The sequence below is a fragment of the Notechis scutatus genome, chromosome 2, assembly GCF_049901735.1.
Source record: "Notechis scutatus isolate UNSWTSFEM ecotype Mainland chromosome 2, rNotScu1.2, whole genome shotgun sequence".
Taxonomy (NCBI): domain Eukaryota; kingdom Metazoa; phylum Chordata; class Lepidosauria; order Squamata; family Elapidae; genus Notechis; species Notechis scutatus.
Genome location: NC_142010.1, coordinates 52,819,815 through 52,949,332, shown reverse-complemented (window position 1 = coordinate 52,949,332; position 129,518 = coordinate 52,819,815). Strand labels below are relative to the sequence as shown.

Below are 129,518 nucleotides of genomic sequence, written 5' to 3'. Positions count from 1 at the left end.
GCAAAAGGTGTGTGTGTATATTTGTCTGACCAGGATTGTTTTAAAATGCAGTGGATTGATACTAAGTCTCCTAAAGATTTGCAGCTGTAATGTTAGCATTTAATAGTAATCTTGATTCCTTTGTCTCCATAGATTGTGGGAAAGTTATAGAATGTAAGACTGAAAGAATTGAAAAGATTGAAAGCATGCCTCAAATCAAGTCTTCTGCAGTATTGACACAGAGACACTGTCAGAATTGTATAATCACATAACCGTTACAATAAAAATAGTTACTATGGAGCAACCCCATGACTAAGACAGCCTGTCATATGCTTTTTCTTCGCTAGTATCAGTGAATGCCAGCAATACTTCTCTCTCCCACACCCTTCTTCCGTTGGAAGCAAAGCTGAAAAGCCACTCCTTAATGAAATAATGAGAACAAAATTGCCTGATCCTCTCTTTTACTGAGGGGGAAAAAACCATTGCTGAAATCCTCCTGTAGCATTTTGAATCTGAGAACAGCTATTGTGAATTCTGGAGACAATATTGGGATTTGTTTTGGGGTGTTTTGTTTTTTTTTGCTTGGAAAAAAAAACTCTCCAAAAAAAGAGTTTTGCAAAAACTTCTTCCTCCTGTTTGAACCTCAGAAATGTCTAAAAGATGCTTGCTTGCTTGCTTGCATTCTTTATTCTATACTCTCTATAATTCCAGCTCTATGAGGAGCTGAAGCTCAAGCTTGCAGGAATTGTGCTGTTGGAGGCGGTTAAAGCAAATGAAAGTACTACTGTACATATAGAAATGTGATTTGTCTCTCTCCATTTCAGGGATCTGTAATTGCCATCTCTGGAAAGCTGGCTATTTCTGAACATTTAGTGTTACCCTACATGTAGGAAGGATGAATTTGAACAATTGGTACATGAAATTGTAACAGTGGAGAGAACAACCTCCTGCCTGGTTGTGCATTAAATCTGTTCAGCACTTCCACAGTTTAACACAGCTCTTATCTGGCTAGAGATCATTCTGTTGTTCGTTCTAGCATTATGGGCATCAAAATTGGTTGCTTTAATTTTACTTAAGGAAAATCTTAACGTAAAGAGCAATTGCCCCTTTCCCAAAATTTATTTCCCCCCCTAATATATAGTTTTTTAGAGAAATGTTCAAAATCTCTACTACTGGTATGGTTTAAGCTTTGTGAATCTTATGTCAGTATAATGAATACAACCTGACATCATGGGAGGTCTCCTTCAGACTTAAGGTTTTATAAATAAATGCCAACAAATCAGCAAAATGTCTACTTGCCAATAATTGTTCTTAACAGCTACTTTGACAGTCAATAGCACTCTATATTTTCATGAAGAAATATCATTGTTATCAGATTGTGGGTGGGATGTATTCAGTAATTTAATAAAACCTATTAATTCAAGGAAGAAATTTAAAAACCATAGTGGAAGGAAAATGCCCTCTAGACAGACATCTAGTTGTGCAACGTGCAAAGGCTGAGTAAAAACTATCTTACTCAGTATTTGCTATAAAAGTCAAAAAAGGAACAGGATATGATATATTGCTGAAATACACATGCATGTAATCTACACACATGCACAAACATTTGCTTTTACAATATACAGCCAAGGTCTTTCTCTGAGGGCTAACTCTTTTTTTAATAATACAGCCCTTTAAAAATTTGCCAGCAAATCTGGGCATGTTTCCAACGCATGTTTTGTTTGAGTATGTGTTCACTGTCAATAAGCTTTCATATATTGTGGTTATGAGCACATATGAAAGGTGTTTCAAGTTTGGGGATCAAATCCTGCCCACCATTATGTCTTATGGCTGAGAATTCCTACCTCACCCCCTTACACACACACACACCCAAGATTGGCCAGTCTGAAAGCAATTGTAAATTGTTTCATGGCTGCATTGTGTGTATGTATTCATGGGAGGTCCAAGACATTTTCCTAAAGCAAAGGGGTGAATGAGTTGCCACCTACATAGCTGTAAGTCTCACTTTGATCTGCAATGATACATCCAGTGGGGAAATGACCCTTGATTGACTTAAATACATACCTACCCTGAAATTGGTTGTATACAATGCACACTCACTAGCCATGGCAAAAACATGAGCTTGTTTGGAAGACTGTGATATAAATATATCTGAAACAGAAGGGTACAAACCAGACATTTGGAGTGTCTGCCTGCAACTTGGTTATTATTTTGAAGCAATTTTCTAAGGAACTTTGTATAACTTCATTTCATAAGCACCAGACTAGAAATTTCAAAACTGTGAGGTCTAGTCCTGCCTTAGCTGAGTGACCTTGGGCCAGTCACTTCTTTTGGCCCTAGCAAATAGGCAATGGCGGACCACTTCTGGAAAAAATGACAAAATAATTCATCATTCCATGTCACAAAAGATTTTTCAGACTAATGGTTAACCATTTATATTGAAACCAAGGCTGATTTTAGATCCTCATTTGTTTTCCATTCCATAAGCTATGTGCGATACATCCAGTGGGGAAAGCTAATATTCAAATATTTGTTTCTTAATTTGAGGGGAAACTATATGGAATATCTTAATGGATACATCTGATAATGCACATTCTTCTGACTTCCACAAGGATCCGTGTTCTTTTGGGACTTCATGACATCTTTCATCATGGAGAGAGATCTCTCTCTTTCTCTGGCAATTCCGTTTTTCTACATACACTGGAAAAAATACACTTTGACTATAAAATAGTTCATTAATCTTCATTTTTGAATAAGAAACGGATTCTGAAATGTAGTAAATTTGTTTGGTGTTTCCCAATAAGACTATGACTGAGGATCAATTAAGGCATACCAGAGCCATCACAGTAACATGACTTCCACAGAGATTTTGGCCAAGTAAGCTAATGTACCTCTTCCTATTTATTTGCTTATTTAAAAAAAACCTTAAGCTAGAAGTGAAGGACCACTCTGGCTAATAATAAGCTCAGTAGAGGAAAGGAGGAGTTTTTTGGTCAGGCAGTGACAGCAAGGGTTGGGAAACTGCAATGAGCAAACGTTCCAGAACGCTGAAATTCCATGCAAAAGTTGGAGGCCCAGTGATGAATTTTTCAGCTTGGTTTAACTTAACAAGCCACATCATCATAATTAACTGATTTTTCTCCACAAACCCTATTCAAGGGAAACACACACACACACACACACACACACATATATGCATAATGTAAAAAATATGAAATATTAAAAAAATGATACAAAGCAGCTATAAATCCAAATTGATTTTGGATTTAATGATAGCGTTTACAGATCGCACAAAGGCAAATATAATTTGTTTGCTTTTAATTAAACATCTCATGGTGTGACTTTAGTCATTATAGTTCATAAACCATGTTGTTTATAGGCTAGTACCTAACCATTTTGGATTTTTTTTTTTGCCTCCCAGTCGTAGTTGATTCCTGGCAATTGCCTGGACTAGTCCCTGCAGGTGTTTTGGCTAAATTTTCAGAAGTGGTTTGCCCTTGCCTCCTTCTTAGGGCTGAGAGAGAGGGACTGGCAATGACATACAGCTGGCTTTATGCCAAGGTAGGACTAGGACTCAGGGTCTCTAACTGGGTGCCTTAATCATGGTTGCCTACACCAACTGGTTCTCCCATTATGGATGACTTAGTAAGTAATGGATAAAACCAAAAATAGTTGCCATGACTTACCGATTTCAGCTATTCCAGAACTGAGACACATTTCCTTTAAGATATTTTAGACCTCACTAAACATATTATTAAACTAATATATTTGCACTTGTTTTCTAGTTTCATTTCTTGTATCAAACATTCTGTATTATTAATATTTCATAATGTCCATAATTAACAGCAAGTATTCTCCTTGGCATCAATGTTTTTTTTCCATAAGAAGAACAACTGGAAAGGAAGTATGGAAGGGATGCTAATAACCATAAGCTTCAGCTGGCAACTAGCTATCTAGATATTTTTCAGATGTCCCACTTATCCAACAAATAAGCTAGCATTCTAATAAACTTCTTATATTTAAAAATACTATTTTGTTCACAAAACCTGAACAAGACAACAGCAGAAATAATTGTTTAAATACAGTCAGTGACAAAGAGAGGGCCCCCAGTTTTGGGATGCAAAAATCTGGATAAATACTACAAGACAGGAAAGAATTTGTTCTGTCTTTTCCTTGTCATATATCTACAGCCAGATCTTTACAGCTCAGGTCTGCTAACTCTCACTGTATCTAATAAGGTGTTCATTCTGGGCATAGTAACATCAAGATTCAGAAAACAAATGTTTTGAAAGGTATTATGAAATACAGTGGACACCGACACCACTTCCAACTAATCTTATTGAAGTACTGTATAAATAACTTAGGAAAGACTGTCCATGACCTACTGTAAATCTATTCCTTCTTTCCCAATAATAGTTTCTGTTGACTTTATGAGTACTCATATGAAAGTCTGGCTTACCACTGAATGGATAAGCATAATTCTAGAAGGCCTCTTTTGCAAACCTACTGCTTTCTCTGTTTCATTTCTTTCCTTTTTAAAATCAGATTTTGCTATTTTGATGCTATGTCCCAGGATGCTTGTAGATGTTTATTTGGAATAACACAGAAGCACAGAAACCCAAAGCCATACTAGCAATAGCCAATCCTCATTTCTTTAGCTACAAAGATGCCTTTTGAAAATAATACCCCTGACTCCAAATCCAATCTTTAAAAGAAGGTGGTTCTCCCTGCAACCTGAAACACAGTGTAGCTCCTGTTGCTTAACCCCACAACTCTTCATTTCCAAAACATCTTGGCATCAACTCAAAGGGCACCTCACAGACTTTGCTCTTTCCGCATTTTAGGGATTGGCTAGGAAATGCAATATCCTTTTCTAACCACCCTGTTGACAGGAAAAGGAATAATCCAAGTATGACATAGTCCTTTAAATCTCAAGGACAGGCTTCCAGGATCATACCAGAAAAACACCTCAGACAGAGACTGCTGGAATCCCTTGCCTCATTTTAATACAAGGGATTCAACATTACATTGCAGTGGAAAGAGAGTAGTCTGTCGGTTGCATAGGCCATTTGATCACACAATCTGTTGTGTACATCTGGCTTGGGCAAAGGCCAGCTACACTGCAGACATTTCTTAGGGAAACTGCCTTGGGAAAAATAGAGCAAGGGACTAACTCAGCATCATAAAGGAAACTCGGAAAGAATGAGAATTTGAGTGCAAGATTCAGCAGACTCTAGTAGTCGTTCTCATCAGTAGACTCAAATAGAAAGCAATCTTGCTCAAAAACAAGTCTAAGAAGTAGAATCAAGTAGCTGAACAGGCCCGAATGTCTTACTAGCCAATTCAGCAGAAAAAGTATCTACCTATTTAACACAAATAAATGGACTGTGCCATGGAAAATTAAATTTAAGAGGAACCAATTTGTCTACCAATTTGGGGCTGTCCCACGGATGATTATTAGGCTCACTCTAAAAACAGGTAGGATTCATGAATATACAGGTCCCATTAAGAAAAAAAATCAGTTTAGCATCATTTACATCGACTTCTACATTGGTCAGAGTGACTATAGCAGTGTTGGCGAACCTTTATGGCACCAAGTGCCTAAACAGGAAAGTGCGCGGATGGGGGAGCACCAGAAATCAGAAGAGCATCTCTCTAGCATGCATGTTCGTGCCAGGAAGCTGAGATTCCAGTTTCTGGTGCGTGTATGCATGCTGGTCACCTGGTCTTTTAGTTTCTGGTGCGCATGCACAAAGACCAGCTGGCCGGCACGCATGCGCACACCAGGGAGCTGCTCTTCTGGTTTCCAGCGCTCCGCACGCGTGAAGTCCAGCTGACCAGTGCGCACATGCCGGAACCTGGAAGAGCAATGGGAGACAGCTGGCATGCCTGGAGAGATGGCTTTGCATGCCACTTCCAGCACGTGTGCCATAGGTTCGCCACCATGGGACTTTGGTAATCACTAAAATAAAGACTAGATAATCATCATTCAAAACAAATTATGTAATAAAAGGAACTACAGTAGGTACAATATACGAGTTCAGAAAAGTATTTTCCCAGAAGACACTTCAGCTTTGGAAAAACTTCCAGACAGAAGTATGCCCAACATCAAAACAGCGAGTATTTTCTTTTTGATGATTAAAACATTTTCAACTGTTCAGTAATTTAATCTTTCATATTTTCAGCAAGATTATTAGTTTTTGCTCTATATTTTCTTTCACCAATAAATAGGTTGTGTTAACCCAATGGTTTTGCTTTTTAAAAGCAGGAAAAGCAGTGTAAAATAGCATAAAATATATGCTATTATCATTGTGATAACTTTTAAGAATGGAAAAAATGTTTATTTATTCCTCATATGCCTGTCTTGTTGTCTAGTATACTATGTATTTCCAAAATCTAGAAGACGATCGATCTGCTGAAAATATGGCATGTCTTCCTTGTGTTATGCTGGTCTTGTACTGGGAATTTTGTCCATCTACATTTTGACCTGCCATGTGAATATTTTTGATCATCCTGTGAATTTTCTCACCAGCATTACAAAAAGCAAAGAATATATACTGGTCATAGGGGGAAAAGTCCATATCAGGATAATATTTTTTTTTAGAAAGGTAAATCAAATAGCAAGCTTTTGAGAACCCAGCTCTTCTTACAAGGTAAGATTGTATTAGGTAAATGTGTTTTTTTCTCATGAAGAGACTCATGTTGAAAGCTTGCAGATTTGTGTCAGCTCTGAGTTAGAATATCATTTCTATAGCAGAACTGAACAGGCTTTATGCTTGAGTGATCTACTTTGCTTTTTATTATAAAGAAAAGCACCATCCAGCAGAATCTGGCATGCAACTACTGTAATTTAATTCTGTTGTTGTTTAGCTTGGAAAAACAATAGAAAAAGAAAACTTCAAGCTCCAAATCAGAAGCAGCATTTCTGGCCTGCAGATTTAATAACTGGTACAGGACGGGAGATCTCAGCAATTGACACTCCCCCCTCTCCCATTACTCCTATAATAAACTGCCTCTGCTAAAAGCTGCTTTTATTCTGAGAGCTTGCTACCTTTTTTGACACACAAACCAATACACTTTTATGACAAAAGATATTTCATGAAATAAAGATATGTAACCACTAGTCACAGATCCCACAATTCCTCCAGGTAATACATACCTGGGCTGTTTCTCCAAGCTAAACCACCAGATGTTCGTTAAGAACATTCTGTATTTCTTTGGAGTCTAACAGCTGTAGGGGGTTTCGGCTCCCAAATATGGGAGCTCTATAGGAGTTTATACAGGCCACCCACCCGTTCACCAATAATTGGGTTGCGGAGGATTATAAATATAAATGTCTTTCTTTGTATTTAATCTCCCCAAAGGCGAAGAGTGGTATTTCCTGCAGGACTACAACTCCCATTAATCCTAACCTTTGACCATGCTGGCTTGGCTAAATTGCAGTCCCACAGCCGGAGGGGGGGGTGGAAATAGGCGGTCACAAAAAAATTGTTTGCCCCTCTAGTAAACAAGGCAGGCACTCCAACGCGTTGCCCCACGCCTAGCGCGGCGGCGCCTCTGAAGTGGGTGGAGGGCAATAAGCTTTTCTTCGACCTCCCCTCCCGCCGCGATTGTCCTCTTCGCAGGCTCCGCCCCTTCCTTGGCCGGGATCCAATCCGTTTAATCGGAGAGGGGTATTTAAGGTCTCGCCCAAAAAGACGCCCTCGCTACTCCTTTTCGTAAGGTCGGCACGTGGGTTTGGTGCGCGCTCGCGAGCGGCTTCTCGAGCTTCGGCTGGCTTTGCTAAGGTGACGGCGGGGTCCTCTCGCCCTGCAGCTTCACCGCCTGCGCTTGGCAAGGGAAGGGAGGGAAGGAGGGAGCGAGCCAGAGACGCCGGCCTGGACTGGCGGGGTTAGTTGGTTGGTTGGTTGGTCGGTCTGCCCGCTCGTTACAGCCCAGACAAGAGAAGGCGGGGCGGCCGCAGCATGAGCACGCAGGCGCGGGGCCAGGCGGCTCGCAGTGACTGCAGCAGCAGCAGCGGCGGAGGTGGGAGCGGTAGCGGCGAGCACAGTCAGGGCTCGCACCCCCGGTGGCAGGAGCACCCGTATCCTAAGGGCCGTAGCGACCTCGAGGCGGACTCCGCGGCCATGCCCGTGACGGAGAAGGACTTGGCGGACGACGCGCCCTGGAAGCGGATTCAGCAAAACACCTTCACCCGTTGGTGCAACGAGCACCTCCGCTGCGTGAACAAGCGCATCGGCAACCTGCAGTTCGACCTGAGTGATGGGCTGCGCCTCATCGCCCTGCTGGAGGTGCTGAGCCAGAAGCGCATGTACCGCAAGTACCACCAGAGACCCACTTTCCGACAGATGCAGCTGGAAAACGTCTCGGTGGCCCTCGAGTTCCTGGAGAAGGAGAATATCAAGCTCGTCTCCATCGGTGAGCTTGGCGCGCTCGCCGCGCTCTTCAGGGCTGGGCAAAGAGAGCTGGAGCCGGGACGGGACTGTGTGTGTGTGTGTGTGTGTGAAGCCTTGCCTCCCAGGCGTGTGTGGCACTTGGCCTGAGGAAGGCAAGCGGCTTCCTTCCCTGCTTTAAGGTGTTTTACATCCCGAGCGTCCCGGCAAACCTGCCACAAACCCTAATTTCCCGCTGACTAGCTTGGCGTTGGCCGCCCGAGACGCCTCTCCCCTCCCGCCCCCAGTCCTAATACTTGCAGCCGCGCTAAGAGAGGCGGCTGGGTCGGATTCGCATGAAAGCCGGGAAGACCCTCTGGGACCCTTTCAAAGCTTGAAGGGTTGGTGGGGGGGACGAGGTGGTGCGGGTTGACTTTTGTCCCGCTGGCTGCCAAGCCTCTTCCTGGAGGTGTCGGAGCGCCTGCGGGAAGCCAGGAGGAACTAGGTGGGGCTGTAGGTTTGGGAAACCAAACCCGCCACTCGCGGGAGGATATACCTGCCGGGTGCTTGTTCTACCCGCCAGCCTGGCTTTGAAGCAGCTCAGTAAGGCGCCGCTGTGGGCGATAAAATATCCAGGATACCGGTTTCTTTTTGAACAGTAACAAACACGCTCGAGTAGGAGTTTCTAGTCGAGAAGGAAAGACGCTTAAAGTTTGGGATATCAACTTCTCTCTCTCTCTCTCTCTCTCTCTCGTCTCCCTCCCCACCTTTCCCAAATCCGGCTTTTTTCATTGCACAGACTATTTCTGGCTAGCTAGCTCTAAGAGGGGTCAGAGCAAATCCTGAGGAAGGGCAGACGTGGCTGTAGCTTGGCAGACAGGATTTCCTGAGGTGCCTCCCTCCCAGCAGGTAGAGCCCTTTCCTTTGGGCTGCAGGATTTGGGGCTTCTGGGTTGAAAATGTGAGGGGAGTTTTTACACTGAAAAGTCCAGCCTCTCAAAACTTCAGGGAGAAAGAAGCATGCCTCAAATCCTCTTTGTATCAGTTCAAAAACAAAACAAAAAGAAGTGTTGTAATGGCGATCTATTTATGATGTTTGCATTTCTCTGAAACATATTAGATGAATACACATGGTTTTTCCTGTCAATAGCACCCTGTTGAGATAGCTTGGTTAAGAAGAGGGAGTTGTCCAAAATCACAAGTAGATTCTACAATTGAACAGGGATGTATATGGATGTAATGGGTCAAAACACCCCAAAATGCTTATATTTTTACCCTGAAAAATATACTTTAAAATCATACTGTACTACACTTTCTATTTGCAATATGGTGCAATGTTATTTTTAGCAAGGGTTCTAAAGCGACTGTAATTCTTTTAACTGAAAGCAAATAGATCAGGGGTGGTATTTACCTATTTGGACCAGTTCGGTAGAACCTGTTATTACGATTTTGCGCAGTTTGGAGAACTGGCAAATCATGCCCCTGGCTGGCCCCTCCCTTTGTCCTCCCCTCCCTGCCCAGTCAGTCCTTATTACGCATGTGTGACATCATGTGCATGTGCAACATCGCTGACTGCATTCTCGCCACTGCTCTGCCCCCCCAGTCACTCCTTACAGTATTTTTTTTCCCCTCCTAGCAACCAGTTCTGACGATCAGCTGTGCCGGGATCCCCCTCGCTGTCTTACTGCTTGACAAAAGCAGGAGGCTTCCCTGAGGCCCAGGAGGCAAAAAGGGGGGTGCGGGGTGGTGGTGCTACGTGCCCCTCCCCGCACTCCCATTTTTTTGCCTCCTGGGCCTCAGGGAAGCCTGGGAGGCCTCCCAGGAGGCTCCCCTGAGGCCCAGGAGGAAAAAAAAAAAAAGAACGTGGGGGGAGGGGGGGTGCTGCAAAAAAGCCATGCCCACCCAGTCACATGACCATGCCTACCTAGCCACACCCACAGAGCCGGTAGTAAAAAATATTTGCATCCCACCCCTGAAATAGATCCTGCGTTATGCCAAACCCAAAAGTGGCTTGATTGGTTTTGGTTGTGTGTGATGTGAAGAGTTAGCCATTGGTATTGATAAACTAAGAATAAGGGCTTAGTGTCTGGATAACAAGACATGCCTTGTTTAAGAAAGAGTGGTTAAATCAAGACTGTGTATGTGACTCCAGTTTTAATGTTAACTTCCTAAATAAATAGAGCAGAAACCATTTATTTTGGTATTTTTGAGTCAGTTTTGAGTTCCTGGCAACTGTCTGAACAAGTGCAGGCAGATTTCTTGGCAAGAGTTTTGGAAGTGGTTTGCCATTGTTGCCTTCCTAGGGTTAAGATAAAATGGCTGGCCCAACATTACTCAACATGTTTTGTGCCTAAGGTGGAATTCATGATCTCCAGGTGTTTAGCTTCAAACCTTTAAACACTACACCAATTAATGCTCTTTAACATTAATTAAAATTATCCTGTGGGTTACCAAGATCTTCTGGTAGTTTAGAATAAGATCTATTTTTTGATTTTCAATTTCAAAATATGCTATTATCTATTTAGGTATCTATTTAACTTTGTCCCATTATATCAGAGAGCCCGGCAGTTAATTCAATATGAAACTTCAGATATTAGGCCAAAGGTGAACAGACTTCAAGCTTATGGGACTGATTTAGTTTATTTTCTAAATCTCTAAACTCCTCCAATTGGAGCCAAGTGGAAAATAAAGGTGCAGGGAGACACATGTAAAGAATTAAGAAACAAGGTGCCTCTGAGCAGATGTTTATCTCAGGAATTTATGATGAGTACTGATCTAAAGGGAATATGAAGTCTTTAAACATATCTGTTGGACAACTGGAAACTGGTCTGTTCCAGTTCACTGAGAACGAGTAGGAAATCTGTGAGCCTACAGATACTGGAGTCCCACTGAGGATATTGACCATGGTAGCAAAGGCTGTGTTGTAATCAAGCAATGTTTGGAGGATAGATGTACTCCATTCCTTGCTTTAAAATGTACCACCAGTTCATGATTGTCATTTTTGTTCTCCCCTGGCACTATGAGGAATTGCTTAGTATAAGCATGTGGCTCCTAGATCTGTATAAGGAATTACTAGTCTTACAGTAACCCTGAATTTCAAGGTTAGAAGAATTAGACTGCAGGCTAATAATTCGTACGACATAAATGAAGACATGTATTTGGATTTCCTGTTCATCATAGCTATGTCTTTAATGATCTGGGCTTGGCCTAAAGCAAAAGTAAAATAATTCCAGACCCAACAAATCTATAGCCTGGTATCTTTTCCACATGGCAACGCTAAAGTGCTGTTATCCTATGCAGGAATTGGCAGAAAACTCTTGTAGGTTTATAAAAACAAAACAAAAAACTAAGAGCCCTGGCAACCTCTACTCTGCCTTGACAATGAAGCTGAGTAGGGTTTCTGCCAGCGCCAGAAGCAGAGGGAGGAGCAAGACAGGGCAGGAGGAATGTCTCCTTTGGTGCCAGTAGCTGGTAGCAGAACATCTAAATATTCTGTTCTCTGTTCTGATTCCAGGGACAGCTCATTCTTTTAAAAAGAAAAATAATAGCAAAGAACCGTTCTTTCCTACTTCTGTCTCCTTTCCCTGCTATTCATGGGTTCTTGACAAACCAGAGGGAGAGTAAAAGGGGAACAGGGTTTTGTTTTTTTTAGTCTTTGGGGGATATTTTATATATAAGCCTAGGTGTGCTACATTAGACACATGTCATGAATGCCCCCTGAAGCTTTGACACCACTGCACCCAAAGGAGCCCTGGCAGCTATACCAAGAAGGCACACCTGAGGTACAGCCGTCCACTTACTTGCAGCTTAGGTGCTGCACAGCTGCAGCCGTTGGGAGGCATCCTTGATATACGTGCAGTGATCTTCTGGAAGGCTGCCAGACAACTTTTGGACATTCTTCCTGCAATTGCAGTGCTTAAGGTGTGCAGATGTGGGTGCCTGAATTGTATGAGTCTGCTGCTGGTATACCTGTGGTAAAGCTACCATGGGGTTACTGTGTGGGTACATGCTGACTGATACCCAAAAAGCCCATCTCCTCTTCTCTCCCTGTTTTTGGCCCCCCACATGTTGGATAGAAGAGTGGCTTTTTGACAAAGTGGCAGAGACCTAACTCTGCTGCTGCTATCAAAAAGCTGAGTAGTAGCATAGAAGGGATGAGTTTACAAGGAAAATAGGACTGGCGAGCTCAGACATACCTCTTTAACAATTGTTACCCTGTTTGATGAATTGAAGTTCTGTCTGAATTCCAGCTAAGGATGTTAGTTGGTTCTCTTTTCAGTTGTGTCTCCAGGGTATAAAACTATGTTGTTTTGAGCAAAACGTGACCTTGAATTAGAGACCTGAAGCAGAACTTTAGAGACGTTGTTTCTATATAAATAGACTCTAGGCTTCAAGGAGAAGTATAGAAGAAGGAATGCTGGCTCTCTATATGTAACCCATATGTTTTGAAGCAGGGGAACTGTGCTGAGCTCAGATGGAGTCTCCTCGTAGAAACATATCTCTGACAGCTGCTATAAACTTGCTTTTCCAGAAATTACTTCACTCTCCTTTTTCAGTTTAAATATTAACAGTAGAATAACTTGTTACCTCAGTTGGCACTTTGCACAATAGGAGTCATGTGTACTCTTGCGCTATTTATGCTGCTACAACTAGCAGAAACTTGACACAACTATTAAGGCAGAGGAGTGTCTTTCACTAAGTATTCAGCATCTTCTACGTTATACTGGGAGTGGCTGCTTAAGCCCTCATTAAAATTGGGATTATGATTACTGTAAAACTCAGTATATGTGCATATATACATCATATCTTGGATAATTAGAACTGAAGCTATAGATTACCAATGTATTGGATTTTAAAACCTGTGAAAACTATTATTAGGTGATCCTCGACTTATGACCACAATTGAGCCCAAAGTTTCTGTTGCTAAGCGAGACTGTTAAGTGAATTTTGTTCCATTTTACAGCCTTTATTTTGCCATGGTTGTTAAGTGAATCACTGCAATTGTTAAGTTAGTAACATGGTTCTTAAGTGAATCTGGCTTCCCCATTGACTTTGCTTGTCAGAAGGTTGCAAAAGGTGATCACATAGCCCAAAGACACTGCAGCTGTCATAAATATGAACCAATTGTCAAGCATCTGAATTTTGTTCACATGAGCATGAGGATGCTACATTGATCGTAAGTGTGAAAAATGGCCATGAATCACTTATTTCAGTGCTGGTGTAACTTCAAACAGTCACTAAATGAACTGTTGTAATTTGAGGAGTTACCTGTATTGTGAAATTTTAAAGCAACTTTTCTTAGGCTGTAAAATTAAAAAAAAATTCTTTCATTGCCATTTACTGGTGACTTGTAGCATGAGGTTAAAGGTTAGGAAATGATATCAGGGTAGTTCCTTATCCACTTTATTACAATCTCAGGTCTCAGGTGGGGAAATGATCATTTGAAGATTTCTTTAAAAAAAATCTGATGGCACTAGTTGTACAGTCCTTATAGTTTGTCTCTTGGGAGGTAGCCTTGAATGTTTTCTCTGTTCAATAATTGACTGTGTGGGAGAACAAGGAGAAATTAGATCCAGACGAGAGAGAGAGAGAGCCTGTTGATCAATAAGGAACCAAATTAGGGGACTGGATGGAAGTATACTAACCTTGAAAAAGCAAGTTCCTGAATTCTCAACTGTCAGTAGGTTCACACATAGCCGCTGTGGCTAGGAGTGCATTTGCACAGTTAACATCTAGTGAGTCAATTGTAGCCATTTCCAAACTGATCAGACTTGGCAACTTGTCCATGCCTTGGTTATATCCTGTTGACTGTTGCAACTTGCCACATTTAGGAAAAGTCCTTAAGTTGCAATCAGTATGAAATGCATAATGTAACTGATGCAAAGTATAAGGAACATATGCAAACATATGGATTCATGACAAGTTACAGTGTCATCAAAATGATGTTTGTGCAGTGAGGTCATCATACAAATGCTACAATTACATGCTTATGTCACAATGTTTGACTCGAATGTGTAGGTTGTGGAAAGTATGTGATGATGCCACACAGGTCTCACAATTTTCTCCCTGCAGATGCTCATATCTCTGAGGTGCCTGATCTTTCTTGGTACAATATAAGATGTTAATGTTATTCTTCAAAGCCCTAAAGTGGCTTGGATCTTGGCTATTTCAGTTGCATCACTTCCGTTAGCTTTTAATGTCAATTACTAGCTTTAGTTTGTACTTAAATTTAAAATAACTGTTTTATTAGCTTCCTTTCATATGTGCAAAGTAAAAAGTGGGTACAGAAGTCACACAAATGCTTCCCTTTCCTTCATGGAACTATCCTGGGATGGAACTTTCCTTCATGACTATCTCTTCTTTCTCAAGTTTTAGTTCCTTTTTTCCTGGGACAAAAGTAAGGTATGATCTTGAGAACATGATATAGCTTGAGCAATCATGTCTATATAGAGTTAAAGCACACTAAATTCAATGAAGCTGATAAGTGTCTGTAGATTTACAGCCTAGGCCAAAGAGAAAAACTTAAAACTATAAGTGCTGTAATAAGTAATGCAGCTTTACCTCCATTAGATTATTTTACTAGTTTGCCATTGGACCATGTTCAAAACCATGTTTTGGCCCTAGTGTTACCAGAATTCCTGAAGTGTATGCAAAAAATAAAATGCCTTATGTGTTATTGTCAGGTGAGATATTTGTCTAGAATTTGGCATTCCCTCCCTCCCTCCCTTCACCCCCCTCTCTCTCTCACACACAGAGATATACATTGATTGCTCACTTATGTTGAAGTACATTTTAGGCAATAAATTATATTAGTATTGCCCTTGTGTAGGACTAATCATCTAAAATGCAATAGCTGCCTTCAAATTGAAAGTTGCATCACACAACATAAGAGGCTATTAAATTGTTTTTTTTTGTTGAAAAGTAAATAAAGTAATAATTAAGCACCTGTGTGTTTTGGCACTGGAAATATAGTTAATGACTAGCTATCAAATTTAATAACTGATATTACACTGAACTCATTTTTATTCACTTGCATGAAGCAAACAATTTTTTGACATATCTTTTTCCTCATGCTCACAACTGGATCAGAAATATAAGCTTAATGGATGGATGTTATAGAAATGGTAATGCCTCTAAATGTAACACAGAATGAAGTACAATTGGGAGTCCCACTTTTAATGTTCAAACTGTACATTGCCAAATTTATATATGGAAACGTTTCCTGCTGTGAACATGGCACGGCTTTTTTTGTGACCAATAAAATGATAGTTGTTAGATCAGTGATGGACTAAAATTTTGAAGTATCACTCATACAAGAAAGATGAATGTCTCCAATGAGTGAACAAGTTCCAGTAAAATGGAATAAAGCATCCTTCTGTTATTCCTTTCTTAATGTATAATCTTAAAGTGGCCTGTAACACTCTATATGAGGTGCTAATTGTAGAAGTTACAAGTAGTCCCCAACTTATATTAATTTAATGACTATTTGAAGTTTAAAGGTGTGGGGAAAAAGTGATTTATGACCCTTGCAGTATCCCTGCAGTCATGTGATCATAATTTGGGTGCTTGGCAACCAGCATGTATTTACAGCATCCTGAGAGCATGAGATTGCCATGTGCAAGCTCCCCAGGGGGCTTCCAACACAGCTGGATTAACTTAACAATCATGACAGAAAAGGTCATAAAATTGGACACAACTCATTTAATGGCTGCATTGTTTCACAACAGAAATGCTGATCCCAATTATGGTCATAAGTCAAGGACTACCTGTACGTATTCCTGAGAGTGACATATGTTTAGCTACCGTCTTGGTGACCAGTCTTTCCCTATGCTGTCATGCGTGGCAAAAGAAGAATTTTTTTGTCAAAGAATACTATAACTTTTCACAAAAGAGAAATGCATTATTATATCATGCAACATACTGGCTAGTCACTCTACCAGGATTATTGATAAGCATTGTTGATATGATTTTGTTACAGGGAGATGTGCTAAATTCACTCCATGGTAGTACTTTAGTAGTCCATTCATGCAGCACTTGTACTTTTATCAGTGGCTCAGCAGGGTGTGTGCTAAGGTGTGTTAATTACCTTGCAATTTATTATTCAAGCAATTTCCAGTCTTCATTTTGGTTTGAAGAATCAACCTGTATTTTAACTGGAGTTGGAGTTGGGTGGAGTTGTTTAATTGAAATATTTGATTTATGGGTTTCTTTATATGCAGTTTCCTTAGTAAGTAAAACTGGTATAGATTAAATCAAGAAGGTAGTTTTATTACTGGCAGCTAGTGTTCACACCCTATATTTATTTATACATACTGAAATACCTAGGTAACTGTTGAGTTAGTTATTACAGTGTAGAATGATATCAGATATACAGTTTAGGGAAGGGAGGAAGGATAGAAATTGCCATGTTTGGAATTTGATATGTGTGCTTTGAGTCAACTTATATGGAAGGGAGGAGAATGAATCCCCACAGTGTGTGTAGGTGTGTATATTTGTGTGTGAGAGATCATGAGTGCTGTCTCATCCCAGTGCTGAATTTTGATTGTGTGAATTTTCAAAATTGGTAGCATTTCCCAACTTGGGGGCGGGGGGGGGGGGACACATTCAGGAAAACTGGAATGTTAAGAATTAAGGCTTAACACATACACCTGGGAAATCTTGATTTTACTTGCTTTTGCATCTCACTCACTACAGCTACCAGTCCCCCAGACTCATTAGGTTAAAGGTGATTCACCTATTATGTCATAGGCCTATTTATCACCCATCTGGGACAGTCTCTGAGTAACTGCTAAGAAAGTCAGGAGAAGATGTTAAGAAAGAAATGCATGGTCTCTTTATGTCAACACGCGAAAAGTGGTAGAAAACTCTTAATCATAGGATCATAGAGTTGAAAGAGACAATTTAGGCCATTGATCCCAATGGAGGAAGCTCTGCTCTGGGCAAAGAAATATTGATAATGAAGTCAATGTTTAGTAGAAATTCTTTGGTTGGTGTAAAAGCTCTGTGGCTCAGAGAAAAAAGGACCTTTTCTGTTCATAGAACATTGTTTTTTACTTTATATCAGACTTATTCAGGCTCCAGTGTGTAGGGGTATAAAGGAATGCTGTGAAAATAATGTTGGTGTATAGCTAATAGGGAGAATAAATTTCATAAGATTTCAAAACTTGTTAATAAATTGAATTTGTTTGATAGCATAGGAAGCACTGTTTAAATTGCAACCAATAAACTAAAAAGTTATTACTAATAATTTGTTTGGATTAGAGAACAAACAAAAGTATACAGCAGTCAAATGGGATTTCTTCGAGGGCCAGATCAGCATTGTAGTTCTCTGCGAGCCAGCCAGGGGGAGGGTGAGATGGGGTGGGCAACTCCTGCAGCACCCTGCTGGCTAAAATGGGGTGCAGGGGGCCCGCATGAGGGGCTTCATGCCCCATTTTCAGTCTGAACGGCCTCCTACAGCATCCTGCTGGCTAAAACGGGGCACGAGGGGTGCTCACATGGCCCCTCCGTGCCCCATTTTGGCTGCCAGAGGCACCATGGGCCAGTATTTTGCTATTTCCATGGGCCATATTCAAGCACCCTGGAGACTGGATTCAACCCATGGGCCTTGAGCTTGACATCCCTGGTATATGAAATCATCAAGAGAGTAAAAGAATGGAAATGGAAATGGACTGTTCACATAGCAAGAAGAAGTGATGGCAAATGGGCCAAGGCAGTCAAAGAATGGATCCCATTTGATAAAAAGTGTCCATGAAAGAAACCTAGGAAAAGATGGATTGATGACATCAGCAAGTATGGCGGGCCCTACTGGCAACAGAAAGCTCAGGACTGTATTGATTGGAAACATGCAGAAGAGGCCTTCATCCTGCAATGGGTAGACTGTGGCTAAAATGATGATGTTGATGAAGCTAAAAATAGAAACACTACATAAACAAGCCAGAATATTATAGCTGTAATAGCTCAGAATTTAGCATGAAAATGGCTTTGCTGATTCTACTTCAGAAAGCAAATTACATAGAGTAAGTTCTGTTTTCCTTTGGCCTGTTTGACCAAAACATATGCTACATCTTAAGATTCTGTGTTGAAAGGAATGTTAGCAGATTTGTCTCCTGTCTGTTTCCTGTAAAGGCTTTTTTACGAGGGGAACTTTTGCATAGGGATTATCACTATAAAGGACAACTCAACGCTTTTGATACTAAAACAAAGATTTAAAATACAGTAAACTTCCTGTGGAAGGGACAAGGTTCAGTGGTTGATATCAGCTCAGTGACTAAATCCTTAATCATGCTGAGTTAAAGCTCAGACTTATGCCTCTCAGAAAATATTTCCCCATCAGATTTGACCTTACATAATTTCTTAATGGCATTCCTTTTTATTTATTTATTGAGGCTTTTATGTTGCTTAAATTTATAGATTCTTTCATATAGATTAAAATAGGATTCTAATGACATGCTCAATTTTCATAAAGACTGATGCTAAATTTAGTAATAGCTATCCAGTGTCCTCTTATTTGAGACTGAAAAAGTCTAAATGTATAAATGAACTGTGTTCAAATATAAAACATTTCATGTACAATTCGTATTGCATCAATCACTGTAATATTGGTCTACGCAGTATTTGTTTGGACTGCTGTAGGGAATGACTATGTACATGGGCTGGTTTCCATGTAACTTGCTTACTACACTTTGCATGTTGAATTATACATTGGCACAAAGTACCTGAATGCCATGGTGGCATAGTGGTTAGAATGCAGTATTGCAGGCTAATTCTGCTGACTGCCAGGAGTTTGATCCTCACCGGCTCAAGGCTGACTCAGCCTTCTATCCTTCCGAGGTCAGTAAAATGAGGACCCAGATGATTGGGGGCAATGTGCTGACTCTGTAAAACTGCTTAAAGAGAAGAGGTGGGCCCATGTCTTGTTTTTTTGTTGTTGACAACTGTGTTGAGGTTTAATATAGACAAAATTTGATTGATTGGTTTATAAGGAGAATTTCTTTCAAAAAAAACATGGACTTCTGCAAAGATAGAGACCACCCAGAAAGAAAGAGAATATGTCTATGTATGTTTCAGGCTCACTTTATACTGAGCTTTGGGAATACTTCAAAGGAATGAGCAAACATTCGTGATCACATCCGTGATCAAGCAAGTTAACTGGGCCTCATGCCAACATTCTTATCTGCTCGAAACTAGCGGTGTAAGCCTGGCCATCCCAGGTATTCTACTGAATAATCTCATATATATATCAGTGTGAGAAAACTTAAAAACTGTTTTTCTTGTTTTTAAGACTGCTAGAGTTCCATCCAAAAAGGCTAGACATATTGCTTTGAGCTCCTGAAGGAAAAGCAGGATTTATATCTAAGAAATAGATTGCCATCTTCTGTACTGTAGCTCCCTTTATTGCTTCTTCATTGCTTCTGAAGAGACTATTTTGACATAATTCAAAATAGTCTTGGAGTGTTAATGTAGATCCAAGACTTGGAATCCTCCTGTAGCTTATTAGTCAGATGAAGTAGTATGACATACATGGGAAAGAGGGATTCAAAATTCACTGTTATTTTAAATCTAAAGAGATGTCCATCTGAATCCATTTAATTCTGATACTGTATCTTCAGGTTTTAGATGGTTACACTATCCTTCAAAGACAGCCAGTGACTGCTAAGAAATAGTTTAATTACCACAAACAAAATTTACTTGGCGGAATATTGGCTTATGTGAATTATGCTTTAGAAATTCATTTTTATACTACTAAATATAAAAAGTAGACAAATAACCCTTGTGCTTCAGTTATGTGTCAAGGCTACCAGCTGTTAAGGGAAACATCTGGATTTCCTCTAGTACTAGGTGATAAGGCAGCTGAAAAACAGGATGGTTGCATGTGTCATTACATGCAAAATATCAAGGCCTGTATCGTTGTATTGGTGATGAGGTTGGAGAAATACTATAATTAAATCTGCTGCTGCTTTTGCCTTAGTATTTTTGGTAATCTAATCTTTTTTGAATGAGGCATCAAGATTCATTTTTTCTTTACCCCATGACTTATGTGTGGTAAAATATGAGTAATATTTAAAATTATTTTGGGGAGTTGACTTGTTCCAGGTTTGTAGCATAACCATGAATAAGATGGTTTAAAATAACTTGAAGTATCTCATGGCACCAATTTTAAAAGGTGTAACAGACTATATAAATTGTAAAATGTTTTCCATGAATTTAGGACATTCAGGGTTATTTTTTCAAAATGTTTTTCTTTGGCTGTGATAAAATCTGGCTGAACTGTTCATTCTTACATGAATGGGATTTCCTTTTGCCAGTTTTGTTCATGTTGTGACTGTAGATGGTTTCAGATGGAAAAAGTGAATCAAAAGTATACATTGCAGTCAAGGATTTCCCCAAACAGTAATCAGTTTTGATTACTTCCAAAGTGTTGGTTTTGGCTTTGAAACCTATCCACTCTACTTCAATGCTTGGCGTGTGCTGCAGAGAAGATACTTGACTAAACTATATCTGAATAGCTTTACTTATCTGTAACAGGCTTCTGTTGGTGGCAACTGCCTAGATGAATTTTGATCTTCTTAGAACTGTTTATTAACATATGATTCCTAGGTCTGGGCAAACCAAGATCGGTTATTGTAAATGAGTATCTGTAGAGTTTTGAACTAGCAGTAGGCAGAATATCTTAATGGGGGCTAATTAAAATAAAAAACACTGTATTTTTGAATCAGAGGGAGGATGTATAGCATAGAGCCACTAAGGAAGGTGGAGTATGGGAAGAACAACCATTTTTATATCCATTTCAACATAGTCAGGATAAGTTTCTTTGGAAACATCCAGGAATAGCTTAAGGCATTTTACTTCCTCAGCTACTGGTGCTCCTCTTAATCATACAATCTTCAGATAATAAGGTTGGAAGAGATCTTAGAAGTCATTTACTCCAATCTTTTGCTCAATAGCCGAATTCACTGAATCATTTCTGACAGTTGCTTATCCACCCTTGCTTAAAGAAGTGTAGTAAAGGAGAATTCACAGGTCATGTGGTAGGTAGTCTGTGCAATTGGCTAAGAGCTTGTGAGATTAGAAATCTCTTCCTCCTTTTTTTAGCCTGTTGGTTCTGATCTTGCCCTGCGGGTCATTAGGGAATATATTCCCTGTTCTATAGCAAAAACTCTTCAGGAATTTGAGGTCTGTTATCACATCACCCTATCGCTATCACATTAATTGTCTTTTTTAAAAATATGCCTACATCCTCAAAGTGTTCTTCTTTGGGCTTGGTTTCCAAACCGAACCCTCTTCTGAATTTCTGTACAGTGTTTCTTTCCATTTCTGGCAACAGTGTTTTAAACAATGTTTTGTCTTGCAGTGGCTGCTGCATAGACTCTTCCTTTTCCCTTGGAATCAGTTGTTCTGATGTTAAGTGATAATCTGCTGTGCTACAGTGGTGGGACTGGAATTAAATCTAGCTTAGAAGGGGCTGGTCTCTGAAGATTCTTTATGAGCATTATTCAACTGCCTCTTTGTATAATATCAGCTCTCTGGTTTGTTTTTAAGCAGACTGTCACTTGAAATTTGAATCATCATGTTCTGGCAAGGGCTTAAAAGTGACCTTCCTACATTTTAATAAAAAATAACAGGGACTAATGTGCTCTTGCATTGAACTCTAAAAAATTCACTTAAATAGCCATTGAAGAAAGGGGATGGAATTTAAACATTACATTGTGCCTGAATCAAGCAAGTTGTAATGAGTTCCAGTTCAGGAAATGCCAAATAGGCATTTCCTATTTTTCCTCTTTGAATGAAGGCTGGGAGAAATATCAGTTGAACATTCGCTACACAGACACAAAAGATAATGCACCCAACCAGTTTAACTAGAAAAATGTTTTTGCTGGGTCTTCATTTTCTGGCATAAAGTTATGATTTCTGCATATAAGCTACACATAGCAATAGGTATCTGTCCAAACCATATATTTTGACATAAGAAGAATGAGAAAGCATTTTTTTGGGAGGAAATGAGAAGGCAGCAGCTGGTTTTAAGCCGATTTTGGTGCTTTAGCATTGTCCATTGATTCTGAGCCAAACATCTTTTAAAGATAACTCTGGGCTGCAGTCAAGGTCTGTTGTTGCAAATGGATGAAATTGAGCATATGATACCGGAGGTGCTCCTTCCAGTTTTGCTTTGAAGCAGCATTGTTCTTGTCCTGTTGGAAAGTCTATACTCATACTAAAACATTTACTTGCAATAGATGGATAGGCATAGAATTATAGTTGATGTCATTGCAATGAATGTAGGCTGCAAAACACAGATCCAGCATTCTCTGCTTAGCTTGCCTTGTTCTGCTATTTCTTCTGAAATATCAGACTGAAAGACTGTCTGCTTTCTTTAGAAGACAGTATATGGCTAGTAAGAACAGTTTAGTGGAAACAAACAAAAGCTTAAACTTAAGGAAGGGTTTTATTTTTTCTGTCATTTTCCTATGGCAAGTTTATGATTGGATAGACCTTCAGAGGGACAATTGAATATGAACAGAGGGACAATTAGGAAGCCCCCCCAAGAGGTTTTACCTATGGGCAATAAAATCAGGAGGGGAAAAACTATTCTACAGTCTATATACAGTACTTAATTACATTCTACTTACGGAACACTAAAAAGTAGTTTCATGATATCCTGGATTCTCTTTCTTGAATTAATAAATGTTTTCCAGTTGAAGCCTAGGGCAGGCTGATGATGTGCTTCATTTTTTTAAAATAATTTATTTAAATTTAGAGGCTGCCTGACTCAAAATGACCCTAACTTGCAATTAAAAAAAGAAAAGAACCATGTACGAGTGCAAGAACAGAGATTGACAGCCATGGTAGCCACAGGCCTGGTAGAACAGCCAGGTCCTCAGGAACTTTTGGAATGTCATCAGGGTGGGAGCTTTCCGGATCTCCGGTGGGATGGTGTTCCAGAGGGTGGTAGGTGCCGTGACATGGAGGAGAAAGCATCTTGGTGTGCTTCAAAATCTTGGATTTAAATTTGGAGTTAATTGCGCAAATCACGAGAATCAGTGGAGTTTTGGGGGTTGGACTTGGTTGAATACAAGTTCAGAATCCTAAAGCACCTTTTTAATTTTTATAGTCACTCATCTTTGTTTTCCCAGTTCCCTGAGTTAAACATTTTGAGTGAACAGATGGATGCAGAAATCTTTTTAAAAGGTGGTGGCTTGGGTACTGAATGCCTGTGGCATCTTGTCCAAAGTCCCCTCAAATCTGGTGAGAATTAAAGATCCCTAAGCACTTAAGATGGCCTGATTTGAAATGAATAGCAATTTTGAGCATTTGCATGTATAGGCAAGAATAGTTGCCAAGAAAATCTGGAACACTTGCATCAATTTTCAGATGCTTCTGAAGACATCATTTCAGTCAAGGCTGAAATAAAGCAAACTGATCTCATCTCCAGCTTCTGAGTTTTTTTCTCTCTCCCCAAATACATGAGGAAGAAGAGATGACCTCACTTATAAGCAATGTGCTTTGTGAAGTATAAGAGAGGGCCTCCACTCCTGGGACTTAATTGTCAGTATAACAATTTTGTCAGTTATGTCATTTATCTAAAAACGTGTTGAAGCAAACTTTAAAGATGCAGAAAGGGCTTGGAAAGCTAATATTGGTGTATTAGTAATGCATTAAAGCAAAAATTCTGTAGGATGACTATAGCAAAATTTTATTAGGAAAAAAAACAAAACATTTTCAGCTGCTGACTTTTGTTAGATGACTACTCCCAGATCTAAATAACCTTGCTAAGTAATCTGCCTAAGTCAGTTGGTGCAACTATGCAGCCCTGTCTTTGCCAGTGATGGCATCAGTTCTATTGCTCCTGCTGAGGTCTACCTCAAGATCTTTATGGATCTTGTGGCACAAGTTGGCAGCCTCTCTAACAGAAAGGTGAGTTTGGGCAAAATAATTTATGGCCCCCAGCCTATCAATTAAGACTCTGTGCCAAATGTAGATTCCCAGATCAAGTTCTGGAAATTAGAAGCTCCCAGTACAGTAAAACTTCAATTTAGTGGACCTCTGGAGGATAAAACAGATACTTTAATTCAGTTTTCTTTCCCAAGTACTGGACAAAGTCCATTGTTTCTGAAAGAGTTTGGACAAATATAGTTAAACAAATGACATGGATTGACACAAATGACATATTTCACTTCACTTGTGTAAGCTCGAATTTAACAGACATTTGACTTTAACAAACACCACTTCTTTCCAAACACTTTGTTAAATTCAGGATTTTCTGTTACTATTTGTTTTGATTGTTCAGTTACTAAGTTATTATTCTGAGTCAGCAGATAGGCTGGTTTTGGGTAAAATTCTCAAATACTAGAATTTGTCATCCAATGCTTTATATAAACAAACTCTTTATCATTAAGGCTCCAGCATGTTTTCACATCAAAGACAAAGTGCTTCCATGGTTAATACATCTTAAAATAAGTTATAAGAATTATCAGAATATAAACAGCTGATTTCTGTTAATTCTAGAATTACACTTTTTCCAAAAGCTAGAATAGTAATAAAATGATGTAGTTTAAGGACACAATATTATTCCTTTTAGAAATTAAAGAGTGGGCTTTATCTATAAATTTACAAATAACCCTGATAATTATAAACTCTTGTCAGTTTGAACTTCTGCTGTGTATTTGAGCAGCCAAATGTTCTCCATTTTGAAAAATAGCTGTAAATATACTGCACCCATGATGAGGCAACTGACATGTCTCCTTGCATTACTTGACCACAATATCTATCTCCAACTGCTTCTTAAAAGATAAATTTCAACATGCAGAGCCATGCATCTGCTGGCTTGATAACTTGAGAGTCTAATTTATTACAACCTTAGATTTTATAAAGCTGACTTTGGTCCAGATTTCTGCACCTTTTCCTATGTTCAGAATTAGTTTACGATTTCAGTTTTTAAGTGCAGGTGGGCTATCAGAAAGTTGCTCCACCCTGTTATAAGGTACCTTTAGATTTCTGGCTGAAAGATTAACTGAATCTTTCCAGCAGGTTCAGTACATCGGTAGTTTTTCTTGGCTGTAGAATTTTGTTTATTCTGGTTTTAGTTAACGTATACATGCAGTCCTCAAAATAATCACAATTGAGCCAAATTTTTATGTTGCTAAGCAAGACAGTTAAGTGAGCTTTGCCTCATTTTATGACCTTTCTTGCTGTTGTTAACTGAACCATTGCAGTTGTTAAGTTAATAACACCGTTGTTAAATGAATCTGGCTTCCCCGTTGACTTTGCTTGTCAGAAGGTCACAAAAGGTGATCACATGACTCCATGACACTACACCCATCATAAATACATGCCAGTTGCCAAGCATCTGAATTTTGGTCATACGACCATGAGAAAATGCTACAATGGTTGTTAGCGTGAAAAATGGGCATAAATCACTTTTTTCAGTGCTGTTGTAATTTCAAACAGTCACTAAACTAATAGTTGTAAATCAAGGAGTACCTGTATAGAATAATTTGGAGAGTTCCCTCCAATTGTTACACATGGACACAAGGGTTGCTATTTTTAAACACTTATGAGTCCTGGAATGTCATAGTAAAGTTTTGAGTTATGGTGCTCATTCCTCTTCTGTTGTTATGTCATAGCCATGAAGGGTTTGGATGCTTCCATTTTGTTCTTAATTAATTGCATTAATTAATGGTTCGTTTGAATTGAGTCCATTTCAAGCATAACTGATGAAGCTGAATTAGTGTTTGTCAGGGTTAGTCAAAGTGATTGAAAAACAAAAACAGATGCTTCCTTTTTATTCCATCTTGTACAAGCTAAATATATGCATAATGGTTCATTTTTGTAATGTTATACCGTGGCTTGAAATGACATCACATAAGGTGGTTCCAGAGTCATTCATCTTTGTAGATAATAGAATAGATCATTTTCACTGGAAGTACTCCTTTTATTTTACAGAATACTTCTGATTGCAAGGTTATCCTTTGGTCCTCCCTATTGTAAGGTGACTTATAGGAAGCAACAAAACAGATAGCTTATTGCTTGTTAGACATGAGAATGGAAATTAGCAGGAGATTCTAGACCAGGCCTGCACAGCTTTTAGAGGAGAATTAAATTAAAAATCATAGGTGACCAAGGAATACCTGGCACCCAGAACAGCTGTTTGGCTTTTTGTGCAGACCTGCTCTAGGTCTTTTTTTGCCACAGTTACATGAATCATACAGTTGTTAAGCAATCCCATTTTACTCAATGGGCATTTTTTGCCAGAAATCAGGGAAAAATGCTGATAATTGTGGTTGTGTGACTTAAACATTACAAATGACCATATATGCAAGCATCTGATAAGCTCCCCAAATACGATCATATGACCGGGGATGACATGGCCATCAGAACTCAGGATCTCGGGTGGTAAGTACCTCTGGGAAGGTGCAGCATAACTTTGAATAGATGCTAAACTACGAGTTATGATTACTGTACCTATTTTTGGAATATGATCATTTTTTACTTGATGTTTATGAATGGTCTTGATTGATGTTTTCTTCAATTCCATTCTTCAACTTTTTTCATAAGAAACACAGCACTCCAGCTTCACATCGATTTCATGATTTATTTTCCCCTATGGAAGATAATGGTTTTAACAGAGTATTTTTTTTTTTGTGGAAGTGAATATACACTGTGCTTAGTAACAAAACCTTCTCTGTCCCTTGAAACATACAGTAATTTCTACTCAGTTTCTGAAATGATTGCTAACCTTGAAAAAGCAACAGGGAAAAGCATTCCCTAACCTTGATAATTTCAAGGATGAAGCATGTGATCCACAACCACAGATACCATAATTAGCAGCTGTAAGGGGAGAAGGCAACACTTCAAACCTGAAGAATGTCAGTGATGAAGGACGAGAGGGTTGTACTCCCGAGTTTGGTTTTGTCTAGCTCTCTTGCATTTGCTTCTTGGCAAAACCAGCAGCATCCTTCATTGAGGATTTTACAAGTACTTTTGAATGAAGTACTGTAGTAATATACAGTTTATAGCACCCCAGTCTCCTCTCTCTGTCCCACAAACTAAAACTACTAGATAATACACACAGCCCCACGTCTTATATAGGATTCCCTTGTGGTTACAGGAAAATACTGTGCTAATTTAGCTTGAAGAAGGTAACAAGTTGGGAGGGGCACTCTGTTTCCTGAACCCTTGAAATATCTCAGAAGAGATTATTCAGAAAGGAAGCCTGTTTAATCCCTGAGCAAATCCAGCACATGTTGCAACATTGGCAAATGATTAAAAGTTTGAAAGCTGTGTTTGTAGGGTAGAAGAGTCTATGCATTCCCAGGTGCTGCTGACCTACAACGTCCATTGGCTTTATGAACTTTTCCAGACAATTACCAAGAATCAAGACTGAGTCAAAGGCAGAAAAACAAACTAATAATGACACTTAACCTGTTTTTTTAGGACTGGCAGGTCTGCTTGCTTTGGCCTTCCCTTGGTGATGCTCTAGCCCTTGCTTGCTCATGTCAGTAAAAAACACAGCCCTTTTCTGTGTTGTAGTTGCTAAGGGAACTGACTATGGCAGTTTATCATATTTCCGCTGATTGTCTGCAAATTCCTTGTATTGTAGCAGAACAAAGTTTTTAAAAAGCATCAAGAATATTTGTTCATTGTTAAGAGTCAATTGGTCTCAATTCACAGTACTGTGACTAAGCAGGGACATGAGCTTTATCTCCAGTGGTGTAACAATTAGAATGTGAGCTTATACATTTGAGGGAATTTTGAAAGCAGATTGCATTCTGGTACAATAAAGATTCTCTCTCTCTCTCTTCCCTCCCCCTCTTTTTTTCCCTCCTCCCTCCCTCCTTTCCTCCCTTTCTCTTCCTCTTCCTCTCTCTCACACCCACCCACACCATCTTTAAAAGAGTTATTTGAATTGCAGCCTGAATAATCTTTCTGCAAGGGACTTTTCCCTTAGTAAATATTTAACATTGGTTTTTAGGATGCAACTAATGTTCAAAGGCATAAGCAGGGGTGGGATTCTACCAGTTCGCCCCTATTCACTAGAACTGGATGTTAACATTCTAAGCAGTTCGGAGAACCGGTTTTTAGAAGAAATTACTGGCCTAATCCTGTAAGGAAGGCAGGAAGAAAATATTTTGGTGTTGCTTACAGAAACTGCCTTTCCGTTAACCCTTATTACATTCTAGCAGGACTAGACTTCCTGTCTCAGGAACTTCTCTGGCGTTTTTTCTCTCTCCTTTGCTGGTACTTTGCTTGTGTGGAGTGACCATTCAAAGTTACAATGGCACTGAAAAAAGTGACTTATGACCATTTTTCACACTTATGACTGTTGCAGCATCCCCACAGTCATGAGAGGCCAAGTGAGGAGATGCGTGCCTTGATGTGAGTGATATTGAGTTGGCCACCCCCATCCAATAACATGACCACCAAGCCATGTCCACCCAGTCACATGACCACCAAGCCACGCCCACCAACTTAGCCATGCCCACAGAACCGGTTGTTAAAAAATTTGAATCCCACCCCTGGGCATAAGTATCTACTATACATTTGCTGAGTTTCAATTCATCAATTGGAGCTCATAACGCTCTGCAATTCATGGTTGTAAAGACTACACAACTCATGGTTGTATCATAGTTGAGAGTACAACTCAGATAACAACTCAAGGTTAGGAGTTGGACAACATATTGTTACCATCAAAAGTGTCAAGTTTTCCAAAGCTTGGATAATATCCAAAGTTATCTTGGAGCAAATATCTGTACGCCCTAATTCCACACTTTTTTTTAGAACTGGAATTTGAAGGAAGCAAAGAGTTTATTATATTTGAAGTAATTCACTAATTGTAGTAACAAGGAACAATAGTGCACCAGACAGAACAGTCTCCTAGCTAACCCGCCCACATTTCTACTCCTATAGCACCCTGCCCCTCATAATATTGAGTCCCACATTGGATTTGTCATTTATTGTGTTTTATGCTAAAATGAAGATCCTTGTCATCAGTGATTCCTGATGTTTCAGCTTCAGATTTATCTAATAGTTCTGAATTTAGTTTTTTTTATAATTGCTGTTTTATTTAAATGTTATTCTCAATTGCTTAACGAGTGGAAACGAATATCTTATAAAGGTAGCCTTGACTTATGACCACAATTGAGCCCAAAGTTTCTATTGCTAAGCATGGCAGTTGTTAAGTGAGATTTGCCCCTTTTTATGGCCTTTCTTGTCAAGCAAATCACTGCAGTTGTTAAGTGAAGCATGTGGTTGTTAAGTGAATCTGGCTTCCCCCATTGATTTTGCATGTCAGAAGCTGGCTGGGAAGGTTACAAATGTGACCGCATGACCCTGGGACGGCACAATTGTCATAAATACATGCAGCTTCTCTGCCCGGTTGCTGAGTGGGCTTGGCCATGGTGGGTGTGGCCTAGTCAGCCTCCTGCATCATGGCGGGAGGGTGTTTGCCCTCCCTGGGCTCTGGAGGCTTTCCTCGAGCTACCGCAAGGGCAAAACGGCCTCCCTGGGCTCCGAGGCTCTCTAGAATCTGAAAACAGGCCTATTTCCAACCTTCCTGAACTTCCGGAAGGCCGATTTTTTGCCCTCCCTGAGCCTCCATGCATGCCCTGCACGTATCTACATCCAAAACAGGCTGCGTGGGGACTCAGGGGAGGGGAGGGGTGGGTGGGGCCAGCCGGGAGTGGAATTTGGAGGTTCTCCGAACTGCACAGAATCTTAGCTAGGGGCTCTCCCAAACCCCTGCGAACCCCCAGCAGCCCGCCACTGAATATATGTCAGTTGCCAAGTGTCTGAATTTTGATCACGTGACCATGGGGATGCTGCAGTGGTCATAAGTGTGAAAAACGGTCATAGGTCACTTTTTTTCAGTCCCGTTGTAACTTCAGTTACTCAATGAATGGTGGTAAGTTGAGGGGTATCTGCAAATGGTCCAAATAAATTAGTAATTCCCAACCTTTAGGAGCTGATTGGCACTTTTAAAATATTGCAAACTATGTTATGAATAGCCTTTCAAAAAATGCTGCTGGGGAGAGGCTGGGCTATTTATAGAATTGCTGCCATTTAAAGCTTACCTTGGTAAATTGCTGCTTTTTAACTGCCTGGTACAGTATTTGCTACTCCCTCTAGTCCGTTTCTGCACAATATTCCCTGCTATCCATTCTTATTATCTTTGGCCTCCTCCTGTAATGTGCCCATTGGTAAACAAACACTGGGCTACAACTCCCCTCCCCCCCCCATCATTTTCTGCTTTGTAAGAAAGCTTGGAAATAAAATGTAAGTTTTAGGCTGGTGCTTTGCAGTATGTACAATTTATGTTTAAAAAGTAAACAGAAGGGCAGAGAAGTGGGTGGGGTTGAAGTTCAGTGGGCACATGAGTGCTGTGTTTAGAATCCTGAAATTAAATCGTTCTACCTCAGCCTCTTCTCTTACACAGCATTGCTGACTCCTGATGACCGCCGAGAGAAGTTTGTACAGTTTTCTTGGCAAGCTTTTCGGAAGTAGTTTGCTAGTGTCTTCTTGGGCTAAGAGTCCCAAGCCAGCCAGCTGGCTTTTGTGCCTGAAGCAGACTACAATTCGTGGTCTCCCAGATTCTAATCCAGCACTTCAACCAGTAGATCAGATCTGCACATGTAGTGGAGAAAGGGACACGGTGATAAATTCAAAACCATTGCAGGGTGGTGCACCATCAGGTATTTGATGGCTAGCGAAGCAGCAGGATTGAAGGCACACAACAGCATATATTTTGTGGGGCAGTGGCTGTTCCTTCCTGAGGGTGGTGAATTTGTTTTTGAAAAGTAGCAGGTTACACAAGGCTGCTTGGTGGGTTGCATGTAGCTAACAGGTGATATGGTGTGGAGGCCTGTGCAAGCCCACTCATTTTAGCTTATTTTGCTTACCAAGTTAGATCACCGTCCATAGATCATGCCTCTAAACAGGGCATAGTCCATACTTGTAGCACCAGGACCTCCCTTCCCCTATTCCCCACCCTATTGTTGATTTTTCATAACTAAAGTATTCACTTAAAAATAAAAGCCCCAGAACGAATGGATTAAAACTAGCCCAACCCCATGAATAGGGTGGTGATGAATGGGTCCAATCCCATCAGTATCAAAGGGTGCGTCCTATAACCTTTGTTGTAACACTTGGGGTTATGAAGGGGAAAATGTGTCTCTTGATTCCGGAAAGTTTTCCTGCCTCTGCTTTGACCAAAGAATATTATAAGGTTTATGAATATTTGAATGTAATTTTTACAATTCTTGCACAACTGTAAGACTATAATTTTTCCTGTAAAATTTCATGCAATCTGCTATGATACTCTGTAATTTAAAAACAAGTAAGGAGGTGAAAATAGATCACTTACTGCCTAGTATTTTATTGGTTTCTGTAAAAAATAATAATACTTCCATTGTTTAAGAGAATCTTCGGGAGGTCTGAATAAATCATACACTGGGCTTCTCACAAATTGAAGCATCCGTAAATAGTTTGTCACAGCATTTCTTCTTCTTGGCTATTTTTCATAATGTGATATAAATTCTTATGCTTTGTAACAGCTCAATAAATTATAGTGTTCTAGCAGAGTCACAGCATTGTGCAAGTTCAGTTTGTGGGTGGAAATTGTCACAGTCCTTAAACTTAAAAAGTATCTTTTGGCTGTTGAGCAATTTCTGTTGTAATCAGGCATCTTTAAGGCTTTGCAATATTGCATTAGAGTCCAAGATGCATCCACAAAGGGAATTTCATCTCCTAGAGATAAATGTCTGCCCCGTAAGCATACTTTTCCATCCACTATTAAATATTACAATATAATTAAACATTGTTCCTCAAGCAAGTTATTAGGTCTTAATAACTTGAGACTGATAGTTCAGCTGCCTAAGTAATTTAAGATTGCAATCAACAATGATAGTGTCTGGGTGCAAATTACACTCTTAATTGATTAGGCAAAAGATCAAAGCCATTAACATTAAAATTATTGCCTGCAATGGAAGGAGTTATATTATTGAACACTTAGCTGCAGTTTGCCTGCTTTGTAAAGTTTCGCTCTTAACCTTACCTGGAAAATAAAACCTATAGGTGGCAGCATCTCTAGATCACTTCACCTGGACAAGTGAAGGCTTATTAGGTCAGATTTACTAAGATTGTGCAGCGTATTTGATTTGAAATGAAAAAATGGCTTTAATCTGTGCATGGACACACACCTGGTGGCAGCTTTTTAAACCAAACATATCTTGCGCCTCAAATTAAGGCAAAGAAACTATGTTGTATGATGTTGCATGAATCCCGGAAAAGAACTTGTTTGCATAACCTAATATCTGTGGACATTTTTCCTGTAATTTCTACACAGTGCTTGTTCATTGCAAGTTGCTTCATGAGATATTTAATTATTAGAGCTGTGGAATGTTTTGGATTTAATTTAGAAGTGTTTCAGATAGCATTGGAGTTCAAATGCAGCTCCAGTTTATGACTCATTAAAGCAGTTGTGTCTTTTCTGGGATTATGCAAAAGTTGCAGCTGCACAGTTCTGGAAACATACGTTACGTAGTTGTCTTAGTGAAACAAAGTCAGATGATGCATTTGTACCCCTGTGCATTCTGACGTATTTCTTCCGAATCACATCTGAAGCATTGCTCAAATCTTACTAACTGTAGTAGCCAGATTTGAGTTTTACATTCATTTCTTAGTTTCTCATTACAGCACTTTAAGAGTAATTTACTATCTAACAACAATAATTGGGTCATACACACAAGATTATGGGTTTCCAAATCCAACTGGCCACCAAAATATCATTTAAGAACACAATATTTTATTTATTTTGATTTGTCAATCACTTACAAGATAATAGGTATCAGTATATACATAGTTATGAATACATGAAATGGGTATATATAAGAAAAATAAAAGAAACAATAGGACAGTAGGCATGTTGGTGCGCTTATGCACACCCTCTACAGACCTCTTAGGAAAGGGGTGAGGTCAATAGTAGACAGTCTAAGGTTAAAGTTTTTGGGGTTTGGGGAAGAAACCACAGAGTCAGGTAGAGCAGTGGCCCCCAACCTTTTTTGTGCCACGGCCCGGTACCGGCATCACAAAATGATCCGCGGCCCGGTACCGGCATCAGCACGCATGACAAGGCATTTACTCTCCCCCCACCTCCCCTCCAGGTCTTCCCCAGTGACCCCTCCCTGCATGGAAGCCTCAGCTGGTGCTTTCGGGCTCTTCCTCGCCTTCCCCTGCATGATATCCTCCGAGCTGCGGGCTAAAGGTGGCAGGGCTCCTCCGGGCTGATCGCGCAGGCACCTGACAGCTGGGGGGGGAGGGGGGACAAGAGACCCGGGGCGTGACGTGGGTCCACTTTCCTCCCCACGGAGAACTTTTTTGCGTCCAGCATGGGTAGTTCGGTGAGAGGCGGCGGCTCTATAACCCCAAAGGCAGCTCTCGCCCGGCATCAGCACACGTGCACGCCCACACACAGAACACCCACTCAAACACCCACTCACTATCCCCACAGCGTGAGAATAACAGGAATAATAGTCTTCTTTCCCCCCCCCCCACTCCTCTCGCCACTAGCCTTGCGGTTGTGACTTGTGTCCCTGCTCCTTGGCTCGGTTTTTCCTGCAACTGACTCCCGCCTCACACTTTTGAAAGAGCGAGAGCAGCCTGAGGAGTTGTTGAAGCCCGCCCCGTTGGGGGGGTGGGGGGAGAGAGAAAGGCGTATTATTACATGAGCCTTTTAAACTCGTGAGAATGGCCTTCCCGGGCAAAAACCGTTTATTTACATCTGGGCGGCCAGGAATCGTTTGCAAAACCGCTTCGCCTTCGCCAGTCCTCTTTGCAAAGCGCCACCGCGGCTCTTTTTGCCTTTCCCTTCCCGAGGCAACGCGGGACTGGAGCCGTGTGGAGCCACGCCGGGAAGTAGGAACTCCTGACTCAGGGGGCCTCCGAGGGGAGGGGAAGGAGGAGAAGAAAGGGGGTGGAAAGGGTGGGGCAGGGCTGATTCCCCCCAAAAATCAGAATTCCAAAGAATATCATGTCTGTCGAAACAAGATGGCGGCGCCCAGCAAACCGGCGGCCCATTAGAAAATGATCCACGGACCGGTACCGGTCCGGGGCCCGGTGGTTGGGGACCCCTGAGGTAGAGTATTCCAGACATTGACCACTCTGTTGCTGAAGTCGTATTTCCTGCAATCAAACATATCTGTACTTGCTTTCTATTTCACTACACTGAAGCAACCTATAGAGATGTGGTAATGGGCATTGGAGAGGCATTTTGATATAGTGGTTAAGGCATCAGGCTAGAAACCAGGAGACCAGGAGTGCTAGACATAAAGCCATATGTGATCTTGGGCCAGTCAAGTTCTCTCAGCCCTAAGAAGAAGGCAATGGCAAACTATTTCTGAAAAACTTTGACAAGAAAACTATAGGGATTTGTATAGGCAGTCTTCAAAAATCATACTAGACCAGTCAGAATTGTCAAGTCAGCAGCCTTGAAATTTAAACTATTAATAATAATCACTTATTCTAGATTTTTCCTACTCCCACATATCTGTTACTTAGAACAGAAGAACAATAGATAGCATCAAACATATGCTTAGCATTTGAAAGATCCCAGGCTCAAATCTTGCATTTCCAGGCCTAGAAATGATTTTTTTTCAGAGCTAGTGGCAGTTAATATAGATAAATATTAACTATCTAATCTAAATAGTATACGTCTTCTCACAGTGCATAATTAACCTCAGGAATTCATTTGCACAAAGCATGGTGATAGCTGCTACTTTGGATGTCTATAAAGGGGAGTTGTATAATTAATGAGGGAGAGAGGTTTTATCAAAGGTTTTGAACAATCAGTTACCTCTGGCCTGAAGTTGGCCTACTTCCAGTAGTCTCTACAAGGACCCACAATGACTACAAACATCCCAGAGACAATTACTTGGACACAGCAAGAAACCAAATGTGAGATGGCCTTGGGTCTTGGCTTAGAATTTTATTTAGGTATGATATCACTGTCTCTGTTCTTAAACAATTAGTTAAAAAAAGTTTTGCTGACAGTTTTAAGCAAGTAGAATTCTGTTGCTCAAACTTTAGGCATTGTGCCATTTAAAGCATTTATTCCATAACAACATTTCGTACAAACTTTTTTTCACTGAAATCTGTAATTAAATTTCAAAACCTTGGGTTAAAATTCAAATGATAACTGCTTTGGCATGAGCTGAAAAACCATCGGTTCAGACCTTTGTGTGATTGTGTTTAATCCTTAGATGTAGTGATTCGTAATCTTCATTGTTCTCATGCAGGACAAGACTCATTCTTGTAAGCCAAGGTCCAGTATTTAAATCAAAACAGAATTGTAATCTGATAGAAGAGCAATTGCCTGGAATTATTAGCTAGTTAGACAATCTTCTTGAAATCTGTATTCCATCTCTTCATTCTCTTCTCTTGGGCTTGCAATCTGCTTCCTGCTCAGTTAAATATTAAGCCAGAGCCTCTAGGAAGATAGGTGAAACATTAAGCCTCAGGAACAATTCATTGTTCGGGAAGAATGATAGTAAATATTTGCTTTCTTTATTTTTATCTATCAAAAATATAGGCTTATCTTCCTGCCCACTGTCACTACCGTGACGGTCCCATGAAGCTATACAAACATTATTTTCTTTCTGAGAAAAGGTATTATGCTAAAGATGATATATTTAGTGCTGTTTGAATTGTAAATAGAGTTCAGACTGGGTAGGCTTTACATTAATAAGAGAATCTACTTTGTGTTTCACTGTAATCCTGATATCAGTTAAATGGGATCAGGCTGCAGATTTTGCAGATCGCTTAGAAATTGTCAGTAGGTCTTCAATATACTATCTGCTGAAATGATACAGTAATATGCTTAAACTTTGTACCTTCATTGCCTGCCTGAGCTAAATTGAATCAAAATTAGGAATTCAAAACCGTTTTTGGTTAGTGGGCCCATATAGGTTATTGATATATCGCAGGGGATGCGATAGTGGGCATGGCCATTCATAAAATATCTCCCCACTGAAGTTGTTCTTCATCCCCTTCTCTTTCTTCATAATGCTTTCTATTAACTTAGCTTAAGTCTGTCTTTTGTTTTGGCAGGCAGCCAAAAAAAGCATTGGGCTGAAAACTCTATACTTTTTATTTTCTATGAAAGCCTCCATGTGATATTTATTTCTGGAAATAAAGGTTATGGTTGAGACTGGTGTTTGGCTTTGCAGTGTGCTCGCTTTCCTTATAATTTTAGTTAAATAATCAGAAATATGGGTATGGAGATTTGACAGATGCCAAGAAAGGAGTCTGTGGTCAGGTTGATGTCCACATGTGCGCAATGGGAATCCAAGCTCCTGACCGTGATTCATTATAGCAGACTAAATACCTTCTTTCACATACAGAAAAGATCCCTGGGCTAAGAACGTCTCACTTAAAAGACAACCCCTAGATACAAACGGGCTACCTATTACTAAAAATGGTGGATGGCATTTTCCTTCCCTGAGCTGACAAACCACTGAAGCTGTGTGTTTTTAATATGTAGCCTGTTTTCAGAAGTTCCTGAAAGCATGGTGCAGCTTTGGCGGACCATCAGCTTGAGGAAAGACAGTGCTGTCTGCCATTTTTAATAATAAGAGCTTCTTTGTAAGTACGAGTTCTGACTTACTTACAGATTCAAGTTAAATACAGAATTAGGAATTCAACTTGTTCTTAACCTGAGGACTGCCTGTATATACGCGACACTTAATGGAATGGCAATTCTCTTTTTCTCTTTTCAGATAGTAAAGCCATTGTTGATGGAAATTTGAAGCTAATCCTAGGCTTAGTATGGACCCTTATCCTCCATTATTCAATTTCTATGCCCGTGTGGGAAGATGAAGGAGACGATGATGCCAAGAAACAAACACCTAAACAGAGACTGTTGGGATGGATTCAAAACAAAATCCCATATCTCCCGATAACAAACTTCAACCAAAATTGGCAAGATGGAAAAGCACTAGGAGCCTTGGTTGATAGTTGTGCTCCAGGTAAGCATCCTGTGGTTTTTCTTTGTACATCACATCTAACAATAATTGAGAGCTTGGACATAAATAACTTTTCTGTAACCTGCATTTTGTGGACTGCGAGCTGTGGGAGAGATTGCATGTAAACAGAACTGTTTTGTACAGTGTTGGTGTTTAATGTCACAAATTTTTTTAAAAAAAAGGCGGCTTTAGGATATACACTACTGTTTTGGGTTTTTTTCTGTTCCAAAATAATGGGGAACCATGCTGTTAATGTTTGACAGCTGGGTTCTTTGGAGACTACCCCCCCCCCCCAAAGCAAAAAGTTTGAGAGTTGTGTATTTTATTTATTTATCTGTATCCCTTTTTTATTATTTTTACAAATAATTCAAGGTGGCAAACATATTCAACATACCTTCCTCCTCCTATTTTCCCCACAAAAACAACCCTATGAAGTGGGTTGGGCTGAGAGTGACTGTTCCAAAGTCACCTAGCTGACTTTCGTGGCTAAGGCTACAATGGAATGAGTTTTCAGAGCTTGTTTTTCAACCATGATGAAAATTGTATTCTTTACTAAGAAAACCTTTGTGCCTGATAAAGATTCATAGAAATTAGTGGTTGTACTGGTTGCCATCGACATCAGAGTTTCTTGAAAAACGGCCAGCTTTGGAATCTTTAGACTTGTTATATTGTAAAAGCAATTTCTCCCTCTTGGGTGGGTTTTGCGCTTCGCTCAGCACTGAAAGCTTTGGCTGGCAATCTCTACTTTCTAATTTAGGATATAGTTGGTGCCATTCAAGTATGGAGTGAGGGGCAGAAACTAAGTGCAATGCTTCTTTAATGACAAAGAATTAACTTTTCCTTAATTCCCATCTTCAGGTCTCTGCCCAGATTGGGAAAATTGGGATCCTAAGAAGCCTGTAAACAACGCTCGTGAAGCTATGCAGCAAGCAGATGATTGGTTAGGTGTCCCTCAGGTATGGAAAAGGGAGAGGCTTCAGTATATCTAAGGAGTAGCCTATAAACTAAATAGCCACATTTGATTAATGCTTAAGAACAACATTATTCACTTGTCAGAATATGGAGTGTGACTAACCCAATAATGTGTTTATGCAAGTAATGTACTTATTGCATGAAATAGAAGTGGCTACTTTGTGAAAGCTTCTTTAGAATATATTTGAATTTGAAGGCTTCATTTTTCAATAATAATACTAATAATAATAACAATAACTAACAATAATAACAACCATTATTATTATTATTTTTACAAATAGTACTAATTCCATTTTTAACTGAAAATTCATTTTGGCTCTGTCAAAATTTCAGATTGATTCTGTTCACAAAAGGATTCAGTTACATCATAGCTTATCAGTGTATAATAATCAATCAGAATGCCTACAGAGCTGCCCAGTTCTCTTTCTATTGTAAAAATAGAAAAAAATATGAGAAAAATATTTCTCATCTGGAAATGTTTGCACTGTAATCCAACCTATCTAAATAGCACCTGAATGAGATGTTGTTAAAGTAGATTAAAGACACTGCATGTGTTTAGGTACATTTCAGATCATGCCATTTATAGTTGCTTTCTTCTGGGAGTGATTAGATATCTAAACATGTTAGACTTAATATAGACTTAACATTTATAGGAACCAGCAGAACATTACACTGAACTTCATCTAACAATGGATTATTAAAAATGTATGGTAAAACTGGTAACACTTCTTCAATTTTGAATGACAGTAATAGTATCATTTTATAGGTAGATTAGACCCTTATGTACAATTTTGAAAAGGCTATTTGCCCTTATTAATGCATTTTGTTAACCATAGTTCCAAAGCTAAGCAAATAGTTAAGGAGCAGGAATGTTGGCAAGGAAGAGGAAGGCCCACTTAACACTGTCCTTTAATGGTTTTTTTAGGTCATCGCTCCTGAAGAAATCATACATCCTGATGTGGACGAACACTCTGTAATGACTTATTTGTCACAGTTCCCCAAAGCAAAGCTGAAACCAGGTGCTCCTTTGAAACCTAAGCTTAATCCAAAGAAGGCAAGAGCATATGGCAGAGGTAAGATACTACGAAATCTGGCTTTTGTCCGTGGACTGGTGTTAAGGTATTATGAGTTTTTTTTGGAGCCCTGTTTTGTTTTGTTTGAATTTGTCTGTGTGGTTTTAGGTTTCATATGTTTTTATAGATTTTTTGTTTGTTTGTTACAGTGTGCAGACTCTATTGGAATTGGGCAGCTGTAAAAATTTTAAATAATAAATAGGCAACACTTGGTATATTTATAACTCTGATGGAAGAGCTAGTTGATTCTTACTATATAGCCAAACATCTATATTTCATTGTGTTCGTTTGGTGCACTGCTAACATTCAGAAATGTGGAATTTGTCCAAAAGGCACTCCTACTTTCATATGAATTCCCCAATCCTGTGAGAACCAGTTCAGCAAGGCTATTATTTTTGTATCTATAATGTTGACACCACATTCTTGAGCAGATTATTGTCTGTGTCCCTAGACTTAAGCCTTTATATTCTATCACTGACAGGTGGATGTAACTAGCTTGAAAAAGTAGATGAAAACATAGAGACAGTTAAGTCATTAGTATTATTTGAAGCAAGATCACATCACCCAAGGAAAGATTTTTTTAAAAAAAGATACACACATACACAGTTCTGAGAAAATGTATAAGTTGGTTTATTGTATATTATAAGCTGTTTTTATTATAAGTAAGCTTGCAGGACTTTTTCAAATGTAGGAGAACTACATTTAGCTTTTCATGAACTCATATTTTGGTAGTTTGTTTGGAGGAACATTTGAACTCTCTAAACAATGAAAAGAATAGTGGACAAAGGTCTCCCTGGAAAAAAAACAAGATTTCTTGAGGATAGAATAATCCAAGACAATGGAAACATGCCTTTGTTTTAAGGAACAAAGCTATCACAATCTGCAGGGATTACGACCATGCCTACTGCAAATTATATGTAGGCAGTTTTCAGCAGTTATTCTTGTGCTAGTTATGTTCTAATTTGTGTATTTTATGGACACTAAAGGGTATGTAGAGGCCTGTATAAATACTTGTTTTAGAAATCTCATAGATATGTGAGGGAGAAGAAAACATTAAAAGAATGGGAATTATTGGTTCAGGAGTATTGGAGCATTGCAAAGCTAAGATTTGCTGGCCACTATTTTGGATGACTTAAGCAAACTTAAATGACATCCATAAAGTTGTCTGCCAGTGGTGATTAGTCATGATAATTTAATTCAGTATTAATTCTGAGAGTGTATCAAGATTCAGTAAATTATATCTTTACACATAAGCATGGTTTTTTAATGTGTTTACAGGAATTGAACCTCATGGAAATATGGTCAGACAACCTGCCAACTTCACTGTTGATACTATCAGTGCTGGTCAAGGTGAAGTAATGGTTTTCATAGAAGATCCAGAAGGAAACAGAGAAGAGGTATGCTTATTGTGGGATCTTGGGTAGAATAAACAATTGCTTCAGATTTTTTCTTGTAATTGGAAAATGGTGATCTTGCACAAGTGTATTTATTTAGAATGAGTTTCATGGGATCATAGTTTGAATAATAGAGTGCATGCATAAGAACTGGGATTCACTCCTTGGTATCTGCAGTTCAGGTATTAAGCTATTTATTTATTCAGTTTTTATGTCTTGTCTGAATTCTTAAAACAGCTGCACAGTTAGAATACAGTATATCAAAAATAGAGGAAGATGCAAAAATGAATGTGAAAATTAACAATTAAAATAATGGAAAAAGAGATGTGTTTGGCAGTTCTAAAGGCAGAGAAACTGGAGGCCAAATAGATCACCCAAAGATTGTTCCTTACATTCTGTGAAGGACGCAGGAAAAGTTGATTGAGCACAGCCTCTTTTGTGTATATCAACAAACTCTAGGAACATCTTCAGCTGTTGATTTTAATATTTAGACCATGTTCATAATGGAAAAAAAAAATTCAGACAGGTCCTAAGCCATTTAGCAATTATAATGGGAGAGCGTACACACTTTGTTATCCTGTTGGTAGGCAAAATCATATCTATTTCAATACACTTTTGACGTATAGATTGGCCTGATTGCTAAGGTGAATTTGTACTGGATTTAGAATTGATATAGGTTTGATTTGCATATTATCATTCTGTTACTCTGATTAGCATCTCTGAGTGACATTTTCGATGGAAATTTAGACTAGAGTAATAATCCAGTAAATAAGTTTTGCAGTGGCTGTTGCATTATAAAATGATATTAGACACTTCCCTAACTAGAAAATTAAGAGTGGCTCTTTCATATAATCTTCCATAACGATGCTGTAATGGAGGGCTCTGTTTCAATGGGAGAATTTCTGCTAGTTGTTTGCGATGAAAGAGATACAGTGTGGTGGAGCATTTTTTCTGAAGGTGCTATTTTAAGCTTAGATACCAATTCTTAGTGAAAATATTGAGCTAATGTTCCTTTTTAGGCCGAAGTGACACCTGATAATGACAAGAACAAGACATTTGCTGTTCAGTACTTGCCAAAAGTTACAGGTCTCCACAAGGTAAGGCAGTTTGAAGACTTTGTACGGAGGGAGGAAAACTAGAACTGGACTGAGAAATGTTTTTGTAAATGTATGGTGGTTGCAGCAATAGTTATGCTTCACAACAACAACTCCTCCTGGAATATACATTTGCCACCCCAGCATCTTGATAGTTTGATCTACCAATTATGAAGCATCTCATCGAAGCAAAACCAAGAAAATTATCTTGTATTTCTGTGGCTTCGTAAAATTTGGCCCAAATAAATTATGAAAGGTTTTGATTTGTTTAGATTCACCTCATCCACTATTATTTAAACTATTAAATGTCTTTTCAGCCATGTCTCTAGGTAGTCCATAACTTACAATTGTAATTGAATCTAGAATTACGGTTGAAAGTCATGTGGCTTTTTAAGTGGGTCACCAGGTGACCATGACTGATTTTATGCCTTTTTTGAAGCAGTCATTAAGTGAATTATCACAATAGTTAATAGCAAATCCAGTGTCCACAGTGGGCATTTTTTTATGTAAACTGGAAAGAAATGCCTGTTTCTAGCAAAAATGTGATACCTTACAGTCATGTAACCATATCAGTTTTAATATAGGTTTTACTCAGGGATTTCAGTGCTTCAGATCCATACCCAAAAAATTGCTTTGGAGGTGGCATGGGTGCAAACTGCATCTCTTAATTCATCTTGGAAGAAGTGTCCCAAAAAAATACACATTTGAGGTATTTTAAGGAGACTCTAGCATAGGGGTTGTTAAACTCAATTTCATTGAGGGTCACTTCAGGGTTGTGTTTGACCTTGGGGGGCTGGGATCGGTGTGGCCAGAGTTGGCATGGCCTGCTCGATGTCACTCATGTTGGGGGTGCCTGTGGCAACTTGCGTGTGGCCCTCCTGAGCTCCATTTTCTCTGGCAGAGAGTTGCAGGAGGCTGTTACAGCCAGAAACCAAGTTCGGGAGCCCATTTTCACTGGCAGAGGCACCGTGGGCTGGTCCCTCACTGTTTCCAGGGTGGCCCCATGGGCCAGATCTAAGCACCATGTGGGCTGGATTGGGTTTGACACCCCTGTTCTAGCAGCATCCCTGTGCTCATTTCAAAGCACCATGTTGATGCTTCCTTAACTCTATTTTCTTCTCAGTGGTGACATTTCTACTGACAATAATTACACTCCAGAGGCATCATTTTCATTACCTTTCTAAAATACGGGAGAATGGGCACCAGCCAAACCTTGGGGATAGGATTGGAGTCTTTTCTAAGAAAAGTGTCCTCAACACAGAAACACTGTCTACACTGCCTCTTGAATGGCAGGGACTCTAAACATGTCTTTTTAAGATGAGCAATTTGGATGAGCTGGTTATGGAAAGAGATGGCTTTGGAGATACTTCAATGCTGTGTGACCACAGCAAATTTTATTGGCCAGGAGATGGTCTGTCACATTTTGCTCAGTTATCAAATGCATTGCAGTAGTCTGTTATATCTAATATGAACATTCTTATTTTTTTTTTAGGTTACAGTTCTGTTTGCTGGCCAGCATATTTCAAAGAGTCCATTTGAAGTAGATGTTGATAAAGCCCAGGGAGATGCCAGTAAAGTAACAGCCAAAGGTCCAGGCTTGGAAACAACAGGAAATATAGCTAATAAGCCTACTTACTTTGACATTTACACAGCAGGTAAGATGGACTAAACAGATTTGTAGGAATATTTTAAAATTGTCTATAATGCCACATTGTAATGAGCTGTAGCAAACTGAAATTGCTTGATATCTGAACCCTTCATTTGCACATTTGAAGATGAAGCAACTAAGATTTTTTGTAGAAATTAAAATTTTATTTAACAATTAAATAAAGTTAATAAGACTATTCATTATTTAATTGATATAGTGACTTTGAAAACTATAGTTTGCAGAATATTTGAACAGCCTTTAGATGTCATAGATTCTGCAGTCTACTTTAGATTAAACCTTTGTGTTCAGAAATCTTTCCTCAGAAAATCACAGATGAAAAATGGCAAATACTTTTTCCAATTTCAGCAAAAAAAAGCCCACAAAAGTTTCCCAGTCTTTTATTAATTTTTTTATTGTTTTATCCTTGACTGGCCAGGTCAATATGACCATTTCTACTAATTCTGCCATATTTACAATTTATTTCTCCATCGTGGGTAGGCCTTTTGAATTGGTGCTCTTTTTGAATTGCATCAGTCATCGTTAACTTGGCTAATGTTTCTCCACAGTCTGCTAGATGATGAAGTAACTAGGTGTGGCATTTTGTTGCTGATGAACTTTGCACGGAAACTTAATTCGTAGTTATCTTTACTTTGCTAAAGATACCAAAGATTTCCCAATCACGATGCACGTCTTAGGCTGTGTTGCAGAAGAAACAGTTGCTTCTTTTGACCTAAATGATTTTATAAATACCTAGTTGGAAAAAAAAAAACTAGTGTTTTTTTTATCCTAGCTTTATTTTGTCTCAGATATTAGGATTGTAGAAAGCTTCTTTCAACTCTGCCAATTTGATTTTTATTTTCAAATTTTATGGCTTCAAACAAATACATTGTGTTGCATATTTGCAATAAATCAGATGCCCTTGAAGGCAAAATTGCATCATATTAAAATCCTATTAATCCTGTATAACTTTCATCCTTCTTACTAATCGATTTTTTAATATTTTGCATTTTTCTTGTCTTCCCTACATAGTGGCCTCTAGCTATATGGTTAATTATGGAAGCTACATTTTGAGCTTATCTTTTCTGTCTTCTAGGTGCTGGTGTTGGTGATATTGGCGTAGAAGTTGAAGATCCTCAAGGAACAAACATTGCTGAGGTTATGGTAGAAGACAAAGGAAATCAGGTTCACCGCTGTGTTTATAAGCCTCTTCAAGCTGGTCCTCACACTGTAAAAGTTGTATTTGCTGGAGAGCATGTTCCAAAGAGTCCTTGGGGTATTCTTGTTGGTGAAGGTATGTTTTAGAGATGGATGAAATATTATATGCATATTCATATTAGCATTTATATGAGTACATATTTTTTTAAAAAAATTACAAATGCAAGCTAATTTTTAAAAAATTATCAACATTCTGGCTTGGTGAAGAGTGATTAAATTATTCCTTGAAAACTCTTTATTAACTAAATGTAATTGATCTGCTATTCTAAATGATCCTATTTTTCTTTTTGGCACTTCTGCAGTAGAGTACCTTCTTGCTATATTTCTTAAACCCACTATATTTTCTTTATTTTTATATCATAGCTCTTTTTTACCCCTTCTGAAATGATACTGGCTTTCTATTCTATCCTTGCCTACTCCTGTGCTTTCAGACCTCTGCTTACTTCTCCTGAGCCACTCTCAATTTGTGGGAAGTTGGACTTCACTGCTATTGACTTCCTAGTTGAGCAAGCTCCGTCGGTAAGATGTGTTCAGGGTGACCATGTATGTGTTGCCTTTTTTATCCCTGGAAATCTATTCTGTAACTTTGCAATTTAAAGAATGCTTCAGAATGTTGCAAGCAATTTCTCAGATTAGGGAGATTCTTGTAAGCAGTCTTCAAGAAGTTGGACTGCCTTACCACAAATAGCCAACTTGGTTGTAGGAGAGTTGAAAGTAGAAAATTATCAATTGGACTTAAACTTTAGCTTGCTGTTCATATCTTCATTCTGCTAAAATGAGCAAACAGACAAACAACAGCTAATGCATAAAGAAAAAATGTTTAGGAAAAGTGAGATGCTATACATGCATGGTCAGAGTAGTTGCTGTGGAGTGTATGCTAATACCTTCAAAGAAAAAGAGGCTGATTGCAAAAAGATATGTACTAGATTGGGCTATTCAAGATGCCTGGGGCATATTCAGAAAAGCTGCAATATCATGATTAGACAAATGCTGATAAGTAGGTTCTTAACTTAAGACAGGGAGAAGCAATATAGTGTCTGCCAAATATTTTGTTTTTGAATTTTTAAACATTGTTTAAAACAAAATAATAATAAGAAATAAGTAGAAAATTAGTATTAGTATTAGCAGCAAGTCAGCTTATAGCTGTGACTTTTTAAGACATTCTTGCAAGAAATAAAAACAGTTGATAGCTGCAGCAAAGTTCTATGTTTAGAACTGTGCACAATTACTTAGGTAAAACTAATTTGGAGTATCAGAGGATATCTTGATATGATTAACTATGCACCCATCATAACAATTTACCAGACAGGCCTTCCCCATGGAACCGCTTTCTTAGAACTTCCCTCATATGTCCTCAGCATTTTAAATGTTCCCTCTGTTGCAAAATGCCCCTGGCTTGATCTTTTCTAAGCTGCCTTCTATCCCCCCTAAAATTTGTGTCTATTAATTGTTCCAATATACTGTATCTAGTAATATTTGAAGACCATTCGCATGTTTCTTTCCTGCTCTATTAGAATTTCCTGTTCCAAGCACATCTCTATGGTGGGCTTGCCCGGATTATTTGGTTAATTTCTATGGATGGTTAATTTCTCTTTTCCTATATTGTGCTTACTTTCTCCTCTTCTTCCTTTCCTTTTCCAAAACACTTGAAACTGATTCTGAAAATTTGTTCAAGCTAGAAAGCTTCATGCTTCTAAAATTGGAGCTTTAGAAATGGGAGTATTTGGTTGCCTTTTACTGTTGTCAGATACATAGCTGTTCTATTGCAACCATTGACAAAAGGCATATTAATATTCAGTATATTTGTATGTGTACAAAGTAAAGACTTTAACCAAGAACAGGCTTCTTAAAACTACAAAATGGTATTCAGGTTTTGCATTTCATGTAATGTCTTATCCATCTTAAAGGAAGCCAAGAGAAGCTGTTCCAGCCTGGCTTGGTTAAATTAAATATCTTTAGGAATCAAAGACTGCATTCATGTCTGTCTGCAATTTGCTTGTAGCCTGCAATCCAAATGCCTGCCGTGCCAGTGGTAGGGGCCTCCAACCCAAAGGAGTTAGGATCAGAGAAACTGCAGACTTCAAGGTTGATACTAAAGCCGCAGGGAGTGGAGATATCCATGTGGCAATAAAAGGACCAAGTAAGTGTTGAACTTTTTTGTTTTTGCATTGCTTTGCACCGTGATATGAGTCTTTTGCAAACAACTCCAATCAGGCACTGATTCTGCTATCTGCATGTTGACTTTGCTTCTCAGGAGAACTCTAGAAGTGAAATAAAGCCCCACTTTTCACTGGGATATTTATTTAATATATGCATAGAAGCAGGAAAACACCAATTTCACTTAAAATAACATATTATTTACATGTTCATGTAGAATTAACTTGAACTGCATAACCCCCTGTGTAATCTTTGATATGGAGTTTTATTTGATGAGGGTCTTGGCCAAAATGTCTATGCAGGAAAATCCTTATTCGATGACAAGACTAAACTTTTAGGAAAACATAACTTTTAAAAAACCAAAACCCTAGTACCCTGATACGCAAAATGGACAGAATAGACTTTTAGCCAAAGTTCAATTCCCCAACTAAAGGAGAGAAGCTACTTTCTATCTCCAACTTGAGATTCCCCCTGTGTGTGTGTGTGTGTGTGTGTGTGTGTGTAGACCAAATTACACAAATCACAATGCATGAATCAACTTTTGGTGGAGTTACTCAACCTTTTTGAAAGAGATATCTTATGGAAAAGTTGATAACCTGCAAGATTAATTTCAGATACAAACATTGACAAAATAGATTTTCATAACAAGCCTGACTTGCTATATTTGGCCAACCTTTTTAACTAGTCTTGAAATAGTTTACATATGTTGAATGCAACTGGTGTGATCATATCAGGTTTTCAGAGCAGTCATTTTTTTCCTTGTCTATAGACTGATAACAAAAATAACTTAGAACATTACGCTTTACATAGGTCCCGGGAGTGGAAAACCATAAACAAACTAGGGTCTTTAAATTGAGACATCATTATTTTTTTTATTCTTCAGCTTAACAAAACTACATCAGTGTGGAAATTTCAGTGAACTGAAAGTTCATCCATGTGGCAGTCTGCTCTTCAATTTGGGGAACATAACCTGATTTGAAAGGGATTTCTGGCCTCTAAATTAAACAAATGGATGTCCATCTCACTTTCATACAAATCAGTATGGATTTTGAGGAGTCTTTGATAAAATGAGTTGTAATTTTTACACAATGCTGCTTGAGCATTGGCTAGAAAATGTTGCCAACTGTGCAATGGTGAAGACAATAGGCTTGTATCAACAAACTTTAGAATATTTAGGCTCTCAAGAAAACTAAATCAAGTAGGCATTCCCCAAATATTTGTGGTCATGAGGTCTGACAAAGCTTAAGCTTTCCTTGTTTTCACATATGACATGCATAATGTTGCAGACTAAGGAATAACATAGGGAAATGAATTAAGCACGGTAACATAACACTTTTACTCATCACATTCTTCTGGAAATGTTTATGCTGTCTTTATTACATGACTAGGGGTAGTTTCTCCCCTTTGCAACAATTTTTGGATGAGAAGAAAAAATGACTTCATTCTTGGCAATTGATCTTGAAACATACAATTACCTATATCTAGAGAATGTAGGCTGGAGTTATTAAAGGCTAATGCTAAATTAATGATATTTTTCAGAAGGCTTGGAAGAGCTTGTAAAACAAAAGGAATTCATGGATGGAATATATGCATTTGAATACTACCCAGTAAACCCAGGGAAATACATTGTCACAATTTCTTGGGGAGGTCACAACATCCCCAAAAGGTGGGTTGAAACAATTCATATGTTGTAATTGAAAGTGATTCCATAGTAAATTATTTTGAAACGATGTGAGTTGGAAGTACATTGCATTGGTGACAGTTTCAGTTTTAGTTCTAAGCTTTACTGTGCGACAAAGGGATATCCCGTCTTTCCAGTGTAACCTAAATTTAGTAATAGGTACTAAGAAACAAGTAAAAAAAAAGACAAGTCTTTGGAGCAGAAAGACATTTAGGACATCAAATTCCCAATTTAAATTTTGTGTTCTCCTCTTTCTTGAAAATACTAATGGATGTCTACATGATGTTTCATCTTAACTGCCCTGTGAGATGACTTAGGTATGGAATTAGATATTAGCTTTAAATTGTTTAGTAAACTTTTTGGTAGCCCTTTGGTTCTGACTGTTCTCTCTCGATAAGCAGACGTGGATTAAATATATGTGTGCCCATGATTGTTGCCTCTTCATTTTTCCTAATTTGACTTTCTTATCCTAGCCCATTTGAAGTGCAAGTCGGTCCTGAAGCTGGACCTCAGAAAGTAAGAGCTTGGGGGCCAGGCCTTCATGAAGGAGTTGTTGGTAAATCAGCAGACTTTATTGTAGAATCCATTGGTCCGGAAGTTGGATCCCTAGGTAATAACCTGGCTCATTACACTGCTTCCTTCCAAAACAGGTGTTACATGATAGATGGTGTCTAATTATTTCAATAGTAAGAATTTCCTGTTGTTGAAGTAATGGGTTGAATTAAATCTTATCTTCTAACTATATTTAAAGGGAATTGGCTTTGCACAGTACTTTTGATGTCAATTATAAGTCTATATTCTATTCTCATCTGAAAGAGATTAGCAGTAAATAATGACCAATAATTTTTTTCTTCAAGGTTATCAAGCTAATAGCATGATTAGCCTTGCCTTGAAACAGAATCTGGTATTATAAAAGTAGGAAACATCCTAACAAAAATCATAGGACATGTTAATGCTTAGTGCTGTGGATTATAGGTATGGAACTACAGTGCAGTGCATGGATTAAATGAATTCACATATCACATTAAACTATGGCTTGCTGACTCATCCAAAGCGTCTGGGATCCCACAAAATGCAAAGCCATAAATGATGGCTTATAACTACAATGTTCTGTTGAGACGTCACATAAAACCTAAGCTAAGCAAACTGTTATCACTAGGTACAATCTGTTATCCCTGCTATTGAGGTATTGTAGACATTGGCTGAAACAAAAACTTTGAGATTGGAAAATAGCTTTGGAACAGATATAATCAAGCTCACATGTTTGGTTAGACTGGGTTTATTTCTAATTCTAAAATACAGCATTTTCTTGTCTATGATTAATGAATTGTATGAGCCTAATCAACTATTGCTTATTCAGCAGTCTCTTGTTAATGACATTGCAGCTTAATATACAGCCTTAAAAATCCTAAATTTGAGTGCCTCTAAAATCTTTTTTTCAGGCTTTGCTATTGAAGGCCCATCACAAGCAAAAATTGAATGTGATGATCAGAATGATGGCTCATGTGACGTGAAATATTGGCCTAAAGAGGCTGGTGAATATGCTGTTCACATTATGTGTGATGATGAAGACATCAAAGATAGTCCTTACATGGCTTACATCCAGCCAGCATCTTTAGATTTCAACCCTGACAAGGCAAGGATACAAAGAGATGATGATTCTGCCCTTTTTATATATCATTCAAGGCAGCAAATATTATTTATCTAATAAACCTGCCTCCTATGAGGTGGGTTGGGCTGAGAGGGAGTCACTGGTCCAAAGTCACAGAGCCATAACTCACCGTTTTTTTTTTTTGAAAAAGTTTAGAAATTGTAAGAATTTGGTAGTTTTGGGGATTGGAGGTATTCCAACAGATTAGGCCTGAGGCCTGAGTAGTACTAATCACTGTATTATTAAATTCAGGATTGGGTCTTTTAAATAAGGACAATCTATGTACATGCTAGATGAAGAATCATCTCATAATATTTGCTTCATTTGAATTGTAAGATGCTCCCTTGAGCATTCAATAAAAACATGTTTATTTTTAATATTTAAGCAGACAAACTATTAGACTGGATGTGAAGAGCAAACTTGGGACAATTCAGTGTTAGTAGTATAAGGGACTATAAAAGCATCTTGGCCTATTCTCTCACCTTATATCTTGCTCATCTTTTTCTAGGTAAAAGCTTATGGCCCAGGGCTTGAAAAAACTGGCTGCATTATGAACAATCCTGCAGATTTTGTAGTTGATACAAAGGAAGCTGGGAATGCTCCACTGAAGATATATGCACAAGTAAGGCCAAAGATCCAAGCAGCATTCGCTCCTAATCCATGTAATGGATCCATCTAAGGATCTTGAATTATGAACACAAATTCTTGGCAATATTCATAAGTTTCTTCTTAAATGTAGTGGGGCTGTAACATTTAAATAAGACATTATAAGGGCCTACCCCATCTCTATATTTGAAAAGGTTTGATTTGGCACACACCTTTATTACAATGATGTGAGTTTTCTGTCACCTCACTGAGAACCAATTTGCACCTAAAATCAAGGTAATATAAGTCACTTGCTAAATAACTAGAATTCATTGATTAAAAGTAGGGTGATTGATAATTCTTATTTGATGGTCTAATGAAGAGGAAACATGAAAAACTTGCTATATTGAGGATAGATTGAGTTACACCAATTCTTCATGATTTTGCTTCATTATTGAAGGTGAGGGAGATAAATGAACTCTTCTACCATCTGCTTTTTCAGTACATAAGTGGCAGTGTGTGTGTGAGATGACCCAGGGCGTGGCACAAAGGCAACACAGTCACATAAATAAGAAGAGACCAACTTTGCCCCCAATGTCCACGTTACCTTCAGATGGAGAAAAAACTCCCAAGAACAGTCTTTAAATGGAGGAAATTCAGTCTGAAAACAAAGTACATACAAACTGTAAATAAAAATCCACACAAACCACGCTGCAGTTTTTAACTTTACAGGGCAGGATAAGGAATTGCAGACTTGAAAGGCCAGCAAAACACACACAGTTGGGAAGATGCCAGGACCCTAGATAAGCCTCCACAATACCAGATAACTCACGATTTGCTCTCAACAATTTGCTGTGCACAACCCCCCCTTTTAAACACTGTGTTCCCAGCTGCAGCTAATGAAGGAAATCAGGGCCCTTTCCTCCCCCGTAAGCCACACAACTCACATTCCTCCCTGCGTGCCCTAGGATGAAGGGGAGTGAGCCTGGATCTTCCTCAGAATTTCCTCTGCCTTGCTCTACCTCTCCCCTGCTCTGCCCAGTCGGACTTTGCCCTTCCCCAGTTTCTTCCACAGCCAATGGAGCCACACTCCCACTCCCTGTCAGCTGCTCTGCGTCCCCCTCAGAATCAGATTCTGACAGGGGCATGACACTGTGTTTGGCATGCAATCTACATCTTATTTCTAAATGGAAAGAAAATAATAGGCTGGAAATAAAGTTTGATATGCTACCTCCTTCTGTCTTTCAATTTAGAAATACTTTCAGGATAGGTAATAACAATTGAATGTGAAGTAGTGAGCATAATGAAAATAGAAGTCATCAAGATCCTTTCCATAAGCTCTTGAGAACTGATCCCAGTGCTTCACTCTCCTGGAGTTATTTCCACAGGGTAGTTGGTAGTATTTGATCATGGGGAAGAGATAATCCAGCTGCAGCAGAATGAGCACAAATGTATGGAGAACAGAAGTTCCATAAAAAGGCCTAAGTTTACTGGTTAAGTTAAACTATATATCTGCCACCCTTTCCATGACTGTATATGCGCAACTAATGTTAAACCTGAGTTCATGTTTAGCAGCTTTAATGGAAAGCAAGCTGGCTTTTCTCTTTTTTAGGATGCTGATGGAAATCCTATTGATATTCAAACGAGGAGCAAGCCTGATGGCATCTATGCTTGCTCTTACATTCCAACCAAACCTATCAAGCATACCATTGCTGTTACTTGGGGAGGAGCAAATATCCCTAACAGTCCTTGCAGAGTAAGTAGCAAAGTGCTTGAATATCTCTAGCTGCTTGTTTTCCGATTGCAATTTGTTTCCTGACACCTTTGTACAAGTACAACAGTTTCATTGTACTTGTACAATGACAATAAAGTTCTTCTAATTCTAATTCTTTTGCAAGATTAGATTAACTGATACTTACTTGAAAGCAAAAGCTGAATCCTGTTCTTTTAAAGTCATTTTTATTAATCACATTTTTTTTAAAAGGAAGAAGTGAAAAAAAAATGGATGCAAAGATAGTAAGAGGACAAAGTAGCTACAGTTGTACAGTTAGTTCCCAGTATATCTTTAATGAATAATTTAACCATACATTATTTTTAACAATAAAGAAAACAATTTTAGATATCCTTTTGAATTTCTGAACTGAGTGTCAAGGTCCACTATTTTGTCATTTAAAAACATCATCTAAAAAGTACTAAAATATAAATATTCGCTTTCTAATTTTTCCTTTGTTGTTCTCTGATAGACAATATTTATAAATAATTAGCATTTTTATGTATTTCTGAATAAATCTTACTCTTATTCTAAAATGAGATTAGGAATACCTAGGTTAGGAGTGAGAACATTGAATTAAGATGAAGGAATTGTTTTTGGATCAGTGTTCTTTTAATTTCTCTTTGGGCTCACATGGGCTCCTCAGAGGTTTCCAGTTGGCCACTACGAAAACTAAATAATAACTAACTGGGCCCTAGTCTTTCTTCTATGACTGAGGTGTTGGATTGAGGCCAGAAAGACCTAGGGTCACCCGCATTTCATTCCCAGAGGAATCTTGGAAAAAAAGATGCATGCCCCCTTGAGGTCTTAGAGAACAGATTCAACAAATACATAAAACTACATATTGAATGTCAGTAGAAGAAACTTAAAAGTATTGTCTGACTAATGCTGAATATTCTAAAGTGCTTAATTCATATTTATTAAGTTCACATTTTGAAAATGTATGCCATGTAGGTCCAGATTGGACAAGGCAGTCATCCTCAGAAGGTGAAAGTTACTGGACCAGGGGTGGCAAGGAATGGTCTGAAAGCTAACGAACCTACTCATTTCACTGTGGACTGTACAGAAGCAGGCGAAGGTAAAAACAGATTGGTATACCAAATTGCTGAGTAGTGACACCCCACCCTTCTCAGTACTCTTGTTAGAAAATTAAGCTGAAAAGCTGTTAAAAGAATGCTTGATTCCCATAATGTTGCTTTTAGGTGGATGTCCTTTCTCATTCTAGTAGCTGATAGAAACTGTATTTTAAGGAAGAAATATTTAAGCAGCAAAGGGTGCTATAGGGTGAAAATTATCAATACAATTTCTAGTGAATTGTTTCTTACCAGGTGATGTGAGTGTGGGTATCAAGTGTGATGCTCATGTAATAAGTGAAGAAGAGCAAGACATAGATTTTGGCATCATTCACAATGCTAATGATACATTTACGGTGAAATACAACCCACCTGCAGCTGGACGCTATACTGTTAAAGTGCTGTTTGCTGGAGAGGTACGTCATTATCTGATAAGGCTTTTGATACCAACCCTTGTTTCTAATCCCTAAAATATCTGAGATGTATGGTTTCTAATATTGGGTATAAGACTAAAACCATCTGGATAGAGAAAGTTGGCTGAGTGGTTGTATTATAATCATATCTATATATAATCATATCCTGAGGGCAAATACTGTATATACATGTCCAAGGATAATGAAACTATACACAAATATGTCATGTCTTAATAAAACATGTACTTTGGGCAGATTGATAGAAGCAATGTGATAAAAATTGGCCTTAGTTCTAATATATACAACTACAATGACTTTTATTTAATTTGAATGATATAATAAACTTGGATGGCCTTAAGATTAAATAGGACAAAGACTGCTGCCTAAGGCTCTAGAAAAAATGCTGTAGTAGTAGATTAGTTTATTTTGACCTCCTGGATATTCAGAAGTTGCTACAAATATTTTCATTTTTTATTTGTTTACAGGGAAAACAATAATTTGGAAATAATTTAAAGAGCAGTTATATGCAAGGGACAGTACATGCAAGGATTTTTTTTTTTTTTACTATGCAAGCCTCAGGATTTTTCTTCTTTATGGAAATTTTATTGAAAAATTTAGTTTACTTTATTGTCATTGCACCTCATACAACAAAATTAAATGCCATCTTCAGTGTAGACTATAACTATAAAAATAAAACACAAACACATATCCTTCGCATTCTATAGAATTGAATTAAAAAATTCCTGATATTGCATTAATATTGCACTGTACAGTAGAATTCAATATAGTTACTGCTCTGGGATAGAAGTTTTTTCACCTATTTGTCCTTGTTTTTGTTATCCTGTACCATCTGCCAGATGGTAATAGTTCAAAAAAGGGTGCCCAGGATGAGATGGATCTTTAACAATGTTTTTAACTTTCTTAAGGTAGCGGGAGCTATAAAGCTCTTCCAAAGAGGGGAGAGGGTAACCAATAATCCTCTGGGCAATGATGTTAACTCTTTGGAGCGCTTTCCTATCTTCCATTACATGTAATGTCAAATTTTTGTTTCTTTGTTTGTCTTAAGGAAATTCCTACAAGTCCCTTCAGAGTGAAAGTGGAACCATCACACGATGCAAGCAAGGTGAAAACTGAAGGGCCTGGACTAGGTAAAACAGGTAAGATTTCTGCTTGATTATTAGGCAACTATTTAATTGGCTCTTTGTTGGTTGCAGTCATAATAAAAAACAAGCGTATTCCTTGTCAAGGCCCGTAAATGGATGCTAAATAAGTAAATCTGGAGTATGAAAAAATAAATTTGTAATATTCTGTTCATAAAGGGTTTGCACTTGTTTTTCCAGAACATGTCTAGACATGATGATAATGAATTTCATTCCTTTATCTATCCAGGTGTGGAAAATGGGAAGCCCACACACTTCACTGTGTTCACAAAAGGTGCTGGGAAAGCCCCTCTGGATGTCCATTTCAGTGGACCAATGGAAGGAGATGCTATCAAAGATTTGGACTTCATTGACAACTATGATTATTCCCACACTGTAAAATACACTCCTGTACAGCAGGTAAATTCTCCTACGAAAGGATAGAAATGTGATGCACATTTCTTTAAGTCTATAAATTGGAGGCAGTTTGCAACATTTCCAGATCTTGTTTTGTTCACAACAAGTTTCTAATACACATGTATTTTTATTTATTTATTTTCTGAAATTATTTCTATTTCTAATATAACAATACTATCTTATGTACCTTTGCAGAATCCCTTTTTCAATTAAATTTTCACCCATTATCTCTAAATAACCCCTGTTTCTCTATATCTTGTTTCTGTCCTTTATAATTTCTTTTCCTTTCCTTCTTCCCTCTCTTCTTCTCCCTCTCCTTTTTACCCCCTTGTCTCTCTACTTCTAATTCTCTCTTCTGTATTCCCCTCTTCTGTTGCTTTCTAATATTATACTTATTTTTCAAACCATTCTTCTTTTTTTTGGTTGTTTTTTCAAATCTCAAACTTTTCATTCTCTTTTGCCCACATAAAATTACTTGTTCATTAAAGATGGCTTATTCTTTGTCCCAATCTTCTTGTTCTGCAGGTGTTTCTTGTTTCTCATAGTTCCAAATCTCCATTTCTAAGAATTGCAATACGAAGCCAAAAGAACCTCTCCCTTCTTTTGCATCTTCTTTGTACTTTTTAAGTTCCATTTTCAGTTTTTCTAAGAGTGGTGCTATTTTAAACACTTTTAAACAACTACCTGATTGATTTTAGTCATTCAAATGCAAGAACCAAAAATCCAGAGATCACGAAGTAATCCAAATACTCCCAAGCTGTTTCTTCTTGCTTCTTTTTTCCACTTTCTCTTCCTGGGGTTCTACTATTTTGTTGCCAAGTTTCAGTTAAAATGTATCTTTTAGAAGTCTTATTGAAGTTTTACTGTAAATTCCTTTTCATTCCAGGCAGTCTCCTCCCTTTTTTCCAGATCCTGCCCTTTTATTCTTTTTCTCTCCTTTCCTGCTTTCAAAAGCTTTTGAGTATCCAGAAATCTTTATTATCCCTTTGACATTTTATTTTCAGCTTAAATGCCTATTGATGTCAAAGTGGATTTTTTTTTTCAATTTCTTGCTTAAGTCTCTTAGCTGTCAGTATAGGGAAAGGAAAAGAAGAAAAAAAAACCCAAATCTTTTCCCTTTTCTCTCTCCTTCGCTGCTTCAAAGTCTTCTTTGGGAACAATGTTATTTTTTTATAGTTTAAATTCCAGGGTACCTTAATTGTTGCTTTTGCAGTTTAACCTGGTCAACCAAAACTTTCTCTTCTTATCTTCCTCCTGCACATTCTTTTCTGGTCGAGTTCTTCTTTGTGGTGGCCATTTCTGACCACCGCTGCACCCGCCTTTGGGAAAGGGAGTAATGGCCAGCTGAAGAGGAGAGATAAGGCTCTCCTTAACCCTGCTGGCAGTCTCCCCCCTCTTCACCACCTCTACGGGGTGGCTTAGCCCCAAAACCAGCCGGCTTGGGGCACTCCAGCGGCGAGCACGGATTGATACCACGCACGATTGCGGTTTTGGTCTGGCCGCAAAGAGGCTCAAACTGGAACTCCCATACATATGTATTTTTATTAAACAATGCTCTGAAAGCTGTTTAATCCATTTTAAACTCTGATTCCAGCTAAATTTTGTTTATAGGAATTTAAGTCATAGTTTCCAATTAGCATGTGTTTCTAACAGTGTGCAATGTTACTGTTGGCTCTGGGACATCATCAGGCAAGCAGCAAAGCAAAACTGAAGATTACTGTTCACCCTGAACTGGAATCCACACATTGGTGTAATTCTTCTGCTTGTTACATGGGCTGTCATTTAGTTCTGTGCTGAGAGACAGTAAGGGTGATTATTGGCAGAGACAATTTTCAAAATAAACTTGTTTTTCATATTGTTATGATATCTAGGCTATCTTGCTGACCCCAACAACTTTTAGGTGCCTCTTCTTTGGAGTAACTAAATTCAGTGATGTCTTTTGTTTTGGTTGGATCTTGCTAGCATCACTGATGCCAACTTTATCTTAGGTGTGCTGGTGTTGTAAGTGGAAATGGATTTTAACTTCTGAACAGTGTTTCTTTGTATAAATTCTGACAACTGTCTGCAAGTGTAGCTTATATTTGAAGAACTGTCTTCAAAATATGGTTGACTCTTGTCAAATATTTATCATTTCTTGATTTAGTTCAGAAAGTCAAGCCTTTTTCGAAGCCAGGTAATCCATGATACACGTCAATAGACTTATGATGATATTTTTCAGATAACAGATAATCAGAGTTGGAAGGGACCTTGTAGTCATCTAGTCCAACCCCCTGCCCAAGCGGGAGACCCTACATCATTTCTGACAAATGGCAGTCCAATCTCTTCTTGAAAGTCTCAAGTGATGGCGCTCCCACAACTTCCAAGGGCAAGCTGTTCCATTGGTTGATTGTTCTCACTGTCAGAAAATGATATCTAATAATATAAAAGATTAAATGAGATTTAATAATGGAATCCTATCATAATTCTGTTATGAATTGAAAACTAAACAGTAGCTAGTGACAGTTTTGAATAATGCTGCCTTATTTAAATGGTGCACGATATACATTTCTGTATTTCTGGCAAGCACTCTGAATGGAAATAGGGAAGAAACAGGTTTAAAGGGTGAGATTGGAAAGCAAAATAGTCCTTACACTGTCAGATTTGTAAATATTGCAATGAGAAATACCACTTATTAAATATTAAGCTATGTCTAACCCTATGAAAATATAATTTCAATTCCCAAGGAATTAATTACCAAAACTGTCTTATGATATACAACTTGGTTACAAGGATTTCTCTTATTATGCTATTCTGGCCCTTGCCCAAGTCACTTCATTGAAAAAAATGTCAACATATCTATTCTATACCAGCTTCTACTAATTTAGTGGCATATTAATGAATATATTAATATTCCACAAAATAGAGAAAAGGGTATATTAATCTTGCTCATTTTAAGCTGCTAAATGGCAGTTTCTAGGCAGTCAGCACTTCTTCCTTCTAAGCACTTAATTGATTTGCTAAACAGGAACAACAGTGCAATTGTCCTCCTGTTTTTGAGGGTAGTTATAGATGCTGTTGAAATTTCAGAACAGTACATAAAGTGACAGTGGGGGTGAATGTGAACCAAAAAAGTAGATGGTAACCAAACTATATGCAGAAGAGAAAGAACAAACCTGGCCTATTCCAATGTGCAGATATAATAACATATCTTAAATAGATAGTATCCCTGAAGATTACCTAGTTTTGTAATGAAACGTCTACAAGCAAACAACCAAGCTCAAAGAACACCAAGGACTCCAGATTATAGTCTGTCAGGTCTCAAAAATTTGAGTCCTACACAAATATCTGAATGTAAAATTGGTATTATATACAAATGATAAAAATTTCAACATCTTTTATATTTTTAAAATTTTTAATATCATTGTATTTCTCAGTATTTCTGATTTGTTATTCTTAAAGATGTGTTTGTATATACTATGAAAGATTCTTCTCTAGAAATCTGGAAGTGAGCATCTACCTGCATGATTTCTGGAAAAGTTTATCCTGAAATGTTAATTTATTACAGCGGTTTAGTATGAAATGACTTTAAAAATATATCTGAACTCTCCAGGGTAACATGGAAATTCAAGTGAATTATGGCGGTGATGCTATTCCTGGAAGTCCTTTCACTGTAGATGTTGCTGCGCCACTTGACTTGAGCAAAGTTAAAATCAGTGGCTTAGAAAACAGTAAGTAACTCATCTAGTGTATACTTTGTACTAGAATACAAATGAAAAACTTAACTGCAGAATACACCATTCTAAAATGAAGGATGAGATGCGGTAGAGCCTTGTGAGTGTGAATTGAGCAGCCATATAAACTTGTTAAAAAATAAAAATGCTTTGATGTAGCATTACTTCCTTTGTGCATATATGTCTATTCCTCAAACTATTAATGGATTTTCCATGCATCTGGTGGAAAGAGGCCCATTTTCAATCTTCTTTTTTTTTTAATTTTCTAAGGAGTTGAAATAGGGAAAGACCAAGAATTTATCATTGACACGAAAGGAGCTGGTGGACAAGGTAAACTTGATGTGGCCATAATTGCCCCAACTCAGAAAAGTTTACCATGCTCAGTAGAACCTGTCACTGGAAAACAGTGTTTCAGGGTAAAGTATATTCCAAAAGAAGAAGGATTTCATGCCATTGATGTCAATTATGATGGGAATCCGGTTCTGGGAAGCCCTTTTACTATAGAAGCCACCTTACCACCAGATCCTTCTAAGGTAAGAATCCTTTTTATGGGTGGGCAATTCATTGATACCATTTTCAAGTGTGCCCTTTGCTATGATGTTCAGCAATGATCTAATTTCTGCTGAACAACTTATATTTTGTTACTAATGAGGTTGTGTGTGCAAAGCACAAACTTGGTTATGTTTACATAGCTGATGAATTTCCTGCCAACACCATCCCAGTTGGTCAAAATTAACCTGAAGGTTCTTTAGAAAGTTTTCTAGCATTGCTGTAATAACTTAGAAACTGGTATAACAGTTGGATCTGCTATGATTGCATATTTATCTCATCTGGGCATATGTTGTTATGATCTAAGCATTCAAACCGTATCACTTTCTTGATCTGAAAGCCTGCTAAATAAATGAGAAGATTAAAACGTATCTATGTATATGTATGGATTGGTTTGAAAATTAATTGTAAGACTATCAGAATGATAACGAATAGCAGTATTCTGATTAGATAGTATGGAAAAGTGTCACTGTCTTTTAAAAATAAAACTGGCATTTGAGCTTGGTATTGCAGTGTGCTTCTAAACAATAATAGAGATCTACCTAATCTCCAGAACTAGATTTAAAATTCTAGAAATGATAAATGATTTATTAGGTACTATATTCAGCACCTCTTGCTATTATTTCTAGGTGAGAGCTTATGGGCCAGGCCTCCAGGAAGGACTTGTTGGAAAACCTGCAGAATTCACAATAGACACTAAAGGAGCTGGAACTGGTGGTCTAGGCTTGACAGTTGAAGGACCATGTGAAGCCAAAATAGAGTGCTCAGATAATGGAGATGGAACATGTTCAGTCTCCTACTTACCAACAAAACCGGGTGAATACCTGGTGAACATTCTTTTTGAGGAAGTCCATATTCCTGGCTCTCCTTTCAAAGCTGACATTGAAATGCCATTTGACATTTCAAAAGTAATTGCCACGGGCCCTGGACTTCAACATGGCAAAGTGGGTGAAGCTGGATTGCTTAATGTGGATTGTTCAAATGCTGGACCTGGAAAGCTGGACCTGGAAGTTGTATCCGATTCTGGTTCTAAAGCTGATGTTGGGGTTAAAGATAATAAAGATGGAACTTATACCGTTACATATGTACCCTTTAATGCTGGTATGCACACACTCAAGTTGAAATATGGTGGAGAATTACTGCCAAATTTTCCTGCATGTGTCAAAGTTGATCCTGCCATAGACACAAGCAAAGTTCAGGTGTTTGGACCAGGAATTGAAGGGAAAGGTTTGTATATATATTTTTTAGATTAATAGGAATGTTACAAATAAATCATAACTACTTTAGATGTGCCTCTCACAGAACATAATCTTTGGATTTTTCACAATAGAAAATTAATTTCCTCATTTTTATAATGAAACTACTACTGATAGTAAATCATAGAGTTAGGAAAATAAGATGAAAGTGATTAGTAGAGTGGTTCTAACTTAAATTGCTATATAATGCTGGACAGATTATGGTTGCTTTATACAGTTTGGCACTCTTCAGTATTCTTTCTGTGCTTGAGCACTTGAACTAATGTCTGTACAATAACATGTGAGCCTATAGCATGATTTCATTCAAATGACACAATAATTGCTTTTCAGATGTTTTCCGTGAGGCAACAACAGATTTTACTGTTGATGCTAGCTCCTTGTCCAAAACTGGTGGAGACCACATCAAAGCCCAAATTGCAAATCCCTCTGGGGCTTCCACAGATTGTCTTATCAAAGACAATGCTGATGGCACATATGCAGTAGAGTTTACTCCATTTGAAAGAGGTGAGTACTACATGTCATTATTCTGGAAGAAAGCAGTGGGAAAAAGATTGTGAGGCCATCTGAATACCTTTGAAATTTTAAATTAACTGCAGTGAAAGAAGAAAGTATACTTTCTTCTATTCCTCCATTGCACACATACTAGTGGGTCTTTTCCATCAGGAGAATGCTATTGCATCATTTTGTGTGATCGGATCTGTTTTAAATTGATCTCTAGCATTGAAGCAGGTCATAGAGATGCAATCTCAGCAACTTCTGGTCCCATGTTTTTGGATTCTTTTTGGCTTGCGTGTCTTGATGTGGATAGGATGTGTAGAGATAAACAGACTGTAGCTTGTTTATTTGATCCTTTCCCACACTGTCTGATTAAATTGGCCAGGATTGGCTTGGCTTTATAGTTAAGAAAGATGAGCAATGTCTTGTTGATGTATTGCCTTATTGCTTAAAGACTGCAGTAATAAGATGTTGATTGAGAAAAGTCAGGGAGACATGTACAATTCTTAGACAAGTTAATGATATTAATGTAATGTTGAATTATATACTAGAGCTTTGAAATTTGATTGTTTATCTGATACTTTTGTTTGGGAATGGTTGTAAAAAGAATTATATTGGGGCATTAGAAAAGTTATTTTCAATATGTCAAGCAATGGCTGTTGAAAATGTGTGATCTATCTGATTTGGAAAAAGCAATATTTTCTATCAATCAAAAAGAGAGCAGCAATGTGTCTTGTGACAGAAATTCTTACGGTAACATCTTGTACTGTTCATATTAAAGTTAATCATTGGTAGTTAAAGTTAATCATTAGTTAATCATTGGTAAATTAATGACTTGATAAATATAAAATAGAAGATAGATTTTTCTTCTCTTTGTTAGTTTTTTACTTTTTATATTTTTAAAGTTGTCTTTTTAACATTAAAGATAGTTACAAAAATTAAGATATTAAATAACAAAGAGTAGAAATGTGGATATGAATCAAGTACATATTTGGTTAATAAATATGAGAGATTGCTACATTAATCTTCTCAGAGCATGTTCATAAAGATATACCTTCTACTTCCAGGTCCTCATGCAGTTGAAGTAACTTATGATGATGTTCCTGTTCCAAACAGTCCATTCAAAGTGGATGTCACAGAAGGATGTCATCCTTCACGTGTTGTGGCCCAAGGAACTGGGTTACAAGAAGCCTTTACAAATAAACCAAACCCATTTACTGTTGTCACTCGGTAAGTTTTATAAAAATTTAAGATTTTAAAATATCAATAGCCTTGCTGTCTAGAACCGATGGAAACTGAAGAGTGACAGGTTGAAAAGGGTGTAGTATATTCTAAATTAATCATGCATAATAAAGCCAAGCTGGCTGATCTATCTCTGTGCAAACTTTCACATAACCATCTAAAAGTACTTTAGGAAACAGAGGCATGAAATAACATTGTGAACACTTGCCAGTTTCTTCTTGGTATTAGCTGCTTAGTAGGGACATGCCCTGGACTGTATACAAAGACAGTTCAGAGCTCTTTGGAGCATTACTGAAAGTCGAATGATGGATAATGAAAGATGCAATATAGTTCTTAAGAACTTCCAGCCCCACCTCTTGAAATCATTATCTGATGTATACCTGCCAACTTATGTCATTACCTAAGACTTCAACATTCTCCAACCTTAATCAGAGTCTTGAGTATGGGCGAAAAGCATTAGTCAACTGAGATCTCTCTGTTCTACAAGTCTTTATTATCCTCCCTAAGCAACAGTTTTCTGTGTGAGAAAGTGTAGTAGCATGGCATAACTGATAGCAAAAATCCAATACACAAGGAACATAACAAAGTAGTCCTTAAAATAAAGTGATAATAGTTAAGCATACTAACTTTCCTTTATTTTTGCAGAGGAGCTGGAATTGGTGGCCTTGGAATAACTGTTGAAGGGCCTTCAGAATCCAAAATTAGCTGCAAAGATAACAAGGATGGCAGCTGTAGTGCAGAATATGTCCCATATGTACCAGGAGATTATGATGTCAACATAACTTATGGGGGTGAACATGTTCCTGGTAAGACTATTCCCATATTGTAAGAATGAAAAATGAAAAGACTTATCAATTGTTCTTCTTATCAAAGGGCATTTAAAACACTGATAATGAAACTTGGGAAAATGTTGAACATACTGACATTTTAATAAACAGGCAGCAAATACTATTTAATAAACAAGCAGAAAATACTGATCTTCCAGAATTCTAGGCAAATGACTAAATCACCATTAGAGTAATGGAGAATAAATTTTAATTTGATTTTGGTCAGCTAGTGATTCTGTCAGGGAATATAATACTTCCCCATATTTTACCAACCGCCAATTTTATAATATCTTCAAATGACCTTGCAACCAGTGGTGGTATGCTACCAGTTTGGCCCAGTTCTGCCAAGCCGGTAGCGGCAATGAGCAGTGGAGAGCAAATCGGTTCTCTCCGCCGCTCTGCCCGGGCTCCCATACTTACTTTTATCTTCTGTTTGTGAAGCGCAACTGCTTTGCATGGCACAGAAGAGTGCTGTGCAGCAGCTGCTGAAGCGACCGGGAGAGTGCAGGCTTGAAGGAGGTGAGTCAAAATGCTTCTGCACCTGCGCAAAATGCATGTTTGGCACGCGCATGCAAGCAAAGTGTGTGCTGGTGTGCAAAGCGCACCCACTAAGCCATGCCCACCAAACCAGTAGTAAAAGTTTTTGAATCCTATCACTGCTTGCAACTTAACGGTATAATGTGCTATTTTGTTTCTCAGATGAACTGATGTCTCAAGCTAAAACCTGACATAAATATAGTAACAGGAAAAACAGGCTAAAACAGGAAAAATCCAGCCAGTGTATTCAGGTTGAAGAAATGACTGGAGTAATTTGAATAAATATGTAAAATACTATTTTCATGCATTCCCTCCATCTCACTCACTATTCTCTCTACCTGCTACTTTAATTAGATAGTGAAAAAAAGTTGCTATCACTGGTGTAACTCTCCTGCATAAATAGGATATAGCAGTGTTATTCAGTTATCAATTTTAGTAGTATTTTAGGCTAGCTAAATAAATAAATTAAAAATAGCACCAAACCTACAAATTGGATAAAACATCCCGAAACAAGAGTAATGATTTGAAGGAAAGGTAAAAGCTCAGGGCAATGATAAGTGTCTAATAACTGGCAATGTTGGAATCTGATTGCAAATTATAATCAGACTAAATTGTAAATTTTTTATTTACTTATTTATTTTTATTTATTTGTCAAAAACTTACAATATAACAGAAACAAGAATAAACATAAGTTTAAATACAAGAAATAGGAACTAATAATTGGGGACAATAGGACAGGGACGGTAGGCACGATTGTGCGCTTATGCACGCCCCTTACAGACCTCTTAGGAATGAAGTGAGATCAACAGAGGTTAGTTTGAGGGCAAAGGAGTGGGGGTTTGAGCAGGTGACAACAGAATCAGGTAGCGAGTTCCAGACATTGACCACTCTGTTGCTGAAATCGTACTTCCTGCAATCGAGTTTGGAGTGGTTTACATTTAGTTTATATATGTTGTGCTCTCAGTGTTGCTGTTGTTAAAGCTGAAATATTCATTAACTGATAAGATGTTGTAACATATGGTTTTATGTACTATGCTTAGGTTTAATCTTAGTCAGCGTAGTTCAAGGTTGTCTAAGCCAAGAATCATTCCATTGATGGTAGTTCTTCTTTATTTTTAGACTAAATCAGATGTTGAATCTTTTTGGCTCGGCATGCCAAAAATTTGGAAAATGCCTAACTTGACTCTGCTAGAATGTTACACGTAGACAACCTAAATAAAAGAGAAACTGGTCCCTATCCCCCTGCCCCCCTCTCTAGGCCACCCTGAACAGTAACACTTGGTGGCAGCACTGAAGTTGGGCCTGTAGTCAAGGCCTGGGCCTTGACTTCAGCCCTATCAAGGCACTTGGGAACAGCCTTTGGGAACAGCACAGTTGCTTCGTGGCCCAGCTCTCCCCACAATCTGCTGCATGCTGTTTACCTTTTTCAGGTGATGTTCTCTTTCTGTTGACAGGCCCTTGTGGCCTACCCGAGGCTGCTTTGGTTCACACAAGGCCTTCGTTCTTGAAGCGGCTTCAGAGAATGCTCCTCCAGGGCCTCTGCAGCCTCTGAAAACTGTGCAAAAACATGGCTCTGTTATCACATGATTTTCAGAGATTCTTGTGACTGCACGAGAACGTGGGACTCTCATGTGATTTCTGGAGACCACAACCAATCTTTGTGTAGTCTCCAAAACCTGCACAAAAACAGGTTGTGGGTTCAAGCACAGTTGTTGTTTGGTCTTGGTAGATGCTGGCACATCATTCAGAACCTCATGGCATGCCATTTTTGATATATGTGTCATAGGTTTGCCATCACTGGTCTTCACAATTGTTGTCCATCCTCTTGGTTCCTTATATAATAAGATCTCATATTTTAAGATGGAATGTGAAGTTTTGTTTACATTTCATTGTATGGTCTCCATCACACTCAGACTGAGTTGCTGTAATAGTTTTCCAGTCTCATCTTCTCATAGTTGCATAAGTAATACTTCGCTGATCCTGAGATTTTTTTTCAGCTCCTTCCATTTTACCTTAGTTGCCCATGTCTTCATTTTCCTTCAGTCTGCCTTCATTTATCTTTAGGTTTTTACCTTTCACTTCATAATCTACACACTGACCCAACTTTTTGTGGAACTCCCTGGTTTTTACCCTTTTTACCCTTCAACCTAGCGAGTGAAGTTATTCCTAGTTCATGTATGTAGTTTTGAATTCCAGTCAAAGTGATAGTTCCCTTGATGATCGAAGTCAATTCATTTTCTGACAAGTTTTCTTTTTTGGGGGTAAGGACCATTCACCTGATTTTGGTTGAGCTTTTCCTGCTTAATATAAAATTGAATTTGAACTTCAACACAATCTTAAATCTCTGAATTACCAGTATAGGCATCCTTATGACTTAGAAAGCAGTGTGAATTGACCAAAGCTGTGGAGAAGGTTGCTGCTGTTTTGTCTTCAGAGGTTATAATGCAACCCCAAAAGCATCACATTGCTTAAGCGTGTTTATTATTGTTCAAAACTTGCTTTTGTTTTATTGGTAGGCAGTCCATTTAAAGTTCCTGTAAAAGATGTAATTGATCCCAGCAAGGTGAAAATAGCAGGACCAGGTTTGGGGACAGCTGTGCGGGCCAGACTTCCTCAAGTCTTTACTGTGGATACCAGCAAAGCCGGAGTAGCCCCACTTGAAGTTACAGTCGCAGCACTCAGAGGTAGGATGCTTCTCTCGATAACTTAGCATTTCTTTTAAATGAGAATGTATAGATACTATATACACAACTGTGTGACCTCCATTTCAATACTGAAATTTATAAAGAACTTATTTTTTAAAAATGGTCCCCAAATGGTGGTAGATAAAAATAGCACTGCATGTTTTTTACTGCTTTGTGCTGACTGATTATTTGTAGAGCTGCAAAAAGTTATCTGTTAGAGACTGCTATAATCAAGATAATCCTGACACAGACAATCTTTGGAAATCTCAAAGTAATTTTAAAAACCCAGATATTAATTAAGGGTGTTTTACCTGATTGATGAGTTCAGAGCACATCTGAAGAATTTATTATATCTAACATGGTATTTTCCAGGTGGCTGTCTGGAAATTCAAGGAGTTCCCATTCATCTGGAGGATACCAGATTGGGGACGGCTGCTGTAACAAATCAATATGTGTTCTCAATATATGCCCAAGAATGTAGCGCTTTGAAAGTATCTAAATTATAAGAATAAAAAGTACTGTATGTTCTAGGCAACAAATAAATATAGAATATATTTTTGCCAGTTGAACTAGGAAAAAAATCTCTAGGCTTCTCTTCAGTAATATTTAAATCATGCAAAGAAGATTCAAATTTATTTGTAGTTACTGAAGAGTGATAAATGATTGTCTCTTGAGTCAGACGGGAGCTGACACACCCACATGCATAAATATATACATCAAAGTAAGAATTAGGAAAGGAGGGTCAGTAATTCATGAGAATGTGAGACAATAGAAAGCAAATTTAATTGCTTAATACTGGATGATAAGCATTGTTGAATGAATAAGTGCAGATTTATTCAATGTAATTTTGTTTAAAATGGGATATAAGTAAAAATTTAATACTGCATATTATCTAAAGTCTAAACAGTCAAGCCTGAATGGCAGCAGACATGGGTTGTAAGTCAAAACATGTGGAGGGCAGAAGATTGTGTAACATTGCATATTAAGTAAGCAATGCTGTCTAATGAAAGATGGAGTATTAAATACCAGTGTCCAATATTTTAATTTATAGAATTTTTTATCATGCTTTTATTATTATTTTAAATAACTCAAGGTGGCAATCATACCTAATACTCTTTTCTCTTCCTATTTTCCGGTTTTCTGTGAAGTTAAATCTGGAATCTACCTATAGACAGTTGAAGAACTATTTAAAGCTGACCTATGTTAACTTTGCTGGCATCACTTCAGCAACCTTAGTTGAGCTTAAGCAAAGTCAGCCGTGGTTTGCACATATATGGGAGATCACCAGGAAATATCAGAACTAAGGATTAGACTGAGAAGTAAAAAAAGCTTCCCAAAAGATAATAGTGTCACACCACTTTAAAATACTCTCATGAACATGGATCCTGCGACCAGGCTTCAACATGGATTGAGAATATCTTTACCCCTAACAAAACTAACTTAGATTCTTTTTTAAAAGCACATATTTCTTTGACAATGAAAGTAACTTGGTGATGAATGGAAGCAAGTAGTTAGAATAGAATAGAATTCTTTATAGGCCAAGTGTGATTGGACACACAAGGAATTTGTCTTGGTGCAAATGCTTTCAGTGTACATAAAAGAAAAGATACATTTGTCAAGAGTCAAGAATCATCAGGTACAACACTTAATAATAGTGAAAGTGATGTCATAGTTATAATGATAATTATAGTGATATCAATCAGTGTGAATGGTTTTATGACCAGCTGTAAATAGTTTTCATCTAAACAAATTTGATAGTTTGACAGAGCTCTATATTTTTGGGGAGGGAATGATTTGAGTTAAATAGTTTTTTAATTCTAGCTGATGAGCCGGATTCCCAGTCATGGCGCAGTCCTTTGAAAACCCTTTCAGAGTTCTTTAGAGGTGAACAACCTGAGACAGGTTTGAACTCTCACTAATCAATTATGCTTTAACTAAATCTAAATTCTAACTGTAGCTTTAAGAAGAGAAGTTTATAAGAAATAGACTTCTCTATAGGCTACCACTGTTCTATAAAATATTGAAATGCCTTTTTACCAAAATCTTCCATGCTGAATTAGCTATGATAATCAAAATTGTATTTGCTATTAATCCTATGAAATGATTCTCTACATAAATCCATGCTTTGTGGAAATCCATGGTTTCTGGGTTAGACTTTAACCTTTTTCATATCTTTAGCTAGCAGCTCATAGAACACTTATTGGCTATGAAAATTTATTATTTTCTAAACTTCTCAATAGTTCTATAGTCAAACCAAAGTATTTTGTTGGTTTTTGTTTAGGATTTCTACTGATTGGAGTCAACATCTATTTTTTCTATTTGAGATGGGAAGCTTAGATTTAAGTATGTCCCATTACTGACCTAGCTAGTTCTCTGTATCTGGAAAAACACATTATTTCAATCTGTCCTTGATAGAAGATTCTTAGCTTTCAATTATGAATCACTTGAGTTGCTAATGAATAATCCTTTCTCTGATTGGTAAAGTCACAACGATAGAAATAAATTCATGCACTTGAACATGTCCTAAATAAATGTCTGTGCCGATTCCTTGAAAAGCTTCAATCTGTTTTTTATGAATCAATAGCATTTCTTTACCAATCAGCTCTGAAGCCTTGGAAAAGCAGCTGAATGTATCAAAATGTGGCCTTTTTCCTTTTTAGGATCTGCAGAACCTGTGCACATAACTGATAATGGTGATGGAACTTACACAGTAGAATACACCCCAACACAAGAAGGCCCCTATGCTATTGCTGTTAAATATGCAAATGAAGAAATTCCTAGAAGGTAAAATTGGGTGAAAAATAAATTATTCAATAGGACTTAAAAATGCATTGGCCTGGCTTCCTTAGTCGGAGCAGTTTGCATCTTTGGTGCGTTATTTAGCTTTAGTGCTTGATAGGAATTTTGAAGAAAGGGCTTCTGTTGCAAAGGTTCCTTATGCTTGCAAGAGAGTGGAAAGCAGTAGCAAAGTGAAGGTATTTGTTGGGGCAGAGAACCGGTAATCTTCCTGCAACTATTTTGCTGTTTAATATACTGAAAAATGCTAACTTGGATCAATCTAATCCAAAATAAGTGATCCATTCTGTTTTACAGAGTTTTTTAGTATAAGTAGAATGTAGAATAGAATAGAGCTGAAAGGGACCTTGGAGGTCTTCTAGTCCAGCTCCCTGCTCAAGCAAGAGATTCTATAGCATTTCAGACAAGTGGCTGTCCAGTCTGTTCTTAAAAACCTCCAGTGATGAAGCACCCACGATTTCTGAAGGCAAGCTGTTCCACTGGTTAATTGTTCTCACTATTAGGAAGTTTCACCTTGATTTCATGTTGTTTCTCCCCTTGATTAGTTTCAACTAATCCATTGTTTCTTGTCCTGCCCTCTGGTGCTTTGGAAAATAATTTGACCCCCCTCTTCTTTGTGGCAGCCCCTCAAATATGGGAACACTGCTATCATGTCACCCCAAGTTCTTCTTTTCCAGACTAGACTAGCCAAACCCAAATGCTGCAACCGTTCTTCATACGTTTTAGTGTCCGGCCTTTGATCATCTTAGTTGCTCTTCTCTGAAACTTTAAAAGTGACTTGTTGTTAGGAAGTCAGTATTTTTATTTTGGATAACAAGTGGGCATCTTTAATGTGAGTTGAATGAATTCTTCTCATTTACATGCATGAATAAACAAATTCTTTCTCTCAATAGCCCATTCAAATTAAAGGTGCTTCCAACGTATGATGCCAGCAAAGTGACAGCTAATGGGCCTGGCCTCGTCTCCCATGGGATTCCAGCAAGCATACCTACGGAATTTGTTGTGGACACTAAAGATGCAGGACAAGGACTTCTCTCAGTACACATAACAGTAAGATATTTCTACCTCTTCTGCTGTCTGTCCTCCCCTGCCATTCCCCACCTACCTCAGTCTTGAAGTATGTAAGTTATCTGTGTATGGTGGGGAACTTGGATATTATTATCTTACACATTGTGGTATTTTAAGTATATCAGCTTCCCACAAAATACCTACTTTTTGCTTCTCTTGCACTGGTGTATTTCGCTTACTGATTATAAAAATGTAATGTGACCATTGCGTCCTTGGAAAGCCTGTTGATCCTAATGAAAGTTGACCTGATCATAACAAATCATAACATTTTTTTATATGAACTATTCCTGGCCTTTCCAAATTCCTTAAAATTAGGCCAGTCTGCAGCTTTCATCATGAATGAACATAGACAAGGCTCTGTAGAAAGCTCATACATGTTTTGGAACACTCTCTTTCACGGCTACTTTGTTAGATGTTCAGAAAAACTTAATGGCTTTAGAGCAGGGGTGTCCAACCTTGGCAACTTTAAGACTTGTGGACTTCAACTCCCAGAATTCCTCAGCCAGCTTTGCTGGCTGAGGAATTCTGGGAGTTGAAGTCCACAAGTCTTAAAGTTGCCAAGGTTGGACACCCCTGCTTTAGAGAGATGTTGGCTAGCCCCTAGAATGATTAAGGTTGTATGTCACACAATGAAAAATAGAAACAGAAGATTCATGAAGTATACAATGTGATAATCTATATTATGAAAAAAATGGACTTTTTTTTAGAATTAGAGGGGAATCTCAAGGACTTCTGACTACTTTAGCTATTACTGGTGAAAACTGCACAGTTTTCCAATGATACTAGAATTCAGTACAGGTTGAGTTTTAACCATTTGTTTAGTGACCATTTGAAGTTGCAATGGTATTGAAAAAAGTGACCTATGATTGGTCCCCACAGTCACATGGTTAAAATTTGGGTGCTTGGCAACTAATCATGTATTTATGATGGTTGCAGTAATCCAGAGTCACATGATTACCATTTGCAACCTCCTCAGCCTGTTTCTGATGAGCAAAATCAATGGCAGAGACTTAACATTCACTTAACAAATGCTATGATTTGCTTAAAAGTCATGACAAAAAATAGTTGTAAAATCGGACCTGACTCACTTAACAACTACCTTGCTTAGCAATGGAAATCCTGATCCCAGTTGTAGCTGAAAGTCAAGGACTACCAGTATTTGGCAATAACCTTGTTTAAGAATACTGTTTGGTAACATCTTAGGGAAGTTGTGAAGTTGTGATTGCATATAGAATAACTGAATTAATTTACTTCCGGTTGCGGCTTCTGGTGAAATATAGATTTATGAAGTGTGGTAATCAGTAGTACCAGCTATATACACATTGAGTGGATATCTAGGGCCATTGAAATTTCAAGTTTCTTGCATCATACATGCTTACTTTCCAAAGAATATTATCTGAAGGGTTTGTCATGAGATGCAATGTTAATAGGAACTAACATCCTATATTTCTGTGGCATGGTGCCAATACAGTTCTTTTTGTTCTGAAGCAACCATTTTAAACAAAACCAGTATTTAAGAATGTAGTCATCCTAAGCACTCAAGCTGATTTTTTCCTCCATTCATATACCTTATACTTGTCTCTTGTTTGTGATGAGGCTTGTTATTTTAATGGTGGCTTCATTTCTGGCATTCAGGATCAAGAAGGGAAACCAAAGAAGGCAGATATTCATGACAACCAAGATGGCACATATGCAGTAACGTATATCCCTGATAAGACTGGTCGTTATTCTGTTGGCATTAAATATGGTGAGGATGATATACCTCTTTCTCCATATCGAATCCGTGTTTCCCCAGCAGGAGATGCAAGCAAATGTCTAGCAACAGGTAAGTCCTTACTATGATTTTACAATTAGTGCAAAGTGGTAGTGTAATGAGCCATGGTGGCGCAGTGCTTAGAACGCAATACTGCAAGCTACTTCTACGGACTGCTGGCTGCCTGCAATTGGCAGTTTAATCTCACCGGCTCAAGATTGACTCAGCCTTCCATCCTTCCGAGATGGGTAAAATGAGGACCCAAATTGTTGGGGGCAATATGCTGACTCTAAACCACTTAGAGAGGACTGTAAAGCACTGTGAAACGGTATATAAATCTAAGTGCTATTGCTATTGCTGGTGGTCTGCTAGATATTGAAAAACTGAATAGGGTGGAAATGGAGGATGCTGGAAATTTGATTAAAGAAGAATCTTACTTTTATAATTTTGCCATAATTCTTAAGAATTGAATAAATTGAACAAATATTACTGGCTTCTTGTCTTCCCTTAGGTTTATTTAGAAATTGACCTTGTACCCTTAATAAGTTTATTTGGATTCAAGCACTGAATGCTTGAATCTAGTATGCCAGCTTACTTTAATCAATTAGTAATGACCCATTTGCAGTAGAAGACATGACAGTGCAAATCTCTTGACTTTTTCAAGTTGCTAATATGGACCAATAATTTCAAGAAGAAGAGAAATTAGTATAAGATGTGTACTGCAAAAGGTAGTCTTTCCTTTGAAGTTCTTAGGGAAGGTGATAAATTCTATAGGCCATGAGAAAATGGTGCCGGTATCCTGCAACATATGCATGCAAGAGACTTCTCTAACACAATGCTAACTACGAATGCTAAGTAATGAAATGAAAAAAGCAAATGTAGATTAATTTCTGTCAAGTACTATTCTACAAAGCAGTAAACAAGATAGTTTGTTTTTAAAGTCTTTATGATATCATTGTTGCCTGAATTAGTGTTTTGGTTGAATTGGATATGTTTTTAGTAATGCACATATCCAAGTGAAAACTACATGGTCATTCTATGACAGTTCAAGGTTGACTCAGCCTTCCATCCTTCCGAGGTGGGTAAAATGAGGACCCAGATTGTTGGAGGCAATATGGTAAACTGGTCTGGTAAATCTTCATATTAACTGTCTTTCAGGCCCTGGCATTGCAGCAACAGTGAAGACTGCTGAAGAAGTGGGTTTTATAGTAGATGCTAAATCTGCAGGCAAGGGTAAAGTCACATGCACAATCCTGACACCAGATGGTATAGAAACTGAAGCAGAGGTCATTGAAAATGAAGATGGAACATATGACATCTATTATACAGCTGCTAAACCAGGAACCTATGTGATTTATGTCCGCTTTGGTGGAGTGGATATTCCTAATAGTCCCTTCACTGTCATGGTAGGAAGACCAGCTGTTTAATAATATTTTCTTAGTGAACATAAATAGTGATGCAGATTGAGGAACAATTTCAGTTAGCAGGCAGTTTGATATCTATGCTATTCACTTACAGTCTAAATTAGTTGTATAGTTGTATAGAAGTTTGCCAGCCTTAACTGCAAATGTTGTCTATATTTGCATATTTTATACCTGTTATTTATGGCATCTGTTGGTTTAATTCTAAATAATATATTTCTATAATAGTTGCTTTTTGTAATTAAACATACAATATCCAGCAATGAAAGTGTACCATAGATTTGCATGAAACATAAGTGTTTTTTTGGCCATAAATTATACTGTCTTAATTTTTCAAATAAGTTATAATGTCCTTTATTTCTTTATTGTGCATGCTTTCTCATTTCGGCCAATCACAGATTTTACCATTTGTAAGAGTTCCATTCAACTTACTGTCCAGTGAGGTTTGGCTGTGTGCAGATGACAGTATATGTAAAATATGGTGACTAAGGACAAAGTCAAGTTGGTTACACAATAGTCCCCACAACAGTTCAGGGGATACCTTTTAATACATCTAATGTATTTCAAAAATAAATCATAAAAATTATATATAATTTTTGAAATACATTAGCATTTGCACTTTTAATGCTGTTATAGAAAGTTCTAAAATTTCATTCAATAAATACTTAAGAGAGGGGGGCATTTTGAGGAGAAGATGCAGAAAGGCACTCATCTTTTCCCAGAAGTCATCTTCTAAAGCCCATCACTGCTACCACCAGTTTGCATTTTCATGTGTCTTATTTACCAACTGAAAAGCCGTTTTGTCTGTTTTTTAAAAAACAATTTGGTTTGGGGCTACCATTCATTCTTAATACTTGGGTACAATTGAATGCAGAGGGATAGATTTTATATTATAGAGCTCTGAACTGTGGAAATTGGGAAGCAAATCATAAATTCACTTCAAAGAGGTTTTGAACAAATTTCTTACCATGAATGCTATCTAAGGATTCCTTTCTGACCTGTCTTCCTTCCATATCTTAAAGAGATGAAAAGACATCTTCTACTTGGTTCCTACTTACCTGTGTGATTTTCCTGAATTGGTTTTTTAAAATTAGTGACCATAGGATAAAATATTGCCATTTAAGGTGGCTGTTTCTACCTCTTATACCCTTTAGTGTTTTAGTATTCTATTACTTATCTGCCCCCTAAGTTAATAGGTTTGTTAAAGAGCATATTAACTGCTGTTGAGAAAGTGGACAAAATTGGAGAAAGCACAAAGAAATTTGAGATTGACTTGCTGGGAACTACCATTCAAATCTTGTGTGCTCCTTTTGGGTTAGGTGATAACATTCCTGTTCTGTAATATGCTTCTTTCCCACTCTGTGTATTTGGTATTCTTTTGCTCTGTGTGAAGAAATAGGGGTTCATTTTTGTAAACTGTACTTTTTGCCACTAACCAGGCCACAGATGCAGATGAAGTTGCAGTATTGTCTCAGGAGCCACTAAATGCAGCCTGTCCCCCTGGATTCCATCCCTGGGTACACAATTTTACAATTTTTTTCCATGTTCCATTCAAGAAATGACAGCCTGCCTTTCTCTTGGGGTTGCTTAAGCTTGCTTTTGTGTCATATCTTAGCGGTGGTCCAAGTGCTACTTTGGAGGAAGCCAGATTTAATTCAGAAATTTCTATTCATTGCTGTGCTAATGACTTTTTGAGCAACTTTTAACATCACAATCATTTCAAGGCTCCTAAGGTATTCTGTCCTTATAAAATTGCACATCAGTTTTCTTCTAGCCATATGAAAGCAGATGGCCTTTATATTCTGGTGTCTTAAACAAATTAACTTTCCTCTAGGCTGTGACAAATTGTTGTTCTTTCAGATGGAGCCCTCCTTGTTTGTGCAATGTCTTGCAACTTCATTGTGCCATTTATATGTTCTAAACATCTTTGCAATTCAGTGGTGTCTTCATTCTGGAAGCAGCAGTCTAAAAAAGTTAGCCCAAAATCTTAACTGTACAGATAAAATTACATTTTTTCTTCTTTAGGTCACAGAGGAAGCATGTGCACCTGATGGTAGCGTGAATGGTGTAGGCTTTAAGCCCTTTGATGTGATCATTCCTTTTGCCGTAAGAAAAGGAGAAATTACTGGTAAATAGTTTACTGCATTCAAAATCATACTGTAGATCACCCAGCTTGCTAGCATCATTCAAAATTCTTTGCTCTGTGAGAGAGTCTTCATGTATCTGAAGTATAGAACTAATTTCATAAAATTTGCAGTTTGATTTGCTTACTATATAATCAAAAGGGGATGATGGACAATTACTTCTATTAAAATAGCTATTCTTAGTTTTGCACAGTGGACCATTCATACTTAGTTACTTTCATTAGTCCATGACAATTTTTCTACCCTCGTGATAAAATGTAGCTATCCAGAATTCTTAGATGCTATAACTCTTGGAAGGTTCCAGGTTGGGGAATTATAGTCCAGAACACCAAGACCAGATTGAATTCTTTAAGTCTATCAGGTTTTGGCAAATCATACAAATTCAAGGTATAATTATAAAATTCTGAGGTAACAATAATAGATGCTATTATAATTTTGTGTACTCTTAAACAGTTGAAGAGGCTGATTTTAAGTTATTACTAGTTATACTCTACTAACGATATGAAAATAATCTCCAAGTCTCTGATCAAGGTGGAAATGGGAGCCGGAAATAGTCCAATTCTCTTCTTCCTTAGATTAATTTACAAAATAGCCTGTTTATATTGTATAGGCTTGAGAATGAAAATGCTTGGATGGCTTTGTTTTTGTAAAAATGTAATCTTACTGTTTTTAGGAGAAGTCTACATGCCTTCAGGAAAGACTGCAACACCAGAAATTGTGGATAATAAGGATGGCACAGTTACAGTTAGATATGCTCCTGTTGAGGTTGGGTTACATGAAATGCATATCAAATACATGGGCAACCATATTCCAGGTAAGTACCAATTAATTCTAATTAACATTCATATTGCATTGCAAAAGAACTGTGGATGAATGGGAACTGTAATTATGCTTAATGCTCTAGATGTTGATGACTTCAGGCTGGTAAATGGCTGAAGTCTCGATTTGCATGATACATTATAAAATGAGAAACATTGGGTTAAAGAATCAAGAATTCTTACTGAATGTGTGCCAGATTTAAAAAAGCTTTGGCTCTGTGAAATGAAATTTGTTGCTATTCCCCTATGGTCAACTGAAACATATAATTTTGGGGTTGATAAAGATTAAGAGCTGTACAAAAAGCTTGTGTAAAATATTAGGCCTTCTTTCTTTAAATTATAGTTTGCTCTCTTTTATACACTATAAATAGCTGAATTTGATTTTTGAAGTAAATTATTATCAATCACCATAGATTTGACTGCTTGTTAACATATTGCTGGCTTGCATGAATTATTTAAAAATACGCATTGTATGAAAATCCTTGGCTCTGCTCCTTTAGTATTGTACACAGGAGAGAAATTTAATAGGTTGGAATATATAACAATGTATCTTCATACAGTATGTTCCGAATTGTAGTGCTTCAGTTGCTTTAGGGCGTGTTTGATGGTTTCTGTCATTTTAGTTATTTATCACTTTCTAATATGTGGTGAGAAGAGTAATTTATGTTTCTCATCCTGATACTTTCATGGGATATGGACAGATAGTGATTGCATGTTGGCTTATGCATTGCAAGTAAATGTCCAAAGTGTAGGCAGTGACAATATTAAAAGGAATATTCTGGGCACATCCAGTTAAGATGGATTCAATTAATTTAGAATGCTTAGCTATGTTAGCTTAAAGCCTATGAGTAAAGCTAGGAATAGAAGCACCATTAAAGCCTAACCACAAAAAAAGCCTTCATAGGGCTTTGACAATTTTAATGGTTTGGCTTTTTCTTGCATACAGTAACAGATGTGACCCTGTAAGTAATAAAATTGGGACCTGTAGTTTGTTTGTTGACAGAAAACAACTGGACAAGAGGGTCATAGAAATACATGTATGCCTATCATTGGCCAAATAAGTCAAACAAGTAATGTTATGTTTTATTTTTGTTTATTTTTATCCCAACTTTATTATTTTTATAAATAACTCAAGGCTGTAAATATACCTAATATTCCTTCCTCTATCTATTTTCCCCCACAACAACCCTGTGAGGTGGATTGGGCTGAAAGAGAGAGTGTGTGAGTTTCTGGCCCTGATCCCTTGTTGAATGAAGGACATTTATAATCCCTTTTGGAGAGGCAAAACAAGTAAAAGCATTAAAATCTATGATACTGTGTGTACTGATGATAGACTTTTATCCTCTGTAGAGAGCCCCTTACAGTTCTATGTGAACTATCCAAATAGTGGAAATGTGACTGCTTATGGACCAGGCCTTGTCTATGGTGTAGCAAACAAGCCAGCAACCTTCACCATAGTCACAGAGGATGCTGGTGAAGGTAAGTATTAGCTTTTTAGCCAGGAAATTTTTTTTCCTACCAGTTCGGTGTAAGCGCGCACTTTGCAGCATTTGCAACTCACCTTCTGCTGCAAGCCCTATGTGTAAAACAGCTGACGCGCAGCAATCAGCTGTGCTGCGTGAAGCATCTGAGGTTGAAAAACAGGAAATAAAGGTCAGTATAGAGCCAGAGGGCCCAGCAGCTGATCATTGGAGCGAACCAATTCACTCACAGATGATCATGGAAGATACTGGTTTGGCCGAAACAGGCTAAACCAGTAAAATACCACCACTGCTTTTAGCCCTCAGTACACCAAAGATGAAGCAAATTCTATTTGAGTGTGTTCTTTAATTTGCAAGTAAGCATTCATATGAGATTGAATTGCTGACTTGGAGTTATAAAGATATTTTTTAACAATGAATATGGGCATAATTCCTCATGTCAATATCTTATCCAGGAGTGCATTATGATAATCATATTTGCTTAGGCACAATATTTCTAAAAGGGGTTTTGCTACTTTGCAGATATTACAATATTACAAATATACTTATCATATTTAAAGGTTTAGCTTGAGAGTTTCTCATAGGCATTGAGTAAGCTTTGTGAGTAAGTTTGGAATCTGTTGTTAAAACATCACATTGAAGAGATAACAACAATAATCTAGGAGAAATTATGCATGCTATGTTACAACGTTAGCATTCAATGTTTGTAGACCATCAAGTTCATCATTCCACTTCAGTCAGCTTGGCAAACATTAATTCCCATAATTAAATATGATGATTTGATTATGGAGATGTTTAAAAACAAAACCATATTACTTGATCAGAAAATCTTCCAAGAAGTCCCCACACATCTGAAACTGCAAATTACTCTTCATAATTTCAGCCTAAGTATTGGAAATATACATAGGACAACACTAGTAATGTTTTTCACCCAATGTGACAGGTGGCTTGGATTTGGCAATTGAAGGTCCTTCAAAAGCTGAGATCAGCTGCATTGATAACAAGGATGGCACTTGCACAGTCACTTACCTGCCAACACTTCCAGGAAACTACAGCATATTAGTGAAGTACAATGACAAACATATCCCAGGGAGCCCATTCATTGCCAGAATCACAGGTATGAGAATATAAGGACCAGGTTTCTGATCCATACAGTGTGCTAGATACAGTGTGCTACATGGTTTAGTTTTAACACTTCAACATTTTAAATATGTTAACATTTTCATAAATTCCAACAAAGCTTGAGATACCAGTAAAATGTGGAAATGTCAAGATTTTAGCCAAGGATTTACTATAAACGCATTAGAAATTAATAAGGAGCATATCCAGGTTTTCAGTTGGACTGTGGTCTAATGATGTCCAATTTAGAGTTTCCATTTCTTCAACCATAATGCTTCATCTAGGAACCACTGAACTAGAATAGTCTTGGTTATGTTGTCTGCTGGTCTTAATGGGATTCTTCTTTCCTAAGATGACAATAGGAGGCGATCCCAAGTGAAACTTGGCTCTGCTGCTGACTTCTTGTTAGACATTAACGAGACTGATCTTAGCCTCTTGTCAGCCAGTATTAAAGCCCCATCTGGCAGAGACGAACCTTGTCTTCTGAAAAGACTGCCAAATAACCACATCGGTAAGTCTCTGATCTTCTAGGGAGGCTGTGTAATTGTTTATGATTTTTTTTTTGTCAAGATCACAGTTAAAAGCTGATAAATAGCTTAAATTTGAATCTCAAATTTTGTGAGCACTAATGCTGCCTGCAATATCAGACCCCTGCTGGGAGGGGGGGAAAGTGGCCAAGGTGTTGCTCTCTTTGTGTTGTGAGATAGAGAATTGAAATCTTTTTGCCATGTTTTATCCGGCAGGTATCTCATTCATTCCTCGAGAGGTGGGAGAACATTTGGTCAGCATAATGAAGAATGGAAGCCATGTGCCCAACAGTCCAGTGTCCATTATGGTAGTTCAGTCTGAGATCGGTGATGCAAGTAGAGCAAGAGTTTCTGGTCGTGGCTTGGTTGAAGGTCGCACTTTTGAAATGTGTGACTTCATTGTCGATACCAGGGATGCAGGTCAGTAATACAAAGCCTCTTCATTTGCATGGACTTCTTATGGCTTAACTTAGGAAATTGCCTATTCCTATACATGTAAGAAACAGAAAGAAATACAATTGACAGTTCAGTTGATTTGCCATTGTTTGAAGCAATTTTGTTCAACTCTGCAGTAAGCAATAACATTGTCCAGTTTCTATCACTGGACAAAATTAAAACTTTTAGTTTAATTCCTAATTTGAATTGTAAATTGTCAAGCTCAAAAATATAGAATGCTTGGTTCCCTGAGACTGCGTACAAAATAGAAAAAGATTCAATGGTGTACAGTTTTGATAATTAATATATTATTGTTATATATAACTCATAGTGTTATGGTGTATACTATATATATTATACCCAAATCAAATATTTGGTGAGCTCTGCCCATGAGCATGTCCTGACAGAAGAAACTTGTAATCTCTTGATTTTTAAAAGCTATAACTTCTAGGAAATACTTTGTAACTGTTCATCATTATAGGTACTCACTCTGCCTCTTCTCTTCTAGGGTATGGTGGAATATCATTGGCAGTTGAAGGACCCAGCAAAGTGGATATCCAGACAGAAGATCTTGATGATGGAACATGCAGAGTGTCATACTTTCCAACTGTGCCTGGTGTTTACATAGTGTCAACTAAATTTGCTGATGAGCATATCCCAGGTAAGAATGAAGGGAAAGTTAGTTAAGTTAAGCTAGTTGTTTTGGTAACTCACAGTATTACCCTTTTATATTCCTAACAGTACAAGTAGAGCTTGATCATCTGGACTGTGAATTCAGTGCACTTTATTTAATTCAGTGCTCTAGGTTATTTAACATAACACTTTTCAATGTTGAACTGTGTAGTGTAAAAGGATGGCTCTCTTTGTATTCATTATCAAACATTAACTGCTTCATGTTTAATTGTTATGATGTTATTATACATCGTACAAGTCAGTCTTGTAGCTAGTATCTTTCTGAAAACTCTACCTACCTAAATTTTGGTATCTGCACTGTTGATAAGTGGAACTCAACATGGTCTTGTGTATTTTAATTAAAGGCAGTCCTTTTACTGTGAAAATAAGTGGTGAAGGCAGGGTCAAGGAAAGCATCACACGCACCCGGCGAGCTCCCTCTGTAGCCACTGTTGGAAGTTTGTGTGATCTTAACTTAAAAATTCCAGGTAAGTGTTGTCATTTAATAAACATTTAAATGAATAGTGCCTAGACAATAGCAGAGTGATATTTAAATAAAGTGGGCTATTAGCAACCTTAAACTTTCATTAACTTGATTCTGCTCTACTGTGTTTGCTTGAACAGAAACAACTTGAGTTCTCCCAACAGTCAAAAGAACTCACAATAAAAATTGTGGCTGACCCAAAGATATTCCATGAAGTTCCTTGGTTGAGAGTGGACTTGAACCTGGGCCCTGCCCAAGTTCAAGTCCAACATCATAAGCAATGACTGTTCTCCATTCATAATTAATCTTCAGTTTTTCAATTCTTCATTTGTTTTTGAGCAAAAGCATTAAGTGTTTGGCCTTTCATGCCTTGTACGTAGGTACAGGTAGTCCTTGACTTACAATTGTACATTTAATGATGGTCCAAAATTATGACAGCCTTGGAAGCAGTGCTTTTTATCCTATAAAGCTCTTTATCCTATAAAGCCATCACAATGTGCTACCCCCATGGTCATGTGATTGCAGTCTGGGTGCTTGGCAACCTGTTCTCACGATTGGTTGTCAAAAACACCTCTGTGATCATGTGATTGCCATTTGCAATCTTCTCTGCAAAGGCAGTGGGGAAGCAAGTAAGGAAGATTGTAGACTGCTGCTACATGCTGAGAGGGTGCTTATTTCTTGGGGCTGGCCTCTTCCAAAGATTCTGAGCTCTGTTCCTGCACCCCACTGAAGGAATTCCTTTCCGTACATCCACACCTCTTTCAGCCAGCCCTCAGAGATAACAGAGAATGAAATCCAAGCAGAGGGACTTCACCGTAAGGAAAGGAGCACCAGATGCCTCAGGCAGGTGGAGGAGGCCCACACAGGTTACGCACAAGAGTCTCTTCACTCATGGGCTGAAATCATATTTGGATGTCAGCAGGAAAGATTTTTAGCTCTTGAATACAACTTCCAGGTATCTCTCTCCCGCCGCCCCGCCAATGTACCCCACATCCTTACTTTGTACTCCATCCACTTAAACAACCTACCAGTCATGAGGGCAATCTCATGATGTCTCATTTAATGACTGATTTGCTCAACAGCTGAGATCCCGATCCCAATTGTGGTCGTACGTCAAGGACTACCTGTATCTACTTACTTCTTTCATCCTTACAAGTGTCTTTCGCTGACTGTAGTTATGGGAGAAGGGAATCACTCCAATTACATGTATGCCTGGCGGAATACCTGTCTGTATGGAACTTCACAGGCTGTAGTATTTCAGCTTTGTTTCCTTTATTTTTTCCCCCTAAGAAATTGATATAGTTGATATGTCGTCCCAAGTAACCAGCCCATCAGGAAGGATTACTGATGCAGAAATAGTCGAGCATGACAAAAATACATACTGCGTCCGCTTTGTGCCACAAGAAATGGGAGTCCACACGGTGGCTGTGAAATACAGAGGGCAGCATGTGCCTGGCAGTCCATTCCAGTTTACAGTAGGGCCTCTTGGTGAAGGAGGAGCCAATAAAGTCAGAGCTAGTGGTCCAGGACTTGAAAGAGCAGAGGCTGGCATCCCAGGTAAGACCTTTTTCTGCTTTATTCCAACCTCTCAATACCTTTTATTGGCCTGAACATTTATTTTTTTTAGTTGAATGTATGATTATATTCTTAGAACAGGATGATTCATCATTGACTGGATATGAATCTTTTCACACAACTGCTTCTGCTGGAATATATTTTGGGATAACACCACTCTGTGGCAACCAATGCCAGTTATTACAAGAAAGGGATGGAGGGAGTCACGTGTCTGCCTCTAATTGATTTATTTTGTTAACAGCTGAGTTTAACATATGGACAAGAGAAGCCGGAGCTGGTGGTCTTTCCATTTCAGTGGAAGGGCCAAGTAAGGCAGAAATTGCTTTTGAAGACCGCAAAGATGGATCTTGTGGTGTGTCCTATACTGCTCAAGAGCCTGGTATGAGATTTAACTGTGATGGAATAACATTATAACTTGGAGCAGGTTGTTTGCTTTTCTAGTTTGCTTAATGAAGTTTTTGTGTCTTTCAGGTAACTATGAGGTGTCCATCAAATTTAATGATGAGCAAATTCCTGAAAGCCCGTACCTGGTTCCTGTGATTGCACCTTCAGATGATGCTCGTAGGCTTACTGTTATGAGCCTTCAGGTGAGACACAAGGAAATATCTCTGTAATTTACCACAAGCTGATTTCATCCTTGTTCTCAGTGTTGTTAAACTTCCTAGTGTTGCTTCTTTGGAGAATATCTTTCTGCCTGGAGAAAATAGAGTTTTTAGTTAAGAAGCAGTGTTGTGCAGAACATAGCTTGATCTCCTTAGTAGATTAAGCTCTATGTACTGTACATTGCTATTCACATTATTTTGCCACTAGACATTTAAATTGTAAGTGCACAGTAATACTTGTAATGGCCAACCTGTAGTACTATATGAGTAACTCTACTATTCATATTTAGGCAGAGTAGTGTAAACTAAGGCTAAGTGTGTTTTGAGGATGCAAATAGTTGAACAAGTAGGGCCCTAGAGTTGAATATAAAGCAGTAATTCATACTAGCAGGTTTCTGAAACCTAGAAAATGCATGGTTCAGATAGTTACCCAACATCAGCACAAGGAAGAATGAATCCCAGTTGTCATATAGTCAGTCAAATGGCTCAAGAGAAGCCACTTAGACCACTGAGTCCACTGTCTTTTAAGTTTAAGATGACAGAAACACAGAAGATTTTTACATTAAAGTTTGACCAGCTAGCATGAGTAAATTATTGCTGCACTTTGAAATAACTATGTTAAGTGGCATACTCTTGAATGAACTGCTTTGCAAATTTTTTGCATTGGTGCAGGTTTCTAGCTAAATCACATTAAAAGTACTACAAGGATGTGAATTAGCGGCTGTGGTATTGATGTTTTTCTTGTGTTTCATTTAAAGACTCTTGACAGAATGTGGATGTCAGCTAATTAAAAACCCTAAAGAGGGAAATAAAACTAATAAGAAGGCAGGGGCAGTGAAACAAGAAATTGTCTTTTTGAGAAGCCTTTTGCATTTTGAACAGCTCTTGATTCACTTTTAATGCCTTATATGTAGGCTTGCTCAATAACCATTTATTTCTCTCTTGAGGGTAAAGCTGAAAATGTAATCTCAAGTAAGGCATGAACTGAGAGCAGAACATTCCAATTTAAAACCATGGTGAAGTATCTAGAATTTCCTAGAGTCTGAGGCAGAAGTGGGCCATGCAACAGTGTCTAGTGATAAGTGTTGCCCAACAAATACAGATTTACATCTTCTTTTAGTTCCTTTTTTATAGTTCCAGGGATTCTCAAAGTACTGCATCTGTTTCCCATGGTGGAAAGCATGATTTCCATGAAGAGAAAGCTGCAAGTATCATAATCAACCATTATCTGATGCTGCTACTGGCAATACCTTAATTATATGTTAACAAATGCTAACATATAATATATAATTAACATATACTGACAGTATGTTAATTATGTTAACAAATGTTAGAAATAATATATAAACAATATGTTGACAAAAGGGACAATAAAAAGCAAAGAAGGAAACAAAAAGACCAGACCATATTCCCAGCAGTCAAAACTCAGAACCAGGGATTAACACCAAACAAACAGTCAAGCAGAAAGCAACACCCTAATCAAAGAGACCATGGAGAAAAACCACACACATACTAACATTGGCAGGGCAAGCTAATGTAAATAAACAAGTAAACCCCCACACTCTGTAGCACTCATGATACTGGTGCTTAGTTTGGTAATGAAACATCTGCAAGCAAACAACCAAATTCAGAGAGCATCAAGGTTTCTACAAAATATTAATTGGCAAACCACACTAAGGAAACTCAGATTTCCCACAGAAAACTAAACATTTCAGGGATTAAATTGCCGAGTGCACCAAATGTCTAGTACTAGTTTTTGTGTCAATATTCTAACTTCTAGGCTTGCAATGTTGATGTTCTGGCTAGTGTGTGTGGTTAGAATAATTTAGAATAATAACTCTGAGCTATCCCTTACTACCTTTCTGTATGGTTCTGCACTTTCTCTCAAGATTAGAATTAACCCCGAAACAGATTTTACGTGTTTAGAGTCAGAAGCACAGAGAGGATCTTACATGATTCTGCCTAGTTATTTCCTTCATGGAATAGTGAGTGACACTTCCTTAATTAAGTTACATAGGTAAGTAGTAAGCAGTCAGGTCAGGGGTATTTGGGTATTTTATGGAACACAGAGTTATGTTTAGAATAAAGTTGGTAAGTTCTCTGATATTTTTGAAAAATTCAATACAATATAGTTTGAAGACAACCATGCTTTGTTTTTCTATTGCTTTTTAGGCAAACTTCAAAGTATTAAACTAATTTGCTATATTCCATGTCAACCAAATGACAGTGTTCTGTGATTAATCTTGAATTGCTTTCTTAGGAATCTGGGTTAAAAGTTAACCAGCCAGCAGCATTTGCCATAAGGCTTAATGGGGCAAAGGGCAAGATTGATGCTAAAGTGCACAGCCCCATTGGAGCAGTAGAAGAATGTCATGTCTCTGAGTTGGAACCAGGTGAGAAACTGCACACAAGCTCTCCAAAAAACTCCAGCAATCTAGAACATAATAGCTAAACGTTAATAACCAACTTCTCTCTCCATTCACCTTAATTTACCAGAATGATGCGAATCTAAAATTGAAAGAAAGAGTAGTGTTTGCCATCTTGATGTTTTAGAGGAAAAGTGAAATATTATTCATTGGAATTTAATAAAAAAAAAATGCAAGGTAGTATGCTGCTATCTGCAGCATCCCAAGTGATCTTTCTTTTTATCCTGTTGCATTGTTTTTGCCTTTTTAAGGTATTCTAGCAATATCCCATTGGAAGAAGTTAGCCCCATCTTAAATTAATGGGACTTAATTCATTGTATAATTCTAAATATGTTTCCAGAATATTTACCAGGCTTAATTACTGCTTTTCTAAGCAGGGACAATATTCTAATATTTAGATGTATTCATTATGAATAAATGAATTTAATCTTTTCTAATTGTATGAGGAAAAAAACCTGTTCTCAGTGAGAGTCAGCTTTTACTGCCATTGGTGGTTTTGTCTCAAGAAAATAAACAGGTTGCAGTTAATCTGGTAGCAAAGCAGTGAGAACAGAATTAATTGTGACAAATCAAGCATTCACGAATCCTAGTCATCTGAAATGATCTGGGCTGATTTCAAATCACCCAATGTTTTTAGTACCTGCATGCACAAAATTGATTACTTTTCTGAGTCAATTCCAATCAGTTTTGTAGACTCATTCTTCCCGAATGAAAATCCCATTATGAGTCTTTTCCTATATAGGTAGTCCTTGTCTTACAACTATTCGTTTAGTGGCTGTTCAAAGTTAGAAGGCCACTGAAAAAAGTGACTTGTGACCAGTTTTCAGACTTATGACTGTTGCAGCATCCCCATGGTCACATGATCAAAATTGGGTTGCTTGGCAACTGGGATGTATATATGATATTTGCAGAGTCTCAGGTCATGTGATTACCATTTGTAACCTTCCCAGCCTGCTTCCGACAAGCAAAGTCAATGGGCAAAGCCAGATTCACTTAACAACTGCATGATTCACTTAACACCTCCAGTGATTCTCTCAACAAATGGGGCAAAAATATAATTGTAAAATGGGGCAAAACTCCTTGCTTAACAATGGAAATTTTGACTCAGATGTGGTCATAAGTTGAAGACTACCTGTAATGGGCAGTAGGAATAACTCTAAGGAGCAGGAGGAAGACCCATTGTCAAGACAACCATCAGATAGAAGAAACCTTAGTAGGGTCTCAATCTGAGAATACATCCCAAGACTCTCCCTAGTTCTCATGAAGATAACAGGGGAAATGCATTCAGACTTGCAAAAGTCTGATACCATAAACTTTTAATAAAAATAGTATTGACCTGCATAACTTTCCTCATCTGATTAACTCTGAAAGGCTGAGAAAGTGATAGATAGTTCTCCTGTATCTTTTAGAATCCATATAATAAATCCGAGCTCACTACTTCCTTTAATAACTAGTTCCCTTGGTTAGAAAATCTTCATTCATCAGTAGCCACCAATGAAACAAAGTGACCCTTTAGGTCTTTAAAAACATGGTTTTATGCAAGCCTACCCAGAAGTAGATTTTACTGAATGTACTGATTCTTATTGATGCAAGTAGTTCTCAAGTTGTGGTTGCAAGTCGAAGACTACCTGTAGTTTGACCTGTCATGCGTTTCAGCTTCCAGTTACCCTGAGCCAGTCTTCCCCAAAGTGGCTCCCTCCCGCTGAATTGGGATTTTAAGATCCTACCAGCATGGCTTTTGTAATTCATGAAGTTCCAACCTGAACTAATTGGGAGTGTACCAGGTTGAGGAAGAAAGGAAGTTTGGAATGTTAAGTATATTTTTTTCCAGTAGAAGGTTCCAGACTAATTATTTAATAATCTACGTTACAGATAAATACGCTGTCCGATTCATTCCACGGGAAAACGGCATTCATTCAATCGATGTGAAATTCAATGGGAGCCATGTTGTAGGCAGTCCTTTCAAAATTAGAGTGGGAGAACCGGGTCTTGTAGATAGTCCAGCTCTTGTTACTGCCTATGGACCAGGCTTGGAGAATGGCACAACAGGTAATTTCTTCTCTAGATTGTTTTTGATTTAAACTTAATGCATCTGGTTTTTGCCTAAATAAGATTATCTTTCATCTCATTTGCAAACATTGCCTTCTCATTTTCAACTGGAATTGCAGTGCTGATTAAGAAAAAGCAAATTTTGCAGCAGGATGATGGCATTTGTAGGGCTTATTGCTACATGAAATGTATGGGTTTACATCCATATTTCTTATTTCTTTGCTTTCCAGGATTACAATCTACGTTTACTATAGACACTACAAAAGCTGGTCCTGGTACTCTTGCCGTTACAATTGAGGGCCCATCAAAGGTGAAAATGGATTGCCAAGAAGCTCCGGAGGGCTACAATGTAATGTATACGCCGATGGCTCCAGGAAACTACTTGATTGGAATTAAATATGGAGGACCTAATCATATTGCTGGTAGTCCTTTCAGAGCAAAGGTGACAGGTAAAAATAATCACAATTATAATGACTGGGTTCACATCATGTAAAACAGGATTTTTCAGACATGGTTTCCTGACCATGTAATGCCAAGCAAACCATAATGCTTAATTCATGGCTTGTCACATTTAGGGCTTAGGCCTGTGTGTGAATAAGCCCAAAGTGTCTTGTATCAAAGCATGAGCGGAAGGATTGTAAAAATAAAGGTGGTTCCCAGTCGGATTGTAGACTTGATACACAACTGTTTTATATAGCTATACATTCTTGTGGTGAACATATACATGTTGTGTTGTTTTTAGGTCAGCGACTGGTTAGCCCAGGCATCTCAAATGAGACGTCTTCCCTTATGGTGGAATCTGTGACTAGGTCAACCACAGACACCTTCTACAGAGGCATTCCCAAGTCGTCGTCTGATGCAAGCAAAATTCTTGCTAGGGGTGCAGGGCTCTCTAGAGCCTTCGTGGGCCAGAAAAATTCTTTCTCTATGGATTGCAGCAAAGCAGGTAATTTCTTTTTGAAAGCATGAGCTCATTACTAATTTGACAGCTGCATCTGAGTTTTTAAGTTTGCTGAAAACTTTACAAATAAATGTTCATTACCTCTTCTTATGTCTCAGAGTGCTACTTAGCTGTCCTTGGTAGCTGGAAATTAGATACTACATCACAGTAACAGGCCTATATAGTGACTGAGAAGTGTTGCTATTTCTCTTTAATACAGTAGTCACCAGGGCTGCCTGTGTTAATTTGGATTGGGGCTATGTCTCCGCAGAAATGAAATGCGAACTGAAGTTTTGTGGTTTTCAGTGATGCTAGGTATTGAATTCTGCTGCAATATCGGTACCATTAACATTATCTTTGCGCTTTAGGTTCAAATATGCTGTTAGTTGGTGTCCATGGACCTACAACACCTTGTGAAGAAGTATCTGTGAAACACTTGGGAAATTACCAGTACCATGTAACATATATTGTCAAGGAAAAAGGTGATTACCTATTAGCTGTGAAGTGGGGCGAAGAACACATTCCTGGAAGTCCATTCCATGTTACTGTCCCATAAATTCCTCTTGTTTCTTCCCAAGGAAAACCTTACATGCAATACTGTGAGCAGTTTTGTGACCAATGTATACAGATAACCTTTAATGAAACCCAAATTAAATATATTTTAAATTTGTTCTTTGCCTTAAGCATCTTTGATATATGCTTTGTAAATTTGTCTGCTTTAGTTTGTACTGTTCTGAATCAAAACACAATCATGTAATAAATAAGGGCACTATGGTTTTTTTTGTTTTTGGTGGATTCTGGAATTTACATGTTAAACTGGAATTTATCTTGAGTAAATTGGTATCTTAAACTACTGACTTGCAATAGGTTTTGTTTTTGAATTGGAAACATTTCACTTTGCTGTAGAATGTCACTATGACTGCTGTCAGTTAAAATTTTTGTGTAAAGACATTAGATGAAAAACTCGGTACTTAATATGCCCTTATGTAGTTGATATTCTTTTTCACAGCTAATAGTGAAAACTGTAATTAGTGTTATCTTTAAACACTAAAACAATTTGCATAATGGTTGGCTGTTTACATTTGGAGGGAAATTGAAGGAAACCAAATGGATGTCTTACGTTATTCTGGAAGCCTTTATCACTGATGCTTTATGCAGGTTTGGTAATGGACGTTGTAACTGTGATTGCCTTGAGCAATAGAATGCCACATTAAGTTGATATTCTAGCAAAGATACACATTGAAAGGTGGTTGAAGCTGTGACTGATTGTATGCAATCACCTTTACTCCAGCTGTTTGTGTATACAATAATCTAAGCCTTGATGATTTCCTTTGGTAATACCTGTTAATGATGAGGTAAAGGCTAATCTAGGCAGTTGACTGTTATGTGAAACTGAATCTTTCTACTAATCAACAGTGCAAATTAAAATTGATTGAAATAATTTGGTTCAAGGAGTTCATGAACAAATCCTCTTAAGTAGGGTTTTTGTGGGGGGGGATTAGAAAAGAACATTTATGACCATTCTGGTTTTCAAAACAACAAAAAGAAAAAAAAAGAAACCTTCCAAATATTGAACTAAATGGTTTTCAAAAGCCCCTGGGGCTTTGTTTTTCTTTAGCAGAACTATTAATGTGCTTGATGGATGAAGATACTTAATGGAAGTAATTTAGTTATTTTCTTTCTGTTTAGCAAAAGATTTCTACTTGGTCGGCTTTATTTTTATAATTTTGTATCAATGCACTAAGTCTAAGCACAGCTTCTTGAAAAGACGATGGAATAGCCAGAACTTTTTTAAAAAAATAAAAGCTGGACTGTGTGCCTTAATGTGAAATGCTCACTATATTGTAAACTATCAGAAAAGCAAAATAAACTGGAATAAATGTAATATTGTATCTCATAACTTATTAAAACCATGAATGTTTGCTTCAAGAAATAAAATGTGCATGTTAAACAACTGAGATGAGTTTCTGCAATAATTAGTTTTGCCCTTTTAACTTAATGTTATGGCTTAACCTGAAATTCCCACAGGCAACTTTCAGTGGAAATTAATAGCATACGGGAGTCAGATGCTTGCCAAAGCAAATTGGTTTTAATTATGGAGCAAAATTAGCAATATATGTAAAAGCAAAAACCACGATGTTGACCATGAAGGAAGAAAAGATATGAAAATCCATGCCAAGGCAATTCCTTTTTAAGCCAACTGAAAGAGTACAAAGACAAATTTCCAATAACTCTTCATCATGCAATATGGTTAAAAAAACAAGAGGAAAATAAAAAAGGGAAAACTTGAATTAATTTAGAATCCTGAAATATTGTAGTAGATATCTTGTTCTGCTACAAACAAAGCTCCAAAGGCCAGCCTGTATGAGTAATTCAAAGTCTGAAGTTTATACCTGGGTCAAAGATAGATAGATAAAAGACACTTAAGCTACAGGAACCACATAGCCTTTAGTGATGGTGCAGAGTTAATAAAAACTAAGACTATGAAACTGATCCTTTAGCTGGGAAAGCAAGCCAATCTGGATGAATGTTGGATGCTACTACTTCTGGTCTGAATTGCTGTTTGTTTGCATCATATTCAAGGCAGCCATAGTTTTGCTAGCTCTAGACAAAGATGAGAGAAAATTGCATACTGGTAACAGCTCCATACAGCTCTATATGGCATGGTGAGGTCAAACATCTACAGAAGAAAAAACATGTAACACATGGGTGTCAAACTCAAATTGCCACACTGCCATCATGTGATGTATTGTAATGCTTTTTCCTTTTGGGGAGCTGGGGTGGGTGTGGCCTGTGCGTGACCCATCTGGCCCACAGCCCACCAGTTTGACATCCATGATGTAACATTTCAACCTCTCCACATCCAAATTGATGTGTCAGATTATCAGAATTTATTGCCTTTAAAACTTAAAGGCCCCATCTCTCTCCAAAGACTATCCCCATGGAGTGAACAAGATGATTTTTTTTGTACTCAAACCAACCCCAGTGAAAATTGGCTTCATTCAAGACTGACCAGAAATTCACTTTGGATTCAACTTTTCACATGGAAATAATTATGCAGCAAGAAATTATGAGTTCATGAATGAATACTATTTAGTGTATGATAAGTATCAGAAGAAAAGTAAAACTTTGATGTGGGTATGGCAGTGGCCTCATAACTGGATGTCCAGTTCAGCTATCTAGGGCAGGGTCCTCAACCACCGGGCCGTGGACCGGCACCGGGCCGTGGAGCACTCTCACCGGGCCGCAAAGAATTTTTTAAAAAAATGGCGGCTTTCTTCACCTTCGGTGAATGCTGCTGGGATCGGGGATCAAGGACACAAATGAGAGAAGGGGAGGGAGGAAGCAACCAAGCCTGTCCTTCTCTCTGGGTCAGCTCTCTCAGTCGCTCTCTCGCTCCTCCACCAGCACAGGAAGAAACTGCTTCAAAGAAGCGGGGGCTTTTCCTGTCGCCGCAGCTTCCCGAAGCGCCCGTTTCTCCCCACCCCGTCCGCCCGCCCGGCGGAGGTGTTCAACCCAGTGCTCCGTTCTGCCTGCCTGCCTGCCTTCGTTAATGGTTGAATCGGAACAGCTTCGGCTGAGTAAAAGAGGCTAATAGTTATTATTCTCAGCCGAAGCTGCTCCCAAACAGCCAGAAACTAAAGCAGGCAGGCAGGCAAAAAGGTTGGGGACCACTGATCTAGGGGATTGCTTCTGCACTTAAATGCTAATCATGTGTTTGATGTTTCGAATACAAAGTCAGCTTTTCACATTGGGAGTCCTAGCTTCACTGAATAGCTACTCATTCTATATTTGTGCAGCATATATACCCATGATTAGCTGGTTATAGAGAAGATTTTGCATCTGCAATTCACTACTGGGTTTACTTTATACTAATCCATTGTTTAATCTTGTTTTGTTGTACAAGCCTCTATTGGTTGAATTTACACATTGTGCTAAACCATAAACTGTAGCATATAAATCTTAGTGGTTGACGTCACACAAAATAGCCAGAGTCAAAACCATCATGTTATATGTTAATGTATTGCTTGTCCTGTTCTGATAGCTATATGTACTGGCATGCCTCTAGCAAATTTCCTAAGACATAAACAACAGATCCTTTAGCCAGAAGGGCACCATTTTCTGCAAAAGTCTTCAAGCATCAAATACATTTATGGTAATGGGCTTACATGAGAGCAGGTCTATTAAACCAGAATCTAAAAATTCTCATTCTTTCCTATGCTTGATCTTTGTCTTCAATAGTATACCACTGAAGTGGCATCTTCAGGGTAACAGATGCCTCAAACCCCAAACCAGGTAAACTTAAGCAGAAATAAAAGACAATCTAATTCTTTTGACTATATTAGTTTACCAGTGGAGATACTTATTTTCTGAATGAGCAGAAAGATTTTCTTCATTTTAGATCAAGAACAGGTGCTCTCCTTTTGTTTTCCAACTGCTAATCATTTACTTCCAATTTGTTTTGTTTTGCTTTGGATGACTTCAAAAACTGGGTATTATAGGAAGGTAAAAGTTAATAACAGGCCTTAGTGAATTAGTGGGAGCTGTATACATGTGCATAAGGATGAATGTCATTCCACTGTTTGTTTCATCTCAGAAATTGTGTTTTCTTCCTGTAATGACTTGTGTCTACACTTTTAAATTGTTCTGCTGAGGAATCTCTAATGTTCAGGACACCATTGTGGTTGGATATGGAGCGTTTGAGCTGAATTAAAAGAAATGTGAATAGGAAATGGCAGATGGGTATAATTAGTGTAACAACCTACTATCTACACAGAAAAAATTAAAGTGCAAAAGCATCTTAAATTGGAAAGGGGACCAAAAGCAACAAAAGGACTGTTTTTAAAAGTATTAACTTCATCGGTACAGTAAAAGGAAGAAAAAGAAAATGTGTGAATCCATTGTTTAGAATCCACTGGTAGGAAGATAACGGTTCATAGGACAGAAATCCTCAACTTTACTATATTTTCCATCCTAAGGGAATGATTTTAAAATACATTTAAACACAACAATTGTCACAAGGAGGGAGTGGCAACCCAAGCAAAAGCAAAGAGATGGTAGAGCATATTCAGTATCATGAATGAATTTAAATCACCAATTTGTTCTGAAACCTTGAAGATGCAGATAATTATCTCACAGCAGCTTTCTGTGAAACCATGGAGGAAATGTATAAAACTAAAGAACTGGAGAAGACCTATAAGGTGGATTGTTCCAAGCAATCAACTCCTTAGGTAGTCTAAAGCTACTTCTATGGTGATTAGCTACAATAACAAGAATCTTGCAAGACAGATGCTGTACTTCACTGAATTGGGGAGATTTCTGCCTGAATCACTTCCAGATGTTATCTGGATATTCTGGACTGTGTAGCCCAAATGCCTAGGGAAAAGAGCCTGCATATGTTTGCCAAGGTAATCTTCCTTACTCTCTATAATATTGGAGTGTGTACAGAAGAGAGTAATCAACATAATAAAGGACCTGGAACAGATAACTCATGAAAAATTATCAGAAGCATTAGGTACATTTAACCTGGACAACAGAAGACTCGTGAGGGGATATGACAGCTATCAAGTATATAAAGTGGTTTCGCGTGGAAGTTGGAGTAGAACAATGAGGTGGTGTTACAATGGACAGGACAAGAAACTATGGGTCTGAATTACAAAGAAGTAGACTTTAAACATTAGGAAAAAAATTCTCAATAATAAGTAAATCTGTTGGATGGTACAGTTTCCCTCATGGCGAGAGTCTGATGTTAGAAGCAATATGTATGACAAAAAATATTTTTTCCTGCTTTCAATAGTGGGGGCAAGGGGATAAAAATACTCATTTCTTCTAGCCTGGCATATTTAAAATATTTGACATATTTTCTAATAGAACATGGAAAATAGATACAGCTACCACTAACTGGCATTCTTTTTGCCATGCCTTGCCAAGGCACAAGGCTTAATTGAAGGTTGTGGCTCAAATTAGTCACAGTTTACCTCCTGAAAACAAAACTCTCTCATTTCTTCCACGGTGTGGTGAAGCCTTACTAGAAGGAAAGCACCTGGTTGCTCTGGAGTCTTTTTTTTCTCTAGCCGCCTTTCTCCCCTTCTCGCTCCCTACCCCCCGTGTTCTTGGCTGAATTCTGGTTGGACTGGATTCATGCTTGCAAAGGGCAACCATTCAAATGCACACTAAAGGGCAAACAAAAGATTTATCAGTTCCAGATTTAGGACGTGGGTTGGTACAGGTCTTGGAAAAGGTTTACCTATGCTATTACAAAGGAGGTTGCACTGAAAAAGCAGCTTTTTAAAAGGTTGTAAAATACAAAAAACAACTGGAATGGCCCAGTTTGGTAGGGCTGAACAAGAGCCAGTTTTGCTCTCTCAGGGAGAAAAACACTTTCCACGCAGGATAGTAGCCAATGCAACATTTTGCGGCTTCTGCTGACAGCCATTTACATTTTCCCTGGGTTGGTTCCAATACAACTTAAAACCAAGGATTTGCCAAGTGTTATTTGCAAGGAAAACACAATTGGCAAATCCATTGCTTGCTTATGTACAATTTAAAATTAAGATCAATTGTTAAAATTGTCCTCCCCGTGTGTGTGTGTGTGTGTGTGTGTGTGTGTGTGTGTGTGTGTGTGTGTGTGTGTGTGTGAGAGAGAGAGAGAGAGAACACGTTGACACACACAAATGTTCAGGGAGATGCCTTTATTGTTTCACTTTGGTTTACAAATTGGATTTAAGGCCAATTCTTGCACCAAAATCAGCACTGCAGCCCTTTGGCGTTTCTCTCCTTCCATGCACAGACAGCCTTAATGCAACAATAACCTAGCAACAGTGATGGGGAAACAAGGCAAACCATTGGCCTGTAATTTGAGCCTGGCTTCACAGACACTTTTGTGCCTGTATCCTTGGACACCAGAAACATGAAGTGATAAGTTATACCAAGCACCTCCAACAATCCTACACCAGTGCTTGCTTTTGCTTTCAGGCTATGAAGGGCCTACTAACTAGCCAGGAACAGGATGGCTGGAGGGAATTGATTAACAAGGAGGTTTTCTGTAGAATCAGCTGGAAGGCAAAATATGGACAAAAATACCCCCAGCGCCTGCCCGATCATGGCATCTCCAGGCAAAAGTGTTTGCTGCCTGACATCTACCTTCCCAAGGAGGACTCAAGCTCTGGGAATCGAGAAGGAGCTCCCCAAAAGGAGGACTGGCAGGAGCCAGCAGAAGAGAAGGTTGGGCTGAGTCTTCAGGAGCCTCTTCCAGAGATGAGGGTCCCAACACCAGAGACCACACAGCTGCTATATAAGGGCTTCTCCCGTGAAGGCAAAGGAAGGCAGCAGTACCTCAAAGAGAGAATGATGAAGTCTCCTGAAGAAAAATTTTGGTACCCGGTGCTGTCTTCATGGGAATATGGTTGGCGCTTAGGTAAGCAGGGTTCCCCACTCTGATGCTCCTGACAATAAACCCAATTGATTGATGGCAATTCAGCCCTAGCCGCTAAGATTTCAAATCCCCCTTACTAAACAAAAGAGTCTTTTCCCACTTGCTTTTCCCACGACATTCCCTTCCTCTCATTTCCCACCAACTAATCAATCTTAGGCTCAACTGGAATTCAAGTAGCATTTCCCCCATTATTCCAACAGTATCCAAGGAAGATCTCAAGATGTGTAAAATTTTGGTCAGCCGTGACTGTGGAAGGTAGTGACTTTAGGGACTGAGAACAGAGGTAACAAATAGTGGGGAAATAGTGATAGATATTAGTAACGAACACAGCAAATATCATGTAAGTACTGGTTTCCACTGACACAACCAAGGAAAAGGAATCTCTATGCAGTGGCCAGGACATATCTCAACATATTAAGGTGCATTTGGATGCTAGAAGAGCAGGCACCTCCTATGGAACCTTCCTCCCATTCCTTCCTCCCTGAGTTATTCCTCTTTTGCTGCCCTTCTCTTGCACCACCATCTGGATTTGTAAAAGTTTGTTTGGCCTTTACAGTATCTCATTGACCCTCCTCCTCTCTTCTTTCTCCTCTTTCATGTCGACTTCACCCTTCTCTCACATGACATCTTGTCAGGACTTGAAATCTGAGTTTACCAGCACTGGACGGTGCCTGAATCAAAGGCAGCATATACATCTACCTAATAAATAAAAATACAAACTGTCCTCTGATGGAGCAGAGGAAAGAGAAACTTCTAATTTGCCTGGAGTTTTGCCACCCAAATCTGGCAGTGCCAATAAAAAGTCCAGAAATCACACACATAGTTAGAGAGGGAGGGGGAGAGGAGAAGATAGACCTGACTGTATATATGTAAAAGAGAAAAGTGTAGATAGGAGGAGGAAAGAAAAAGGCTGTGTTGGTTTGCTGGAAAGGTTTGCTGCGTACTGAAACTGAATGTAAAGGCAAAGCTGCCTCACAACATTTTGTCCAGGGACGTAAAGATAATATTTGCTAAGACGTTAGCTAACTTATCTAAGACATCGAAGCAAAAGATTCCATTTAAGACTAAATGCCAAAAAGAGCCCACATTCATAACTAGGCTTAGGCAGAGAATAGAACAGAATGGAATGGAATGGAACGGAACAGAACAGAGCAGACTTTTGGCTTCATGCAAGGAAAGCAGCAGCAGCAGAAGCAGCAGAAGTCTTTCTTTCTCTCCCCCAAACTCCACCAGAAATGAGTCTTTGTGAGACTTGTTGCACTGGTGCAGCCTCTTGGAGCAAGATTCCTTGCAGGATCCCAAAGACTCCTTTCTGGTGGAGTTTGGGGGAGAGAAAGAGAGACTTTTGCTGCTTTCCTTGCGCGTAGCCAAAAGCAGAAGAAGAAAGAAATGGAAAGAAGCAGGCCAATGGCCAGGCCAAGCACATGGGGCGTGTGGGGTAAGTTCCCCCCTCCACCCTTTCCCCCCTCCCCTCACTACCTCATGTTGTTCGTAATGCAAGGGATGCAAGGCTTGTGTTCCCATGGGCTATGGGGGTGGCAGAGCCTTGTGTTCCCATGCAGCCTGGATTAATTGCTTTGGGGGGTGCTTTGGGGTGACATTTCTCTGTGGACCACCAAAATTTTCTCACAGACCACCAGTGGTCCCTGGCCCACTGGTTGGCGACCGCTGTTCTCGTCCAACCCCCTGCTTAGGCAGGAAACCCTATACCATTTCAGACAAATGGTTATCCAATCTCTTCTTTAAAACCTCCAGTATTGGCGCATTTACAACTTGTGGAGGCAAGTTATTTCACTGATTAATTGTTCTAACTGTTAGGAAATTTCTCCTTAGTTCCAGGTTGCTTCTCTCCTTGATTATTTTCCATCCATTGTTTCTTGTCCTGCCCTCAGGTGCTTTGGAGAAGAGCTTGACTCCCTCTTCTTCGTGGCAGTCCCTGAGATACTGGAACATTGCTATCAAACATCAGTCATTATGATAGGGACATGAGCTGCAAGGAAAACTGTTTTTGAAAAGTTGGCTGGATTACAGAAAGCTGCAGAGAACTGGTCTCTGCAGGCTTGAAGACTATGTATCTATAGATATTTTCATACTTGGAAGTGCATGTAGTAAAACTTCACTCTTCATTAATGTCCTCTTCTTCTAGGATATTTTACTGACTTTCCTTGCCCTGTGGCTCCCACCAGCCTAGCCACTGGTAGCCAAAGCCCAGTTGCACTGCTATCCTCCCCCTCCCACTTTCCCACTTGTTAAGACCTATGTGAGGCTGGAAGGTGTCGTGCTGGGCTTCCCAGTGTTTATTTCAAGGGATCCGCTATTAGTGAACCCAGCAAGAGTAGCACTCTCCAGAAATGCCACCCTCCCAGGAGTGTCAGGACTGTCAGCAAGTGGTTGACACTGTGGGTGTAGATGTAGGCAAAGCTTCAGAAGTGAAGTGTGTCAGCAAAGATGTTTGAGATTTGTTATGATTGCAGGCAGGATTAAGATAACAGTGACTGGCCTAAAAGACGCAAAACAGAGCATGGGAAAATGCAGATGCTAAGATATTACTTCAGGAAGTATGATGATTCTGGATTGATTTTTTTTCCAGTTTTCTTTTGCCATTGAAATGGAGGCAATTGTTTTATAGAAGTATGGAGGGAAGAAAGCAAAGATCTCATTTTAGAATAAAATTAATTTCCTTCTCTGCCAAGAAATGTACATCTCCCTCACTCTGAAGAAGAAATTAATTGTTGTTGAATAATACTGTGTTGATTTTTGACCTAGTTTCCCTTTTAGATATACTGTATATTTAATATTAAGTTCAGATTTAATGGACTTGTATTTTAAATAATCAGTTTTAGCGTTTTGTTTTATAGGAATCCATCCTTAGTGTTAATTTAGGTCTTATGTATGGAATAGGAATTACAAACCTAATTTTTTGCATTGGGCCTTCATTCCTTAAACATACCTCAGCAAATCTTTTTCTAACTTGATAATTTCCAGAGGTTTTTGGACTATGATTTCAAGAGGTTGGCATCATAAAGGCATATAGACAAATAGAAAACAATTACTTTTCCCGTGGATCAGGTCAAAGTACTAATACATTTGCTTACTTATCTTCTAAACTTTGCTTTATTGCAACTGGAGTCATTTTACTAGCTTATACGCAGAAATCAGAACAGCTCCATGTGCGGTAGTGGTGGCATTATGACCACTGTCCACTGACCATTATGACCAAGTCAGGTGGCTTTATATATTGCTAAAATAAATAAAGTACTGTAAATACTGAATGTTTGTTCTTTGATCATAAAGTTAAATTGGTCTAGATGAGGGTTTCTCAATCTTACCAACTTTAAGATGACTCCAATTCCCAAAATTTCCCAGCTGGCTGGGGAATTTTGGCAGTTGAACTCCAACATCTTAAAGTTACTAAGATAAGAAAATCTTGGTCTAGAACTTCCTTAAACTGATGCTCCCCAGATGTATTGAGTTTACAACTGACAGAAATCTCAGCTGGGAATTCCAGGCTTTCAAAGGGAGTCTACCTGGAAAGCAACTGGTTGTGTAAGGAAGGTCTGGGAACCCACACATAATATCATTCTGAAGCTCTTTTTAGCCTTGTTCAGCTTGAGATTCGCTGGCCAATTTGGCATTGGCCAAATAGGAGAAAGAATTAGGCTTGCTCAGCTAAACCACTCTCTATAAGTTCATTTTTAATGATGGAATCTGTATGAAGTTTCAGTATCTTCAATGGAATCGTAAGACCTAAGCATAGATCTGTTTTTCTCATGCCAGGAAGTTGCTGACATGTTTATCTTCGTCTTTTCTTGTCAGCTAATGAATCATGGCTGTTTTACAATGGAAACGGGACATTATGTCATTTAACAAGTGGATTTCTGCTCAACGTTATTCAGACAAGTTTACCATGATAACTACAGTTGCGGACTCTACAGCTCTAAATGTAAAGATGTCTGCTTAAAAATGCAGGAAAAATGTATTGAATTTCTGCATAGCGTGATGCTGTTATAGAGGGGGGCATTGAGTCCCCCCCCACAAATGCTTTTTATTCTGTTCACCAACCCTTCCTTTGGTTCCTGTTCAAACAGTAAAAATCTTATGCCTTGTATAAGTTTTGTTCTTCATAATGGTTTGTTTTGTGCCTTATTATTTTACAAGTCATATTTTGCTCAGTGGGAGCTATAGAATAGCAGATTCTTAGGCCAACCCCTAAGGGAAACCACGCCCCCTCCAGTCTGTGAACAGAACAGGTCCCCGATACCCAAAAGGTCGGGAGCCGCTGCCTTAGGCAATTCAAATGTATTCAAATTGAGCAACCAACAAAGCAGGATTCCTCTTCCTTGTCAGATAAGAGGAAACCATGGTTACTTGCTCATTGTAAGCATGCACAGATGTCTGTACTGGAGCTTTGAGAAGGACAGGCCATCACTCTTTGCAGCTACAGGTGGTGATCTCACAAGCAATCAGTTTTTCAGGGCAAATAATTCCCTGATGCGGATTTCATCACGTCAGGAAATGAATGACATGTCTATTGTTCTCTTGCCTTATCAGATGATGAATTGTATTTGTTGTGCAGATGGATCTGAACTTGACGTCATTTGGCAGTTGGAATTCTGTTAAAAATTGTTCTAGCAAGTTTACCTTTCCAAGGAAGCTGTGGCTAGGGCATTACGATATGTACAGATGTGATGGTTGATGCTTTCTGTTCAAACATACCTCAGCAAACATTAAGAAAGAAACTGCTCCTCCCTCTCCCAGTCCATCCCCCCCCCTACTCATCTCTATCTATTTATCATCTATCTATCATCTATCAAATGGTGTAGGGTCACCTGCTTGGGCGGGTTGGTTGGATTAGATAACCTAAAAGATCCCTTCCAATTCTCTCTCTCTCTCTCTCTCTCTCTCTCTCTCTCGTATCTATTTATTTACTGTTGCTTGTTGCTATACCAAAAGCCATCATTGTGTATAAGTTAATGCATAACAAAATAAAACAGCAAGCTTCTGAGTCCTGCCAAGCAATTAGATCATCCTTGTCTAGTAGGTGTGGGACTAAATGCTAATTTCTATTTGTTTTCCAGTGTACCTTCTGATGACAATTGGTTAGATTATGGTGCCTGCCATCTTGCTGATGTTAAGCCCCGCTCCTCCCTTGCTGCCTGGGAACACCCATAATGTGGTATTTGCGGGTTCTGGCTTCTTTCCTTGGAATGGCTACAGCAGTATTGCACATGTAAAAAAGGAGGATGGGTCTTCCATTGCAATGCCATAATGCTGCTTCTTTTGGTTTGATTCCCTCGGCCTCCCCAGCCACATGGACAGACACTAACCTTAAAGAAGACTGACACTGTATACAATGATAACAACAAAACACATTGATACCTTTATATTCTGTTTTGAAGGGCTTGCTTTTTCTTTTAATATTCACAGGCCCATCTTGTTTTTAATTTTAAAAAGAGTAAAGCTGAGGTGGGAATTCTACTAGTTTGCACCTATTCGCTAGAACTGGTTGTTAACTTTCTAAGCAGTTCGGAAACCAGTTGTTTGAAGAAATCTTTTGGTTTTTTTCCACTTTACAGGCCCAATCCTGTAAGGAAAGCATTCCTTACACTCTGGTGTTGCTTACAAAAGCTGGCTGTCTGTTAATCCTTATTACATTCTTGGCAGGACTAGACTTCCTGTCTCTGGAGCTTCTCTGGAGTTTTTTTTTTCTCTCCTTTGCTGGTACTTTGGTTGTGTGGAGCCTGAAATTGACATATGTGTAGTCATTTCACTTGGAAACCTGACAGCTTGACTTTCTTAAAGGGAAAGAATTGTTTTAAAATTTTTACACTGTTGTTGGGAGGAAATACTCCTCTGTTGGAGTTAGCACTTTGAAGAAATAATTGAATAATGAAGCAGAGGTGCCAGAAAGAAGCTTTTAATGACAAGGAACCAAGATGAGTGACTTTCAGCAAGGATTCTTTGCTAGCTAGAAAGACTGACATTCAAACGTGAGTTTACATACCCTCCCTGAATTTTGGTCTAACACTGGTTTTTGGTGAAGTTTAATTCTGTCCTTGGTGACGTTTAATCCTGTGTTTATTGATGGGATAATTTTCCCTATTCAGCTTTGTTTGGAAGGTTCCTGTGTTCTATTTGTTCTGATAATTGGTTTAACAAGCAACAGCTACTGTTGTGATTTAATTATTTGTTTTGTGTTTGAATTTTTTCCTGCCTTGAGTTTTTTTATCTGGGGAGGGGGTCTTCCTTCACTGCTTTAGTGGTATCTGGCACTGTCCTTTTGGAGTGTACTTTCAAGAGGCAGGATGCAAGCTTGGCACTGATTTTTTTTTTACTGCCTTTCTGGGGGACATGTGACCTTTCCTTAAATCTGGATGATTTCCTTAGGATATCTTGTGAGATGAGTGAGACCAGTTAGTATCTTTAAGTGCTGCAAATGGTTCTAAGGACTGCTTTTCCTGGGTGTGCTCTTTCTGGAGAGCTTAAATGACCTCTGGGTTTCACTTTATGAGCAAGAGTTGGCTGCTGATAGTTATTATGGCATTTTAACTATTTTAATTCCTCAAGGTAACTCTGGCTTGCAGGTATTTTTAATCATTGGTATTTAGGGCAGCTTTTTGCAAACAAAGAAGCTTTTTGTATTTTTGTATAGGCAATTCTTGACTTTCAACAGTTCATTTAGTGACCATTCAAAATTACAATGGCACTGAAAAAAGTGACTTATGACTGTTTTTCACACTTACCACCAGAGGTGGAATTCAAAATTTTTAACAACTGGTTCTGTGGGTGTGGCTTATGTAGTGGGCATGGCTTGGTGGACATGTGACTGGGTGGTCATGTTATTGGCTGGGTGTGGCCAACTCAATATCACTCACACCGAGGCATGCATCTCCTCTCCTGGCCTCTCATGACTGTGGGGATGTGTGCCATTGTAACTTTGAATGGTCACTCCACACAAGCAAAGTACCAGCAAAGGAGGGGGGAAAAACTCCAAAGAAGTTCCTGAGACATAAGAATGTAATAAGGGTTAACAGAGAGGCAGTTTCTGTAAGCAACACCAGAATGTTTCCTTCCTGCCTTCCTTACAGGATTAGGCCAGTAATTTCTTCTAACAACTGGTTCTCTGAACTGCTTAGAATGTTAACAATCGGTTCTACTGAATAGGTGTGAACTGGTAGAATCGTACCCCTGCTTACAACTGTTGCAGCATCCCCACAGTCACGAGAGGCCAGGCGAGGAGAAGTGCCCTTTGATGTGAGTGATAGTAGAATTGGCCATGGCCATCCAGTCACATGACCACAAAGCCACACCCACCAACTAAGCCATGCCCACAGAACTGCTTGTTAAAAAATTTGAATCCCACCCTGGATTAAAGTATTAACTACAGCTACCCCTATTTGACTTGTTAATATATCTCAACTTCACCTTTATTTCAGGAGACACCATTAAGGACATCAGGACACCAGTTCATGGAAAATCTTGCATTGTAAAGGATACTTTCTACTTCAAAAATGGGACCTTCTACACTCCATCCAAAACTGACAAATTAGCATGAATACTGGCTGAAAAAAAGAAAAGAAAAATGTTCACTATGTTGTTATATGAGTGCTTATTGCGATATTAAATCAGAAGCCCTGCATGACCTGGATCCAGATTTAATCATACTTAGAGTCAACCTATTTAAACCAGCAAGGTCTAAATGAATGGTGGTTAAAGTTTCACTGATTTCAATGACTCTGTCTTAAGTTTGATCATATGCAGATCCAACTCTCATTGCCTCCATTCACAATTTCTATTAGCCTCTTTGTTATGTGCAAATGTGTCTATACAACGGATTCGTTGTCATACACATGCACATATACTCCACACACACATATATTTTATGCAAAATATAAAGAGAGACACCCGAGGGGGGGGGAATTCCACACCATTCAAGCTATAGAAGTAAAAGAGCTGAATCTTTTATACTTTCATTAGTGCCTTAAACCAGAGATAGTCTACTCAGTTTTAGAGCTCAGCATTCTATAGAAAATAGAGGGTATTTTTTATTTTAAAAATATCTTGAATGTATGAAGGAACAAAGAAATGAATAAATAAAAAATATGCACAGCAAACCCCCTCCCCCAATAATGAGTTTTTCAGTTGCAGTTTCCACTGTCTTTATGAAACTAGGGAAACATTGTCAATGTCAGGATAATATCAGGATTATGTGCTGCAAGTTGACTAGGCAATCATTTACAAAGGAAAGGAAAGAGCTTCAATCATCCAGAGTCCAGTCCCCATCAGAGCCAAAAGAGGACTGGGGTGGGTGGATGGGTGAAGAAGTCAGGAAAGAAACTGAAGCATCCGAATTGGCAGAACCAGTTGAAGCCACAGGTTGTTTCAGGCTCTTCGGATTGGTTTGATTTATTTTTATTTAGCGTATGGCAAATACATGGAGTTATAGTGGTTCAAATGTTAATGCCCAGTCCACCCAGCCATTCAAGGACAGGGTGATATATGTTGGGAAAACCCCCCCAGACATTTGGGTTTGTTCATATATTTGAATAGCCAGCCTCATATCAAAGGAACAATTAAGAGGCATTAGAGAATACTTTATTGGCCAAGTGTGATTGGACACACAAGGAATTTGTCTTGGTGTAAATACTCTCAGTATACATAAAGAAAAGGTACATACATTAAGAATCAAGAATCATAACGTACAAAACTTAATGATAGTCATAGGGTACAATCAACAATCAAATCATACTGTGTTTCCGGTTTGTCGGCTTCGCGAGCGGCAGGGATTTGCGAAGCTGCGCGATCCCTGCCGCGCTAGCCGTTTTTGGGGCTCCGACCCAGACGGGTGCGGAGCTAGGCTGCCCTGTAGGGGCAGCTGAAGGTAGGGGATCCGGAGAAGGGTTTGGGGGTGTTGCAGACCCCCTCCCGGCCGGCAGAACCCCTTTTCCCAGGACGGTGCAGCGGCGGTCCGTAATGGCCGCCACAAAGAAGCTGGCAGCCGGGTAAGAATGTGCAGGAGGAAGTGGAGAAAGTGCTTGAGAGGAGAAAGTCTTTCTTGGTTCCTAAGACTCTAAGACATATTTAATAAAATTCCTGAAAAGTATGACTTTCTGAATGATACCTTCGAGAAGAGGAAAAAAGCGGCAGTTTAATGGTGCTGAAAGGATAGCTTACCCTCTTTTTCTACGGAATAAAAAGTGAATATTAAGAAACCTATTTTTTTTTAGGTGAAAATTGGCTCTAAGCGATGAGTGGGAAAAGAGAGGACTAAAAAAAAAAATATTTGTATGCTAAGACCTTGTTGGAGGAGATGCCTTAAGGATTGAAAGACTAAAATATATTGCAATAAGATTTTAAGAAACAGATTTGGACTTTCTTTTTCTCTAATTGATACTAACCTAGGAGGAGAGAGTGGGAACTCTGTCTTGGTTTGGACTGACTGAGAACTTTGGGATTGTCTTATTTTTCCTTTGGAATATTCTGGCTGTTGTAAGAGAAAAGAAAAGAAAAGATTTATAATGGCTTCTTCTATCGAGGAACTGAGAAAAGATTATGAGCAAGCGAAACAAAATGGTAAAGCTGGTTTGAAAGAAGCCTTCCTTTTTTTAGAAATGGCGCTTATTAACTATCAACAAACATTGCAACAGATGAAGACAGCAGAAGAAGAACAAAGAGAGGAAGCCATCTTTAATAAATCTCAGAACTCGACCAAGAGGGAAGGAAGAGGAAAAAGAAGAGAAATAAAGGACTTAAGATTTAAAAAAAACATTTAAGAAAGGGAAAAACAAGGTGCAAAATCAATATAAGGATGGTAAACAAAAGGAAAGAGGAATACGACAGAGAAGGGAAGCCAGTAAGGCAGAGGCTAGAAGAAGGGGGGCTAGAAAGGTTTGTTGGGGGAAGAAAGAAAGGGAAAAGGTGGAGAAAAGCTACAACGTTTTGAAATTAAATGAGAAAAAAGAAATTTTTTTTAGGGATAAAGGATAAGTATAATTTCTTCAAAGAGATTTTGCAAGGTACATAAGATGATATTGTAGTATTGTATCAGAAATAGAAAATTTAAATGGCTTGAGAGTTGATAAGAGATTAAAATGTTGGAATGTTAATAATGATTGGTTTGAAAATATAATATGAGGGGAGATTTAGAATATTAAACTTTAATTAAAGAGTTTAATAAGATTATGGTATTGATGTTATTATAAAACTTTCATTATAGTATTTTGTTTTTAATATTTAAATCTATTGTTTAACTATATATTTAATTGTTTTAGATGTATTATTCAGTTAGAATGTACCAAGCAAAATCGGATTGGGTATTTTAAAGATTAACTTGATTAATTTAGTGGGGAGATAGAAAGGCATCATACTCTGATTAGTGATTTCAGGAGAAATTTCTTTCTTTTTAAAAGGAATGAGACAAAGGTACAATAGAGAATGGACAAAGATATAAATATAATGACTCAAATTAAGATGATTAATTAAGATAGAATTAAGAAGAGTGAAATATGTGGAGAAGTTAATATAGAAGACTTAGAATGGTAAATAAAATAAGTAATGATATGTAAGATGAGCATGAATATAATTGAAGTCCATGAAAAGAGAGATACCTGGGTCCAAGTTACTTTCCAAAAAGATCTTTTTTATGTTTTGTGTGTTGTGTGTATATGTTGTTGTTTTTTTTGGGATAATTAATAAAACCTTGTAGAAATATAGAATGAGAATAATGGTAACTAAGTCAGAAAGAAATAGATGAAATAATAATAATAAAACTGAATAAGAGTAAAGAGAAATAAAGGGAAATTGGATAAGAGGTTTTTGTATGTTTATATGGAAATGGTTTAAAACAGAATTATAGTTTATCTGACTTGTTAAATTTATAATGGAAAAAGGTTTAAACATGTAATGGATAATGATGACTTGTGTGTTTTGAAAATTAATAAAACTTGTTTAAAAAAACAACAACAATCAAATCATACTGGGAAACAGTCAATATAAATCATAAGGATACAAGCAACCAAGTTACAGTCCTACAATCACAAGTGGGAGGGGATGGGTGATAAGGAGTGATGAGAAGATTAACGGTAATAGTAGTGTACACTTTGTAAATAGTTGAACAGTGTTGAGGGAATTATTTGTTTAGCAGAGTGATGGCTTTCGGGAAAAAACCTGTTCTTGTGTCTAGTTATTCTGGTGTGCAGTGCTCTATAGCATCGTTTTGAGGGAAGGAGTTGAAACAGTTTATGTCCGGGATGTGAGGGATCTGTAAATATTTTCACAGCCCTCTTTTTGACTTGTGCAATTGAAGGCAGGTGGGTAGTAATTGTTTTTTCTGCAGTCCTAATTATCCTCTGAAGTCTGTGCCTGTCCTGTTGGGTTGCAGAACCAAACCAGACAGTTATAGAGGTGCAGATGATAGACTCAATAATTCTTCTGTAGAACTGTATTAGCAGCTCCTTGGGCAGTTTGAGTTTTCTGAGTTGGTGCAGAAAGAACATTCTTTGTTGTGCTTTTTTGATGATGTTTTTGATGTTAGGTGTCCATTTTAGGTCATGTGATATAGTAGAACCTAGAAATTTGAAGGTCTCTACTGTTGATACTGTGTTGTCTAGTATTGTAAGAGGTGGTAGTATGGGAGGGTTTCTTCTAAAGTCTACCACCATTTCTACGGTTTTGAGTGTGTTCAGTTCCAGATTGTTCCGGTTACACCACGAGGCAAGTTGTATAATTTCCTGTCTATATGCAGATTCATTGTTGTCTCAAATGAGACCAATCACTGTTGTGTCATCAGCAAACTTCAGTATTTTAACAGATGGATCGTTTGAGATGCAGTCATTGGTATATAGGGAGAAGAGAAGTGGAGATAGCACACAGCCTTGGGGGCCCCCTGTGCTGATTGTACAGGTATCGAATGTGACTCCGCCTAGCTTCACCTGCTGCTTCCTGTCTGTTAGGAAGCTTATGATCCACTTACAAGTGTGTTCAGGTACTGCTAGTTGTTTTAATTTACTTAGAAGAGTGTCTGGAATGATGATATTGAATGCTGAACTGAAGTCTACAAAGAGGACCCTTGAGTAGGTATTTGGAGATTCAAGGTGTTGTAGGATGTAATGCGGAGCCATGTTAACAGCATCATCTGTCGATCTATTTGCTCGGTATGCAAACTGCATGGGATCTAACAGATCTAACAGGCACAAGCCTTTCAAAGATTTTCATAACTACAGATGTTAGATCAACTGGTCTGTAGTCATTCAGTTCCTTGATGGAGGGCTTCTTTGGCACTGGGATGATGGTAGAACATTTGAAGCAGGAAGGAACATAGCACATCTCCAGTGATCTATTGAAGATTCGGGTGAAGATGGGGGCCAATTGGTCAGAACAGACTTTTAAGCAAGAAGGAGTTGTCTTGTCTGGCCCTGATGCTTTTCCTGGCTTTTGTCTGTGTAATAGATCTTGCACTTCTTTTTCTGTGATCACCAGAGGTTATGAACCCAATGGATTGGGGCTGGTTGTAGGAGGCTTGGCTGTTGTTGGTGTGTTTGAGATGTGGGTTGTGGAGATAGGTGGCTGTAGTTTCTTTTCAAACCTGCAGTAAAACACATTCAGGTCATCGGCTAGTTGTTGATTTCCTTCTGCCTGGGAAGGAGGTTTGCTGAAGCCAGTGATGTTTTTAGGTTGGATATGGTCTTTGATTTTCACTATTTTTACTGTAAAAAAAGGTAGAATGCCACTACTTTGTGAGATGAAATTAAAAAATTGTAGATGAGGCCTCAGAGGATTCCTGTCCAATGCTCAGAGTAGGTTCAGAGTGAACTGAAAGATGATCTGTAAACTACTTGAGCTCACCTCTATGAGCCCAGAGGTCAAGAGGTGAAAGGCCTAAGCAAGCTGGAGATTGAACCTTGGGTGGCGTAGAAAGTGGTTTTCAGATGTGCCTTTCCCTGCTCTGTGGAAGAAATGAGACACTCTTTGTTCTGAACTGATGGTCCCCTGTGGATCCCAGCTGCTTCGTTCAAGACAAGGGATCAAAAGGCCTGTTGTTGCCACCACACGAGAATGTGAGAGGGAAAGCAAACAAGCGTTTATGTTTGCCTCATGGGTGCTCATGTTTTGCAAAGGGCACCAAACAGGTAGGCTTGGCAAAGTTGTCTCCACACTTAGCAGGTATAATTTACAGGAAACCTGAGAATCTCTCACTCAGAAGGTGCTTCCTGAAGCCAAGAAAAATGGCACTGCAGCCATCAGTTTATTACCATTGCTGCATCTATGCTTGTCTTCTCCAGTTTTTCTCACCATCTGACTTTAAAATGCAGCTGATTATAATTTTATTTTTATTAAATTTGTTTTTACTTGAAGAGGCCCAATGTGTCAGTGCTCCACTGAGATTGATGGAATAGAACAAACTATCTTAAGGCAAATTATAAAAGCGAATGAGTTCACTTTTCACTGGTAAGTAGGTTGCATTCATAGGTTTCATAGTTATAGGTTTTGTGTTATGACTTGATTGAAAGACAATGGTAATGTGAAATATATTTTACTGTGTGATTTATTGCACAAAGAATGTTGTCCAAGGTGCTGCAGAGGGATAAAGGATGCCAGTCTCAGTGCACAACCTGATACACTGAGAATGCTTTTTCTGGTGTGGTTAAATCACTGTCTATTCTATGATTCAGCATGTGCTGGTTGTGTGGAGCTGAAACTCCATTTGTTGTTCCAGGGTTGGTCGTTTTGTTGTTCTTTAGCTCTGATTCTTTTCTGCACTTCTCAGTTTGGCTCAGAGCCCATTTAAGGAGCTTGGAAAGTTATATTTTCCTAAGGGTGCATGGATGATTAGTTTAACTAAGCTGCACCTCCTGTCACTCTTGTTAGACAAGGAATTGGCAGCAAATCTCCAATTCCACACAACTTAATTTGGCTTCTAGACTCAGACTTGGCCACAATGGGATAAAAATCTTGAGTGCAGATTAGAATGAAGCTGTCTTATTAAATAGCTGATCGGCCTTTGTCCCCACGAGACTGCACTTCCTTCATGGCTGTTCAGATCTGATATTTCTTCTTCCTACTTTTCCCAAATTTTAACAGACTCTTTTCTTTGTGCATCCTGGCCAAGTGGCGTGTTGTTTCCTGACCTGGTATTTCTGCTGTCAGGATGAAGGGCTTCTGGCTCACCAGCTACTCATGCTGTGATTCTTCTAGAGTTAAGTGGTGGTAACTTAGGTCAAGTAATTTGGGAGCAATTTTGCTTCTATAAAAGGATGAGTCATTCCAATTCTTCAGAGTAAGGTTGATGAGAACAATGATGTAGATTAAGATAAAAATCTATAAGCTTCCAGGTGGAATTTCATCCGGCCTTCTAAGTGATGTGTTCTAGGCAAGTTTCTGCCGAAGGTAAGCAAAAGAAGACATGAGTCTCTTGGAGAATTTTGGACTGTATCTCCACTCCAATCTGTCTTGAGAGATCTCGAGATCTCAATATCTCAACTCCTACTGTCTTACGAAAGTTGCTTGTTTCCCATCCTGTGCTTGTAGCAATATCTTGCCTGATAAAAAGTCTCTGAGAATTTTATGCATAGAGGTTTTTTTTTCAGTGGCTCCTAATAATGGTATCAGACAACTGTGGCAAAGAGAGTATTCAGCAGACCAGCTCCACACTGTGTGGGTAGATTTTATTGTATATTCAAGAGAATGGACTTGTTTGAGCTGTTAACTCATGAGAGGACATAATGAGGAGATAAGTGTTAAGAGAAACTTCTTGCTTTAGAAAATGTTCTTCAATCTACTCCAGAAGAGGGAGCAGCACCATTTGGTATCCTCCAAATCCACTGGAAGCAGGGCCAGTTGCCAAGCTGGCAAACACAGCCTGCCTCCACCCCCACGCATACCACAAGCCCATCTGATGCATACCATTTCATGAATCATAAAAGAAAAGTTTGAGTTTAATGCTGAAACTGTATTTTTTTTCTTTTTAAAAATTACACTTTGGCTTGCCCTGGCACTTCTTGGTTGCACTCCAAACAGGGCAGAAGTCTTAAGTACATTTGTGTACATTCTTGTGGATTTGCTCAAGGCATTTATTCCCATATATTTTGGAATCTGGATCTGTAAATCTTAACAACAGCACAGTAAGAAACTTTTACAATGAGAAGTATATTACTATTCATTGTCATATCAGAGGACTGAGGTAAAACAAGCAAATTACATTCCATAAAGATCCATGTTCCCAAAACATCTATGTGAATAAAAATATACAATCCCAGTGTATTAATTTTTACTGTATCACCCGCAGAAAAGTGTCCATAGTGTATTGTTCACTGGTGCAATCTTTTATTTCAGGCAGGTTGACAAGGAAATGCTGGGAATTGTTGTCAGCACATCTTAAAAATCCTATGTTTGAGAAATGGTGCTATAAATGAGGTTTTTATGGTGTGAATGCCCTGTGTCCTTCAAAAGTTTTACAAGGGATTCTAATGATATTTATAATTTGTAACCCCTGGGTCTTTTATCAGCTTCCATCTTGAGGGAAAGGAAAAGATGCAATATCTGCACAGTCTAGAAATGATCCATTTGAAGGCATTCTTAGAAAGAAGTAAGTAAGTAAGTAAGTAAGTAAGTAAAAGAAAGAAAAAGAAAGAAAGAAAGAAAGAAAGAAAGAAAGAAAGAAGGAAGGAAGGAAGGAAGGAAGGAAGGAAGGAAGGAAGGAAGGAAGGAAGGAAGGAAGGAAGGAAGAAAAGAAAGAATAGACAAGATAGCTTGGCTGGTCTTCCTATCACTCTGGATTGTCTGCTTCCCTCCAACTGAAAAATCACATTTGAAAGATGAAAACATATTGGGAAAACAATGGTTTCTATGGGAGAGGCATGTCAAAGGAAGTCAATTGAGTTGGGTTGGGTTGATCACAAGACTACAACCATCATCTTGACATATTTTTAATCCCCTTCCAACTGTTGATGGCCCTGCTGCCATTCATAACAAGAAGAGGAAATTATTTGAAGGGAAACAGTTCCCACATAGGCACAGATTATAGCAACATTAGGAATGTATGCCTGATATAAGTCAGAAAAAGTAATAATGAGAATGATTGCAAATATCTTGACATCTGTCTATATACAGGTGACTTCTAAGCTATATAGTAATATAGTAGAAAGGCTAACTTTCAATTAAGTTTGACATTTGTATTTATGTTACACACACACACACACACACACACACACACACATCAGAGGTAGTATTCAGCAGGTTCTGACCAGTTCGGAGAACCAGTTGTAGAAATTTTGAGTTCAGAGAACCGGCAAATACTACCTCTGACTGGCCCCACCCCCATCTATTCTCTGCCTCCCGAGTCCCAGTTGATCGGCTGGGTCTTTTGTTGCCCTGCACAGGAGAACGGAGCTGGAAAGCAGGTTAGTGGGGTGGGGAGGGAATGGAGATTTTACATTATCTTCCCCTGACATGCCCACCAAGCCATGCCCACCAAGCCACGCCCACAAAACTGGTAGTAATTTTTTTTTTTAAATAAAGTTTTATTTGGGTTTTCACACATACAAAATACAAGTAAAACATCTTTTTTGAAAATAGCATAGTCCTGGGTTGAACTTCTTTATACAGACACAAAACTCAATTTCATGCTCCTTTTTGTGTGCTATTCCATATCTTATACTATTCTACATTTTCTATATAGTTTTTCCCCTCTTAATTTTCTCAATTTTATTTTGATTATCTCATCTCAATTCAAATAGTTATATTTATACTTTTGTCTGTTCTGTTTCAATTTCATATTATCTTTTCTCATTAAACAAATTTTCTCCTGTAGTTACTAATTGGAGTATGACACCTTTATATCTTTTAATTACATCCATTCAACTCTTATTTAAACTTCAATATATACCTTAAGGTTATGACCTTCAATATAATACATAATATAAAACTTCCAATTGAATTCTGCTTGGTACATTCTTATAATACATACTGTATTCTTTAAAAAAAAAAGATTATAAATATATGTAATTATATACCCTCATTTCATTCCAATTCAGTTCTATCATTAATAATAATTACAATCTTAACATCTTTAACACTTCTTTTCAATTAAATATCATACTTCCTTAAAGACACATATAATCTCCATAATTAATTTTTCCCTTATTTCTCTTCACATATGTTTTGTAAATCATTAAATATTCATTTTGTTACATTTATTTATTGACAAGCATTCCACTGAATTACGATAGCTATTTTATCAAACATTTTAATCATACATTGTTTCATATTTTCTAAAATTATTTCTGTTTCTAATATAACAAATACTATCTTATGTACCTTTGCAGAATCCCCTTTTCCATTAAATTTTCACCCATTATCTCTAAATAGGCCCTGTTTCTCTATATTTTGTTTCTGTCCTTTATAACTTCTTTTCCTTTCTTTCTTTCCTCTCTTCTTCTCCCTCCCCCTTTTACCCCCTTGTACCCCCTTTACCCCACTTCTAATTCTCTCTTCTGGATTTCCCTCTTCTGTTGCTTTCTGATTTTATACTGATTTTTCACTCTATTTTTTTTCGGGTTGTTTTTCCCAATCTTAAACTTTCCATTCTCTTTTCCCCCTTTCCTTTTATCCCCCCACCTAAGATTACTTGTTCATTAAAGATGGCTTCTTCTTTGTCGCACTCACACTACTGAGCCTCATTTTGACTTGTTTTAAGGACATTACATCAAAGTTGGATCAGCCTGTAGTGTTTTTTTCCACTTTAATTTTGAGTGTAACTCCAAATCCAGACCTCCATGGGTTGTTAAATTTGATTTCCATTGATAATTTTTATGTGATTTTGTTGTCAGCACATTCAACTATGTAATGAACGAAGTATTTAATAAGAATATTTCATTCATTCAGATCTAGAATGTCTTATTTTTGTGTTCCCTTTATTTTTTTAGCAGTATATTATTCAAAATATGAATTCAATTAGCATCTTATTGGCTTTCAGTCTTGCAAAGCATGTTAGTTTAGCCACTAGGCTAGCCAGGTTGGGTTTTGGGCAGTAGATAAAGTTAAAGGCAGATACCAAGTGAAATTTTCAGCATGGCATGGCATGGCATAGAATAAAATAAAAAAACCATCACCAACATTAAGCGATGAGAAGAAACAAAGAATTCAGGCTATGGAAATCAGACAGGGAGAAACTACAGGGAAAGGGTTGCCCTTATTTTAAATCTGAATGAGTTTTGTTGAGGCTAGGAGTTGATCGTTTTTGGTGGAAGAAACAATCGGTTGTTTCTGGCTCCTTCTGCTCAGTGGAATGAAGACATGGCATGTTGGGGAAATAATTTTATTGTTGTGAATATTCCCAGTTGAGTCAGAAGGAAATGATTTCACTGGATAAAATAGGAATTTGTCCTGGATCCGGAATAAAGTATAGAATCCTCATCCCCCCCCCCCTCCCCCATCTCTGTGTTTCCTCAGTTTGAAAAAAATGCCCAACATTTTTTGGGCTTGCCCCATCAACACGAGAACAGTAAAAATTATAACTTTGGGACAACCTCTTGTAGGCTGAAAAATAAGTCTCAGGAGAACCTTAAGTTGGTTAAAATTCAGAAATACTGGTTTGCTCTATTAACTAAATCAAAATTTAAAAAAAGTAGTGATTTATAGTTAAATCGGTGTGAGCTTGTGAGCTTTTAAAGCAAGAAAAGGTTTGTGCACCCTCTGGTGGGAACAGAAATGGAATGTAGGACCAAAAAAAGACAAAATGAAAAATACATGTAAAGGAAAGAAAACCATATATGCCTTTATGGACAATCATAGTCCAATGCTTATATAGGGTATTAGAGTGAGCAAATATAATGAGAAGGACAGAAGTGGATATAGCTCCAAGTTATGCAGTTTTTTTTAAGTAAGAAAAGTTCACATTATTTTAAATTATGCAACTCTTTTATCCTAGAAGGGACACAATCTGCTACTTTTTGCTGGTAAAATCCTTTTTTTGAGGGAAAGGAATTATTGAAATATAATTATGCTTTAGTTCGTATATTATTTTTTGGAAGGGCAATGCCCTTTGTCTCCTTTCCTTAATTACATCTAGAAATCCTGTCAGGTGGGGTTTAGATTGGACTTTATTCAGATATGGGAACTTTTGGCTGTCTTTTGGCTGTTCCTGAAGGGTGACTTGTACATGCTCAGGCAGTGGAGGCCCTGAAGAAAGATGCTGAGAAATGAGAAATAAAGGCAGGTTTACCAGACTGCCTTTAACGGAAGTGTAGCTGGTGCGATTTTACTTGGCAAGCTCTATTTTTATCATTTATCGGTCTTTGGTCTTGGAGATTTACACAAGACTAAAGAGTCTTGTCCACTACCTGACCAAATCCTTTCTATAGGATAATCACTTGGTTACAGGGGTGGGATTCTACCAGTTCGCACCTATTTGCTAGAACCAGTTGTTAACATTCTAAGCTGTTTGGAGAACCGGTTGTTAGAAGAAATTACTGGCCTAATCCTGTAAGGAAGGCAGGAAGGAAACATTCTGGTGCTGCTTACAGAAACAGCCTCTCTGTTAACCCTTATTACATTCTTGGCAGGACTAGACTTCCTGTCTCAGGAACTTCTCTGGAGTTTTTTCTCTCTCCTTTGCTGGTACTTTGCTTGTGTGGAGTGACCATTCAAAGTTACAATGGCACTGAAAAAAGTGACTTATGACCATTTTTCACACTTACGACTGTTGCAGCATCCCCACAGTCATGAGAGGCCAGGCGAGGAGATGCATGCCTTGATGTGAGGGATATTGAGTTGGCCACGCCCAGCCAATAACATGACCACCAAACCACACCCACCCAGTCACATGACCACCAAGCCACGCCCACCAACTAAGCAATGCCCACAGAACTGGTGGTTAAAAAATTTGAATCCCACCCCCTGCCTGGTTATGCTAGTCTGCATTTCCCTTTGGCGTCCATGGTTCTATTTGCATTCTTGAACTCCTCAATGTTCAAAAGCATTGATTTGGGGGCAGGAGGAGAGCAAAATGTTTTTCTGATCTGACTTTCCAAGCTGCCATGTTTAGACTCACTTGATCAGCTTTGTTATGTCTTCAATTCAGTTTGACCAAAGATATAGTAAATGAAAGCTGAATAGTGCTGGTTTGATAGCAGGAAGGGATGGGGAAACAGAAAGAGCCAAGAAATGTGGCAGTTCTATTGCAGTGTTTAATAACACATTGCTGTGGCATTTTGAAAGTCTCCTTTACAGTTCTATACAGATTTGCTGCTATGAGTTGCTTCACACGGGCAGCATATAAATTTAATAGGTGACTAAGTAAATTTTAAAAAAACTGGGCTGGGTGAGATATTGAAGCTGTTATTTGATCTCTCCATATTTTTATCTTGAGAAAAATCAGTAGAGCAGATAAGATCTAAGACAGGGGTGTCCAACCTTGGCAACTTTAAGACTTGTGGACTTCAACTCCCAGAATTCCTCAGCCAGCTTTGGGAGTTGAAGTCCACAAGTCTTAAAGTTGCCAAGGTTGGACACCCCTGATCTAAGATGTGCAGAGGAAAATAGTTAAATAGGTAAAGAAGCAAGACTGGGTTGCTGACGAGCAAGAAGACAAGCAGGACATCGTTAGTGACTCACCACAGGAGGTGAATAAATCATTTTCTCTCTTTCTGGAATGACCCTGCTAGAATCAAGTGTTTCTGCTTTAGGGCAGAATTAATTATACCTGTAATATAGAACACCATTGGTGAAAAGAAGAATGACAGTATAATTAGAAATAGAAGGGGGATGACAAAGATAAGAGTTTAATATATATGAGCAAATCTTTTGTGTCAGTTCTTATTAAGGCTCTTCCTGAGGTAGGCAATATATAATAAAAGTGTAATAAATTATAATGACTGTTATTTTTCAAACTTGTCAGCAGGCCAATCCACAGCACAGCTTGCTTAATTTTGCCATAGTATATGGTGCAAGTCAATGGTGGCATGTTCAAAAACCATGGTTAAACTATGATGAATAAACTAATCAAGTCTACATAAGCCATTCATAATAATCCAAGGCACTTTCACTGGGGGCTACTGATGAGTGAAGATTTTTCTAACCAAGGGAACTAGTTATTAAAGGGAGTAGTGAGCTTGAATTTATTATATGGATTCAAACAGGAACAGGAGATGTATATTTCTATCAGCTCTTCAGAGTAGATCAGATGAGGAAAGTTATGCAGGCCAATACTATTTTTATTATAAGGTTATGGAACAGACTTTTGCAAGTCTGAATCAATTCCCCTTTTATCTTTATGAGAACTAGGGAGGGTTTTAGTTGGGGAAGTTTTCTAAGGTTCAGAACCCCCAACTCGGGTTTCTTTTATCTGACTGTTGCCTTGGTAGTGAATCTTCCCTTCTATTCTTCAAAGTGATTCCTTCTGCCCATTATATTGTTGTGGATGAACACACTTTATAAGCGACTGGTTCCAACACTTACATGGTCCTTACCAATTGTATGGTTATGTACACAGTTTGAAAATATATATTTTTTGTTTGCTTAACGGGAAAAAGCCTTGGGTAATTGTTTGCCCTACTAATATGAACACACACTGTTATCAGGTTTTATACAACATGGTCTCTAATATGTTACTATAATACTGCAAAGAAAATAAATCCTACGCCTCAAAGTATAGTCAAACATGAGATAAAATCTGATTCAACATAATAATCTTCGGCAGGCTGACCCTTTACTTGTTATCATCTTGTATGTTTATGTCTAACTTGCCCAAAGACCGTCAACTACATTGCTATGAAAGAACATTTGTGGGCAAAAACCCCTGGAGGAATTCAAGAACAGCTTGCGTTCAAAATTTTCTGGAGTTCAAGGATATCTAAAGTCATCAATTTATTTCAATTATTATTTGGAGATGGAGCATGTTGGCTTGGTTCATACATTTTGAGCCACAAACTCCAGGCTGTGTCCTAGCAATGTATGAACCAAGCCACTATCTCAGTACAATGGAGTTTATGAAGATGACCTTTGGAATGCAGCCTAATATGACCTTTTCTGACTTCAAACTGGCTTTGTGTCTGCAGAATTTGAACTTTGCAAAAAGAAATTATACAAACACATCTGTTCTGGCTACTTAAATTTCTATGTTTATATAAGGTCAGATATGGAACAATTCTGAACAAACTGTTTCACCAAATATTTCATGTGATATAGACTAAGAGATTCAAATTAATCTAGATTGTTTATTTTATGAATAAACAGCATTTCATTCATCTTGAATATTTTGAATATTCTAAAGATATGGGCTTTGCATTTTTTTTGTTAAATATATCATAGTGTAGCAAAATGTCCACAAAAATGACCCCCCCAAAAATCAGCTTTTCTCTTGTGAATATACATTTTTGTGTTTGCGTGTTTTAAGCTTGACTAGAACGACATTTCACTGGATTTATTATACAAGAGTTCTACAATATCTGGTTGTTCTTCCTGAGGAACGTCTGGTTGTTCTCAGCTGGAATTCTACTGGGAAGTGATCGCTCACTGCTAAGGCCTGTGAAGATATATATATATATTAAGTTAAGAGACTATGTTTTGCCATCTTTGCACTAATACATATCACAACTATTATGTATAAAGTTAATATTATGATTTGTAGCTGCTATTCATTGTTGTTTTACAACAAACCTGAAGCAAAGATACTTCCTCTTCCTGATTATATAAACTCCAGACCATGGACTTCGCTATACATTTTAAGAAATTAAATGAGAGCAGAGGTACCCATCTATTGCATAGACCAGGGGTCCCCAAACTTGGCAACTTTAAGACTTGTGGACTTCAACTCCCAGAATTCCTCAGCCAGTTGGCTGAGGAATTCTGGGAGTTGAAGTCCACAAGTCTTAAAGTTGCCAAGTTTGGGGACCCCTGGCGTAGACCATATTTCTGAAGGTATAGAAGCAGTTGGTTGTTAAACAAACACAGTGATTGTTAAAAGGCTTTTTTGGGGTTGGCGGTGTTTTCAAAATGGTCACTAAGCAACCATTCATAAATCAAGGGTGGTAAAGTAGCCTTAATTTTTCTGAAGACAAATTGGTGATATTTAGAGAAGCAGACACACACACACACAAAAAATTTGTGTAAAAACTCATAGGCCAAAATTTGCCTATGGATGACCAACTCTACCTACACAAACACTTGCTAAGGCCAACCGGGAATTGTAGCAATTACAGTTCCAACATACTGGGAGGTCAGTGGGGAAGGCTGCTTTAGAAATAGGAATTCTTGCTTGCTTCCACTCTCACTGCATCTTTGCTCATAAGAATCTGATCAGCATCAATGGAGGACAAGTAGTGGGAAATTGCTTTACTACCCATTGCTTTATTTTCCCTTCTTGGTTTACCTTGGTCTCAGTTCTTCCCTTCTTCTTTCCTGATTGAACCCACTTCCATTCCTCTTTCCCCTTTGTTGCCACAAGTCCTGGCAGGTCCCAAAGATAAAGGACCTTGAGAAAGTTTCCCTGGAGCATGCATCACCCAATGCTTCAAAACAAACCTGTTCTTCAGTCATGGAGAAGGCACTTTGAAAATCAAAGATTTTGGCTGAGCCCAGCGTGGTGGTATTTATAAGCATCTCTCCATGGAGCACAATCCTTGACAGTGAGAGAAAGTGGGAACAAGACCATGGCATTAGTAACTACCTAAGCACCCCTAGAATAAATATATTGGAGAAAAGGTTGCATATAGTGGAATGCCAATCCTGGGCTGGATTCTCAAAAGCACCAGTGGCCTGCAGCCAGCACTTGGACCCACTGCTGCACTGCAGTATCACAAGCAGCTGGGGAGAATCTCTCATCTTCTGGCTTTTCAGAGCTGTTTTTTTTCCTTGTATCCTTTGCACATAACGCAGCATGAAGGCAAGCATACAATAAGATTATAGGCATAATTTTTAAAGGCATGCTGAATTTAATGTACCTTGATCCAATGGAACTGGGCTGGGTAATAGGGCTGCAGTAGTTTACATGTGCCATTATATAAGATAGAGAGAGTGTCCTGCCCTTTTTTAAAAACTAGTTTTCATTCAATTGAATAAAATATAATTTATTTTGTATAAATGGTCCAGGATAGTTCTTGAAAAAAATTTCAGCTGTGGAGTGCAGTAGTTTTGTACTAATATAATATGATGGCCTGGATCTACAACCTTCTTTGAAACAGTTTGCACCCTCACCGGTTGTCCCATACTTTTATTATTATATACCAAGAGAAACTATCAGGGTAGAGCTCATGTGAAAATCATGTGAAGTTCATAATTTTTAGGTAGAGTTACAAGGATGCAAGCCTCATCAGACCTAGACCTTTGCCATGTCTACCTGCACAGGATTTCATCAGCTTCATGAAGAGTAGATTTGTCGACCATCTTTTTTATGTTTAATTATTAGCTGCCCAGAGGTCAATGGGATAAACATGTATATGGTAGAGGGGATTCCCTCCAGACCTGTTACCCAAGAACATATTTGACCAGATATAAAGGAAAGCTGCCTTAATTATTAAAAAGTTGGAATGCATCCTGTTCAGCTGTTTTACTTAATTCCATTCCTATTCAACTTTTAATTTTTGGGAATTCCTAGACAACTGGCAAAGTCCACAAAACTGGAGGAGCACAAGAACAAGTATAGCTCTTTTCTTCAAAACAAGGAGGGCCTGGTAAATTACAGAGCAGTTAATTGGGTAACATCCTTGGGAAAGAATGCAACAGTTTGACGTGACTAACACTTTAGATGAGAAAAAGAAGATTCAGAAAGATCTGGATGGGCTTGAACAGAAAAGTGAAATAAACAAGATGAAATTTAACAGAAAAAAATATGATGTCCTATATCTGAAGGGGAAAAAAAACCTTGAAAAACACAAAGCACAGAAGTACTTTGGGTATTGGTTTGGCAGCAGTATATGTGAAAAGTAGTACATGTGTTTTAGTGTCCCAAGTTGATCTATGTGAGTCAGCAAATGTTATCCTGGGACGCATGGAGATCAAATCATGGGATATAATTGTTCTACTCTACACTGTCTTGGTCACACCCCGCTTTGAATGCTGGGACAAGCATGTGTAATTAGACATCAACAAAGTGGAACAAGTTCAGATGAAAGCTATCAAGAAAGTGAGGGAACTGGAAACCAAATTCTTTGAAAATGGTTAAAGAAACTGGGTATGTTTATATAACAGAAGAGTAGACTAAAGAGGGATAAAATGAAAGCTGTCAACCAGCAGAGCAGGTTGTGTCATGAAGTGATATTTTCCCCTTCATTAGAGAACTTCAGAAAGAGGCTGGAGAGAATTTGCCTCAAATGATAACCTGATAACTAGCCACAAAACAGTTTTTATAGTTTCACATAACAGTTGCTATAAGGTAGAGAAGGAAGTAAAAGAGATTATTTAGGGTTGATTTAGGATTGAGGTTTGGAAGAAGCAGAATTGGCTGGTGAATCATGTTGGACTAGGCAACTTTGGAGCTGTTGTCTGTTCTAGACAGATCCAAGACTTCTGAAATATTTGTGGGTGAGCTATCAAAAGTTCACTGAAGACAGATGGAAATACCCTCCGCTATGCAACCAGATGGAAATACCCTCCGCTATGCAACCAGATGGAAATACCCTCCGCTATGCAACCAGATGGAAATACCCTCTGCTATGCAACCAGATGGAAATACCCTTTGCTATGTAACCTGATCCAGGGGACATATATGTACCGTATTTGCCGGCGTATAAGACGACTTTTTTGCCCCAAAAAACATGCCTCCAAGTGGGGGTCGCCTTATACGCCGGTATATCCACTGCCGGCTTTCGGATGCTTGTTGGACGCAGCGGCGCCTCTGGCTTCCTGGATCCCCTGCGCCGCTTCCGCTTCATCCCGCCGCCTCGCTCCGCCCGAGGCTGCAGCCTTCCTGTTCTTCCCACGGCCCCTGGCACTCTGCCCTGCCGCTGCAGCCCCGGGATTTCTGGAGGGCGTTTCCGGTGGTGGTGGGGGTCGCCTTATACGCCGGGTCGCCTTATACGCCGGCAATACGGTACTAGAACCATGTTCCAAAGAAAGATCAAGGAAGACAATATCTAGATAGCTTATTCTAGGTAGTAGATTTAATAAAGGTACAAAGTTTTCTTTCTGAAAATCAGAAAAGTTCTTTCAGCCAAAGCTGGCAGCTTTAGTTCCATTTTGCTGTATCACAAGACACAATACAAATTTACTTGCTAAGAAGCTGATTGGTGACCAACCTTCTCACCCTACATAGTTTTCTCTCATTAGACCAAGTAGCATTGGAATAGTTCCACCATTTAGACCTCTGAGCCAACCTGCTCTCACCTAGACATACTTATGCCACGAGAGGATGCATGCTACCAGTTGGGAAAGGTTGAATTATGGCCAGCCAGCCAGCTGGCCTCCATATCTTGGTCTAACTCAATTGGTGGGAGAGGCTACCATACTGTAAGTGAGTATGATCCTGGTTGAAACCTTCTCACGAAGGATGGGACTTATCCACCAAAACAGTCCAAGTAGGGAAGACAGGCCATATTAAATGGTTGAAACAATGATGTGAAGAACATGGATTAAAAAGCAGAGATTTCCAAAGTTTTCTTGAGTGTGTGTGTGTGTGTGTAAAACACTTTGTTGCATGAAGACTTTTAGGGTGCATATAGTTTTAGTGTTCCTTGCTTCAGAATGATGGGTTACCATGCCAACCACTTTTGATAGTCAAAGAGAGAATGGGAGGCCAAAACTGGGGGCTGCAGGCAATCTGGGACTATAGATTGTCTATTCCTGCCTTATATATAAGTTAGCTAGCTTGATTCTCACTATTTTCATGTTGTCTTCATCTCCTGCGATGAAATCAGCTAGAGCTTTGCCAATCTCACAGGACAGGTTCTTTTCATACGGCAAATAATAGGTAGTATTAGTAGATGAACTGAATGGAATCGAATGAGTCAGCCTGAAACATTACCTGTCATAGGGGCAGTGTGTTGTTGATTTCACAGTTGTGTCGCTTTTATCATCAATTATCCAAACAAAGTCAGTCTGATTTCGTAATCGGATATTTTTCCACTGCTTCTTTGCCACATAGTCACAGCCAGCATTGAAGTCTCCCATAAATATGAAATTCTTTTAAAAATGAGATACATATATTCAGATAGAGCTGCTAAATACAGTACATAATACACACGTGAGAGAATATTGGCTCACTCTGTTGAGCTGGCCTTGACTAACCTTAGTGTTCCAGCGCAACTTGACATCCAGAAACACATCGTAGAGTTCATCGATTTCTCGTACAGCCATTTCAGGCATTGTGTGTATTGGGATGATCACAAATTCCATGACCGCTTAACCAACAAAGAGAAGAAAAAGGATGGATTATTGGCATTTTTAAACTCACAGACTGAAGAATCAGACATTTAATTTTCATGGACTTGAACCCAGAGATAATTTGCAAAAACAAAATAAACTTTTTGTGGCCCTGCCAATTACTTTCTTTCTGATTTTCCAGTCTCACTGTCCCATCCTTTCTACACTGAAGAATTACTTTTAAACTGGCAGCTGGTGAGACAAGTAGGGTTGTAAAAGGGGAAAGAAAGCAGTTCAGCCTGTTGTGACAAGAGTTTCATTCAGCTGTTCTGCAGAGATGTCCCATGATGTCCCACCACCTGAGTCAGGAGAAAGCTCCAGCACTCCTCCTACCACACCACCTTCCTTGATGCAGTAGCACCACTTCATGCAACTGGGTATCTTTGAAATGGAAACAGAAACAACCCCAGTTGCAAGTTGTCTATGTAGAGCAACAGCTAGAGAGTGGTCAGTTAGAGGGGCAGTCTATTCTGGAAAATGGAGTCTTTGGTGCAATGAAATGGCTGCTGAATTACTTGAGAACAATGCAAAGGGCTTCACTTCAATTTGCCATTCTCCTGATCTGCTTTTCAAAGCTCCTGTCAGCCTTGGAAGTCATATTAGCACCAGAAGCTTCCATGCTGCCACATTCCTGTGCCTGGGAAATTGGGAGGGGGGATTTCATAGAGTGGATGTAGTTAGACATAATAGCATTCTTCTTTTCAGTCAAGGTCATGGCACCTGGTTGAGGAGTGGTTTAGAGGATTGTCTCCAGTTGGGATGGATGGTGATTGGGCCATGTGATGGACTGTGGGGTGCAGGCGATGGGTTTTTGATTTTCAATTGTTGGGGGAAAACTCGGAACTCCCAAATTCGGGTTTTCCCAGATGAGCCAGTATGACAATTCTAATAAAATGGAACTTTGAGAAAATGCCTGTCTCAGAGTTTTGGTGTTGGTGTTTGTTTTTCTGGAACACTGATAGTTGCTGCTTCAATTTACCCAATAGTAGGTCTATCGTTATTTTTGGATATAGTATGGATAATCGTCAACCTACGACTAGTCGTTTGGTGACAGATCTCCCCAAAGCTATGTATGATCTGGTTTCAAAGTTTCTTTTGGACGCTCAACAACTGACCCACATATACAGCCATTTGCATTGCCTCATGGCCATATGACCGTAATTTACCACAATTTTGTTGGAAATTGATGTTTACTTCTGGTTTCTGGCAAAAACCGGTCCATAGCAATCACTGGGTTTGCTTAATGACTGCCATGTTCACTTAACCACTGCTGCAAGAAAGGTCATAAAATTGGGTCTGATCATATGATGACCCGCTTTAGAATTGTCAAAACTTTCAACCATAATTGCCAGGCACAATTACAGTCATAAGTCAACAATTGCCTGTATTGCCTTCTAAAGTGCAGGGACATACATGCCTTAAGTGTGTGGACCAACTGAGGTGTTTTTGGCTTGATCTTTCTTTTGGCACCTTAAAGCCCTTTAAAAAAACTTGTGATTATATCAATTGTGCTTGCTGGAATAATAGTGACCATAGCAGATGCATCAGACTGGTCTAAACACCATGTTAATGCAATAACCTCTGGGCTGCATAGAATCCTCCCTCTCCACATGTACACATTGATTTCTGCCAAGCACCTCAAGATCACCCTACTGAAATGAGGTAGTTTCCGCAATTTGGACACACTCTTGAGGCTCAAGAGTGAGTATTTGTCTCTTGGAAGACCCCTATCCCTATCCTTAAACAAAGAGATGGTATTCAGCAGGTTCTGACCAGGTCTGGAGAACCGGTAGCGGAAATTTTGAGTAGTTCGGAGAAACGGCAAATACCACCTCTGACTGGCCCCACCCCCATCTATTCTCTACCTCCCGAGTCCCAGCTGATCGGCTGGGTCTTTTGTTGCCCTGCACAGGAGAACGGAGCTAGAAAGCAGGTTAGTGGGGTTAGGAGGGAATGGAGATTTTGCAATATCCTTTCCCTGGAGTGGGGTGAGAATGGAGATTTTACAGTATCCTTCCCCTGCCATGCCCACCAAGCCACACCCACCACACCATGCCACACCCACCATGCCATGCCCACAGAACAGGTAGTGAATTTTTTTGAATCCCTCCACTGCTTAAACACCTCATTAAAACCAGGTTGGAAAAAAAGGCCCTTCTTTGGGTTTTGGGATAGGGCCTGTGGGAACGTTGGTGGTTTGCCAAACAGATATTGGTTAGAAGAGCTCTTAGCTTTAAAGATCAGGGATATTTCCGGATATTCCAGATCTCAGGCTTCTCCAAGGATCCCATTTCTTCTGACTTTCAACCTTTAAACGGGAAGGACAAAGTACATTAACTGTATCTAACCTGTTCTTGGAGAGTTGAACAAAACAACAAAAGGTTCTCTGGAAAAGGCATCTTCATCACCTGGCTGTAGATCAGGATACTGATAGACTTGCTTCACACAGACGCTATCCAACCTACAGTGTAAATTAACGTATTAGTAGAAGGTTACTGTTTCAAGGGTGGACATGTTAATGTTGATGATTTTAATGCTGTCTTTTCAATTTAAGGTGGCCAATAGGACTTACAGAATAAAAAAATAGGTAACAAAAAATCTTTGTATGGTTAACTTACAATCCTAAAATAATTGAATTCAATAGGACTTAACATCTAATTAAATTAGGTTAGCAAAAATATTTGGTATAATTAGATCTAATATCTGAGGGGCTGATGCACATGGGCACTTGAGCCTAGGCTAAATTGGCTGGATAGTTTGTGATTTAATATTCACAGAACCCATTCACAATGTTACTTGTTCATTATTAACTGGCTTAGAGTTGTTATGTTTGAGTTGTGAAAACCCAGAAGGTTTTTTTCTTGCCATCTAATGAATATCTAGGTTTTCACATCCTCCTATGGCACCACTTCCAACTTTCTTTTCAAGAAGTTTATAGTCAGTAGTCATTAGCTATTGTTGCTAAGTACAGTAGCTTTTTATACCTTCCCTATCTTAGCAACTGCAGATGTGCTAGATTCTGCTACCGACAATGATGTTTCTTTTTTGTTCCTCTGAGAGCATGGTGCGTTAACAGAAATTCAATTTTCCTCCCATGTTTTTATTTGATTTATACTGTTTTAACAACTTGGCTTATTATTGCATTTTATTTGTCTATATTTGTATATTTGTAGATAGTAGATAGAGATAGATAGATGATAGATGGATAGATGATAGATAGATGATAGATAGATAGATAGAGAGAGAGAGAGAGAGAGAGAGAGAGAAAGACAGAGGCAGAGACAGAATAGATAGATATAGATAGATAGCAATAGTGGCGAATAACTAATAGCTCAGGTGTAGAATGAAGGTGAAGGTTCATTCTCTGAGTATGTGGGTTGGTTTTCAAATGTTTCATTATCAGGCTAAGTAACATATTCAGCAGAGTTTAGGGGATGCCAATGTCAGTGTTCTGCTTACAAGGACTTCAGGTGTGGTACTCTACAAGCAATTCCCTCAACAGACACATTGACCTACAATCAACCTACGAAGCCCTTAGAATCCAAACCCAGCTAACCAGAGACAGTGCTGACCTTCAACCAACCTACGCAACCTCCCCACCAGCAGTTTACCTCCCAATGATCCTGACCTGATGTAATCTCCTTATCACAAGGCCCATCACAAGACCCTCACTTGACACACCCATGCCTGAAGCCCTTATAAACAGAAGAACACTGACCTTGACATCCCCTAAACTCCACTGAAAATGTTACTTAGCCTGGTAACGAAACGTTTGGAAACCAACCCACAAGCTCAAAGAACAAACCTTCACCTTCATAGACAGACAGACAGACAACCACTTCTGTAGCTGTAGGCCTCTGCAATTTTTTCCCTCACAGTTTCTGAATAATATCTTCTATATTGAATGAAATGATGAAATCAACATACCTGTAGAAAAAAGCATATTGCTCCTTGTAATGCCTTCTTCCTAATCGGTTACTGACCACATAACTGTATGCTCGTTCTGACCGCCTGGGAAGAAAAATGAATCTGATTTTTAATCTCTCAGATCCAGGTGGGCATATCTGCACTGCCCCCAACAGTTTAGGGAGAGCAGGAAGGCACATTGTCAGCTCCCCTCCTTTTAGCCCACCACAAATATAATTTCTGTTCTTCTGCTCCCTGTCCAAAGTAGCCTTTTCTGGCTTGTACCAGTGTAAGTAGGGCAGTAGTTTATTATCTTTTAGGGAACACCCCCCCCAACCCTTTTGCCAGATACTTTTTTAGCTCTTGTGCAAAGGCAGGAATGCCTTCCCCCCACCTGCTCTTCAAGAAGATCTGCTGCAGCTTTTGCTCTAGGCCAAGGGTCTTCAAACTTGGCAAATTTAAGACTTGTGGACTTCAGCTCCCAGAATTCCTGAGCTAACATGACTGGAGGAGGAATTCTGGGAATTGAAATCCACAAGTCTTAAAGCTGTCAAGTTTGAAGACCCCTGCTCTAGGTCATCCTCAGTGGCATAGTGGTTATAGCACTTGTGTGTGGTGAAGAACAGCTCGAGTTTCAAATTTGATCCATGTTTTTAAATATTATTTTTCTTTTCCTGAGCCACCTGCTTTTCCTGTGTGCTTGGGAGCTGGGAGTAAAGTCTTGTAAACTCAAGTGACTGGAAAAACAAAGGAACCTTGCATGATGGACTTACAAAAGATTAGCCACTGAAAAGGAAAGTAGCTCAGGGAAGGAAAAAAATTAATTTAAAAAATCTCCACTTTGGTCAATTTACAAATTGCAGCAGTCTTTTAAGAAAAGCTGGAAAAAACAAGAAAATGTTTTTATTTTATTTTAAAACTGAATGTTGTACCTGCTAGATATTATGCACTTAATGCTTTAAATCTGTATGTGTACATTTCATTTCACTTGATATAAATGTATTCTTATGTGCATTTTTACAGTGTTATGTTCAACTATATTTGTACTCCTTTACTCAGATCTCTATATGAGGGCTGCATTTATGTCCATCTATGATAATTTAAAGGACTCCTTTGGAGGGAGGTATGAAGAAATACACAACACCTCACAATAATGGTTCCTTTCTTATGTTACTATCAGATCCAACCTTACTCTTTGCACATTTATTGTATTCATTTATAGTTTTTCATCAAATTAAATATTTATAATTATGGTCATAAATATAGCTTTAGTTATAAACATTATAGTTATAAATATTATAAATATAGTTAAGGTAAAAACTGCTTGGCATGAGCGAATAGGCAACAATATAAATTCAATAAATAAATAAATAAATAAATAAATAAAGTTTAAAATGTGCATGGTACAGACTAATATTTCATTCTGATCATCTTTGATCAATATTGGTTTTGTGACTCGTATACATTTCACCCTCCACCTATATATCAAACATATATTGCCTGTCTTTTTCTCTTCTTTCTTCCAAGAGAGCAATAAGGAAATATTTACTCTAATTAGTGGCTCCATTCCAAAT

The 129,518-nt window shown here is 38.5% G+C and overlaps 3 protein-coding genes and 1 long non-coding RNA gene across 9 annotated transcripts in view; 2 read left to right on the top strand and 2 right to left on the bottom strand.

The window, feature by feature from the left end:
• Positions 1-7,928: 7,928 nt before the first annotated feature.
• Positions 7,929-91,210, top strand: FLNB (filamin B). 5 transcript variants are annotated; one of them, XM_087954716.1, is made up of 47 exons: positions 7,929-8,397; positions 37,114-37,362; positions 38,218-38,315; positions 39,257-39,404; positions 40,683-40,801; positions 41,818-41,895; positions 43,385-43,547; positions 44,634-44,831; positions 46,758-46,895; positions 48,452-48,578; positions 49,067-49,203; positions 50,036-50,229; positions 50,753-50,866; positions 52,442-52,585; positions 53,555-53,678; positions 53,929-54,089; positions 55,153-55,243; positions 55,476-55,645; positions 59,232-59,349; positions 59,623-59,885; positions 60,531-61,128; positions 61,488-61,661; positions 62,720-62,882; positions 63,540-63,700; positions 66,775-66,942; positions 68,764-68,826; positions 69,603-69,726; positions 70,632-70,788; positions 72,442-72,631; positions 73,718-73,965; positions 75,420-75,497; positions 76,006-76,108; positions 76,798-76,938; positions 78,293-78,421; positions 79,367-79,540; positions 79,895-80,053; positions 80,286-80,489; positions 81,013-81,165; positions 81,542-81,664; positions 82,951-83,217; positions 83,477-83,614; positions 83,707-83,822; positions 86,098-86,230; positions 88,136-88,312; positions 88,543-88,761; positions 89,055-89,258; positions 89,621-91,210. In XM_087954716.1, exons 1-47 carry the CDS (start codon positions 7,944-7,946, stop codon positions 89,806-89,808), a joined length of 8,040 nt encoding a protein of 2,679 aa, XP_087810842.1. In that variant the 5' UTR covers positions 7,929-7,943; the 3' UTR covers positions 89,809-91,210. The 5 variants fall into 5 exon arrangements, with proteins under 5 accessions (XP_087810842.1, XP_026533591.2, XP_026533597.1 ...); XM_026677806.2 differs by having other exon boundaries at positions 68,764-68,844; XM_026677812.2 differs by lacking the exon at positions 68,764-68,826.
• LOC148132021 (uncharacterized) lies at positions 80,356-82,883 on the bottom strand. The gene is made up of 2 exons (XR_015747507.1): positions 82,799-82,883; positions 80,356-80,556 (listed from the first exon to the last, which is right to left on the bottom strand). It is a non-coding gene; the product is annotated as an uncharacterized LOC148132021 (long non-coding RNA).
• A 4,945-nt stretch (positions 91,211-96,155) lies between the features above and the next one.
• LOC113418083 (protein SPMIP1) lies at positions 96,156-104,326 on the top strand. 2 transcript variants are annotated; one of them, XM_087954746.1, is made up of 2 exons: positions 96,156-96,669; positions 100,504-102,739. In XM_087954746.1, exons 1-2 carry the CDS (start codon positions 96,231-96,233, stop codon positions 100,596-100,598), a joined length of 534 nt encoding a protein of 177 aa, XP_087810872.1. In that variant the 5' UTR covers positions 96,156-96,230; the 3' UTR covers positions 100,599-102,739. The 2 variants fall into 2 exon arrangements, with proteins under 2 accessions (XP_087810872.1, XP_026532544.2); XM_026676759.2 differs by lacking the exon at positions 100,504-102,739 and adding an exon at positions 104,124-104,326 and having other exon boundaries at positions 96,159-96,669.
• Positions 104,327-118,878: 14,552 nt separating this feature from the next.
• The window catches only part of DNASE1L3 (deoxyribonuclease 1L3), a 14,490-nt gene continuing 3,850 nt past the window's right edge, over positions 118,879-129,518 (bottom strand). Inside the window, exons 3-8 of the mRNA XM_087954745.1 lie at positions 127,966-128,049; positions 126,387-126,499; positions 123,904-124,016; positions 123,641-123,798; positions 120,205-120,301; positions 118,879-119,206 (exon numbers count right to left, since the gene is read on the bottom strand). Of these exons, the coding sequence (XP_087810871.1) occupies positions 119,108-119,206; positions 120,205-120,301; positions 123,641-123,798; positions 123,904-124,016; positions 126,387-126,499; positions 127,966-128,049 (664 nt within the window). The 3' untranslated portion in view covers positions 118,879-119,107. The remainder of the gene's footprint in view (positions 119,207-120,204; positions 120,302-123,640; positions 123,799-123,903; positions 124,017-126,386; positions 126,500-127,965; positions 128,050-129,518) is intronic.

Bases quoted from the DNA above. Each gene is read 5' to 3' on its own strand.
- LOC113418083 (XM_026676759.2), top strand. From the start codon at position 96,231: ATGAAGGGCCTACTAACTAGCCAGGAACAGGATGGCTGGAGGGAATTG. The intron at 96,670-104,123 runs GTAAGCAGGGTT...CCTTTATTTCAG, and splicing joins GGAATATGGTTGGCGCTTAG to GAGACACCATTAAGGACATC.
- FLNB (XM_026677806.2), top strand. From the start codon at position 7,944: ATGAGCACGCAGGCGCGGGGCCAGGCGGCTCGCAGTGACTGCAGCAGC. The intron at 40,802-41,817 runs GTATGCTTATTG...GTTCCTTTTTAG, and splicing joins CAGAAGGAAACAGAGAAGAG to GCCGAAGTGACACCTGATAA. The intron at 55,244-55,475 runs GTAAGATTTCTG...TTATCTATCCAG, and splicing joins GCCTGGACTAGGTAAAACAG to GTGTGGAAAATGGGAAGCCC.